The sequence below is a fragment of the Pleurodeles waltl genome, chromosome 5 (genome assembly GCF_031143425.1).
Source record: "Pleurodeles waltl isolate 20211129_DDA chromosome 5, aPleWal1.hap1.20221129, whole genome shotgun sequence".
NCBI classification, from domain to species: Eukaryota; Metazoa; Chordata; class Amphibia; order Caudata; family Salamandridae; genus Pleurodeles; species Pleurodeles waltl.
This window is the reverse complement of record NC_090444.1, coordinates 1,764,899,518-1,765,043,696: the sequence shown is the minus strand read 5'-3', so window position 1 is coordinate 1,765,043,696 and position 144,179 is coordinate 1,764,899,518. Positions and strand designations below refer to the sequence as shown.

General features: G+C 43.1%; 1 protein-coding gene across 1 annotated transcript; it reads right to left on the bottom strand.

The window, feature by feature from the left end:
• Positions 1–26,659: 26,659 nt before the first annotated feature.
• On the bottom strand, positions 26,660–128,805 carry ACBD3 (acyl-CoA binding domain containing 3). The gene is made up of 8 exons (XM_069236173.1): positions 128,486–128,805; positions 87,370–87,511; positions 77,459–77,599; positions 76,826–76,984; positions 66,373–66,547; positions 45,094–45,289; positions 39,780–40,064; positions 26,660–28,938 (listed from the first exon to the last, which is right to left on the bottom strand). The coding sequence occupies exons 1-8, from the start codon at positions 128,700–128,702 to the stop codon at positions 28,727–28,729; spliced, it is 1,527 nt and encodes a 508-aa protein (XP_069092274.1). The 5' UTR covers positions 128,703–128,805; the 3' UTR covers positions 26,660–28,726.
• Positions 128,806–144,179: the final 15,374 nt, after the last annotated feature.

Genomic DNA, 144,179 nt, shown 5'->3' with positions numbered 1-144,179 from the left:
TCATCCAGGAACAGCCAACCTTCAGCTGCCATCCATAAAATTCCCTGCTCCAGATGATGTCATGTGGTTCAAGGAGACGCCTGGCAGAGTGGGATTTCAACCTGATAAAGACATCACTCATCCTCCATCATAATAAATAAAGAACACACACACACACTTGAATCCAAATCCTAAAGCACCCAATGGAAGTAAACAGACAAAAGCAAGAATGAGACAACAGAAACCCCAAAAATAATAAACCCACCCTACCCCCTCTCATAAACACCACCAACTCCAATAAATAACCAGAACATAAAGGAGAGCCTGAACCCAGACTCTATAAATTCTCGGTACAGCGAGTAGCTAGACTGCATAGCGAGGCAGATATTCAGGTCTTAGAATTTTTTTCTCTTTATGCTGTGCTGTGTCCCCACACCGCTGGGTGTCTGGCACCATGCGATCCTGAGATGCAACTGCTGATTCCTGAGACACCCTTCCCCCCCAAGATGTCTCCGCTACACAGATAGACTCGGACACGTTCCAGATACGATCATCACTCATCTTCACAGCATTGTTAAACACCTTTACGATAACCTGGGGTTCCATGTACGTAGGTCACTCCTTTGTATCCACAGGAGCCCAGATTCTCATAAAGTCTCACACTTTCACTGCCATTTACTCCACACTTTTCTTCACATTAAAGCAGGATTTCCTCATTTCAACATTCCTTTCTCCCTTAACCTCCAGTCATGGTAACAGAAACACTCACCCAAACCTTCTTCAAATTCATCCATCCAGGAATTAACTTTGAATAGTGTATTCTGCCCCAAAAGAGATCAAAGGGAGCCTTGCCACTGGTGGAATGCAGCAAGAGCCTATATGCAACCAAAATAACTTTCTTTCAGTCCATCCTGTTCATTCTGGCAAAATGAATACGCTCTTTGCATGAGCTTAGGGTGATAGCGAGAGCATCTCTTATGTTTGCTACCATGACAGTTCAAAAATTCTTCCACCTCCTTGGAGCACAATTGAACTCCGTTGTCTGTCACCAAAATAGAAGGAAAACTCTCCCTACGGAACAGACTCTTCAAGCTCTTTATGAGCGATCTCAAGGTTACATCACACACAGAACACCTCCGGCCATCTCAAAGATAAATCCATAACCACCAAAAAATAGGAAGTGTCTCTTTCACCCCTCAAAAGCCCCACTGTATCAACCCCTATCCCTTCCCTGGGACCGGTAGGGGGATCTCTCCACTCTATGGGGGAGGGATACATAACCTACACACCTTACCGCTGGCATTACACTCCCTACATCTCATGATGTTTCTCTCCACATCCAAATCAAGGCTCAGCAATCAGAAGTCTTCTGAAAGATGATCTTTTGTCTTAACAATGCAAAAATATCCATCATGGGCAATATCTATTACCCTGTCCTTTGGGTAAACCCAAGCTGATCCTCTTGGATAGTAAACCATCTCTCACAGCTAGTTCATCCTTCACTTAAAAAAAAGGACACAGATCTGACACAATAATTTTCTTTTCCTGCCACCCCTCAGCAATGTAATCACAACACTGATTGGAATCTCTCCATTTCTCCTTTAAAACCTCATCCCGTGTACGTACACAATGGCCTCTGCCCCCACACCTTCCCCGACCCCCTACTCCCTCAGAGTCTAAGGAAGAGTTGGCATCTACTACTGATCAGGGCAAAATGTCAGCAGCACTAATGAGTGCCCACATAATGTATTCCATGGCAAATGGGTATCTCTGCAGTTCCACCGCCCACCTCCAGATGCCAGCTGAAACAAAATCAAGGTCTTTCCGGGTGGAAATCTCTGTGAAGGGTTTACGGCCACACCTTACTGTGAAAACGGTACCCCGTGAAAATACCAACCCTATATTGCCCAGCTTACCGTCATAGGCTCATTTTCAATTAGTGAGTAGTTATGCTCAGCCCTTTTCAACACCCTTGGCACACACATGATTGGGCTTTCAGACTCTCCATGCCTTTGTAGCAGGACCGAACTAAACATCGGCATTTGTTTACACAATGGCGTCTCTCAAAGGGAAATGCCCCTAAATCAGGCGCAGCTTGCACCTCCTCCCCCCCCCCCCACACACAAACACAGTACCCTTCTACAAAACTTAAGAGCGGCACCATCTTTTTTCTGGGGAATTTCCAGATTACAGATAGTATTGACTAACTTTTTTTCAGGTCCAACACCATTGTGGAGAATGGTGCACCTCTAGTCCAAATCTCACATTCATTAAGGGAGACTCATCTTTCAGCCACAGACCCTTCCTCATCTTGTCCCACCTGAAATGTAAAATGGATTAATCTTGAATCCTCTCTTCAACATAGGTTTCAAACTTTCATGCGGTAGAATGTTTTTCCAATATTGTGATCTATTCCTCTGCGGTCTCACTCTCCTTTTGCACCGTTCTGCCAAAATAGGACATTTCAAGGATGGTACTGACCCGAAGATGATGATGATCAACTTTTTCAATTACTACTTCAAATTAGTTCAAGCCTTGGCTTTCCTCTGTACTGAGATCTGTCAGATTTTCTAACTGGGCAATATGTTAAAAGATCCAATTTCATTCTTGGGTGAGATTACCTCCACAAATGCATGAGTAATTTAAAAATACTTTTTTCCACGGATAGAGCGGAGGCCGAGGAATATTCTGCATTTACAATTTCAGACTCCTCACACTCTGAAATACACGTCACAGATTCCCAACAAATATACTTCTTACTTCACAGCTGAGCAAGTAGATAAACTCAGGAGGATGAAGTCTGCCCTCCACCCTAGAAAATGCAGTTATCACTACTTCTGCTTTATAGAAACTGAACTGTTGCTATTCCAAATTATGTAAAAATTGATGCCAATGAAAGTATACTTGCCAATCATAAAGAGGGGAGTGGCAGTAAATAAAAGAAAGAAAAAAAATGCACCCCAGTGGAAAGTCGAGATTGTGCCAATTTTGCAGTATTCACCACTGGTGCCAGACATACTGTTGATTTCAGATGCACAGTGCATTCAATGAGACCCGGCTCGTGCCCTACCTTCAGGGCTGATCGTCTACTGTACCTCAGGATGGGATTACGTTACTGCTGGGTGCATCACCTACGTCACAGTGCGACTGCTGGACAAGCACACAGCGTAGCCAATATCTATGAAACAGTCTAAAGAGGACCGCGCTCACCAATGCTGCGTTCTCTGATGTTGCATTTCAGCACATGCCTGAAGGGTGGGGATCAGGGGACAAAGTGGTCACCTAGATTTGAAAGATTTGCTCTGCGACAGTAAGAGTCACAGGGCCTGATTTAGATATTGGCGGCCAGGTTACTCCATCACAACGGTGACGGATATCCCGTCCGCCAAAATCTAAAAACCATTATTTCCTCTGGGACTTCGAGTTCAGCGGACCGGTTAATCTGTCACAACGGTATATCTAAATAAGGCCCTTAGTGTGAACAGTATCAGCAGCTGGAGCAGAGCGTTCTTCCTCTGGCTTCAGAAAGAAATACTTAAGGCCATATTTATACTTTTTTAGCGTCGCATTTGCGTCATTGTGTGACGCAAAAGCGGCGCAAATTTGCAAAATACAATTGTATTTTGTAAGTTTGCGCCATTTTTGCGTCAAAAAACAGCGCAAATGCTGCGCTAAAAAAGTATAAATATGGGCTTTAATCCCTTGTTACACATGCAAAGGCCTGACCCTATCAGCTCTTAAAACTGATATGTTCATGGAGCAAGAACACAAAAGATGAGAGAAGCAGCCAAAGAAACATTCAGTTTAGCTCAGGTCTGCAGGACATTCTTAAGTAAACTCACATAACTTTTTGTTATGAGAGAACAAGCTATCTAAACGGCCTGAGCGGTAAACCCACCCTCCGCACTGCAGGGACTAAAGGGGCCTGGAGGACAGCGAGGGCTGCACAGGGAACCAGCGACCACCAGAACCACTGTAGAAAGCTCTAGCAGCAGCAAATAGGTGGTCAGAAATAGAGCCCCACTTCCCCTCCTCAGACACATGCAGGGTGGAGAAACCACACAGCAAACTTCTAAGCATTTCATAGCCCATCAGACTTCCATTGATACACCCACCATGATGCGGTCATTTGGCCACATTTCTCTTCAAGTCCTTTTAAGGAAATGGCCGAGTAAAGATTCTGGTAACTCCGTTGCAGAACAGCACAGTCTTCCAGATGCCAGATCAAGGCCCCAAAAGCACTCAACATCCATAAGCTCCTTCGTGGATCTGATGTCACCGAAGATCTTTCGATGTAAAATAAATAAATGAATAATATAGGGTCATTCAGCCAGCATTCTTCATATTGGTCTGCAGTTGCATTTTTGACTTTTTACTTCTGCCCAGATCAGCATGCAGCATGGGTGTTGTGGGCCGCACGGCACACCACTTATCAGAATGACTCCATCGACAAGTTGTAAAGGTGTTTTAATGTAATAATAGGCTGTACAATAGAGCCCATCGACCAGCACCTTCCCTGCCCTGTGATCCGCCTCCAAGTGCCAGCACCATAGTTTTAGAGCAGTAAAGCAGGACCTGGAAAACGCTTGGACGATGCGCACAAAACACTCCAACAACAGATAATTCAATGGCTACATTCAGCTTGGCTGGAATCTAAGAATGGGCCACTGGCTAATTTCATTGTAAATGACCCCAACCCGCTCCTTCACCAGGAGCACACCTGCATTCAACGGTAGTTACCTTTAGCATCAAGGGTTGTTATGGCACGGTGTGTTTTCTTTAATCCAAATAATTGTTTTGCTTTAGCTGACGTTTTTTTAATACTGGCGAGGGCAAGCAGCGCCCCCAACAATATTTACAAAAACCACGAAAAAAACAAGCAACGACAAAGCGAAAAAGCAGACTGACTTTGCCAGACCTATTGCCTTTGTCAATTGCTGCTAATCGTGTGCGTCGCCTTTCAATAGCCCAGACAGAACATGCATCCTGCTGTCATGTAGGGTCAGTACATCTTACTCACTGCAGCTCTTGTTACCACCCATCTGCAGGACATCATGGTAACGACAGTAATTGCACATTCTGTACTATCGGATTCATGGAGCACACTCCCAGCGCTGATGTGAACAGATGGAACATCAGAATGGAAAATTAGAAAACCCAGGTCTTCAAGAGCTTTCTAAACATCTCAAATGAGTTGCATTAGTGAAGTTTGTAGGGGCAGAGTTCCATAATTTAGGACCCAGAAAGGCAAAGCAGCGCCCTTCCTGCTCGAGGAGTAACTGCCAGACGGTGCTTGGTGGAACTTAGGGAGTAAGGATGCACCAGCGCACCGAAACATGTAGGTCCGGAGTAAGTCGTAGCTTTGTGCATCCAGCATAGTGCCCTGAATTGTATATGTTTAGCTACCGGGGCCAGTGTAATTGCCAAAGGTAGAGGGAAACTAATGCAGATTTTGGAATGCAACCTAAAAGGCAAGCTGCCGCATTCTGGAGACTCGTCGTTAAAGATTTAGTAGTGCCATAGTCAAGCCTGGGTATACCCAAGGCCTGCAGAACCGTCCATTGAGTAGAGGTAAAAGCCAAAGTATTTTCCCTCAAACATCGAATGATATCAAAGCAACAGGCAGCCACCTTGAAGATTTCCTGGTGCATAGGCATATTATCATCCAACCAGAAAACGAGATCTTTAATCGCCTGACTGGGAATCCCACAAGAGCCTAATTCGTCCATCCAGCAATGGGGACCCCAAAACATGGGTTGATTGCCCACCAGCAAAAGCAGTAAAACTTCAGTCTTGCTGCCATTTAATTTTAAATGGTTGTCCCGCTTCCATCTTGGATTGCACATTTGCAGTAATGGAGTTGGGAATCCAGAGGTCCTGCTGTTTTGTCCAGACTCCGCCTCAATGCCCGTAGCACTACTCAATCATTCTCTCATATCGCATGGGGGCTTCTATAGTAGCAGGAACAATTCCCACTGTGTGATTTTGGCAGAGCAAAGGTTAACAGAGACTCCACCCATCTCTGCATTCTCCCACATACAGAACCTGGGGGCAAAGGAGTTCCAATTACCCCTGGAAGGTTTCACCTTATTTTCTGTGTGAGGCGTTGGCAGCATACTACTATAGATAAGGGCCCACCAGTGGCCCCACAGGCTGTTTTCACACAATCTTTCAACAAACAACCCATGGGGCGCAATCATCCAGGCGCTTTTCTCGTCGGCTGCAGTTAAAACACAGAAAAGGTTCCGTCTTCCAGCCTTGCGTCTGCCGCTTGGTCACTGCACACAGCCCGACCTCCTCATGTAAACAGATCCAGGTATTGGATGCAGGGCTCAGAAAAAAAGCAGATCTTGAGAACGTAGAAGGACCATTGTCTCTGACTTCTCAGGTGCTCCCCAATAATGTAGCAAACTTGTGTGGAAGGGGGGGGCTGCTTCTTCGGGTTGAAATCTGTCACTGGTAGTGTCCAACACTAGACTATACATTGGAGCACCGCTTCCAGCACCCTCCACTCATGCCCACCAACTTTATCTCCGCAACGGTTGGATGCACATTGCCCAGAAGAGGGAGTGTTGCGTGAGCACCACAAATGAGTGACCATCATGGAGCTCGAGCCAGTAAAATCTGCTCCCATGGTATCTGTCTTAGTAAGCTGGAGGCCCTCATTTTTCTGCATTTGAACATGAGCTTCTTTTGTAAGGCAAGTCAAGGACCTTAGCCTATTTGGATGGATGCTGGTTCCTCACAGCCGACACTTCTCGGTTGGTTGAAACAAATGCAGAAGACATCCACAGCGATGTCAGTGTGGTGGGCTCCAGAAAGTAGTGCACATCATTCCATATTTCATTGCTGGTCTTCACTCTTGTACCTTCTGCAGTAGATTGTTTCTTCCAAAACGTTTGCAGTTACCGGCGCTCTCAAGTGGAGGTAACTGTGCAAGAAGCAGGCAAATTCTAGTAATGCCCCGGATGGCTGCTAATTAGAGCCCAAAATGGTCTGACAAAAGGCACTTGTGCAAAATGTCAGCGATTTTGTATTTTTCCACTCTGCCAACAATAGATGTAGTCAAGGTAAGAGATTTCACCCCCCATGTATTCTTCCTGGAAGCCACTCAGGAGTAGGATGTTTCAGTCTTCCTCAGTTTCTTAGGACGTCATCAGTGGGGGCACTCCAGTGCTCTTAGTGAGATGTTCACTGATGGTGAAAGACAGACAGCAACGAGGTTGCCAGCTATGAGATCCCTGATGAGGGACCACCTTACTGAGTGTTGATGATGCTCGTCAATAATACGTTGATGGTGGAAGTATGGATGCAGAAGTTTTGGTGCATGAGCATGTGTGAATGGAGGTGTAGCTGAATGGAAGGGTGGAAATGAGTATCTCACCGACCAGGATGAAAAGGGTAATTTTTAGCAGCACCGGTCAGGTCAACATCTTTACCCGTTATTCTCCATTGCATGTCGTGATTTCGGCTTCTTCTTCAATACCTTTTTTTCAGATCACCTAATCTGTCAAAAAAGAAACTGATCCCATGAGGACATCCTCGCCAGCAGAGATTCATTCTCATTTAGGTAGAATAGCAATGTTCTATCCCTGTCCAATGTTTTAGCTGAAAAATTCTTCCACATATCACTGATCTGTGACATGAAGTAAAGGAATACACTTTAGAAACAAATCAAAAGACGACACTGGTCATACAGGGCCTAAAACTCATTTTTTGCTTTGTGGCAAAGCTGTTCTGCCATGGTGTAAATAGAATATAAAGCAACATCAGAGGGGGCGGGATTTGGCTGTTTGTATTTGGAATACATATAGAGAAGTAGTCGCACTAGAGAGACCATTTGGCTCTGTAACTTGAGGAGAGTGTTACCCAGGAAGAGCATAGAACCTCGCAAAAGTTGTCTCATTCTGCATAAATGTTGCAAAAGAGAGATGAGAGATGCAGGTTTTATTACAGTCAGAATCTTCCCATCACAAACCTTGAAAAGGCTTAAAAGAACAGTGTCAAGTCTAAAAATCTAACACACAACGTGATGTACAAAATCTGAACATGGCAATTTGGAACAAGCTTAAGACCATTCACGTGAAAAGCCCAAATAATTGAGAGTAAAGGCTACTGAAATAAACATATTGTTTTAAAACTTCTATTTTGAACACAGAGTATTCTTAACTTTCTGGAAAGTGAATCTATAATTGATCCAGTGTTGGAAAAGAACAAGTTACTGGCCTTCGGTAACGCCTTTTTATGGTAGCAGATTCCTCACCATTAACATACTCCCAAGCGCCAGACTGGATCTGAATGTTTCATAGCAGTGCTCCCAGGTGCAAGGCATCACCAAACTCTTAAGCTTTTCACAATGCACAAAGTAGATTGAGATAAAGTGTACAACTACTTTCAGAACAGTGTGGGAAGTACAGCTTCTGATGCATACTTCTAAGCACAGATTCCTCACCTTTAGAATATTACCCAAGTGCCAAACAGGATCTGGAACTTTTCATAGCAGTTCTCATGCAGGTCGCTATGTGATGCTAAGGAGCTTCATTGGTTTTGTTCCACCCTGGAAGTGATGGAGCAAAGCCAGATATATGTACCACCACTGTGCACACCGACCTCTATTTCTTGGTTGGCCATTTCCATGTCCTCGGACATGGAACACAAAACAATTTGGAGGTACCAGTGTGCTGAGCTCAAATTTGGGACCTTTATGCATTGTAAAATAGACCACACAATAGACTGGGGACATGGAAAGACAGTGGGGAATCCGTGGTTAGCTAGAATGTCCATCATAAAGACCGCTGTCAAATGTACGTAACTTGTTCTTTTGATGGACTTCTAATCGCAGGTTCCTCACTTTTTGAACAGGCACCAAAGGCGTAACACTCAAAGGTAGAGCTTCTATGGAGAGGGCTCAAACCAAAAAGTCCTGCAGGATGGAACAAGTGAAATGCTTTTCCCATCTGACCTAACTGTCAAAGAGGGGCCAGGAACCCTGGTCCCTTCTCAGCTCGGCTTCTCCTAACAGAGACATGGCTACATGAGGGATCACTACCAGATGTGATGGCGACACTTCCACCCAACTACTCTGTTGTTAGGAAAGATGAATAAGATAGTCAGGGGGATTGATATTGTGTTCAAGAATTAATATAAGTGTAAAATCAGAGAACTCTGCTTCCCCACCTGTGAGGTCTTGCTCTTATCGCTTTCCCTCACACACAAATTCACGCTATCGGGGGTTTTGATGGGGTACGCTGGGAATTGATGTGCCTCCATCCCTGACTTAGTAGCCCTTTAGATCCTAAAATTTGCTAACTTCACACTGCTTAGTGATATTAGTATCCACTTAGAAGACACAAGAGTAGTCAGGGTACTACTCTTATAGAGGATCTAGGTGTCCTGAATTTGACGGTGTAATTCTGCACCTACTCAAGAGGCTGACCACCTTTTAAACCCGATCTTTTCCAACATGAATGTTGGAAAATAAAATTTTTGCAGGGTTATCCCCAAACCTTTTGCTTCTGACCTCCTGATTTTGATCCTATGTTGAATGTCGTTTTTGCTGGCTTTAGGACTCTGGGCACTTCACCAATAATGACCAGTGCTAAAGTGCAAGTGCTCTCTGTCTGAATAGTATTGGTGACTGGTTTATCCATGATTGGCAGGTCTGAATTACTAGCGAGTCCCTAGTATAGTGCACCATGTGTGCCCAGGACCTGTAAATCAAATGCTACTAGTGGGAGTGCAGCACTGATTGTGTCACCCACATGAGTAGCCCGGTAAACAAGTCTCAGACCTGCCACTGCAGTGTCGGTGTGGGCAGTTGTAAACTGCCATTTTGAACTGGCAAGTGCACCCACCGGCCAGGCCCAAACCTTCCCTTTTACTACAGGTAACCCACACATAACGTAGACCCAATGCAGCCCCATGGGCAAGGTGCAGTGTATGTAAAGGTTAGGGCATGTACTGGTGTGTTGTACATGTCCTAATAGTGAAATACTGCTAACTTTGTTTTTCACTATTGCAAGGACAATCTATCCCATAGGGTAACATGGGGATTGCCTTGAAATATATTTTAGGTGTAATTCCCCAATTGGAGCAGACAGAGATGTGAAGTTTGGGGTTTCTGAATTCACAATCTAAAAATACACTTTTTGGTGAAGTTGTTTTTTAAATTGTAAGTTTGAAAATGTCACTTTTAGAAGGTGGGTATTTTCGTCATTAACCATTATGTGCCTCTGTCTCTCTGTGGAATACACATCTGGGCCAGGATGACAATTGGGCTGTTTGTGAATTCACTCTAGACAGTCACACAAAAGAAGCTGAGGTGTGCACTGCATATCCTGATGGGTCTTCCTGAGCTAGAGTGGTGGGAGGAGCCGACACTTGCACCTGAATAGGACTGTGCCTGTTCTTACACAAAGCAGTCTCCAACCCCCTGGAGTGTGTCTGAGGCCAGGGCAGGAAAGTCAGGGTCTTGTACACTACAAAGGGTTTTCTTTGAAGTTGGCCTACTTCAAAGACAGAAATGGATATAAGTACTGGATCTCTGACCCCACAAAGTTAGAATCCTTCTGGACTGAGGACATTCTGCCAGGAAGAAGAGCTGGATGCTGTAGGATGGACTGCCACTCTGACTGTTGCTTTGGTATGCTGGCCTGATGCTTCTGTCCAGGGAGTGAAAGGACTGGACTTTGGTTTCTACATCCTGCTTCCAAAGGCTCTCCAAGGGCTTGGACTGAGCTTGCCTCCTGTTAAGAAGGCTCAGGGACATCAAAGACTTCATCTGCCAGCACCTTGGCTCTCATGCCGAGTCCTGGCTTGCCAAGTGATGCCAAATCCAGTTCCTGGACCCTTGGGACTGAGTTCTGATTTAAGCAAGAAGAATCAAGCACATTGACTCGAGTGACTTCGGAACTGGCACTGCTGTCCGACTCCGTGCCTCTGCCTGCACTAGGGCTGTGGTACCCACTGAGTCCAATGACCGCGACTGATGCCGCAGGCCCAATGCCACAGTGTGTCCTGCCACAGTGTGAGTCCAGAGTGCCGTGTCACTGACATCCATGACACCAGACATCGTGCAGCCACCTATGGCCCTGTGGTGTGATCGCAACACTGCTAAGTCAACGGCTTGCGACTTGACCGGCTGGATTCATCAACCCTACTGGATCGTAAGGAACAGATGCTTCGCCACTGACGCCGTATCACCTCTCCTGCAACCGTAAGGAATCGAAACCTCACCTCACCTGCCAAGCAGTAAGGAACTGATGCCACATCGGCTCCACCGACACCTCACCTCCACTACTCTGCAACTTTTTTGTTTCCTTGTTTTCCAAAGTACTGTACCTCAGGTCTGTACAACTCTGTGACCAGTCCACGGTCCCTAGCAAGTGGCATCAGACTGTTGGGAACAACTGTCAAGATGTTGTGATAACACCAGTTGGAGCTATTGTGTTTCTAAGCACTATGCTACATTTACTCTTTGAAAATGTGTATCTTTACTTGTGTATGTTGGATTTTTGTCATTTTGGTCTTACTCTGATAAATATTGTCTATCTTTCTAAACTGATGTGGATAACTTTTGTGGTGTTTTCACTGTGTTACTGTGTGTGTGCAGAAATAAATACTTTACACAATGCCTCTGAGATAAGCCTCATTGCTTGTGTTAAACTACCAAGGGGGTAAGCAGGGGATATTTTAGCTGTGTGGCTCCCTTACCCTGACTAGAGTGACTGCCCCTACTTGGACAGCGTGCAAACCATTGGCAACTAGAGACCCCCCCCCATCTCTAACACTGAAGAATCTGACTACAGATCCCCCCCATACCTTTACTTTGGTCAGACCATCTAGCTGTACCATTTAACATCAGTATCCCAGCCTTTTCCTCAACAGGACGGCTCAAACCTGCAATCAAGTCCAGGAACTGGTCCAAATTGATGTTAGTCTTGATTTTGCAACTTCAAAGCACCAAGCCTACTTTGAAGCAAACAGTTGACTTCGATCAGGGCTTGACTGATGGGTACATTATGAATGCCGTGGAGGCAATTCTACCGGCCACAGTTAAATGCTCATGAAGGTCCCACCCACCATCTGCCTGGTTTAATGAAACACTTAAACTTCAGAAAAAAATGCTGCAAGGCCCTGGATAAACTCTGGGGAAAGTCCTATGATGAGGGGGCCAAAGCCAAATATAGAGTAGCGATAAAAAAAAATAAAAAAACTATCATGGGCTCTGGAGAACTGCATGAGCACCTTTTCATTCTGATAAAATCTCTAATGCTCAGAACGGTCTTAAGACGCTTTTTAATGTGGTCAAATACTTTTCTGACTCTAACAAATCATCTCCAGCACCCTTGCTTTCTCAGACTCCGTGCGAGAAGTTAGCCTTTTTCTTTACCAAAAAGGTGGAAGATATCCATCTCCATCTCTCAAAGGATCATAGGGGTGGTGTACAATCGACTGACCCGGAAGTAGACAACTGCACTCTGAATTCTACTCAAGAAGGGAATAATAATATTATGATTAATCCTGGTTCAATAGCTGAAAGGAAGTCATGGCACCTTTTAACACTAATACCTTTAAGTCCATCTTAAAATCAATTAAATCAGGATATCCGTTAGATCCCTTTTTTCTTCCTATTAAGCTTGGACTTTTAGACCTGAAATTCTTACATGTGGTGATGGATCTTCTCAACGCCTCTCTACAGGAGTGGTTGGTCCCACAGAGTTGGAAGCATACTATGGTTCTTCCAATCTTGGAAAGATCTAATTTGGACCTGACCAATTGGTCGAATTTTCATCCAATCTCGGTTTTGGAGAATCATGTTAATGCACAGCTTACATCGCTCATGGATGCCCAAAACTTTTTTCATCCCTCAGTCTGGCTTCTGGGCTGGACAAAGCTCTGAATCCACCATCCTAAGCGTTACTGAACACCTGAGACGTTACCTAGATGAGGGTGGAACAGTTGCCCTCATTCCACTAGGCCTCAGTGCGGCCTTTGGTACTGTGTCCTATTCCATCTTGGTTGAAGGACTTATATCACTGGGCCTCGAAAGTATAGCTCTGGCCTGGTTAACATCATTTCCAAAAGACCGTTTGTTTGAAGTCTTCTCGGCCAGATGTAGTGGAGAGTTGTGGTTTAACCCTTTTTTTCGAATGAAGATGACACACAAATCATCTTTTCCTTGTAATCAGTAAAGAATCATGGACCGCCCAAACTTAACTGGGCTTGAGCCGAATCTCCTTATGGAAGAATAATAAATCGCTCAAGCTCAATGGTGATAAAACGGAGGTCATGATCCTAGGGAAGAGCTCTCCTCTCGGGGTCAACAACATTGTCCGGAATCTTTAGGGGCTCTTCCCATTACATCTTCTAAGGTCAGAAATGTGGGCTTTCTGTTTGATGAGAATTTATCTAGGAGGCCTCAGGTGGCTAAGGTCACCTCCACCTGCTTTGTGGTGCTCAAGTGGGTGAAAAAGATAATCTGGATGATTTCCTCACTAGCCCAAAGGATTATTTTCCAAGCCCTAATCTTATCCATATTAGACTATGGTAACATGCAGTACTTAGGAACTGATACAACTGCAAATCTGGCAGTTACATACAGTTTAAAACTCAGCTGCTAGACTTATGTATTGGCTTCCAAAACATGTCTCAGTCTTGCATCTTTTCCATGAGCTTCACTGGATTGCGATCTCAATGTGCATCCAATTAAAGCTCAGTATTACATGTACAAAGCTAAAACTGGACATGTTCACTGACATCATTCAACCAAGCACTGTGCCCATGTTTCGTCTGGCCTGCATTGGAGGAGGCTCCTTTGCATTCCAGGGCCCAAAACTGTGGAATTCCCTCCCAGAGTCTGAGAAATTGTACATCACTAACATTCCACAAAGGCTATTTTAAACTGCTGCATTTACACACCCTACCCTTTGCTCAGTGCCTGGAAACCTCTTCTGGGTATCTTTGCGTGTTGTAAGATAATAATAATAATAATAATAATAATAATAATAAAGCAGTAGCGTTTTTTGAACGTGTGCACCGATTTCCACATCACAGACTTATAGATGTCTTGGGTAGGCACTTTGCATGTCAATTCAGTGGTGGCAGCCTTGGCAAAATGGGCCCTCAAAGGCTGCTTTTTTCCAATGTGTACCAGATCTTAATGCAGAGGACTATCTGCCTCAACAGAGTCCTTTTCTGGAGAGGCTTTCCTCTCTTTGTCCCAGACAACCCCAAAAAAAGCTAATCGTCCACCAATAGTCTTAGCTGCGATCAGCATTTGCTGTAATGACTATTACCAGCAGAGGTATCACAAATGCCTCATGCCAATGAGCATCAGCCGAGATCAAAAATACAAATCCACAACATTCCCCTAAATAATGCATTAAACAACACATAAAAATGTAGAAACTTACCTCCAACAGCAGGTTTCAGTTGGAATTTCTTCTAGACATCAATCCTGTGCATTACTAGGCCATCAAGAGGTTGGGTCCGGGATGATTTTCTTTGAAATAAAATATTTGGGCATCGACCATGGGTGGTGTCAGTATGACTTTCTGCGACCTTAACTGCAATCTCACAATGCTAGGACAAGTGACAACAATATTCAGACTATCTTTGCCTTGTAATGAGTGGCTATACTGGTTTAAGATTTTGGTTTGTTTTGAACTAACTCCGCTCCTTCCCCAAGGATGAACAAGGGTCATGTTAGTTTAGAAAAGCTTAAATTGTCAGAACCATTGTTACCAGTAACCTTTTCCCTTGCTCACAATGACTACAGTTTGAGTCCCCCTAAAATGAGTTTAGGGGAGTAATGTGCAACAAATGCTATATTAACTCTCCTTTTGGGACTCTGGGGCTACACATTGGTGCTTAGTAAAGGTATGTTTGCTAGACCACGTTGCAACCAGGCTCCCAAGTAAAACGTTCCCAATAAAAGCAAGCGCTGTTTATTTTTTTCATGGTTGAAAATGCTCTAAGCTTTACCGGATGAATTTTATTAGCCCGTTCTGCACATTTATATTCTGGAAAAAGGAAGGGATGCAAATTAATTGGTTAATACGAAAATGAGAAACCAGTTTTTGGAAAATAGTGAAATTATTTTCATAATGATTGCATCTTTATGAAAATAATATGTTTTTGTACTGTAAAAGTCTGAAGTTCTTGAACTCTCAATTATTTTTAAGCTATTAAGAGGATTGCTTTAAACAAACGTGTTTTAATGTTGCCTTATACAGTGTTTCAAACCGTGGCTTTATATGTTCTGCCAACACCAAATTCAAATTCCATTCTGGAGCTGGATTTGTGTATGGAAAATGAATTTGTGGCTCCTTCAAAAAAATGTTTCATGGCAGAAATCTGTTTTTGTATTTAAATCTTTTCAGCGTGCTGAAAAGGTTCATGCACAGTTCTGGAATTTGCTCTTTTGCAGGGTCATCCCCAATCTTTTTGCCTCCTTTTTTTTCTGACCTGTTTCTGTTGGCTTTTGAACTCAGAGCTCTTTACCACTGCTAACCAGTGCTAAAGTGCATATGCTGTGTAAATTGTATGATTGATTGGTTTATCCATTATTGGCATATTTGATTTACTAGTAAGTCCCTAGTAAAGTGCACTAGAGGTGCCAGGGCCTGTAAATCAAATGCTACTAGTGGACCAGCAGCACTGGTTGTGCCACCCACATAAGTAGCTCTGTAATCAGGTCTCAGACCTGCCACTGCAGTGTCTGTGTGTGCGGTTTTTAACTGTTAATTCGACTTGGCATGTGTACCCACTTGCCAAGCCTAAACCTTCCCTTTCATGCATGTAAAACACCCCTACAGTAGGCCCTAGGTAGCCCCAAGGGCAGGGTGCAGTGTGTGGTTAAGGTAGGACATATAGTAATGTGTTTTATATGTCCGGACTGTGAAATAATTCTAAATTCGTTTTTCACTGTTGAAAGGCCTATCCCTCTCATAGGTTAACATGGGGGCTTCCTTTAGATATGGCTAAAGCGTAGATTCCCTTTGGGAGTGGATAGACATGTGGAGTTTGGGGTCTCTGAGCTCACAAGTTAAAAATACACCTTTTAGTAAAGTTGATTTTAAGATTGTGTGTTTGAAAATGGCACTTTTAGAACGTGAGCATTTCCTTGCTTAAACCATTTCTGTGACTCTGCCTGTTTGTGGACTCCCTGTCTGGGTCAGTCTGACAATTGGGCTGGTTGCACCTCTCACTAGACAGTGACACAAAGGGAGCTGGGGTGTAGTCTGCATTTCCTGATGAGTCATCTGTGCTAGGAGGGAGGGGAGGAGTGGCCACTCACACCTGAAAGGGCTGTGCCTGCCCTCCCACAATGCAGCCTCCAACCCCGGGTGTGCGTCGGGGGCCTGGCCTGGCCAAGGCAGGATTTCACAAATGAGACTTTTCTTTGAAGTAAGCCTACTTCAAAGAGCAAAATGGGCATCAAAAGAGCACCCAAAACCACTGATTTTAGAACACTTCTGGAAACCAAGAGGAACTTCTGCCTGGAAAAGAGCTAAGGAAGAAGAGCTGTCCTGCCTGTGACTGTGCTTTGTGGAGCTATCTTGCAGTTGTTGCTTCTGCCAGAGTAAGAGGGCAAAGACCGGACTTTGTGTGCCTTCAATCTTGTGAAGAATTCTCCAAGGGCTTGATTTAGAGCTTGCCTCCTGTTATTTCAAGTCGCAGGGACAGCAAAGACTTCTCTCTGCCAGCACCTGGAGCATCTGCTGAGAATCCTACTCTGCTAAGTGGTGCCGAACCAGTTCCTGGGACCCTGAAAGGAGAAGCTGGCAGGACAAGAGTGAGAAATCCACACACAGACCGCCCTGCGGGGCAAAGAACGACGCAAGGTCTCGCTCGTGAGTGATAGACTCATCGAAAGACGTTTTTGACGCACACTCGCCCGTGTGGGGTTATTTTTGCCGCACCCAGGTACATTTTCACGCTAACAGCGTTATGTTAAAAATTACATGAAGAGTCTTTTTGCTTTTTAATTGATAACTTGACTTATGTGGATTTTTGTCATTTCGGTCTTGTTTGGCTTAGATGTATATTCTCTGTTCTTCTAAGCCTGTGTTGTGTCATTTTGTAGTGTTTTCATTAAGTTACTGTGTGTATTGGTACAAATACTTTACACCTAGCACTCTGAAGTTAAGCCTAATGCTCGTGCCAAGCTACCAAGGGGGTCAGCGGGGGTTAGCTGAGGGTGATTCTCTTTTACCTTGACTAGATTGAGGGTCCTTGCTTGGGCAGGGGGTAACCTGACTGCCAACTAAAAACCCCATTTCTAGAACACCATTAATGAAGTTTTCTTAAAGTTTGTAATGTAGCAAATTAATAGGATCCAGAAACATAACATCTTCCCGTGTTATTCTGTCTGTAAAGTTACTACTTCACCCTTTAACTATCTGCACAATTTCGTAAAACATGTTTTTGCAGAAGGCCTTCTTGGCTCTTTTATAAGATTCATACAAATGTCTGGTAGATTAAGATGGTGAACATCTGAAGATTTACATGGCCTTGCTGCTGTAAGTGACGACTTGGGTCACTAGAGATCATAGTAATGTTAGATACCCTGCATTTACTGATGATTACTGGGCTCAAAGTTGTTGGTGGAAAAGCATAAGCAAGTACCCCGAGAACGATTGTGTGGGTTCCTGTATGTCAGGTTTTGGCATTTCACTGCTTTGGACAGAAGCCTGTAAATTGTCTTCATCTGGGAAGCGACAAGTTATATTCACAATACCTCTTGGGACAAACCTATTGTATGTTTTGTGGAAGTCACGAGAATGTGTAAGACATTGGGTCCTCTAGTTTGTTCAAATATGTTTATTGTATTGTCTGTTAACATCTGAAGGTGTGTTTATCACAATAGCCACATTTTACTATGCTTAAGACTCACATGTCTATTTTTATGCACTGCCTTGTTTGTAGGTAGTTCTTCATTTTGCTCTTAACTGGTGTTTGGTGTTCCAAGATCAGCATGAGTCAGTTGTAGCAGAATCGCTTGTGCACTTACCTCTTCTTCTCCATCTTGTCCATAAGGCACACAGTAGTGTTGTTTGTTGCCACTATACATGCTGCTCAAACTAATTTGTAGCTGGTTTTGTCCAAAGTTGTGCACTGAAGTCACCAATCCAGTTCTATTATTGGAAGTCCGTCAGATGGTACCCCTTAGTCTGTTGTGATGTGCAGATTTGTCAAGCGCACTATCATCCGGGAGGGTACCCTGGCACCTGTGAGTCTAGGTACACCTAGGGCTTAGTGAGACTACTTAGAATGCCATGTCTTCAGCTTGCGTCATTCAAGAAGTGAGGAGGCTGTTATGTGCTGCAGCAGGTCATTCCATGCTTTAGGGGAGTGGGAGAATAGCTTCTATTGTATTTGATGTGTGATTAGCTTTTTAAATCTATCGCTCTGCATTATCTGCCCTAGGGCAAAATAAAGTATATCTACTCTATTAGCCTGCACCTCTAGTTTGAGTGCTGAAATTCACATCCATGAAGCTTCACCAAGAGAAAACTTTAAGCATGTGCTAGAAATGCTAATGCCCCCTCCATTGGATGTTTTGCCTCCTTTTTTGGAATTATTCTGGTAGGTGAGGAGTTAGTAATTTCATCTCCTCTCCCTGTTCATGACCAAACCTGCTCAATAGGATTTATTAGTTGTCTATGTGGCAAGGACTGGCCATAGCTTGCTCCACTTCCCTACTAAGAACTATGTTTATTGTCAGGTGATTGACTGGCTTTAAATTAGTTGTGGGTTATATTTCTAGTATAGCAGTGGCCAAAATGATCTAATCAGCTTCTGTAGGAGTTTAAGGAAGTTGAGCCTTGTGGAGAAGGTTTGCACTCTTTTTTTTCTCCAAGTCAACACCTTGGCAGTAACTGGCCTCACAAAAACATTATTTTGATACAATGGGGGGTATAAACACAAATTAACTTTCTTTGCAAAGGGCTCAGACTTATCAGCAGAAAACATGACTTAGGTGCTCGCTCCATATAAATTGAGATTTTCCTAGCCTTGGTGTCAGAAAGGCTAGCTTTTATTAAAGACACGGAGGCGAGTATTATGCCTTAACTTTTTTTTACTTTATTAAATAGCAGGCAAGAACTAAAAATCCCAGAATCACAGGGATAAAAAAACAAACTACAAAACAATGGGGCTGACCAATCCCATGTCGAGCCGCCACATAACAATCTTGACTGAGAGTAACAAGCCCTCTTTTGTTGCCATAGTCAGTCCAAAGTAGAATCCGAGAGGAACCACAGAACAACATATAAAGCCATAATAGCGGAAAAGAAATCCTTGCAGAGATCCATGAGGAACTGAGAGGAACCAACTGGAGTAAGACCTTCCGCACAAAGCTTCCAGGCCAGGAGAAACTGGAAGAAGATCAACCGGAAAGAGGCAGAGTTGGTTGAAGACGTGGCCACTGTGGAAAAGAACAGGGAGGGTTAAAGAGATGTGGTGGGATAATACTCTCCTTCGTGTCTTTAATAAAATCTAGCCTGTCACCAAGGCTAGGAAAATCTCAATTTCATTACAAGACCAGAGGCTCATATTTTGCTTGTTTAAAGCAATGAAATAACAGTGTTGAGAGGATGATCAACAGGTTTACAATAAAAGATTCTAAACGTACTAACGTTTGACCAATCTGCAGATCTGAGGATATCCTGTAAACTAGCCCCTGCCCAGAAGGCTCGAGAAGCCGTAGCTCCTCTCACTGAATGAGCGCCATAAGAGAGAGTAGAAACACCAGCCAAGGACATGAGCCACTTCACCCAACGAGCCAAGGTGGGAGCTGAGACAGGTTTGTGTGGTTTCTGAAAAGAAATAAGCAATTGAGATGAGGAGGGAACCCTGAGATCTGCAGTTCGAGAAACGTAAGTTTTCAAACAATTACCAACACACAATTTAGGTTGTGAAGGAAAAAAGGGATAAAGGACAGAAGACAAATTAGTCATGGTATGTCTAAATACTTGAAAATAAATACCTAAAGCAGAAAAATGAAAGGAGGAAACAACCAGAGCTTTAACATCTAAAACACATTTGATAGAGACTAAACACAGGAGCATAGTCAATTTTGCAGACAAATGTTTCAACGTTGAATCAGCATTATCCAGCCATGAGAGTGGTAATCGAAGAACCGCATCAACATCCCACATGACATTGTATTTTGGAGCCGGAGGCTTAGCAAAATGTACTCCCTTTAAAAGTCGGCTTACCAATGGGTGTTCCCCAACCAGTCTTGCATCCACCCTGATTTGTTCTGAAGAGATTGCAGTTTCGGTAAGTATTCACCATATGGTATGCTTTACTTTGTGAAGCTAAGGAAGCCAAAACATTTACCACTAGGGTGACATCTGCTGCAAAGGGATCTGAATCCCTGTCCACACATCAGCTACACCAAACCGACCAAGCAGAGTGGTAGACTCTTGAAGTACCCGGAGCCCAGGATTGCTGAATGAACTGGACAGCCTCCTCCGAAATTCCTGTGGTTCTCCAGGAAGCCCCGAAATTATCCACGCTATGAGATGAAGGGAGCACTCTAGAATTAGATTATGGGGAAGACCCTGAGGGTTCAAGAGAAGATCGGGAAAAGGATGTATCAATACTGGAAGGTCTGAGGAAAGTTCCAAGAAGGTTGGGTACCAAGGCAAAGCCTGCCAGAATGGAGTGATAAGAACCAGTGAAGAATGTTGTCTGCGAGATTGCGCTAGCACCCGAGCAATAAACAGTAAGGGAGGAAAGGTGTACAGAAAAGAGGAAGGCCATACTTGTAGGAAAGCGTCCGTGGCCAATACTCATGGATAGGGCCACCAACAAAAGGCGGCAGGAAGCGGAGAGTTGATCTTTGAAGCAAAGAGGTCTATTGACATAGCTCCGAAGATTTAAGATAGATGCTTGAATATGGAAGGGTGAAGATACCAATCGCTTGAGTCATAAGTATGCCTGGAAAACCAATCTGCCACTACGTTCAGCTTGCCTGGAAGGTATTCTGCCTTGACCACGATATTTCTTGGGAGACAAAACTCCCACAAACTCTTGGCCAAGAGGACCAAAGGTTTGGATCTAACCAGTTTATATACCGGACTGCAGACAAGTTGTCCATTCTCAGAAGAATTTAATACTTTACCCTGTTTTTTGTAAAGGACTGGATGGCAAAAGAACCTGCAAGCATCTCTAAACAGTTGATGTGCAATGAGGACTACTCAACGGACCATGGACCCCCAGTCGAGAGTTGACCACATCTTGCGCCCCCACCTGTCAGACTTGCATCTGACTCTAAGACAAGATCTGGGGCGGCAGAGAAAATTGTTCTCCCGTTCCAGGTGTCTAAGTGACTCATCCACCATGAAAGCTCTTCTCTGAACTCGGTATCTAGAACAACCGGACCCGAGTAGGCCAGACCTTTGCGAGGATGACGCATTTTCAACCTCTGATGAGCCCTGTAATGAAGGGGACCAGGAAAGATGACCTGAATGGAGGAAGAAAGTAGGCCTACCAAACAAGCTAGCGATCTGAGAGAACAGTCAGGATGAGATAAAGCGTGACAATTCTTTCTTTATCAGAGACACCTTGTGTTGAGGAAGCTGAAGCACCGACTCCACAGTGTTGACTATGAAACCGAGAAACTCGAGACGCTGGGAAGGGATTAGGATGGACTTTTGAAGATTCATGAGAAACCCCAGTTGTGACAGGAGATCTCGACAAAGGTTTAATTGATTTATGAGGGAAGACTTGTCTTGTGCCATTATGAGGAAATTGACGAGATAGACGATAAGTCTTATCCCTTGGCCTCTGAGGAAGGCTACAACTGGTTTGAGGATCTTGGTGAAACACCAAGGGGCCGATGAAAGGCCGAAAGGAAGAGTTTTGAACTGAAAGAAAGAGGTCCCCCACTGGAACTGAAGAAACTTCCTAAAGGAGAGATGAACAGGCACCGAAAGATAGGCGTCTTGAAAATCCAGAAAGACCAACCAATCGTTGTGAAGGAGATCCCTGAGATGGAGAATAGTCTCCATCTTGAAATGATCGTATACTACGAAATTGTTGAAATCTTTCAGATTTATAACCAGACGATGTTTTTTGTTCTTCTGAACAAGAAAAATGGTACAGAGAAACCCGGAGGGGTCGTAAACAACTTCTTCTATGGCCTGGTTTGTTAGTAAGGATTGTACTTCATCGTGAACCAGACTGAATTGGTCTCGGGGAAAAAAGGAGAGGAATATGAGTCTGCCATGGTACCTGGTACAACTCTATGCAATAACCTTGAACCGTCTGGATAACCCAAGGGTGAGGTTATAGATAGCCAAGCGTTTAAACACAAGCCCAGTCTGCCTCCTACAGGAGAATGGCCAGACCTGGACATCCTTACCTGCAAGCTGGTCTCCTTTGGATCTGTATCCCCTGTTACGGCCTCCACGAAAACGGCGGGAATAGAACTGGGGTTTGTACCCATGATAGAAGACCTGTTGGTTGCCTTGAGTGAAGGGGCCTCTGCCGAGGGATTGCCCTCTGGAAGAATAAGGGCCGGTAAATCAACCCCCTCCTTTGCCGTCCCTTCCAAAAACATGTTGGAAAAAATTATTTTCATTGAAGAATGTGCCTTGTCCAAAGAAGTAAATGCAGAGACATATCTGCTCATTTCCTTTACAAAGGAGTCACCAAAGAGAAGGCCATCCGCATTAGGGGCTTCCTCTTTGGTTGCCAAAGAACCAAGTTTGGGGTCAATTTTGAGCAGAAGACTTTTGCACCGCTCCTGAGAAATGTAGGCGCTGGCACTGCCTAACATGCATATTGCTCTCTGAGCCCAATTTGAGTGTACCTCAGGATGCACTTGACTGCCCTCCATCTTTGCCTCTTTGGCCAAATCAAAAATCCTAGTCAGAGGCCCAACTAGGTCCAAAAGTCTGTCCTGGCATTCTGACCAGGCTCGATCAACCCCTTTCTTGGGATCCTGTCCAAATTTAGTGAAAAACAATAACATATTGGGGTCAATAGAGGGGGTATCAGCCACCTTAAAAGGAAGAGTACATGCAAAAACAAAGCTCCAAAAAAGGAGGGGGTCCAGTACACTAGCTCTCTGTATAAAATGCCTAAATGAGGTAACTGAAGGGACTTAACCGGAGGACATTGGACCCTAGTCCTCCTAAAGTAACAAGTATAAAGTCTGATAGTGGAAAAGTCCCTCTAATAAAATATTATGAGAGTCAGACAAAAGTATGATTGTTTCCGGGTTAATCCTCAAAATGCCTTATTCATTGTGAGCAATTTGATTCCAACATTATTAATATAGAAGAATGAGTCCGAAACAAAACATCCGGCCAAACACACAAGGTGAATCCGTAGTGGTTGTATAAAGAGTCAGTCTAGTCTTCTTATTTCAGGTTTATTGTGAACAACGTCAATCCAATGTAAATGCCGTCAGTTGTGAGTCTATTTACAGTAGCCTAGGAACATCGTCCTAACATCGTTGGTGAGTCTAAAGCAACGACACAAGACCGTCAGCCAACACGTGTTTCGCCCCCTTACGGCACGTAAGCCGGGGCTTTCTCAAGGCATTCAGATAAGTTGTGGTGATACGAGCACTTGGACATAATATAGAATCAGAATCTCTTGTGAAGAAAAAGGCGCATCTCGGGAGAACGCGTCCGTCTCCCAGAAACAGAACGGGGGATCAGACTTTATACCTTAAAAGGAAGAGAAGGTCTGGGACATTCGGACTTTAGTTCTAGATGCTTTATCAAGCACATGCCTCAAATAAAAGGATACGTAGTCCAAAACATGATCAGATGGAAACCATTCCGAAGAATTTGGATGGTGAATCGAGGTAGGGTCGAACATGGGATCACCATCATGATCAACCAGATCTTCAGACACTAAATGAGGGGAACACACAAAGGGAGTAACTTTATGCCTTTTCTGCGAAAGGCCCATTATCATAAAGATAGTCACTTATGGAGTCTTGTAAGACATCATCCCCATCACTGTCCGTGTCTCTAAGGTTTAAGATATTAAGGGGGGAGGAAGGGAGCCCCGAAGAATTCGCCTCTCAGGAGGGAGGCCCAAACTTAACCGAAAGGACTTTGGGAGGCACATATGGCGGTGCTGCATGTTTCGTTCCTCTTTTAGGAGAATTGTCTTTGGGGTTCTGTAACATTCTAGATATGGAGGCTTCTAAATTTTATGAAATATCCAACATAGAAACGGAAACTGCATGCTGGACTGAGTCTTTTAAGAAGGACTTTAAATTGTCCTTCAAGACTGTGTCCATCACCAGACATATTTTCAAACTAAAAGCGTGAAAAAAGTGATAAGAGGTTAAAATAAAAATGAGCAGAGAAAAACCTGCCAAACTGGAAAAAACCCGACCTGAAGGGTTAAAGGAAACCTGAACGAGTGAAAGGGAGGGTCTAAATGGGAGGGTGGCTGTCTAGAGGTTTTGTCATGGGCGGACCCCAGACAAAACGAAGAGCAAAAAGGAAAGCCCTCACCGAGCGTAGAAGTCTGCTGACTGGAGTCGAAGAATAAAAGGGGCAGCAAGGAGACACCGATCCGCTCCGACTAAGAATACCTAATGAAATTCTAAACGAACATAAACAACGTTCGGATGAGGTCGCACGCGCGCATATGCAAGAGCGCGTTATGAAAAGGAAGCGCACGAGGACGCAAGTTTAAAACCAGACAATGAGAGCCTGAAATACATAGCGCAATACACTAAATAAATACATACATATGTAAATAACACTATAACAATAAATAACCATTAAATAAATATTATCTAGAGAACAGCGAGCAGAGTACTTATCTTGACTGCGAGCAGGAAGAAAAGAGGGCTTGTTACTCTCAGGCAAGAATGTTATGTTGGGGCTCAACATGGGATTGGTCAGCCCCATTGTTATGTCGTTTTGTAGTTTTTCTCTCCCAGGGTTTCTGGGATCTGTAGTTCTTGGCTGCTATTTAAGAAAGTACGAAAAGTTAAGGCATAATATTAGCCTCAGGTCTTGTAATAAAATCTGCACACTCCTAACAACAGAACAGTATACAGTTACATCAAGTGGAGATGACCTCAGACATCCTCTTCTTGAGTTTAATCTGTGTCCAGATTTTGAAATATATATAATGTAAATAAATGTGTGGAAGATTCCTCACTGCGGTCCTGCAAATGACTGACATGTTCATTTGATTTCTCAATAACTGGAGTCAATATATCATCCTGCCCTAGTTGGGATGAAGGTGCATTAGGACTAGTGTTTTCCTGTTGTTCAGAAACTGAGGATTCGAACAGGCCAATAGTAAGTCAGTGACGTTTTTCTTCATATGAAGTAACAATTTAATTTAGACTTTGAGAACTTTTTTGCGTTTCTTTACATGGCAAGATGGTTTTCTGCTTTTTAGAACTTGACATTGTTGAAAGGCTTTTCCTTTAGGCTTGAAGTCTTTCTTTCAAGCCTTTTCTTGAACCTGTTCTACTTTGTAGTCGAGTCTACCTTGAAAGGGTGGTCTTTGCTGAAGTTTATTGTCTTAAGGCCAGAAGGATATAATGTTAATCAGGGGATAACATTTGAGGTCGATGGTTGTATTTTCAAAGTGGATGCCTCCTTTAATCAACTTTTGATTGTAGTTCATGAGGCCTTGCTACTTTAGGACTTTCGTTCTCAAAAATGTTTTTCAAACTGAATCACAGACCTCAAGATCATAGGAGGATATTTCCTCAATGTTGGATTCCATACCTTGGTCACCCAGAGAATCCTCAGTTACTGCCCACTCGTTCATGCCTTTCTCAAGCCAAAAGAACATGGCTGCCATAGATGGCCGATAGATGGATTGAGTTATTGAATCTAAAGATATTGAATATCTTTATATTTGCCCAATATGCCAATCATCGCTTTTCTTAATTTAAGATTGTAGCTTTAAATAGTGAGCAAGCATAACAATCCTCTGATTTTTGCCTTTTGGGAGGCAGGTAATGCACACTGGATGTACGTCATTCATTGCATACATCCTATGGCAACTGGAACAGAACTGTCCCGTTGGTCGACACCCACCCCCCCTCCAAAACCACATTCTTCAAACTGGCGTAAGACCTAGAATATTTTTTTAGTATATTTAACAGCACCCAGACAATGTACAAAGATACAATGGTTTTCTTTGAAGAAGATTCTAGACCCAACTAAAAGACGGAAAAATCCTGAATAGTTTCAAGCTGCAAAAGTCCATTCTAATTTTGGCAACCACTATGTAGTATGTCTCACTATTAATCAATACAAAGATTAATTAAGTGCAATTTCCAAGGACTACTTAAGACATCTTAGGACCAGAAAGGAATCTCAAATCCCAAAAGCATTTTAAATGCTGATCAAATGACAGAATTTCAACAGCAAAATTGAATGTGGAAACTCCCAAGCAATCCATTCCGTCAGTTGAATGTTCTATACTTTGATTGTTCAGTATTCCACCTCTGCTGTTCTGCAGAGGTTGTGCTGTTATGGGTTTTGTAACACATTTCCTAGCTTCCCCGCTTCACAGTAAATCATTTACTTTTTGTAAAGTGCTTAAATGTTGCTAGCACCTCTAAGAAATTGATGAATAACCTGGCATAATAGTAGGGTATCTACATTAACATCAACACGTTCAGTTAGCAAAACTGAAAATACAAACGAAAGAAGGAAACACATACAGATAAATGTATTTTAATTAAGATTAAATATATTATTCCAAGATATTTTTCAAATTGCACTTGTACTGCACTAATCAACAGCCAAAGGCAATAAAAAAAGGTGGAAGTGAAAGTTCAGATATCAACACTTGACGAAGAACGGCTGCCATGTAAAGCAACATACTGCTTCTAAGAACATGGATACCTTTACACAAAAGAGTCATTTAACATTTTTGGGACAAGTTGCAAAAAAGGATTGAATAGACATATAAAAAGTGCTTACTTTTTTAGGGTTTATTTTACATACAGTATTTCAATGAAGCGCAGTATGGCTAGAAACCACAGTCTATACATAGTGCGAGATGACAGTCTTATAGGTGGTTATGGTTGATTCAGCACTGCTAACTAGCTTAAGCTACAAGCAAGTATGCAATGGTGGAGCTGAATACGAAACCATACGGTCCAGTACTGTTTAGAAGTATGTTAAATGACTCCATAGGCCCAAGAACAAAAGTATAGTAATTATGTACATGACAAGTAGAAAACAACAAAACCAGCCTTAATAAAAATGACAACTAAAAATACCCCGCCCTGTATTTTACCCATTACATCAGAAATGTACACACCCTAGCCAATCTGTGGTGAATGCAAGAAGACACGTTTATACAGATGGACAAAAGAGAATTAAATTAAACAATTCCAACTTGAAAGTACATTACCATATTTGATGCAGGTATAGATTAATAGTGTGTTGCTGGAAAGTTACTGTTGGGGCAAAGTTACAGAATTAAACTTAAACATGCTTCCTACTGGACTCAACCAATGAAATTGCTTAATGTAGTTTGTAAGCATGCTTCCTCCGCTGCTTTTGCAAGGCTCTCGCCAGATCAGTCATTTCTCTCTGGCCCACACAATTCACATTAATTGCTTCTTTTATGATCAAAACAGAAAACATCTACCTATATTGGTGCGATGTTTAACGTGTAAAGTCTCTAGCACACACAAAGAAAAAAAAGTTGTCCTTTTTTGATCAACAAACATGCAACAACAGATGCGATGGCAGTGTGCGCGCATGGGACTTGCCAGTTGTGGAAGGTCAACTGTACTGTTCCTGGCAATCAATTTAAAATACAATTTTGTGTGCAACAGTAAGCCCCAATGATTTTATGGAATTCATTTCTTGTTTTTCAGGTAGTGTGTGCAGATTACAGGTTTGCAAAACTAAACTAAACAGCATTGTTGAGTTCTACAGAAACACAACTTATTACATTTACTTATGCAGATGGTCAAAATAAGCCAATGTCTATTTTTGTGAAACTAAACCTTTAACTATGTCAGTCTTTGAAAATGGTGCAAAGAAGTGGCTGATGGGAGACAAACACAATGCAACCAGACATCCCTATTGCAAACAGGTTCAAGACTAGTTGACAGGCCTTAGTTTTTGATTCGTATTACAGATCTTTCTAACATTTATTAAGTGTGTAGCTCATCGCTCATTTGAAGTAGGCCCCTACTCTCCCTTAACCAGCACAAACAATTTTGCACTGTTTATCGACGACAATGTTTTGCCGTCCACATATGGAAAAAGTCTAGACTGCTCAAATTTAGTTTGCTAGCCTGTAAACCAAGAGGTCTTAATTTATCAATACAGGTTTACATCATTGTTTCCCAACATAAGATAAAGACCTCTTTGCAATAGTTGACCAATCGATATTCTCTAGGAATCGCATCCTAAATAGAAAGACATTTAACGGACATCTGAGAATACTAAAAGCTTCTTTTGCAAAATTCACTGGGTTTAGCCAGTCTCCAGATGGGTCAAAAAAGCTAACTTCTTCACTCTCATAAAAACTTGCTAACCATGCATGCCAACTTATTGACCAACAGTGGACCACGAGCCACATTCTTCGTATTATGGTAAGGCGATAAGGTGTGGGTTTGGACTTAGTTTTGTACTGGCAGTCAGTGACACTGCTGCCAAATACTGCGCAGACTTGAGAAAATACAAAATGGGGTAAACACTGAAGACTGTTCAGAGTGTGCTGTCAGCACATCCCCTGCCCCACCCCAGGCTCATTTATAACTCTATCTTGTGTAATAAACTCTATAGTAGACTGTTTTGGATCTCCATAATGAGTAAGAGTTGTCAAATTTCAGAAGGTACACTCCTCGACCAGGATACTGATGGCTGCCAGCATACACTTCTTCATGACAGTCTCTTCTATACACTGGTACAATCTCGTCGAGATGAGGCTTGTTGGCATTCTTTTTGGCTTTCTCTTCATTGTTAGGGTTGTCTGACAAAACAAAGATAATAATATTTGTTAATAAACATTTAATCTGGAGCATAACAAAAGCAAAAGTAACATCAAATTTGACATTCAGACAAAATAAGCAAAACTGAATTAGTATCGTAATTTTGAACCTTTGATGGTTAAATATTTACATTGCATAATACAGGAACAGAAGAAATGCACTCATCACATGAGTGTTGCTTCAGTGACAGAATACAACAAACATGGTCATCATATTAGCTACAAAATGTTTTCCTAAATAAATGAGTATAACTATTTCCTGTTCAACGGTTTGAAGTTAACAGAAAAAATCCAGATGAAGTTCTGCTCACACAAGAAAATGGCGTTCTCAGTGAGGATTATCAGATCTAAGCAGGCATGATTAAAAGTAAAAGTAGGAAACCTTTTCATAAGGGGTCGTGGAAGACTGTAAAACACCCTAAAATAGGTAGATAAAGTGTAGATGAGATTTAATATTTCCATCACACAGAAATAATCTATTGCAGATACATCAGCTCTTCACGTTCAAAGACAGAGTTAGAAGTTCAACCTCAGGAGACAGGCAACCTGGTGGAATGAAAATAAAAAGCCCACACATGACATGCAAATCCTCCAGCCTTACCCTTGATAAGCCTAGACCACCCATTTATATAGATCATAGTATATTTTGGAAATGATTTAGCTCAGCGCATAACGTGGAGTTGTTTCCCTGAAAGAAAATGTAATAAAGAACATACTATGACCCGGTTTACTTTCACAGATTGGTTATATTGTGAGTTGGTACGGAACATGTTCAGTGATGAGAATGGAGTCAGAAAGTAACAACATGGAAGGAAAGAAGTTTTATCATTGTACAGCAAAAGAACGATTACAGGGCAATGGAGCATGCTCCCTTTGAAAAATAGATACAAGACAAATGTTTTTAAGGTACAGTGGATACAGTCCTTGCATAGGTCAATAATTAGTAGGCCTACTCAGCATCGCTGAATAAAAAGCTTTCAATAAAAAACATTTACAAATATATAACTTGCACGTTTTCTTTGAAATATATGAAATATGTGGCACATGCTGTGAGGGGATTGGAGGAATATAAAAGGATTTTGGTGAAGACCTGGAACTGAGTAAGAAACTGTGGCTGGTCAGGAAAGGTAAACACTATCTTGTGTATCTGTCCACCATCCTAGTCCCCTTGGTTGAGGGCTAGTGTAAAACAGAAAAAACACATTACTTCTATAAATTAGAGTACACTGTTCCAAACTACTCTGGCGTCCTGGGGGAACAGGGGCCTCGGGAGCAAGGGCCCTCAAGCATCACAATGGATTACTAGCATCTTACGCCGTACTGTTCTAGTAGTAAAACTAATAAGTATTTCTAACAAGTATGAAAGCCTGCAACAAGAGTAGGCTGGTGTTGGAGAGAACAGAAAAAATGTTTAAGATTGGTTATTCATCACACAAAACATCATCTCTTTAACCAGTATAAGGTGGGTGAAGACCAAGATTAAAAAATGGGTGAAAGTTCCCGATGATGATGCTAGTCATCCATTGTGATGCTTGAGGGCCCTTGCTCCCGAGGCCCCTGGTCCCCCAGGACGCCAGAGTAGTTTGGAAGAGTGTACTCTAATTTATAGGATTACATATGGGAGACTGTACACTGGACCATATAACCTCCCGGTCCCTCCAACCCCCCTGGTTTGATTTAGAAACAGATTACTTATCTGTAAACTGAGGTTCTTCAGTACTAATATCTTTTATAGGTTCATGTGCTTGAATCTTCCCTGTTGTCATGGTGGGAGTCCCACGGTAACAGTAATAAAAGCAGTGCTAGAGCATTAGCATTATATTTAATTGAAAAAACAATAGCAGTTAGTAGCCTATTCACACTGATTTAATGTACACAAACTTCAGCCAATCAGAGCAGAGACTCTGAAGCACTCTTCCCTGCAGAACCACCATACCTCAGATTTTGAGCACAAGTGTAAATAAAGTCATAATGGTATACAAGTGATAAGCCTGAGTGGTGACGAGGGAGGGTCGCATGTGAATCTATTAAAGATATCAATACTGGAGAACCACAGTGTACAGGTAAGTAACTTGTTTCTTCTCCAGTACTGTATCTTTTATAGATTCACATGCTTGAATCAGACTAGTCAGCAGTACCTCAAGAATAATGGTGGTGGGGTAGGCAAACCATTCCACCATGAGACACAAACTTAAATTCCATTAGTTAAACAGAGATTGTAAATTGTAACAATTCAAGAAAATCACAGTACAGTATGAAGGAACGATAATAATAATACACTTTAATCTGGTAAAAAAAAAAAATGTTTTACTTGTCCATGGGACAGGTTGCTTTATAAATCTTCTTGTCCTATAAAAAAAATAAAAAAACACTTGTCCCTGTGGAGTCACATAGTGCAGCAACATATTTTGGTAGCATTTTCATTATATAGAGGATCTGATAATAGCCACTATGGTTATGCCAGGGCTCATACTATAGTACATTTTGAATACTAGCAATTCCCTTATTTTGTCATCTTTTCGCAGATCTGCCTACTGGGGCTGGAGATAACAGAAAGCAATAGTTCCAGTTTTGGAATTCCCTTTTGAGTGTGTGCAAACCTAACATGAGTGTTCTCTGGGTTTTTGACAGCTCTTTTGTAATCTTTTCTCATACAGAGAAAGGTTGGACATTTACTCCTGCCAAGGGCAGAAGCAAAACTGCAAAACTTCTTCCAGGGTGGGGGACAAAAGTGGTTAGAGGAAAGAACTTGTAAATGTTCAATAGATTTTCGCATGCGCAAGTCTACACATGTATATTTGCTTGTGGTAAAATGCAGTTCATAAAACTTTCCTAGGAGTACAATGTCCTGGCCTTACATCTGTAAATTCTAGTGAATTCATGGAGGGTGTAAATCCGCACTAATGCAAGGACATATACTCTGGGTGCTGTTTTGTGACTTTCTTTAAGAATTGGCCCCTAATTAGGTCTGGTGTTAACCAAGACTTTTTGTTTTTACTAAAATTGTATCTCTCTCTGTATCTATCAGTGGGCATCCTGCTTTTTTAATTTTTTTTAAGTGTATTAGAGCACAAAGTAATTTTGTTCAGTGCCAGAAACTACTGTCAAAACGTGGGCTGTTTGAGATAAAAAAAAATAGTGTTGCTTTTTGCCAATGTTTGTTATAATGTTTAGGGCCTGGAAGCTCCCACAACAATAATGGTTTAGAAAAATCATGCCAAAACAAGACAAACATTGACAAAGCCAAAAGGTCGACCACTAATGTCAACCTATTGGCTTTATCAATGCTTGTTTATTTTCATGCTTCCCATATTCTTGTTGAAACTGATTACACTGACTTTCCATTAGGAATATTTATTGGAAAAACTAGCATGCATCAATACATTTTACTAAATGATGGTTCAAAGAAATATCACCTAACATATCACAGTAGTTTAGCAAAACCACTTTTTTCAGAAGCATTGTTTAGAACATTTTATTTTGAAAGCAAATAATTATCAGTCTTAATTTCAGGTTTCTGTACATATTTGCATCTAATTAAAGAGCATTCTGGGAGCATTATACATAGGTTGATATTCTTAAACTTTGCAAACGTGCGTACACGTTTTTATACTGGAACCACTGTCAACAGTGCAGTCCAAGCTTACATTTCCTTAGACCGTACACCCTAAAAATAAAGGCTTTTTATTAATGAACCATAAATACAAGTTCGAACACCATTAACATACGGACACAAATATTATCCTAACTGCGGTACCATTCTCTGATCCATAATACAGTGTAAACTGGCTACTAAAGGGTTTGTGTGGTAAGCTGTAGGGGCTACTTGTCCCTAGGACAAAATAAATATGAAAACGTGTTGTCCTTGACCGCAAACAGTGTGTCCTGGGCGTCAGACTACAGAAATTCCACACCCTGATATATGTAGTTATAGTTAGGACCTAGTATCCATAAGCAGAGCGTTTTTTGTTTTGCCAATAACTTTGGTGCCGCTTGACGAATCGTCATGAAATTTTCAAAACATATACTTTGGTCAGTTCAGTTGCTATCTTTAAAGTTTCAGGTCAAGCGGGGCCCAAGAAAAAGGGGGTTCCAAAAAACATTTCCCCGTTCATTTTTCAATAGGGCCTTTAGTCACACCTACAGCCCAAACAGCTGAACAGAATTATACCAAATTTGGCACAAACCTAGATCCTGTTGTGCAGATTACACTTTTTGTAGTTTGGTGCAAATCAGTAGGTTTTGGAATCATTCAAGGCCAAAAAATATAGCTATCTAGGGAAGCAGATCCTCTGTGAATCCACAGCAGAACAATCTGCGGATTCACGCACCATAGGAAGAATCTCATTGGCTGGCCGCAACCTGAGAGGCTTTCTCTCCTTTAATTTACGCTTGTACTTTAAATTGTGTAACAGCAGTTTTTCAACTTGGCAACAGCAGACTGGTACTTCGATTGCAAAGTCGCATCAGCCTGCAAATGAACAGTCCGACCTTGCCAGCAGCAGACAGAACCAGGAAGACCTCAATGCCATGGCTAAGATTGCGAAAAGTGCAATACTATAAAGAATGGATTGAATGACATGCCTTGGAGATGAGATTGGTGCATAAACATCGACCACACTGGTTCTCAAACCCTTACTCTCCTCTCCTTAACAGAAAAAGGAAGAAAAAAACAACAATCCACTCCTGGCCCATCTAGCAGAATTTGTGTATAATGTAAAGATGAGGATCCTGAACACTAAAATGATGCTAAGATGAGTCCACGGGGACAGGATCAGAATTCAGTAGGATCAGTCCCTGTAGGATAGAAGATTTCACTTTGGAAAAAATCTGTGTGTGACAAAGAACCTCTTAAAATAGGAAAGCCAGTCCATACGTTTTTATAGGGTACTTAGTGAGCCAGGAGCGCCCAGATTTGTGGTATCTTATAGTTTCCACCAAGCAATGATCAACCCTGTCCACTGCAGGAGCGGGAGATTTTTGTGAGCAGTACCCCTCCATGAAGTGAGGTGGCATTGATGGGCTCCGCGTGCGTCGTCCGCGTGGTCTGTGCTGGAAGTGACATTGCAGTACATATATAGGTGCATCCCAGGCGCGCTGAAGTCAGTTACTTTTCACAAATTGGCACGCCTGAAGCGTGGAGCCAAAGATATGGAGGTCACCAATGCAGGTCTTTTGCAGTTCCCTCCGAGTTCTGGACCATGTCAGAGATGTTCTCCTGATGCTGTGCCCACTGGAAGTTCCCACTGTACAGCCAGCATATGCCAGCAGGCATGTGTCACTGGCAGGATGTAGGAGACCCAGCAGATGCAGAGGGTGAAACATCAGTATCATATCCTGGGTATCTTGGACTCACTGCTCAGGAGGATATGCCCGAAACTGCACCATGTCCTGAACAGCTCTGAGGAAAGGGAGAACCTGAGAGAGAGTTAGATGTGACTTTGGCATGTTGATAGTGAACCCCAGCGAATGCAGGTCTGCCGTAGTTTGGAGGTGGGAGACAACAGCCGGGGGAGATCTCACCTTTAACAGTCTACCACCAAGATAGGGGAAGACTGGCACCCCTGATCTCCGCCGATGAGCTGAGACCACCGCAATCACCTTGGTGAGCTCCTGAGGGGCACTGGTAAGGCCAAAGGGAAGCATAGTGATCTGAAAGTGCTTGTGGCCTACAGTAAACTGCAGGTAACTTCTGTGGGCAGGTAGGACGGGAAAGTGGAAATATGCATCCTACAAGTCCAGCGCTACCATCCAGTCTTCTCGATTCAGGGCAGACAAGACCTAAGCCAATGTGAGCATTTTGCATTTCTGTTTCTTGAGGAAGAGGTTGAAGGTTCGGAGATGTAAATAGGGCGAAGGCCGTTGGCCTTCTTTGGAACCAGAAAGTAGTGGTAACATAACCCTTTCTATAGCTCCCTTGGCCAAGGGAGCTGCAACTTCTTTGTGGAGAAGGGACAGATGATCCTCCGTCAGCAAGTCGTAAGATGGAGGCATGCAAGAACAAGTAGGCTTGACGAGGGTGGGGGGCAGAGTGGGTGTAGCCCCTTCGGACAATCTGCAACATCCACTTGTCTGATGTTATGGACTGCCAGTGGGGCAGATGATGGCAAATCCTGCCCCCACCTGGGTGGCCATGATTGTAAAGGGGCAGATTAAGAAGGCTTGGAGGCTGCAGCTGCAAGGGAAGGAGGGGTTGGGGTATGGGGGAAGCTGACTGACCAAACCACTGGCTACCTTACCCACAAGGCTTGTGGGTACCACACCCTCAGCGACGCAAAGGCTGGGAAGCATGCACAGCTCTGTAGCTGGGAGGGAACTGGCACAGCTGGAAGCCCCTACCATAGCCACGAAAGAAGCAAAAGGCAGATTGAGGGATGACGGGCCGACCGAGAGGCCCAAGGACATGCCTGAGAGTCTTTAAAGCAATCCAGTGCTGAATATGCCTGGTCTCCGAAGTAACAGGAGCCATCGAAGAGCATGTCTATAAGGAAAGTTTAGACATCCCCTGAAATGCCAGATGCCCTCAACCAGGTGCGGCGCCTCATGGCCACCGTCCATTAAACTGCTCTGCCCGGTGAGTCGGTAGTATCAAGTCTACAACGTATTGTGAAATGTGCTGCATCCCTCCCATCGGAAACAGCCTGAGAGTGTAGCCTGGGCCTCCCCCAAGACCTGCAGCAGCACTTGTCCCACAGAGTAACTGCCCAAAAGGCATGCAGTGTACACAGACCGCAATGCAAGGCTGGCTGAAGAAAACAAATTCTTCCCCTGTGTTGGGTTTGGACCAAGTCCCTAAGAGGATGTCAATAAGGGCATCATTGAACAGAAGTAGAGTTTCTGGACTGTCACCGAGGGCAACTGAAGTCAAAGAGCTCAGTGACCTTCCGCACCACCATCGCATATGAAGCTCCCTCCTCTGTAGCCACAGTAGGGAGAGAAAGTAGACCAGTACCTAGAGACATATTCAGTTCACTGGCTTCATCCAGGTCGTCACACTGGTCTATAGATGGGTCTTCTGTAGGATCCAGCGACCCCTCACATTCCTCCCCAAGCCTAGCCCAAGGGAATAGGGCTCAGGCTCTGATCTAGGGGTTTCGGCTCACGTCTGATGTGGCTATGATCAATGCCCCTCCAGCTCAGTGTCAGAGATCACAATGGGGATGCAGGAAGATTCTTCTGTACTAGGCTTCAAGACTTCATATAATCTTACAACGTACTCATTTCTTCTGTACGTTTGTCCTGCGTTCGGTTTGATTACTTGTAAATGCAAGTTTGTTAATTCTACCTCTCATACTTCCACCTCGTCCCTATCTATTCATGTAGGAGTGCTGAGGTTCCATTTTCTTTTTCATGAGACTTAAATACTTAAGATGAAGTTATTGACCAGAGAATGCTAATGGTAGAAATTAGAACAATTTCCAGACTTATTTGCAGTATTCTATTTATACTTGATGTTACAGTGCAATAACATGCTAATACTCTCTATGGTATTCTGACAAGAGAATTAACACTAAACTGAAGGTGTTCGGGATAACTCCAGGATTAATATTTTAATATAAACAGCTTTTTAGCTCACTTAGTTGCTCCTGTGAATTAACGGCACCATCCCTCTTGAACAAGGTCTTAAAAAAGGATACATGCTGGCCCCTATTTTTTAAAAATTATTTTACATGATCTTCCTACCGCTCTACTAGTCCCAAACCACTCTTCCATGGTTGGCTTAACATCTGTAACAGTTCTGCTGTATGGTGACCATCAAGTTACCCTTTAAAGGGCCAAAGTAGGCTTAAAGCACCAATCAGATCTGTTGTCTGATTATTGCCGCCCGCCAAGGTTGTACGGCCAAGCAGCATCCAATGCGGCCGCACTCCCTTCGGCCCCATTTTGACATCCCTGCTGGGCGGAAACAGAGTTTCGGCCCAGCGGGGATGTCAGCCTCAACAGGGGAGCCGGCGGTGTTGCGGCCGTGCGACGGGTGCAGCTGCACCCATCGCGCTTTTCACTGTCTGCTATGCAGACAGTGAAAAGCAGTGTGGGGCTGTGCCTGGGGGCCCCTGTGCTGCCCATGCCAAGCACATGGGCAGTGCAGGGGCCCCGCAACTCCCCTTCCCGTCAGCCTTTTCTTAGTGGTCTCTACCGCCATGGACAGGCTGGCCGGAAGGGGACTCGTAATCCCCTGGGCAGCGCTGCCCTGGAGGATTAAAACCGCAGGGACAACCATGGCGGTAAACCAGCCAGCCTGTTGGCGGTACAATCGCCAAAACAGCCCTGGCGGTTTTTGACCGCCAGGGATGTAATGAGGCCCATAGTCTTAACATACAGACAATGGAATCCTTTATTATAGAATGCATAGTAACTGGTAACTAGGTGGTGAGAAGGTAGAAACATTACTGAAATAGAAGTATGTGGGTGTTATCTTTTCGAGATCTCTCACATAGAAGCTGCACACAGGGACGCAATGTGGAGTAAAGTATTAACAAGCTCTGTCAACCCCAATAAAGTTTAACACACTTTACTGTGAATACTCAGTGGCTTCACTTCTGACAGTCTAAAGCAAAAATAGTCTTCGCTGTTATATGGCTATCCTGTGACAACTTTCCATTCAAATTATACATTTGTTAAGTTTATGGGGAACCTGTAAAAAGAGTCTTTGGCATCCCCTTTTCCTCTTTCCCTGTTACACAAGCACTGCATGTAGAATTAAGATTGCAATCATTTAATGAAATGGTCAAACTCAATCTATTTTCCTTTTTAGGTCGAGCCTAGGCGGCGAGCATGCGCAGTCTCTCGACATGTTGTAATCTACTTCTGTGGGCTTTCACCAGGCCCATCACTTTCATTCTTTCCTTGGCCTCCCTTTCAAAATTCCTTTGGTAAATTCTTTACTTTTGTCCTGCATTTCGGCTTTTTTGTTCCCGTCCTGGAGACTGACCCTGTTACATGGATTATTGCACGATTGTCCATATAGGTTAGTGTGGGAATACAACTTTTTTCTTTTGGCTCTAGCGTCGTGCTCTGTGGAGGTATGTTGTTTCTTCCTCTGGCATCTCATGGTTTCTTCGCGATGTCAGGGCATGACAAAGGCTGCAAGCTGAAGGGGGATTCTTTTGTATTTATTTATATAGTGTGAACTTGACCGGAAGATTGGAGGCTTTACATGAGCACCGGTTAAATTTGCAGCCCCATTCCTAAATTCTTCCCAAGTTTAGCAGTTGAAAAATATAGAAACTGGTGCCTTTCAATTAGAAAACATACGTGGGAAACACTCAACGCGCATTTCCCAGGCACAGCTCTAGAGCTGATACTACAATATTCATTGCACTCAGGAAACTCTCCCCATAATGCTTTGCGTGGCATTCCTTTTACAACACATTTTTGCCCATATCTCACCTGTGGTGGCCATAGGTCAATGAGACCACCACCAAAACGTTCAGCACGACAAGCTCATTTTCTGTGTCCCTACATTAGGGTAGGGGAGGGGGGAGGGGAGGGGTAGGGAATAGGGGCAAAATCATAATCTCTCTCACCATTCATTGTCTTTTTAAGCTCTCCCATGGCTGGAGCTTTTGCTTTACAGTTGGGAGTAGTTTGTGTTCTCAGGGCCTTGTTTGTAAGAATATTCTAACGGGCCTGAAAATGTGTAATGCATTATGCTCTCTAGGGTCTGAATAATGCCATCTGGGGGCTGATTATATGGTTACAAGACCATGTTTCTTCCAAATACTGTTTTTACTGTGGTGCCCACTAGAGGAAGTTCTGACCATTACAGTCTAATGTCAAGAGTATGTAGGAATGCACAGCAGTTTATTTCTGATAAAGGTTTAATGTGCTGCATGGCTGAATACTGATAAAGTCCCAAAGGCGACACCTATTGGCTATGCCAATGCTTATTTTAATTTGGCTAGGGACGGTCTAAACATTCTGCAGAGCATGTTGTATGAACCTTTATAATGATAACTGTCAGTGGACTTATAGCGTAAAAGAATCTTGGAGGTAGTAACCGAACTGCACCCAAATTCGGATTTGAATTTATTACAAAATTTCCTTTGTGTAAATAAATCTCAACCAAAGAAAACTGTTGTTTATTTGATATAGACTAAGTTTTAAACTAAAATCATCAGAGATGTGCTCAAAGAGCAAAAATGTTTAGGAGCTTTGTGATATATTAGTCCCAGATCCTTGGCTTAAAAATATGCAACTTAGAATGCATATAGGTATACCTGTTTTGCATTTGAGCACTGCAAGAGGTTCTCACGAGACGTTTAAGCAGTGTGAAGTTTTTCTTCAGATACAGAGCTCATTTGACTCCTAGTTTACGCTTTTGCCCTAATTATTTGCAACTCTGTCGAATGTATCTGTGACCAACCACTATTTAAAACAAATTTCATTACAACTGCTACAGCAGCAATGGATTTGCTCTGAGTGGGGCAAATATGGCACCAGTACTGGCCTTGTATTTGACAAAAATGCCAACTGGTGTGAATAAATAGATGAATATGGGAAATATTTGTATGCAATATTATTGTTTGTTTTAAATGTATTTGTATTTAGATGTTTCTGTTTAAGAAACTTTAATATAATTTAGACAGGCTTGCTCTAATTCATGAGTACTGTCAAACCTGTACATCTTTTTACTGCTACAGTTAAAGCTAATCTAGTTTTTGTTTATGGTAATTTCATTGAAAAACACAAGTCTATCATTAGCTTGAAAAAGAATATAATTTCCATAACTCAAACGATATCAGCCATCTTTGTGATAATAGCAACTTTACAAATGGGTTCTAAAATTAGTTTTTGATAAATAGAAAAGAATAACACAATACCTTCATCATCTTCTTCATCCTCACTTGATTCACTGACATGCACACTGACTGCTGAGTTAGGGGAGTCTGTCCATTCAAAATATACCCCAAAACCAATGTCATAACTGTCTGTAGCAAACTCCCAAAAGAGGTAGGAGCCCTCCTCGTGGGTTGGAACGCGGACTGTCACCACCTCGCCTCGGCCCACTGTGATCACAGAGTCTGCATCCTGTCGAATCTTCTCTTTGAAGTCTTTGATTTGTGGTCGGGTCCACATGGATGGAGCTGCAATAACTGGTACGGATTCTATTGAAGAGAGAAATGATAAATATGAATGCATTACTGGAAAGAAAATACTCTTCAATAATCCATAGGCACTGGAATAATAATATTTAATTTTGTTGCTCTTTGAAATATCTAATTAAAGCTATTCAGTGCTACATATATTGTTTTTAACTTAAAGAAAATTACATTTTTGTATGTTAAATTTGCAACCACAGAAATGGACCTGGCTCTAGTCTTATAAAATTATTACAGTACTCATAGTAACAAAGAGCCCTTTCCTTACAAAGCATGTACTTTAAGGACAGAAACAAAGCATGCCCTACATCCTAAAAGAACATCCAGCATGTAAAACCCAATAAGCCAGCCCAGGCCCAGTACTTAATTTCCCTTTAAAAACATGCTTTACTGAACTAGGTTCTGACAGAAGAAACAAAACAGCAGCTAACTGAGAAGCCCAGGGCGTAAGAGTGCTAAATCTACTATAGGAAGTTATTGTTGCCCTTGTGTCTGAGGCTCTTCCGAAGATTTACAAATGTGTCAGTGCAATATGTGGTTTGAGGTATAAATAGTTTGTACTTATCTCAGAACTAATGTAATGCTAAACACATGGTATACAGATTTTGCTTAGCTAATGCCATTCAACACAGATTCTCAACCTTAATGCATACTTTTGATGCTTAGGGTTTTTGAGTTATTACTGATCTAATGAAGCAACTTTCCTATAAAATTTAGATTAGAGATAGGGGAATTGTTAGAGTTGTCTGCTAGACATATATGCACTTTTTTTTATTTCAGCAGTAGATGTATCCCAGCTTTTTAAACACCAGTCAAGATTTCGGTACCACACAGGGCCCATTTCTAGTTATTCGCATCACTGGGGAAGAAGGATGGGTTGCCAGTGAGACTGCAATCTGGTGCAATTGCTTGTTACCTTTTGCCTTGGAACTTTTACAAATTCACATTTCTTTACAAAGAATAAAAACAAGGTATACCTACAGAGGTGGACATAAGGTTTAAACAAACCTGTCTCTTCAGCATGTCTTGACTACTTGTGTCTAATCTCTTGCTTCTCTAATAAGGTTGTAGTGCTTCACAGACATGCAGCATCCTTGAAGTCACTGTCTTGAGACTCTTTCAAGTAAGCTTCTTGACTTGTAATACGTAACAATACTGTGGACAATCCGCGCGACATCTCCCTTGGACAAGGGCATACATTTTCTGAGAAAGGGTGCCTTGGCACAAACGGGGTGTTCTTTCCTAACCCGCGTGAATGGTGAGTATGTGCTCTTTGTATGATGGTTCAAAGTGGTTGACACCTAACCCGAAAATCGATGCCTGACAAGTTCAGGAGCTTTTCTTTCTCCAGGACAGAAAAAGCACTCAGTTTATGCAAAGGCACCAGAAGATGTATAGGAGATTTGCATGAATGGGGGGAACAAGGGAACATTCCTAATAACTGCTTACAGGTGGAAGACCACAGCTTTCAAGTGGTGGCTTTGCAGGAAATGTAGGCATCCAATCTGAGGAACTCCAGTGCCTACAGGCAGGGGGATGTGGAAACGTAGGAACCTGCAGTTCGTGTTTGGTATTATGTTGGTTGGATAGTCTTCAGTTTTTGTTTTTTTAATAGCCGACCGGTTTGGTAGATTACTAGAATCTAGGCGCATACAGTTCCAGAGTTGTGTGGCCATCCCCAGATTGATGTGCCTTTGTGAGACTGACTGTTGAATCGGGCTTGCAAAATCAGATTTTCCTAGCTGAATTTTTTTAATTTTATTTGGGAGAGTAGCTTGGAAATACATGTACTGCCAAAGCCAATAGGCCAAGCATAAGACAAGAGAGAACAAGAAAATAAAGGCTCTTCCATGGAGGGCTAAAGAGGAAATAAGTTGTTCCTTGAAATAAAGCAGTTGAAGAATAGGAGTAATTCAGTCACAAGGATGGCAATTAAAATATTCTTGAGGGGAGGAACAAACACAAGAAGGAATAAAAGCTATTGAGTAAGAAGAGATGAAATGAGATTAACAAGAATGTCAATCAATGGGGTAACTCAAAGCCCTTTGTGAATATTAGTACTATACAATAGGTCTCCCACACCAGACACCTAAAGTATCTGTAGGCCAGACCTAAAACCCTGCATGTATTTTGGACCATTCAGTTGCAAGCTCTGAAAAGGATGTGGAGTAGTTTGAACTTTATTCATTGTGCTAGTGGAAGCCAATCAAGTTGTTTGAAAGTCAGAGTGAGGTAAACTGGAGACTTAAGACATATTTTGGTTGCTTGTTTTTGCAGCCTCTGGAGTTTTGACAGCTTTGTCTTTGGGCTCTAGTGTGGACAATATTACAAATGCTGAGTCGCAACAACACAAATCTCCTGGTCAGTTCAATGCAAAGTGGTAATAGTAACAATAGGGGCTACTTCTAGGAAACGTGCTAGAAGATGGTATGTTTATGAGTCATTTAGTGACAAAAATCTCATTTTGAACTTAACTATGTTCCTAGATCCTAGAACATTTAGGATACCACACTCCTAAAAAACAAGTTACTTTGCTTTCACGGAGTCTCTGCAAGAATGTTCACATCACATCTCTTTGATGGTCTTTTACTACTGGAGCTAGAGATGGAAACATCTAGTTTCTGAATGACAATTTGTCACCTCAAGAGTTTCCAACCTTGACTATTTTGGCCTTTAATCCATTCAAAGAAGGGGAGAGAGTCCAGTCCACGCAGGAGTGTCCAGGTGAGGGAGGAGGCAATGCCCACCCGCCTGTGGGTGAAGATCCAGGTTGACGGTGGTGGATGAAGTCCAGCTGCAAAGGAGTCCCTGAAGTCACCTATGAGCTGTCCCTCGCTGGTCACCAGATTGCAGATGGGTCAGTGGTCAGGAGGACCACCAACACATACAAGCAAATGCAACTGGAGCTGTTAGAGATTTGCAGAGCTGAAGAGGACCAGCAAGGTCCTGGGGACTCGACCCTTGGAGGGGAGTCCAGGTTGACCCTCAGAAGACAGGGGAGCCAGAAGAAGCAGTCAGAGCCCCCACGAGGAACCCACTGGTAGCTTGCACAGTAAGTTGCAGTGAAGCCCAGGCAGCACACCTGAAGAGGAGTCCCACGTCGCTGGAGCGGCAGAGAGGAGACTGTCCTTGCAGAGTGCTGGGAATCGGGGCTATGTGGAGCCTGAAGATACCTCGGAGCAGAAGTCATCAAGACTTGGTTGCTGCAACAGTCGTGGAGCACAGGGGTTCTATCTGGACAAGGCAAGGACTCACCATCCTCCAAGTTGAACAGAAGGTAGAGAGGACCCAATGGACCCATCAGAATCACCACCTGTGTTTGAGAATCTTCGCAGGTCCAGAGCACAGCAGATCTCAGCAGCCGGACATCGTTGCCTTAGGGGCCAGCAGATGCAGGAGAGTGGCTCCTTCACTCCAAGAGAGTTTCCTTCTTGCTTCTCTGGTGCAGCAGAAGTCTTGCCAACACCAGAGGAGGTACAGCTGTGGAAGTGTTGCAAGTTGCTGACAGGAGCCATGGAAACAATGTTGCAAGGAGAGGTTGTCTTGGTGTTGTAGTCTTGTTCGGTTTCTGCGAAGTCCAGCAACAGTTCCGGTGGCCAAGAGCAGAGGAGGTTGTTGCAGAGTAGTCCTGGTGGAGTCTTGCATGCCGAATCTGGGGACCCACCTGCAAGGGAGTCCCTAAATAGCCCAAAAAGGGGCTTGGTGACTTAGCAAGGTGACCACCTATCAGAGGAGGTCATTGACGTCATGTGCCTAATCTGACCAGTCAAATGCTTGCAAGGGCCTCTGCCAATCTTGTTTTCAAGATGGCAGAATCAAGAGGCCACCTGGAGGAGCTCTGGGCACCACAACTGGGCTGGTGATGGACAGGGGAGTGGTCACCCCCCCTTACCTTTGTTACTGGGGGGTCCCTGGGCTGGTGCAAACCAGATTATGCAAGGAGGGTACCAAATGTCAACGTCAAAGCAAACCGGTGGTGTGGGGAGGCTACCCCTCCCCAGTCTTGTAACACCTATTTCCAAGGGAGAGGAGGTGGCACCTCATCTCCCACAGGAAATGCTTTCTTCTGCCTCCCCCCGCTTGAAATGGTCAAGCAGCAGGAGGGCAGAATCCTGAGGGACTGCAGCAGCTTGGGCTGCTCGCAGGCTCTGGAAGACTGGTAGGTGCAATACTTGGAGGGTGGGGGAGTCCCCTAAGGATCCCCCCCCCCCCCAGAGTGCATGGAATCATGCCACTAATACTGGCATCAGTACTGGCGTATGATTCCGACATGTTTGATACCAAACACGCAGAGGTTCGGAGTTACCATTATGTAGTACATAGCTAAAATGGCTTCCCCGCATTTACAAAGTCCAATGAATTGGAACTAGAGTATATGGGGGCACATCTGCTGCTCCTGCAGGGGTGCCCACACACACAGGGAGCAGCACCCTGCCCTTAAGGCTGAAAGGGCCTACCATAGGGGTGAATTACACTGACCTGGTGTAGTGCCCTGTAGTGAAAGGGTGCGTGCACCTTTTCACAAAGGCTACAAATGGCAGGCCTGCAGAGACAGTTTGCATGGGCTCCCATGGGTGCCATAATACATGCTGCAGCCCATGAGGGTCCTCTGGTGTACCAGTGCCCTGGCTACCTAAGTACCATATATGAGGGAGTTACAGGAGTACACCAGTATGCCAATTGCGGGGTGTAAAGAGTACCAAGAGAACCAGATTTAGAGGAGAGAGCACAATCACTGGGGTCCTGGTTAGCAGGATTCCGGTGAAAACAGTCTAAACACACTAACAGGCAAGAAGTGGGGGTAACGATGCCAGAAAGAGGGACTTTCCTACAGCTACTGAATAACATCGGACTTGCATCAGCAGATGATCCATTTTAATTATCTGTACAGCAAATGTAGCAATGTAGAGATCAATGGTTTGTGGATGTATAGGAAGAGACAATTAAGAGCATTCCACTAAACACCTTACAGATCATGGAGGACCAACATGATGGAAGCAGTATAGGCAATTTGGCCTAATATTTATAGCTATACCTTTAGGTCCATTCTCCAGGGCTTCTTCCAAGGCGCTGGATTCCAGGTCTCTCTCAGAATTGTCAATGTGTGCATGACTCTGTCCATTTAGCGATGGCTGCTCTGCAGCTGTAACAGCATTTACCTTTGATGCTGTGGTTGACAAAGACCCAGCGGCTGTTGAAGAGACTGATTCCTGTTGTTTCTGTAAGGCTACCTGCAGTATAATAATAAAATATTTAGCCCATTATAACTTTTTAACTTTAAATGTGTTGTAAACATTGTATATAAAACAGTTTATTTCAAAAAGCACAATGTTTCACAACATCAAATGTACATAACATTATTTAAGATCAGAAGGATAAAACAGTTGAAGTCGCACCATTCAGGAAACCAGACCCACGGAAAACAAGCTACTTTGCTTTAACTATGAATTTCTGCAAAAATGTTAACATTACCTCTCTTTAACGGAACTCATCTGTAAGAGGCTGACCTTGTGTGTGGTGGACACCTATGGGTTGGCACCTTATACCAGGTCCAGGCAACCCTTATTAGCAAGTGTTAGTGTCTCGGAAGCCAGGGCGCTCTAGTGGTAGCTGTGGCGAGCAGCCAAGCCTTATCTAGGAGGAGTGTGAAGCACCTGCAATACCACACAGTAACTTAGCACACATGAAAGGAATCACACAGTGTTGCAAAAATAAAGGTACTTCATTATAGTACCACTATACTAGAATTCTATAGGCAATCCTCCCTCTCTGGCAGTAAGTACACACAAAATATACACAGGTAAGAACTAGGAATTAGCATAGGAACATCAAAAATAAGAAATAGCAAGGACCTTATAGGGGGGCCAAACCATATACTAAAATAGTGGAATGCGAGAATGGGTCCCCCACCAGAGGATATTGAGTAGTTAGCCAAGGGCTGGGAGAGTATGGAACCCCCAAGAGGTGATTATTTTGAAGATCCCCAGGAACCAGGAGAGCAGAGTTAAGTTGCCTGGTTGTCCCATACGCTAACCTGGGGACTTAGGATCGGTACAATGCAAGAACAGGACCAGACCAGTGGAACCCAACAGTGGATTCTGGATGAAGAGGACCTGCAAAAGAAGGGGACAGAGTCCAGAGCCTGCAGGAGTGTCCAGGTGGCGTAGGAGGCAATGCCCACCCTTATGTGGGTGAACATCCAGGACAACGGTGATGGTTGAAGGCCAGCTACAGAGTCCAGGGGCTGCAGAGGAGTCCCTGAAGTTGTCTAGGAACTACCCCTTGACGGTCGCCGGATTGCAGACAGGTCAGTGATCAGGAGGACCACCAAAAAGCACAAGCAAATGCAAGTTGGAGCTGAAGCAGATTTGCAGGGCTGGAGAGGACCAGCAGGTTCCTGGGTAGTCGACCCTTGAAGGGGAGTCCAGGTTGACCCTAAAAGACAGGAGAGCCAGTAGAAGCAGTCTGAGCCCCCACAAGCAACCCACTGGCAGCATGCACAGTAAGTTGCAGTGAGGTCCAGGCAGCACACCTGGGGGAGTCCTGCGTCGCTGGAGCAGCAGAGAGGGGACTGTCCTTGCACAGGTAGAGTGCTGGGGGCCTGGGCTACTTGGAGCCTGAAGATCCCTCGGAGAAGGAGTCAGCAATCCTAGGTTGCTGCAACAGTCGTGGTGTACAGGGATTCTGTCCTGGAGGAAGAGGCAAAGGCTTACTGTCTCTCAACTTCGGCAGAAGGCAAAGAGGACCCAGGTGACCCCTCAGAACCACCACCTGCGTTGGAGAATCTTCGCAGATTCAGAGGACAGCAGATCTCAGCAGCTGGACATCGTTGCTTTAGGTGGCTGCAGATGCAGCGGAGTGACTCCTGCACGCCAAGGGAGATTCCTTCTTGCTTCTTTGGTGCAGCTGAAGTCTTGCCGACCCAGAGGATACACAGTGTAGAAATGTTGCAAAGTGGCGACAGGAGCCACGGAAACAATGTTGCAAGGCGAGTTTGTCTCGGTGTTGCAGTCTTCTACAGTTCCTGTGGAGTCCAGCAGCAGTTCCAGTGGCCAGGAGCAGAAGAGGTTGTTGCAGAGAAGTCCTGGTGGAGACTTGCATGCCGAATCCGGGGACCCACCTGCAAGGGAGTCCCTAAATAGCCCAAAAGGGGGCTTGGTCACTTTGCAAGTGGACCATCTATCAGAGGGGGGTCACTGACGTCATCTGCCCACCCTGACCACTCAGATGCTTCGAAGAGCCTCTGCCCATCTTGGTTTCAAGATGGCAGAATCAAGTTGCCACCTGGCGGAGCTCTGGGAACCACAACTGAGGTGGTGATGGACAGGGGAGTGGTCACTCCCCTTTCCTTTGTGCACTTTTGCGCCAGAGCAGGGACACGGGGCCCAGAACTGGTGCAAACCAGATTATGCAAGGAGGGCCCCAGATGTGCCCTTCAAAGCAAGCCGGTGGCGTGGGGAGGCTACCCATCCTAAACACCTATTTGCAAGGGAGAGGAGATTGCACCCCTCTCACATAGAAAATCCTTTGTTCTGCCTTCCCCTACTTGAGCTGGTCAAGCAGCAGGAGGGCAGAATCCTGTCTGAGGGACTGCAGCAGCGTGGGCTGCTCTCAGACCCTGGAAGACTGGTAGGACAAATACTGGGGGGTCCTCCAAGGAGCTCCCAGAGAGAATGGAATCAAGCCATCAATACTGGCATCAATATATTGGGGTATGATTCCAACATGTTTGATACCAAGCCTGCCTAGGTTCAGAGTTACCATTATGTAGCTGGAACATAGGTAGTGACCTTATGGCCAGTACATAGCTAAAATGGCTTCCCCGCAATTAAAAAAGTCCAGGGAATTGGAACTGGAGTTCGTAGGGGCACTTCTGCTCTTGGAGAGGCGCCCACACACACACAGGGACTGTGTTGCACCCTGCCCTTAGGGTTGGAAGGGTCTACCATAGGGTTGACTTACAGAGACCTGGTGTAGTGACTAGCAGTGAAAGGTTGCATGCACCTTTTCACGCAGGCTGCAACTGGCAGGCCTGCAGACACAGTTTGCATGGGCTCCCAAGGGTGGCATAATACATGCTGCAGCCCACAGGGGACCCCAGGTGTACCAATGCCCTTTTTACCCAGGTACCATATACTAGGGACGTACAGGGGTATACCAGTATACCAACTGTTGGGTGTAAATGGTACCAAGACAATGAAATTTAGAGAAGAGAGGACAATCACTGGGGTCCAAGTTAGCTGGATCACAGTGAAAACAGTCTAAGCACACTGTTAACATGCAAAAAGTGAGGGTAACCATGCAAAAAGAGGGACTTTCCTACACCATCACAACCACAAGAGTAGGCTGGACTCTATACTCAAAAGTAATTAAAATGCTGTCTTCAGTCGCCCATTCAAAATAAATTAGCTACATTGGACTATACTACTCCTTAACGTCCATCACTTAAATACCTCAGTGGTCCTTTGCTCACTATGTATGGTTCACTTTTCCCTCATCAAGGATCCAGACATAATAAAGTTGTCAGGAAAAGGACAGGGGAGTCTGAATTATTCACTTGTGTATCCATTAAGGAGCCACAGTAACTGAGAAGGAAAATGTTACTTATCCAGTAGACATCTGTTTGTGGCATGTAGTGCTGTAGATTCACATGCTTTGCATTATCCTGCCATCTACTGTTGAGTCCGGAGTGTTACAAGTTGTTTTTCTTCAAAGACGATGTTTTTTCGAGTCACGGGACTGAGTGACTCCTCCCGCTCGGTGATACTGCGTATGGGCATCGAGTCCTTTGTTAGACTGTTTACTCGTAGGCGGTTGAGAAAGAGGAATGGGAAGGAAGTATAGATAAAGATGTCCTTGCAAGTGTATCTACATATGTACAAATGTATACAAATATACAGTAACTGCAATGGGCATAGGCATCCGGGGAGGAGGGTGGGTGCATGTGAATCTACAGTACTACATGATACAAACAGATGTCTACTGGGTAAGTAAAATTTTCTGTTCAGTGGCATGTGTGGCTGTAGATACACATGCTTTGCACAGACTGTAAAGCAGTCCCTCCACAGCGGTGGCTAGCCTGTAGGAGTTGCATTTCAAAGGAAAGTTCCTCTAGAGTTAATGCCTGGAGCTCACTGACATGCCTAAGTGATATGGTTGCAACCAGAAAAGCTACCTTCTATGAAACAAACTGAATAGGACATGAGTGAAGTGTATCAAATGGAGGGCACATTAACCTAGTGAGTACAATGTTAAGATTCCACGATGGAACAGGTGGAAGTCTAGGTGGAATTAACCTTTTAAGTCCTTCCATGATATTTTTTTAATAACGGTGATTCTGAACAATGAAATATTTTCTCTATTTTGTAAGTATGCAGCTATAGCTGAAAAAGATGTAATCTGATTGAAGTGTAAGCCAAGATAGTTTGCTGCAAATGAAGCAAGTAGCAAATAATTTCTTGGACAGATGCCTTAATTGGATCAATGTGTATGGAATAGCAGTAGCAAACAAACACTTCCATTTGGCTGCTTAACATGCTCTAGTTGTCGGTCTGTGCACCTTCTTCGAGATTTCCATACATATAGGACGTAAATTAAGATAACTAAATTCTGTGACTTCAGGAGCCATATCACTAGGTTGAGCGATTTGGGGTCTGGATGCCTGATCTGTCTGTGGTTCTGTGTGAGAAGATGAAGCCTGTTGGTGAGCTTCTCATGAGGAGCTTGTAAGCGGTCTAGAAGTGTTTTGAACCGAGGTTGACATGCCCATGTGAGCACTACTAGTATCATAGTTAGTGACGTCTGTTTGAGCTTGAGAACCAGAAATGGAATCAGTGGGAGAGATGGAAAAGCATAAGCAAATATCCTTGACCAGTTCATCCAAAAAGCATTGCCCTTGAGGAGAGGGTGAGGGCACCTGGACGCGAAGTTTGGGCATTTTGCATTTTATTCTGTGGCAAAAAGATCTATTTGGGGATTTCCCCACCTTTGTAAGTATTTTTGAAGGACTTGTGGTTGGAGTTCCCATTTGTGGATTTGTTGATGCATCCTGCTGAGCAGGTCTGAAAAGTCATTGTCCATCCCCTGGGAGATACTCTGCTAGTAGGTGAATGTGGTGGCGATGAGCTAATTTCCATATTGTTTGTGCCAGTTGTGATAACTGGAACCCTGTGTATCCCCATGTTTTTGTAGATAATACATTGCTGTCATATTGTCCGTCCGGACAAGGAAAACTTTGTGTGGGAGGTGAGGAAGGAAAGCTTTGAGGGTTAGAAATGTTGCTTCACACTCCAGATAGTTGATGTGCGTGGAACGATATGTGTAATCCCAAAGACCTTGCAATGTGAAGTTTTGAAGATGTGCTCCCCAACCTGTCAAGGATACATCTGTTCTCAGAATGAGTTGAGGCACAGGGTCTTAAGAGGTCAGTGCAGGGATGTGGAATTCCGACATCCTGTCTGGGGTCAAGGGCAGCAAGTTTTAATGTTTATTTTGTCCTTGGGACACGTAGGCCCAACCCCCTGCAGTACAAACCCTTTGGCTGCCAGTTTACAGAGAAGGGAACTGTCTGCAGTCGAGGTAATGTGTGTCCATAAGATAATGCTGTTTGAATTTGTATTTATGGTTCATTAATGAAAAGCCTTCATTATTAGGGTGAGTACTGTAAATAAACGTTTTAAGGTTACACTGCACTACTGACAGTGGTTCTAGTTATATAAAAAAAAAAAAGTGTACACACATGTTTGAAAGTTTAACAATGAGGCTACATATAATGATCCCAGAATGCTCTCAGATTAGATGCAAATATTTGCAGAAGCTTGTAAGCAAGAGTGGTGATTCTTTGCTTTCAAAATAAAATGTTCAGAAAAAAATGCAAGTAAGAAAAAAGGTTTCACTACTATGACATTTTAGGAGCTATTTCTTTGAAGCGCGTTGATGTGTTGATGCATGTTAGTATTTCCCCAAAAATATTCCTAATGGAAAATCAGTGTAATCATTTTCAACACGGTTATGGGAAGCATGCAAATAAACAAGCACTGGCAAAGCCAACCGATCTGACATTTTTTGTGTGAGTCTTTTGGTTTTGTCAATGCATGTCTTGTTTTGACATGGCTTTTGCAACACTATCGCTATGGGAGTTGCCAGGCCTTCGCCATTGTAACAAACACTGTCCCCTCCAGTTTCGTTACGCCACTGATTGCCATAACAGTTCCTGGCACTGAACAAAACAACTTTTTGGGGGGAAATACTAACATGCATCAACACATTTCACTAAATGGCGCTTCAAAGAAATAGCTCCTAAAATTTCATAGTAGTGAAACCTTTTTTCTTACTTGCATTTTTTTCTGAACATTTTATTTTGAAAGCAAAGAATCACCACTCTTGCTTACAAGCTTCTGCAAATATTTGCATCTAATCTGAGAGCATTCTGGGATCATTATATGTAGCCTCATTGTTAAACTTTCAAACATGTTTGTACACTTTTTTTTTTTTTATATAACTAGAACCACTGTCAGTAGTGCAGTGTAACCTTAAAACGTTTATTTACAGTACTCACCCTAATAATGAAGGCTTTTCATTAATGAACCATAAATACAAATTCAAACAGCATTATCTTATGGACACACATTACCTCGACTGCAGACAGTTCCCTTCTCTGTAAACTGGCAGCCAAAGGGTTTGTACTGCAGGGGGTTGGGCCTACGTGTCCCAAGGACAAAATAAACATTAAAACTTGCTGCCCTTGACCCCAGACAGGATGTCGGAATTCCACATCCCTGCACCGACCTCTTAAGACCCTGTGCCTCAACTCATTCTGAGAACAGATGTATCCTTGATAGGTTGGGGAGCACATCTTCAAAACTTCACATTGCAAGGTCTTTGGGATTACACATATCGTTCCACGCACATCAACTATCTGGAGTGTCAAGCAACATTTCTAACCCTCAAAGCTTTCCTTCCTCACCTCCCACACAAAGTTTTCCTTGTCCGGACGGACAATATGACAGCAATGTATTATCTACAAAAACATGGGGATACACAGGGTTCCAGTTATCACAACTGGCACAAACAATATGCTCCTTGTGGAAGATCAGAATGTGATCACTCATAGTAAAGCCAGCCGATAGAGAAAGAAATAGAAGGTTTAATGAAAACAAAACCTCTTTGTTAACGCCAGACCTAATTAGGGACTCAATTCTTAAAGAAAGTCACAAAAGTGCAGCCATGGTAAATGTCTTTGAATTAGTGGCTTTCATTAATTCACAAGAGCTTACAGAAGTAGACCTGGAAATCGTACTCCTAGAAAATGTGTGACCTGTATTTTAGCACGAGAAAATATGTATGCGTAGATTTGCTCATGTGAAAATTCACTGAGCGTTTACAACTTCACTTTCCTTCCAACCACTTTTTTCCCCATCCCTGGAAGAACATCTACTTCTGCCATTGTCAGGGGTACATTTCCAACCTCTCTCATTATGGGAAAAGATTAGAGAAGAGCTGGTGAAAATCCTTAAAACTTACGAGTTAATAGGTTTGCAGACTCAAAGGCATTCCAGCCCTGGAACTATTGCTTACTGCTTACTCCAGCCCCAGTATGTAGATCTACAGAAAGGTGGCGAAAGAAGGAAATTGCTATAGTAGGGAATGAAACTGTAATTTATCAAGCCTTACTATAGTAGTAGCCCTGGAATAATCAGAGAGGCTATTATCTGAGCTCTTACATAATGAGATAGCTGCCATAATTTGTCACCGCACTACATGGCACCAAAGGGACAAGTAGATTTTTTTTTACAGGACAAGTAGATTTAAGGAGCAACCTGTCCCATGGACAGGTAGATATTTTAATAAATTCCACACCCCTGTTGGTGGATTTCCACCATTGCAGAGAGTGGTACGTTTGGTGGTGTATCAACACTAGATCCTGAAGTCGACACTGTGACTGAGACCACTGACTAGATAGACATTGCTGTAGCTGACGCATGTGAAGTCTGGCATTGGGTACAATGATAAAGCAAAAAAACAAAGTATCCAGCTAGGATAGATATGTATTAATTATCTAAGCAAAAACCTTAATTTTTTACTGAAAAATAATTTCTTTATTCATAACGTTAATAATGGACTAGCACAGGTTAAGCAAAGTAGACACCGAATTGGAAGAATAACAAACACCTGCCAAATCTTCAGTAAAACGTCTGCTGGGGCTATGAAAGTTTCATTGTTTATCATCAAATGAACTAGGGGTGAGCACAACTTTTCACACAAAAGGCCGTATTTTATTGCTGCTGCACTCGTGGGCTGAAGAAGAATTTTGTATGAAAAAACAGCTACCTCCAGAAGCAGGATTCTGAAAGGTATAAAAAAAGGGAGTACATTCTACAGTTCTACAGAGTGCATTCGTTTTTGGGCTGACCTTTAGATATGTTGGATTGGAGCAAAACAGGCAAAGTGTCAATTTGGTGAAACCTAGCAACAGCAGTGGCGAAGACTGGTCTAGAAAGATGAGCAGAAACAGGGCAATCTGGCAGTGACCATGTTTAAGTCTTGTATCTGGAAACAGGAAGCATTTTATACCAGCTGAACGTTTCTTTCTAACAGGCTAAAGAATCAGACACAAACTGCCTCTAGTAAATAACTGATTTTTCAGAACAAGCACCACCAACACTACTAGTCAGTGTAAATCTTGCAGAAGCAGAAGTAGTGTCTCTGAAAAAATGTTCCAAGTGCCACTGGTCACAAGCTTTCAAATACATCCAGCAGGCACATAAGCAACACAAGCATTAAGCATGGCTTGGAGCTTTGATGGATAGCAGCGAAGCTCCAAGAGGCCAGACTGAGACATCAAGAGTGGACTGAGAGAACCTAGTGTAAGCAGAGCTTGCACAGTAAAATATAGATGCAGCAGATAACAATCTTTGTGAAGTTATCGAAAACTAGTACAGAGTATCTATTCTTGAGAGTAACAAAGCATCCAGTAGAACGCCAAACAGGAGCATCCGTCAGACCACTGTGAAAAGCCAGGAGCATATAACAAGAAGGCATCTTTCTAAAACACGCTGAACTTTGTGTGGAAGCGATGACTGTTACAAATAGTAACACAATCACCAAGACATGTCTCGCTATTCAGTGAAGAGGAAGAGCAAGCTCAAGTTTTTCTTTAATCGCCGCCAACTAGAACAAGTATACTATATTCCCTTTAAAGACCGGCATGGAAAAGGGTAGGTATCCATTTCATTGTCAGTGGTATGGCAAGGATGAGATGAATAATAGGAACTTCAGTACATGATTGTACAAAATTCAACCTCACATCTTGGGCTACCTTTTAAAATATAATGCCTGGTGTAAGTCAAACAACTCCTCATTGTATACTTTATTCTGGTGCCAACATCTCTGCAAAGTCTGCTTCTGCAGCATGGGAATTTCCATAATCAGACAGAGGAAAGCACCTATTTTATTGAATGCAGAAAATGAGGAAGAAAACCACACAGCTGTGAATCCAACCAGATGGAAAATGTTACTTACCTAGTAATTATTTGTTTATAGCATCAGGGGCCAGATGTATCAAGCTCCTGGTTTGCATTTCTTAAATAGCGAATTTTAAGAAATCGCTATTTAAGAAATGCAAAATGGGATGTATGAAATTTGTGATTCGGTAATAGCGATTTCTTAAAATTCGCAATCGCATATTACCGAATCGCAATTAGAGAATGGGACTCAATTCATCCCTATGGGCCTGCAGGCCCATGGATGTGAATGGTTTTACATTTCCCAATTTGCAAATTCCAGTTAGGAATTTGCAAATTAGGTAATGCAAACCCCAGGGTGCTGGGGGCCTAAGGCCCCCTCTGATGCACCCCCCAAAAATATTTGCGGACATGTGAAGCACACACATGCCCTAGGGACATGTGTGCGCTACATGTCATTTTTTAAAATGCATTCATAATGCATTTTTAAAAATTGCACATGCTTACCACCAAATTGGTAGTTGCATTTCCTAAATGCCCAATTCGCATTTAGGAAATGCTTGATACATGTCCTTCGGAAATCACAAATAGGAATTCCCTATTAGCGATATCCTATTTAGAGAACCGCAATTTGCGATTCTCTAAATGGGATCGCAATCTTAAGGAATCGCTATTTTTGCGATTCCTTAAAATTGCACGGCGAATGCCTTTCATACATCTGGAAAGGCATTTTTGCATTTCGCACCGTTTGTGAATGCAAAATTGCTTGATACATCTAGCCCCTAGTGCTTTACATGCGAATGGGCACTGACTCCATTGTTAGATTATTTTCCTTCAGGTGGGTGTGAATGGAGTGTAGAATAAGTGTAAATAAATAGATGTCCAATCAAATGAAAATGTAAATGAAAAGCAAATGAATTGCAACGGCCACATGTGTTCGGGGAGGAGGGCAGGTGCATGTGAACCTACAGCACTACATGCCACAAAAAGATGCTTTCTTGGTAACTAATATTTTCCGTTTGATGGCATGTGTGGCTGCAGATACACATGCTCTTCATAGACTGTAAAGAAGTGTCCTCTAAAAGAAGTGGCTAACCTGTGGGTGTTGTAGTTGTCTGGAAACGTGTACGTAGCACTACCTGTGCTACACTGGCTTGCTGACGTACTAATACATCCACACAATAATGTTTGGTGAATGTGCAGGTTGTACCCTGTGTAGCTGCCTTATATGTCAACTATGGGGATATTTCCTAATAAGGTCATGGTTGCTCCTTTTTTGCGAGTGGAGTGTGCTCTGGGAGGAACAGATAAAGGTCTTTTGGCTTTAGCATAGCAAGTCTGGATGCGCTTTACTATCTATCTCGCTATGCCTGGTTTGGATATAAGGCTGCCTTTGTGGGGTGGTGAAAAGGCGACAAAAGGTTTTGCCTTTCTAAAAGTTTTAGTTCCATCAATGTAGAACATAAGCGCTCTTTTAACATCTACTGTATGAAGAGCACTCTCTGCAAAAGAGTCCGGTTGACGGGGTAAAAAAACTGGCAATTCAATGGATTGGTTGAGATGGAATTGAGAATCAACCTTAGGTAGGAAATTAGAAAGAAGAACCAACTTATCTCTGTACTTGGAAGAAAGGTCCTTGTAAGGTTAAAGCCTGAAGCTCACTAAAACACCCAAGTGAAGTGATGGTGACAAAAAATCCTGCTTTCCAAGTAAAAAATTGAAGAGGCCATGAGTGTAGAGGTTCAAATGGGGGACGCACGAGTCTTGTAAGTACTACATTAACATTCCACAAAGGCACAGGAGGAGTCCTTGGTAGATTCAATCCTGGACTTCCGCCACCTTATCCTGCCTGTCAAAGCTGCCTAAGGGGAGACTTCAACTCCCAGGGTATACCTGCAGCCTGAGGAGGCAGCGCTTGGACGGAGGCACTTTTAAGCACTGTGTGCTCCTGCCGTCCGGGACGCTTTGGGGCTTTTAAGCGCAATGTGCTTTTAAGTGCAGCATGGGACGCTCTGGGACTGTACCACTGCCCCGGAGGAGTGGGTGAACCACTCAACATATCTATGCTTCGAAGAGAAGTTCCCATGATGAGCTACTCCCTGTTTCACATAACTTCCCTATTGAAATTTATTTTTCTCTAGAGGAAGTAACTGCAGCTTGTCAGCACTGCCCAGCTAACTAAACTCCAGGCCCAGATGGGGCCTATATAGTGTTAAAATCGCCTTTTGGGCTCCCCTCATTACAACTATTTCCAATCCTTCCTGTGTAGGTGGGTTTCCGGAGTCTTGCAGGTCTGCTACGATAGTTCCTGTATTTAAAAAAATGGAATAGGCAGGACCCAGCCTGCTACCGCTCTATCTTCCTTTTGGACTCTTCTATCAAGATTGTGGGGCGGTTTATACTAGAAAACTGGAAAATTGGATTAGTGCGAATAATGTTTTCTCGGAAATGCAGTTTGGTTTCTGCCCTGGCCCGAGTACCAAATAGTGCATTAGTCTCCACCTTATTATCAGCAAGTAAAAATTACTCAAGCGTAGCTCCATCCACCTTGATTTTATGGATCTGTCTAGAACATTTGACAGTGTAAACAGATCCAAGCTTGGGACCTGCTAGCTGATATGGGTGTTGGAAATTGACTTTTGCAGTTCCTGAGAGAGTTGCACCAGGACCTACAGGCCAGAGTGAGGTTTGAGGCTAATGAGGAATGTTCTGATTTTGTGATTTTACACCGAGGGGTCTCCAGGGGTGTGTGATAGCCTCGATTCTCTTTCCATTATACATCAATAAGTTAGAGGGTGCTTTAGTTGGTTTAGGTGCTGATGTGCAGAGAGTTAGGAGCAAGAGGGTGACGGCACTTATGCTAATGATGCCAGTGTCCAGAACTGCCAATGGTCTCCGGGCCCTTCTTTAGGGTTTTGTGGATTATATGGAAGGCCTTAATTTGGAAACAAACAGTTCAAAAACCTTCAGAATTGTTTGCAGCCCAAAAAATGTGAAGACCCACACCATCTGTATCAAGGCTAACCATATTGAGAGGGTCCGTCTGTTTCCGTATCTAGGTGCCGCATGAGGTGGAAGTTTGAGTTGGGCCCCAGGCATGGCAAATAGGTGCTCTAGCTTTTAGTGAGCAGCAGGGTAAATTTTTAATGTGTCCGCGTGTATTGGGAACAAACCTATTTTTGCCCGCTTCTCAAGATATATATAAAAGTAGATGTGTGCCTGTTTTGACCTCTGGTGCCGGGATCTCGGGTTGTTCAAATAGGGATACCTTGCAGCTGGAGGAAAACAGGGTAGTGCGTAAGCGGTTATGTGTCCCTCCCAGTAGTAGTAACCTTAAAGTGCACGAGGAGATCTGTGTAGACTATGTTGAAGACTGTGTTGCATTCCTTGTTACTATGGTGCACCATCTGGAGTAATGAAGAAACCTCCCTCACTAGGGATGTAATAGAGGACTGTTTGATGTGTGCCCTGGGCCCTTCTCTGCCCTGGTTGCAATATATTCAGAATACTTTTCCCAGCCTCAGCAGGCCCCCCCTTTTTAACGATTCATTATCAATTAAAAAGGAGGGAAAGAGATGGGTCAGGGAAAATGTTCTGTTGATGCGTACTACGGCAAGGAGTTTGCCCTATCCATTTCAGATTCTTATGGCATGCTTGCATTCATTAAGATGAGTTCTGGGAGTGAACCATACATTGACTGGGTCACGAACTCTTGGGAGCAGTCTCTTCTGAACAGATTCCGCCTGGTGAAAACTATGTTTTCCTCTTGGCCAGTACAATGCTTCCACTAGGTGTCGCTGCCCTTGCAACAAGTCATATGACCCAATTCTATTGTACTTTTTGTTGTTCTGTAGGTTCTAAGAGACTTGACCAGGGGTCTGCTTATTCCAGTACTTCAGAAAGCAAGGGTCATAAAGTTTAGACCAGAACTCCTTTATCTTCAGCCGTTGCCTTCCTCTGATGTCTGTTTTAAAATAGGCCTATTTTTAAAGGCAGCTGTTAAAATACATAACTGATGTTTTAATTGTGTTTTTAGATCAATGTTTTTAGTTTTTTAAACTCAATTTGTGTATTTTGGGGGGAATGTGGTTTTAACACTTGAATTGTATTATGTTTGGTGGATGATGTTATGCTGGTTCTTTTATGGCCATATTATTGCCGAAATAAAGATTTTTCTGATCTGATCACTCGTTTAAACCCTTCCATGAAGGCTTTGATGACCTGAATGTCCAAGGGAAAGGTTCTGCCGATTTTGTAGGTAAGCAGCAGCTATTGCATCAGGATGAAACGATATAGAAGTGTATGCCAAGTTTGCTTTCTTTAAGTGAAGTAGGTAAGAGACAATGTCTTGTACTGTGGCTTTGTTTGCTCTTGCCATTCAAAATAAATTGACCCTTTCAGAGGTTCCATTTGCATGGGTTTGCGTGCTTCCTTAAGAACTTCCATACATTCTTGTGGAAAGTTAAGATAGCCAAACTATGACCCCAGGAGCCAAATAACTAGATTTATTTCCTTGTGATTTGGGTGCCTGATTCCTCCATGGTTTTAAGTGAGGAGGTCCTGGTTGAGAGGACTTCTCGTGAGGAACTACTGATAGTTTGAAGGAGAGTGGTGAACCACACTGCAGCAAAGAAGGGAACAACCTCCCCCTGCACCTCAGACAAAGCCCATCGTCACTCAAGACGTGGCTCTTAGGATGAGGCTCCCCCCCCCACCTCTTCTACCCCCCCACCTCTTTTACCCCCCCACCTCTCCCCCCCCCCCCAACCAGTGCCTTGAGATCCTCATAGGCGAGTGGCCAAGCTTTATAAAAAAAGATTGACTGATTGAACCAGGGCTGTCGGGCCCACGTGGGAGGCACTAGTATTAGTGTGAGGGATGTTTGACGAACCTGAAACAAAAGGAGCGGGAGAGGCGGAAAAGCATAGGCAAATATCCCCAACTAGTTCATCCACAGAACACTGATTTTGGATTGGGGACGTTGAAACCTGGGAGGTGAAGTTTGGGCGTTTTGAGTTGCCCGCTGTTGCGAACAGATCTAGGTCTGAAAACCCCCTACTTTTGGAGTAAGACTTGATGGGTGAAGTACCCACTTGTAGACTTGTTGCTGCACCCTGCTGAGAAAAATTGCAAAATTGTTGTGTGTTCCTGGAACATGTTCCGCTAACAGATGGATGTGGTGATGTAGAGCCCAAAGCCAAACTGTCTGCGATAGGCGAGATAACTATAGAGAATGTGACCCCCCCAACCCTTTGTCCCCCTCCCCCCCGTTTTTGTAAATAGTACATTGTTGTCATGTTGTCCTTGCCAATCAGATGAGTGAATGCTTTCAACTCTAGGTGGACAGCTAGAAGCTCTAGGTAGTGGATATGGAGACCCTGGTGCTTAGTATCCCAGAGACCCTGTACTGTGAGGTTGTGAAGGCGAGCACCCCACTCAGTTTGTGATGCATCCATTTTGAGTACAGTGTGAGGAGCAGGGTTGAGTAAAGGTTGCCCCTTAAACAGGTCTATTTTCTTCCACCACTGCAGAGACTGAGGAGTGTGGCTGTCTACCAACACTAAATCTTCCAACTGACCCTGTGACGAGACCATTGTTGAGCCTGACATTCCTGTACTAGACGCATGTGTAATAGTGCATTCGATACTATTACGATGCGCAAAGCCATCATACCCATAAGACTCATTATTGTTCTGACTGTGACTTGTTGATTGGCTTGGAAACAGGATATCTGCGTTTCAAAATTCTGTATTTGGGCTACATTGGGAAAGGCTAATCCCAGCTGTCTGTTTACAAAAGCCCCGAGATATGGTTAAGTCTTAAGTATGCAGATGCTGAAGGTGAGATTTTTGGAAATTGATGGTGAAGCCTAGTCGATGTACTAAGTCTATGGTAGTTTGGGTGTGATAGAGACACAGTGGGAGAGTACTGGCTTTGATGAGCCAGTCTTCTAGATATGGACAGATATAAATGCTTTGTCTGCGCAAATGTGCTGTTACTACCGCTAGGCACTTTGTGAATGCGTGAGGGGGCAGTAGTGACTCTGAATGGAAGGACCTTGAACTGGTAATGGATGCCTGGTATCACAAATCTGAATTATTTGTGATGCGTTGGGTGTATGTGAATGTAAAAATAGGCGTCCTTCAAGTCTAGTGTTGAGAGGAAATCACCTTGTTGGGGAAGTGGGATCACATCTTGGAGAGTGACCATATGGAAGTGCTCTGACAGGATGTAGTGATTTAAAGGCCGCTGATTTAACATTGGCTGTAAGGACTCGTCCTTTTTGGGGATTAGGAAGTATAGGGAAGATACTACTGACCCTCCATGTTGTGTAGGGACGGGTTATATAGGTCCTCTGAGTAGGAAAGCCTCAACTTCCTGTTTGAGCAGAGTTAAATGTTCTGGAACGTGCGAGGTGGAATGTTTGGAGGGGTGGAAATGAGCACCAGACATTAACCATGTTGGATAATATCGAACACCCACTGGTCTGATGTCATGGATTCCCAAGCAGGGAGAAAGGGTAGCAATCATCCTCCAACAGGTGTGGAATAATTGGCAGGAAGTAGAAGGGAGTCACTGCTTTGTGGCAGGTGCTGCACCACAGGGGGAAGCACCTTTACCTCTTCCCTTTGTGTTATTGCACCTATAGCCTTAAGATAGATGACTGTCCTCGATGGTAAGAGGACGAGGCATCTAAAGAGGATGTCTTAAAGCCTGGTTTGTAGGATGGGTGGCAAAAGGAGCCACAGGGACTTGGTGTTTGAAGTGCACTCATGGACTTTGCAACCACAATGTCTTTTTTCATTTTTTCCAGGGCTTGATCAACCTGAGGGCCAAAAAGGTGTTCCTTATCAAATGGGACATTCAAGAGGCTCTGTTGTACTTCTGGCTTAAAGCCAAATATGCACAGTCAGGTAGGACGGTGCAGCAAAACACTTGTATTTATTCCCTTGGCAGCTGTGTCTGCGGAGTCTAGGGCCCATCTAATTGAGTTACTGGAGATAAGTTGTCCCTCAGTTACAACTGCCTGCCCTCTCTTCCTTTGCTCCTCTGGGAGGTATTGAAGGATTTCTTCCATTTCGTCCCAGTGGGCACAATCATAATTGGCTAATAACCCCATAGTATTAGCTATACAACAGTGATTGGCTGAATATGCTGTGACTCGTTTGCCATGAGGACCAATAAGCTTGCTTTCCTTGTCAGGAATGGAGAGTCACTGGCAGCTTAGGAATTAGCCCTTTTATGAGCACTGAGACAACCAAGGAATCAGGTGGAATTTGCTGTCTTATAAAGATTGGGTCAGAGGGTGAGGCCTTGATTTTTGTATTCATCTGTGGTGCAATAAAACAGGCCCTCGTAGGATCTCTAAAGATATCATCTGCATGTCTTAACATACCCTTGAGCATAGTGAGATATTGTGTTGCCCCAAGTGATACAGAAAAGGCCTCAAATAAAAAAGAATCTTCTAAGGGTCTTTATGTAAAGGAACCTGGTGGAATGTAGCTTCCCTGACAATAAGCCCCTGAAAGGAAGTGGTGTCATCTGGAGGAGATTGCCTAGCAGGGTAAAGGTCTGGATCAGTATCAGGTTGAGGGTCAACATCCTAGGCTGACAATGGATCAGAGGGATGTGGTGCATTAAAAGTATCATCCCCTGTCCAATGTCAACCAGTGTTAGTGTGGGGACGGCTATGGGATGATATCTAATGGGTCAACCTGAGAATGAGGGGGAGAGGGTGAAAGTGTTGCTGGGGGTGGAGGAGAAGATGTTATAGGAGGATGAAAAGGGCTAGTGGCCTTATCAGTCCTCTTTTTCTTGATGGTAGGCACTGGTAAATCAATGACCTCTTCAAAAGAAAGTTGTTGCTTCAATGAAGGAAGTGTGGAAACAACAGTCTGTGCCAAAATACGGCCGGTATGAGGCTGTGTATGTATCTGCTTATGATGGCCATCGAGCTTCTCTAGCATTTTATGGATAATCAGTTCGACCAAAGCACTGGAGTCAGTTTTCAGTGGCGGTCTGGACATTTTCAGAGCCAAAGTGGATTTATGTTTTGGTGCTAGAGTGGTGGATGCTGAAGCTGGTTAAACCTAATCTTTCGGCGTTGAAGTGGTCAGTGCCAAAGCTGGTGGAGCTGAAGTGGTCAGTGCCAAAGGCAGAGTTAGTCGTCTAGGCATCCCAATTGAATTTTCAGTGCTGACCATGGTCTGTTGGTAGTGGGGGCCGAGAAGCTGTAAGGGTTTTTTGGACCAATACAACTGGCAGGCCTTGCAGTCCTCGTCTCTGTGGCTGGAAAACAAACGGATTGCAGACCTGATGTTGGTCAGTCCACAGGTATTTAGCATGGCACCTTATGCAGAATTGGAAAGGTATCCATTCCATCAACAGGGCACTATATATTTTGAAAGGAATAGAAATGGTCGACCCAAAGGGCCTTCGTCCAAGCACATCAATCCAACGGGCGATGGTTTCTTGATCTCGAAGCGCTTAAGATGGGAAACGTGTTCAATAACAATACAGACAAAGGTGGGAGTGGATCACAAATGGAAAGAGTCCAAAAACAGTCTCGACCCGGAGCTTGGTGACACACAAATGGTCCTGACGGCAGAAGAAAATAATCTAACACTGGAGTCGATTCCCATGTGCATTACCAGCAAGAGGAGTCACTATACCTTGTCACTTGAAAGACTTCAAAGAAAAACAACTTGCACAATTCAGGACCAAACACTAGATGGCAGGAGTATGCTCGAGCCATCAAACGCTACAGATTAGAACCATCATACATAAGAAACTGTAATTGATGTTGAAAATTTGAATGTGGGAATCAGTGCCAATTTTGACAAGGCCTTCACTCAACAAGTCCAAGATGGTACTGGGTAACACTACAGCTGACAATGGGATCAATACCATTAAAACAATCAAATACAGTACGAAATTAACAGGATGCTTAGTAACCTTATGAAGGGCAACGGTGCTCTGCCTGGAAGGCTGTGAGCTAATCTTAGTTATTCAACTACACATTGCCAGAACTATATAAGAAGACACAAGAGTTCACCCAATGACAGATGAGGACACATTAGAGGCTAACTGGATGAAAACATTCACAGGTTATGCTTTGGTTTGCTAATAGCAGATGTACTCACACACCTTGAGAAGAAATATTCACCACCATTCGAAAGGCAACAGTCTGCATGGATGTAGTGCTTGGAAAGGCACAGCACTAGGTACCTGTCCTTAGGGCCAAACTGGCGTAAGTGACTGAGAAGTAACATGCAGTGGCCACAACATTCCATCATACACCATTCACCTTGGAGGGCTTAAATTTATAAGTGTGTACTAACTGTTTCAGATTGTGAAAAGATCCGCCAACTTCTGGCCAGATATCAGCAGATATGCTCATATTTCGGCCATTGCTAATCTGATCTAAATGAATCAGTCACCTAGAATAATTTAGCATACCTCGCACTTAGAGACCCTGAAGTTAGTGTCCTACTTTTTTAATGTCTATTTCATTCAATCAGCTGATTTAGGAAAGTGCTACTGGGTTGATATTCACAGTAATATATGCTATCATAGCTGGTAAAGCATTTGCTAGCCATTGTGGGTAATTTGCCATCAATCCAGAACAGTGCTTCCTTGATATCAATAGTATTTTGTCCAACAACTGCGCCCAATACAAAAACCTGAGCATTTTGCAAGCTGGTATTGTGCAGGAATGTAAAGACTGGGAGGAGGAAAAACCAAACAAATATGCTGGAAATTTAGATAGACATGAAGTACACACATTGAGGGATCGTTTCCTTGCACTAGTGGGGCAAGGACTCCTTGGTAGAGAGGCAATGCAGACATAGTATGTGTTAATTTATGCCATGATGGATTCAGGGAGAGACTATGGAAACATGATGACGGTCTTGTGACAGTAGTCAAGGAATAACTTGGCACCGGGGCAAAATCAGGTCAACCGGCAACAGCATTTTGCCAAATATAGATTAGTAGCAAGGAAACACAATGACACACTTAGTAAGTTTTGCCCATGGATGCTGAATGTGATCCAAGCTTATTTCGGGAACTGGTCATATGCCCCGTCCAGGGAGGTATTGTATATGCAGACAAGCAATATTTTGATAAACTTGAGAAAGTCGTCTTGACCAAGTGTAGCTCTCTCAAGCAACGCCCAAATATTGTCAACAGTGGTCTATGTCACCTAGGGTATCCACAAATTATGGAGTAGCACAATCTGCAAGCAGAACAGAAAATGCCAAAAATCAATAGAGTGATGGGGCATTGTAGGATTCTGATCCACATTGTGAAAGTAGCTGCACACATCCTCAAATTGATGGCCACTAATGAATTGTTTTATTAACAAAATCTTCTTGAACAATTATAGCTCCAACATCTAGAAACAGCTTAATACATCAAAGGGTTTAGTTGCAAGTCTTAGGGTGCTGTGCAGTATAATAAATGAAGCATTTTGTCCATGCAAATCACCACCAACTATGATATTTAACACTAGAACAAAGACTTAGTGCTTTTATTGCAAAATATCTTAGAACCTGTTATAATACATGGTGAGAACAAAGTGAGCGTCTGCCCCTGGTCTACCCTTCCAAATGCCAGCAAATGGGTTGTGTCTCCACACGGCTACCAGTCTAAGCAGGCTGGGGGTGTGTGAGTGTGGCTTTCAGTCAGCGCAATGAGATGTGTGTGTGCTTTTCAGGCATTGCAAGGCTTGGTGGCCTGAAAATGCCTCCCAGTCTAGGAGCTCCCATCCCAAGCAGAGATGGAAGAGAGGGCCATGCACTTCTTAGTCCAGGTTTGAGGTTGGGAGTAGGCATGAGGTTCACACCTCCCAGTCCTGGGACAGGCGGGGCCTATGCCTCCCCAGTGTATGCCCATGTCTTTCAAAACATGCCTAAATGCCTCACCTAATATGGTGTCCAATTCGCCTTGTGTTTGCCCATTTCTTGTTAAGCCCACGCTCCTCAATGCCTCAATTTATCTCACTCTGTATTCAGTGTCCGTTTCCTCAATACTGTAAAGTCTTCCTCAATGTTCAACTCCTTGTCTACCACCTATATTCTGTAAAGTGTATGTGACAGTGGACATCTAAAGCACAGCCATCATTTATCAAAAACTGGAGACATGGCACTAAATAAGATCCGAAGTTTAAGTAACAACTCTACAACCCCTCTAACCAAACTAAATGTTAACGGGTTCTAGATTGCATTCAAAAGAAACCCTGTGTCCATGTACCCATTCTTGTTTCTCCTTAAGCCCTTGTCTCCTTATGTCTCCTATGTCAGTGTCTGCGCCTTTTTTCAGGTCCTTGACCCTCAATGTCTAATATTGTAGAGTCCTGTTTCAAAATGTTGACGTAAACTTAAGTAAATGATCAGATCTTCGTAAATAGCACTTCAAGAGATACATAAAAGCAAGCATGTCCTATAAATTTATGCATTGCACTGAATCATATTTCTTTACAATGTGACTTAAAATTTTCCATATTGTCTTGTTTGAGAAAACAATCATTATTGTAAGCCCACATAATCCTGAATCAAAAAGTCATACCACTGCAGAACCAGCACAGCACATTTCACATAAGATCACGAAAATTCTGCAGACTGTAAAACAGCTGTTAGCTCCATGAGATAGCTACATTTATTGGCTATTGCTTGCAGTGAGGTTTTCAATACTTTCCCAAGTCTACGTTTTGGGCCTTATAATCCTGATAAATGGAGAAACGCAGACATCAAAGCAGTTCGCTGGAAAGCATAGAAGCATATGAGGAAATGTAGGACGCCTAGTCGCTTCGAAGACAAGGAGCATGGGTCGTCATAATGTGTGGGTCATACCTGTTGCTGTGCAAGCTGGACCTGGTACAGCTGCTGCATGTACTGCTGATAGTGCTGCTCCTGGAGCTGACGGATCAGGATCTGCTGCTGCTCAAAGTTGCCTGGGTACTGCTGCGCTGCATACTGCTGGAACTGAACTGCAGTCTGGGAGTTTAATGCTGCCATGATCTGCTGCCTAGGTTAGTCAAAAATAAAACAGAACAAGTTCTAAAAGTGAGTAAGGGAGACCAAATTTTTTCCTAAAGCAGACTTGTGTTTCAAAAACAAATAATGTATTCCTTTCCCATTTAGTTTTTCTTTCTTATCATAAGGTTCACTGAAAAGAATGTCAGCTAGTACACACCAAAGTATGAGGCACTCAGACACATTCAGCAGGCAACAGAGTCTAACAGGACTTCATGTTTAAAAATGATGTGAAAAAATGCCTGATTAAAATGCTGATACTAGACAAGGCTGTGCCTCTACAAAGTTTGATGTAGCATTGGTCTTTACCAGACAGGAAGATGAATTAGGACACTACTAGAAGAACAACCCTGATGAACTGCATCGGTCAGGCGATGGCCTACACCTGGCAATGAATCGTACCGATACAGCATGTGGTCCCCTTAATACTCTTGAAAAGAATAAACAAAAGGGAAACCAAGCAAAAGGTCAATTTTATGAAGTTACATGAACAATATGGGGATACATGGGACAGAGGTAACAGATAATGGCAGTGCAAAGTGTCACCCCCACACACCAACAACCAACTTGGTGGTCGCCTTGACCTCCGATGGTCCACCTCTCTAGTAGAAGCACTGACATCCTGACTTCACACGTGCATGGAACCATCCTTACTACTACCATACGCTCACACATCAGAATCTCTGTACAGGCCTCGCAATTAACCATCCGTCATGGGCATCAAACACCTACACCATTCAACTGTCTCTAACTTCTTGGCACTGACCACCCTTCTGATAACAGGGATACTCTTCTCTTGTTCCAGCTTTGTTCATTCTCTACCTTGCCCAAATAACAGTTGCAGACTTCAACTTAAACAGTCCTTTAAATTTTGGAAATCCAACTAGCACTCTGATGGATTTAACTTTTACCTGGTCACCCTTGGACATCCATTTCTCCCTAGACCTACGATGAAGGGCTACTTTATGACTGGAACGTGCAAAATCTCTTAACCATCCTAGTGTCACTTTCAAACCTGCATAGCGGACTAGCAAATATCAGCTAACAAGGTTTTTCCAAGACTCTTCCTTCACTGTAGTGCGGCCAACTAAGGCGTGCCCATTACAGCACTCTGAGTTCATTCAAGATTTCACAGCTATTTCTGTTGAACCTTTGACCATACTGTTTATTCCTTCTGCTTGGCAAGAGGATTGTACATGGTTGTTCGGGTGTGCTTAACTCTTCTTCCCTCCGAGAAATTCTTCATTTCAAGAGACTCAAGTTGTCTGCCATTATCGATGACAATACACAAGGGAATTCCCATCCTACAAAAAAATGCCCTTCAAAATGTCAACAGTAGACTGTGGTTATGCATCCTAAAAACACAACCTCAATCCACTTCGAGAGTACATCAACAGTAAGAGCCACATATGGTACATGTTCAGGCAGAGACAAATGGACCTATAAATGTCGAAACAAATTTTATACCAAGAACTCCTGGATCGACAATATACTGAGGGGTGCCTCTGGCTACCTTTAACCTTTTCTCACCTTCCTTACATACTGCACAGTTGATAGGCTAACTTTTTATTTGGTCAACATGTAAGGCGTTTCTTGGTCGGGATCTGGTCTACATTCCCTCCATGAGTCAACCCAATTATCTTATTTCTCAGTCCATGTGGAACAACCCTTTCTCCTCACATCATTACTTATCGTCAGTTCATCCAAAATCTTGAAATAAAACCACCTCAGACATTCAAGGATATAACTCTCTCTGTGAGATGCAATTTCATCCTCAAAGATGTTTATCTGACAAGGCCAATTCAAACTCTTCACCGCCCAAGAACCCCATACAACCTCTATTGGCATTCACTTCGACAAGTCTTCTTGCTCACATCGAAAGGAGACGAAATGTGTCACTTTACAACAGCCACCTTGATTTTTTCAGCTGTCTGCTGCACCTTTTCCCACACAAATGTTTTCTCTTTCCTCCAAATAATTTGTACGTTTTCCACAAATCCCTGCTTGTCAGCTGGAATCACAGCATTAATAATAGCATTCACAAGAACTGCTTTTGATTTCGTACCTTTTGATGAAACTGAATAGCCCAAATATTTCAACACTTGTTGCCAAAACCTGTATTTTTCTTTGAATGATATAATACTGGTGTTATACAATTTGTCTAGCTCTTGTTTTAAAAATAAGTTACGTTCTTCAATCAATTTTCCAAAAACTGAGATGTCACCTTGAAAAAAAGATTACATTCACTTACTCTCCATAATATGTCTGTCTGTCATCAATCTTTGGAAGACGTTTGAAAGACTGAATTGAACAACTCCCTCTCTGTAGTAACGAATGCCGTCCATACTTTCAATTAATTTTGATTTGAATGCTAGTGCTCCTAATATCTCATTTATATTTGGAAGGAGAAAACGAGGCAATGCAAGTCTACACAAAACTGTAAACTGCGATCAGATTTTTCGTTATAACAATTGACAAGTGCTATTCTGTTGCGTTGAAATGCTCAGTGACATCTTCACCAGCTGTCTGTTTCAACATCCCCTTGTCCTCTTTCCTGGTCACTAGAAATGTAGTCTAGCTTTCTGTTTAGGTGTTGTACTCTTTATTAGCGTGATTTTATACACAGCCTTTAGCTAAATCCAACCTTTCTTTAAAACTTTCTCAGAATTACATAAGATTTCATCTATGTTGGCATCTTCAATGACAATTACTTGGTTAGCTGTTCTTAGGTTTATGATAATATTTGAGTTCTATTGATGAATCCAACCCAGATTAGGCGGAACCCAGAACAGGCAGATCACTCTTTGCTACATGAGCATTCCCTCACCTCCCGATCTTGAAACCGGACGTCGGCCCACATGTATCCTAATACATCAAGGTTTCTTGCTGTACTGGTAACCTTTTCCATTTATGTCCTTTGGATCCAACTTGACACTAGGCCATGTGGCTTCATACATGTCTGAGGAACAAATACGTAAAGTAAGCAAGAATTTACCGATACCATCAGGCCAAATGTCCCTTTGTGTCGCACTTTCCACGATCCTTTCCAGAGGCAAAACTAACCGTTGAGGGAGGCCACGAAGACCACCGCCATACGTCCGGCGTGACCTTGTTCCAGCCTCCACAGGAGTTGCAACAGCAAGTTTCAACACGGTCTCACCTATTAAGTTTTGTTAGTCTTTTGTTGACAGCATTCACTCCATTCTGCCTCCTCAAAGGCATCAGAGTATTGTTTCTTAAATCCACTCTCTAATCTCCCTCATACAAATTTCTGAATCCTCTCCCACCTCGGCAACTACAATCACTTAGTCCAACCGAGGATTACTTGCTGCCCAGAGACATCCTTGCATCTTCTTGCATGCGCACTGGACGCTCAAGAGATCTAATCAATTTGTAACTGGAGCAAATGACATTTAATTGCTAATTCGCCTAGCCTTGTTACAACTTCATTCACTGTTTCACCTGGTCTTCGGGGTTGTGTGTAGAATGTGTGTCGCTTCATGGACATAAATGTTGCTTCCAGTCTGTTTTTGCCTCTTTGTCCACATCTGGTATTACTGCTTGTTGTGCATCCACAGTTGGGGTAAAGTGTTTAAGGATGAACACTCTTTACAAGGCTTTTTTCCTACCCGATGAGAAATTTAGTTTATCCTGCGACTAAATGTAGTTTTCGAACACTTCAGTGCACTCTACTCACTCAGTGGGGGTGTGGGCCTGGCTGTGGCAGAAAGCCTGAAGGGACACTGGTTGCTCGGGCAGTATCCGTGGCACAGTTATAACTTTCGTGAGGCTAGCACGACTTTAGATACAGTTACGGTGCTGCCAAAGTTTACCGGCACCTTGGGCGGACACTAGTTCTGTGACAAACTATAAAACAGTCCGCTTCAGAATTTTATCTGTAGACGTGTGGCAGAAGGTTGAACTGAGTGCGTGCTACTTGCAGCCCTATCACTGGACGAGGAGTATTGCCCGTTTATGGATGCACTGTTGACGTCTCCCACTAGAGGGCAGGAGAAGGCAAACAGACGGACTTGCTAATAGATTACGTACTGGCGCTGCCTGCAGAGCAAGGGCTAGCGCTGACGGGCGAGCTGGGACCCAGGGCCCCGGTGAGCGGTACCACTGAAAGCTGCTGTGGGGCTGGCTCTCTCCACCTCCGCTACCTTAGTCCAATAAGCACGAGACCGCTGGCGCGCGCCTCCTCCGCTACCTTACAGCAGGAAGCACGAGACCGCTGGCGCGCGCCTCCTCCGCTACCTCAGTCCAATAAGCACGAGACCGCTGGCGCGCGCCTCCTCCGCTACCTCAAGGAAGCACGCGGCGGCTCGCGCTGGTCAGGTTGTGCGCGCTGCTGGCACCCGAAGGCACGGGGTCGGCTGTGGGCCCTAGATGTCACCGGTACTGGGGGGGTCGCACCTTTGTCGTTATTGCGCATGTGCCAGTTCCGTCTTCAGCACAAGGAGCCACGGGTAACGGAGGAAAAAAAGAGAAAAACCCACAAGATATTCCAAAAATGTACACACCACAATTCTCTTGAAAGGAGCGCCAGGCAGTGCTATAAACAAGCCGTGACCGAGCTGCGCGGAGTGCACTCCTCGTCTTGACACCGCCGGAGCTGGCTCCGGGGAGCTGCGGTCTCCAGCAGTCGGGAAGATAAATCCTGAACCCCCTGACGAGCCCCGCAGCCCTGCACCCCCCGGTCTGAAACTTAAACAGGGAGCTGCGTAAGAGAGCACCCGGAGGGGGCGTGCCAATGAATCTTACACGTAAAACACCGGGCCACAGAAAACCGGACGCAAATCCGTGCAAAGAGCCCAACTTTCAGCTCAGTAAAAAGCTGGTGTTGGCGGCTAGAAGGTAAACTGTATACTGTTCACACAAACCGAGCTTGGCATGAATACAGGCCAGAGGCGAGCGCCAGGGAGCCTGTCCCATGACCCGGTGGGGCCCAGCAGAGGCGCCGACAGCGGGCTGCGGAAACACACCGCGTGCACCACTGCAGGGGAAGAGGGTCTGCTGGACGTGGCACGGGCGAGGTCCAGCACCACCTTCTGCTCTGTACATGATGAATGGGAAAGAAAGTAATGTAAATGCCTGTGTTTATGAATCAAATTGTGAGGTCTCAAGACTGCTGGAAAACGGTCTAAAGCTAAAGGAAAAAGAACAGAAAATAGATCCGCATCCATTAGTAAGGACCGCGAGGGTGTCAACTGTTCGACAAGTAAGGTAAATCAATGTTTTAGACAGGACATCAATGATGGAGAATCTTCTGTAGGAACCTAAGTCCTGATGTATCAATGGGGTTTAGCCATTCTGAGTTTATAGGGAAATGCGCCGATACATAAAGGCTTTCTGTCTTTGCTCAAGCATCTGGAACTGGCGCCGCTTGCAGCATGTACATGCTTTCATACTTCTTGTGTCCTATAAGACACACAAAACAGACTTAGCAGTGGTCAAAGTTAGGAAATGCACCAGCATAGTCTTGAGCATATTTATAATCAGAGTATGACGCTAGACACACAATATACAATCACCACTTGATAAATTCTTTAGATCAAAGGCTTTAGTCCTCAAAATACTGGTAATTTACCATGCTGCCTCCCACTCGCGCTACTATGATAGCAAGGACCAGAGCATGCTCTCAGGTGGCGACTGTAGAGGGCACGCTTTAGTCTTACACCAAACCAGTTGGTAAGTGGGTGCAAACTTTGCAAGTTAGATGAAATCTTGCATATCAGACCATTGTTTTCTTCCTGTATATTTAACCTTCCCAGGATGGTGGACATAGTCGCATTAGCAAAGGAATGTAGCTGTTACTGTACCAATAGTAGCCTGGATTGTCTCAGTAGTAACTTTTCTTATTACAAGTGCCTGGGCCTTTCTCTTTTCTTTTGATGGCAGGCAGCAGAGTACCTCATATTAAAAAAAAAAAAAAAAACACTGACTTTTATTAATGTGACTCTACTGGAATACAGACATGAAGGGTTATATTTTTTTCAAACTTTAGCAATCAGTAGTATTTCTACCAGCACAATACAGTGGGTATCTGGTTCTTCCTGTGAGACATAACTAGAGCTAATGGGCCAGTGTCCTAAATTTCCTATGGGGCAAGATTCTTCAGGGTGTGCGATCATAACTACATCAGCCCAAAAAGATGGCGCTCATCATTTAAGCGGATAGAAGTTTCATGTCACCTGCTCTCTCAAAGCTGGAGGGGCCGGGAAAGGGCTTTGTGTTATGAGCAGTTATATTAGGTGTTCGGGAGTGAACCAGTAAATGGGAATAACATGCTCCATTGCTACTGTTCATCAGCTAGTGAATTTATAAGCGATGGATTATGACTTCTTTCTGCGCTGAATACTTTGCTCCTGGTACTCAAGCACAGGAAGGGATCATCATGGGATGATTATGAGGGTGTCTAGTCAGCAATCATCTACTTTCATGAAACTAACAGGATCGTCAAATATATTAACGATGCCTCTGAGGGACATAAATGGACAGCATGGAAACAAGGAGGGATTGAAGTGGTGTAGCTACAGCTTTACGCTGCAGTCTTAAGAAAGGTGAACGAGCAGCAGAGTACTGAAGAGACACCAAGGCTGCATACTTCAGTTTGAGCCCTCAGACTCCCTAGCTTTTGCTGGCCAAGCCGTGCTCGCTTATCACGAAACAGCCCTGAACAGTTCTTCTATCTTCCTGTTGCATTCTTATTCCTCCTCAGACATTATCTCATGTAAAAAAAAAAAAAAAAAGAAGAATCTCCTGCTTATAAACGAGCTTGTTTTTCAAGAGCTGTCTACTTTCTTACTAGAAAGCGACTGTCTCAAGGAAAGTTTCAAGGTTGCTCGGCCTGCAAAGGCAGCAAATCTGGGCAAGCAGTTTTATGATCCTCTATTACCTTGAAGGCATGTCGGTTTAGGTCCCACAGTGAAATATTTAGAACAATGCTCTCTCTGGTTCAAATGATCTTTTTTTTTTTTTTTTTTTAAAGAAATAAACTTCATCCAGAAGCGATGGATTCCGGGGGAGAATGCAGTCTAAATGTTCAGAGGCTGTTGGATGCGTAGAATATCTGTTTTCTGTTTCAGACTCTTATGAGAGACTGGTATTAAAGACGAGTGCATTGGCAACAGGGTTATGCGAGGTGGCCATTCATCATGTGTCTAGGCTTAATTTGTGAGGGTCAAGTTCAATGAACTGGAACTGCCCCATGCAATGACACCGGTTCCCTAAAGCCAGTGGTGTGCAGCATAAGCACAAAGCCCAGAATCAAGAACTGGAGCCGGAGCAGACTTCAGACTGTAAAAAGACAGAAGCGCCTGGGAAAAACATCTGTGTGGATGGGAGACCAAATATGTTGTGTATTTTGACACAGACTGCCTCAGCCATTAAAAAAAAGGGACCATCCTAAAGGCATGTGCATGGATCTGGGCTCTGAATGAAACTTCTGCGCAAAGATGCTGTGGTCTAAGCCACACAAAAGAACATACTTTTTATATTTGTATGAAACTGGCCGGTGTTGCATTTATGCCCCCACACACTTTTAGCCTGCTATTGATGCTGACTTGGCAGAGTGTGCTGGGATCCTGCTAACCAGGCACCAGCACAAGTGTTCTTTCCCTGAAAAATGTACCATTGTCTCCACAATTGGCAGACCTCTGGTAAACAGACAAGTTCCTTGTAAAAGGTACCAGTGGTACCAAGGGCCCTGTGACCAGGGAGGGTCCCTAAGGGCTGCACAGCATGTGTTGTGCCATCATAAGGGATCCCTCACCAAAACCATGCACACTGCCATTGCAGATTGTGTGTGTTAGTGGGGAGAAAAAGGCAAAGCAGACATGGCATCCCTCTCAGGGTGCCATGCCCACAAATCATTGCCTGTGACAAAGGTAAGTCACCCTACTAGCAGGCCTTACAGCCCTAAGGCAGGGTGCACTATACCACACGTGAGGGCATAGCTGCATAAGCAATATGCACCTGCAGTGTCTAAGTCTATTATTAGAAATTTTAAGTGCAGTGTGGCCATATTAAGTATATGGTCTGGGAGGTTGTCATTACGAACTCCACAGCTCCATAATGGCTTCACGGAGTACTGGGAAATTTGACCCACACTGATGCCAGTGTTGGATTTATTCTAAAAAGCACACAGAAGCATTTTAGAGAGGCCCTCTTTATTTTAGCCAATCCTCTACTGTAGGACTGACTGGTCCGTGCCAGCCTGCCACTAGCAGACAAGTTTCTGACCCCATGGGCTGAAGCCCTTTGTGCTCTCTGAGGCCAGAAACAAAGCCTGCTCTGGGTGGAGGTGCATCACACCTCCCCCTGCAGAAACTAACACCTGGCGGTGAGCCTCAAAGGATCAGGCCTCATGTTACCGTGCCCCAGGGCACTCCAGCTAGTGGAGATGCCTGCCCCCGGGCAAAGCCCCACTTTTGGTGTCAAGTTTGGCGGGAAACGTAGGGAAAATAAGGAAGAGTGCCCACTTCAGCTGGGACCAGCCATAAGGTGTCCAGAGCTTAAGTGACCCCCTCCCTGCAGAATCCTCCATCTTGGTTTATAGGACAGGGACCAATAGGGTTAGGAATGTGACCTCCCCACCCCCAAGGGAGTGGGCACAGGAAGGGTGTAGCCACCCTCAGGGACAGTAGCCATTGGCTACTGCCCTCTGTCCCCCTGTAACACCCCTAAATCTTGTATTTAAGGGCTTCCCTGAACCCAGCTCACCAGATTCCTGTAGACCTCACAAAAAGAAGGACTGCATAGCTGAAACCCCCGCATAGAAGAAGGACAACACAAACTGACTTGGCCTCAGCTTCACAGAACCTGCACAAAGAAAGCAACGCATCCAGTGGAACCAGCGACCTCTGCAAAGCTCCAGAGGACAGCCCTGCACCACAGAGGACCAAGAACTCCTGAGCACAGCAGCCCTGTCCACAAAGAACCAATAACCAAGGGACTCCAGAGCCTCCCAGGATCCGTGAGTCCTGACCACCCTGCATCTGACGTCTGTGGCCGTTGTCCAGGTGGCCCAATCAGCTAGAGGGTCCCCATGCAATTGTGAGCAAGTGCCTACCCTGGGTTAACCTCTCCAACCCTCCACGATGACGCCTGCAGAGGGAATTCCGAGGACCCCCCTGACTGCAAAAGCTCCAGATGAAATATCTGACGCCTAAAGAACCACTGCACCCGCAGCCCCCAGGCAGTGGAGAACCTGACCTCTGATGCAGCTACATTCAGCAGGCGGCCCTCCTCCCTGTCCAGCTTGTGATTTGTTCAAGTCGACCCCCTAGACCTCGCCTACAGCATCTGAGTGACCCCGGGGGTCCCCTCATAGAAAAGCATTGGGAGCCTGATGCTCTGTTTGCACCCTACAGCCAGCCACCCTGAGGGTATGTGTTTGGTGCCTACTTGTGGCCCTAACGATGCTCCTCTAAATCCCCCAGGTCTGCCCTCTGAAGACGCGGGTACTTATCTGCCAGCAGATCTGAAACCGAGTGCCCCCAGTCTCCATAGGATCCCATGTTAGGTTTGCCTCAACTTTGACCTCTGCACCCGGCTGGCCCCCTGTTGCTGGTGGTGGGTGTTTGGGATTAACTTGAACCCCGACCTGTGGACATCCAACTTCCGGAGACTGGAATTGTAAGTCAACTATTTACCTGTAAATTGTATTAAATTTTCTTCCCCCCAGGAATGGTTTCTGAAAATTACAGTGTCAACTTTTAAAATAGATAATTGCCAATATTTTATAAACTGTGTAGCTCATCGATTTCAAACAAAGTACTATTGATATATGTGAGAAATATGAATCTATTGAAGTACTTACCCGTAACTTGAATCTTGTGGTTCTAGAAATATATTAAGAAAATATATTTTTGCTATATAAAAACCATTGGTCTGGAGTTAAGTCACTGAGTGTGTGCTTCTTCTATGTGTGTACAACAAATGCTTTGCACTACCCTCTGATAAGCCTAACTGCTCAACCACACTACCACAAAAGAGAGCATTAGAATTATCTATTTTAGCCTCTGTGAAGCCTCTGGGGAACCCCTCGACTCCGTGCACACTATATCTCATTTTGATATAGTATATACAGAGCCAGTTTCCTACAATATTCCTCTGTTGGAGGCGCAGTATGCGTGTATTCATGCATATTATGATTCACACATTTCGCAGGCAAGTGCAAAACTGAGACAAAACATAGCCCTCTGTAAATCTTCTAGAATTATCAAGACTTTTTCAGTGCTGAGCTATCTAGTTAGAATGGTCTTACTTCTGCTGTTCCATACGATATCTTTCTTCTTCTATCCGTCTTCTTTCTTCTTCTTCCCGTCTTAACCGTTCTTCCTCCTCTCGTCGACGTTTCTCCTCTTCTCTTTGCAGGCGCTCTCGTTCCTCTTCTTCCCTCCGTCTTCTTTCTTCCTCTTCCCGCCTTTATACAAATAACAAGATAAGCATATTGCAACACTGAGTAGACGAAAAGATCAAGTATAAAAGCAGTGGAGACTGTGTAAAACATATGTTGGATAACAGGAATGATGGATTCCCGGGACCCAGGTTAAGCAGTTTTAGGCGCAGTTTTAAAGGCCGCTAGATTAACAAGAAAAAACAACTACAGCACAACCACCTTCACAAACTCATCAGGGTTAACATGAAGGCAATAAACTGCTTTAATGATCACTTGAAAAAAAATGTATCGAATGTCAATGGCTGATGTTTAAGGATAAATTTACAAACCGAGTGAAATACACTTCAGAACTCTGCTAATACTGTGGAAATGTCCACTTGAGGTTCACTTGAAGTCCATGCGATCTAGTTATTAAAACTGCTTGAGTAATAGCAACAATAATGGAAGCGCCAACACCAAAAATAATGATTATATTAAAATTATGTTTTATTGCCTCACCTTTTTCTTTCCTGCTCTTCTTTTTCTATTTTATGTGAAGTGACATATGTCGAAAAAAGATGACAACATCTATTTAACAGCTTTACGAACTCGGTCATCGCCTCTTGCCTACTAGTGTTTCCCAGGGCAGCCCATTCTTTCCTAAATGAATAAAAAGGAATACATGTAATCAAGAGACAACATTTTTAGCCATTGTGGATCCAACCACCTTGACCCACAACACACTTTTGGTTCATACTAAGCTACGCAATGCAGTGATTCTGAACAATAAATACAAACAAATGAAAAAAGCGCTCTCCACAAGGCTTGTTCCATATTAGCACTCTTCCTCGTTTACCTTTTTTCCCCCCTCTGTTGGAACTTCTCTCCCACCTCCCTGGCAGCCCTTTACCTTCAGCTCTTCTAAGCGACCTCAGAATGATGTAAATGCTGTACAAACAAGCAGCATAGTGTGGCATTCTAAAGAGCTCTGTGCCCTATATAAGGAAAAGGTAAATTGCCTCATCAATGTAAACAATCCTCAGTGCAAATAACTTGCATCAAGGACACAAGAGCTAAAGCCAGCCATCCTTACTTTCACTGGCAATACCGTGTCCAATCACTCTGCTGCTGGCAGTAGCAACATTGATTGAGAGTACTATAGCAGCTTCAGAATCATACTGTACTGAATCTGTCTAAATAGCAGTACAAGATGACTTGATGAGAGCTGCCGATGACAATGCCACCCCTCTTCTAATCTTACTGGACTTCTTGGCAGCTTTCGATATAGTGGATCGTGAGCTACTTCAGTGGAAACTTAAGTGATGGAATAGGCGCTGTAGAGCTGGACTGATTTACTTCTAATCTGCAGAATAAGATGCAAAGAGTAATAGCCAGCCAGTTTGTGTCCTTGCCTTCTATAATAACGTGCAAGCCTCAAGGAGTAGCTCTAACTCCTCTATTATTTAATATCTACACTAGTCCTTAATTGGAAATTCTAATCAAGAGTAGCTGTTCCTTTAACTCTTATGTGGACAATACACAACTTATTTTTAAAACTTCTGATGGCTCATTCGGTCTACTTCGAACGTGTTTATAAAACAAACACCTAGATGGATTGTATTTGGCCTTACAATTAATATGGATTAAACCGAGGTGCTCATATTAGGTAACAGGATGTAGCCCTTGGTAATTACCATTAAAGATTAATTCAAACATTCCTTCCATCATTTTTGTATTCCCCTGTTTCAAGAGATAGCACACAGGTTGGATGCTCACACCCATTCATTTTTGTGCATAATGTACTTTAAATAGAAGAGTATCAAGGAATAATGCACGCATCCCACTTCACTGCAAAGCAGGGAACCCCGAGCAATGGACTGCATATTCTTTTTCTGCAGATCTTTATACAATATGGCTCACATGACACCTAAAGCCACTTGCCAGCAGCATAGGAAGAATGTTATGTGATGTGACCAAGATCAATCGAACAGAAATCAATGTAAAAATAAACACACAGAAGTAGTACTTTTGTAAAGGACAAACTGTGATGAAGGCACGCAGCTTCTGGCTATCTCTTTTCTACATATTTGAATCAACAGCTCTTCCATTTTCACTGGAAGGTACAAACGCGTCCTGCTCCATTCCCACCTATACCCACAAAAAAGGTCCACAATAGGCCTGCAACTGAACTTGACACACCGCAAAACTATTGTTACCTAGAAAATTCAAGAACCCAACAAACATCTAAGTCATAATATCCCAGAAAAGGCCTCTGAAGGAAACAACCAGAACACGTTTAAGACCAGAGAAGAAATTATTTACCATACAACCAAATAAACTGACTTGAGAATCGCAAAGGTTATAATGCATCTAAGAAAAATCAATGCAAGAATTCAACCCCTATAAATGCCAAACTACATTTTATGAGTAAATTGTCAATTAAACAGTGGCTGTAACTGTTTATTGGAGTTGTCAAACTGTCCTCAACACGCACAAACTTTGAGCCATGCATGTACCCAACATTGCACAAAATTAGTTAAACAAAACTTTGCACCTTCTGTTATGTAAACAGTTACTGACAGTCCACAAGAATGACACACATGGGTTGAGCAGGACCAGAGTAACACTCACTACCGACATAGAAAAATGGGCTTCAAGCATCCATATTTTGTATCTGAAAAGCACAACCCAAGTACTATGAGTATCGGACGTCCCCGTGTTCTCCCTACACAAGCCTCAATTTTATAGGTACTGTAAGAAAATGCCTCTTTTTGCATGATCACCCCATAATTTGCACTGGTGCTTCTGGTTTTGTTTTTCGGCTCTGAAACTGCACTGAGTCCTGCCAATCAGGCCTCAGTGTCAGTGCTCTACGTTTTACTGGTTTACCCACAAAAATGACATAAGGTAACTTACTTGTAGGTCCCTAATATAGGATACCAGCGATACCTAGAGCCTGTGAGTTTGGTGTTACTTGTGGTTTGCAGCATTTATTGTGCCACAACGTGTGTGAGAATGCAAAGCATGATTCCCAGTCTTCCACTGCAGACTGTCAGAGCGAGCTGCTTTTAAACTGCAAAATAGCCTTTGCCATTTCAACCAGTGGCAAAGCGCAAACCTTCCCTTTTAGGTCGAGCGTGCAAGTGCTTTGACTTGTTTTAAGTATTGTGGGCTTTTAACCATGTTCAAGTCACGCCCATCACTTTAACTCGTTTGTGGGCTTGCCTTAAAAAAAAAAAAAAAATCACTTGACGTCATTGGTAAATGTTTTGAGTTTGTCCCGCCTTGAGGCTGTTTTTGTCACGCCTTGCACACTACCCCTGTTACATGGATTATTGCACGGTTGCGATATACTTCAGTGTGGGCAAACTATTTCTTATGTCTCTACCCTTTGTGCTGCATGGTGGCCATGGTGCTCACAGCCCAAACAGGCACAACAGCGTGAACTCGGTCGGTGGTATTGGAGCGCTAGTCACTTTGTTCACAGTTTCCTAACCAGTCTCATTACTTGTGGCTCTCCCCTTAAAAAACACTTGAAATTGGTGAATACTTTATGTAGAACAGAAATCCTCAAAATGAAAGTAGCTCTCCCTGCACAGCAGGAGAGCCAATAATTCACTGCACTTGGGAAAACTAGACCCATAATGTTTTGCAGGGCATTACGTTTACAAAACATTTTTACTCATAAATCAGCCAATGGTGGTCCTAGGGCAATGGAACCACCACCAAAACGTTCATGACAACATGCTTTGTCTACATCATCTTTAGAACCACACACTAGGTTAGTGGGGACCCCAAAATAATAACCCCTCCCAACATTCAGTGTCTGATCAAGCGCTCTCATGGCTGGAACTTTTACAGCTGGGAGTTGCTTGTGTTTCAAGGGCCTTGTTTGTAACATCGTTATTGGCCTGCTACCCGCTGAATTTATGTAATGCACTACGCCCTTTAAGGGCTAAATATATGGTTACACTGCAATATTTATTGGCATTTTCTTTTTGTGTGGTTATGCCCTCTAAGGGCTAACTAGATAGTTATATGATCATGTTTCTTACAAATGCTATTTTCATTGTGGTGTACTCTAGGGGCTGTTCAAAGCATTACAGTCATATCAACATATTAAAATATTCGTGGCACAGAAACTTGTTCCATAATGCTTTGCAGGGCATTACTTTTCCAAAACATATTTGCTCATAACTCATCCTGTGGTGGTCCTAGGATAATGGGACCACCTTCAAAACATTGATCACAATGTGCTCTATCTACATCTTTAGGTCCCCACACTACGTTAGTGGGTACTCCAAAATAATAACCCCTACCACCATTCATTATTTTTTCAAGCTTTCTCATGGCTGGAACTTTTGTTTTGCAGCTGAGAGCAGTTATGTTTTATGGGCCTTGTTTGTAATAATATTGTAACAGTCCTGCTAGCCTTAAACATGTGTAATGCACTATGCCTTCTAGAGGCTATATATATATATATATATATATATATATATATATACATATACATATGGTTATACTGCATTACTTTCTCACATTCTTTTTTCATGTGGTTATGCTCTCTAAGGGCTGACTGTATGGTTACATTTCCATGTTTCTTTCAAATGCTTTTTTTATTGTGGTGTCCTCTGAGCATTGCAGTCAACATGTTGGTGAAGATCTGGCAACTCCCACAACAATAAAGTGTTGCAAAAGCCATGTCAAAACAAGACCAAAAGACTCACAAAAAAAAGGCCGATCGGTTGGCCTTGCCAGTGCTTGTTTATTTTCATGCTTCCCATAATTGTGTTGAAAATGGTTACACTGATTTTCCATTAGGAATATTTTTTGGAAATACTAACATGCATCAACACATTTCACTAAATGAGGCTTCAAAAAAATAGCACCTAAAATTTCATAGTAGTGAAACTTTTTTCCTACTTGCATTTTTTTTCTGAACATTTTATTTTGAAAGCAAAGAATCATCACTCTTGCCTACAAGCTTCTGCAAATATTTGCATCTAATCAGAGAGCATTCTGGGAGCATTATATTTAGCCTCACATTGTTAAACTTTCAAACATGTCTGTACACTTTTTTTTTTTTTACTAGAACCACTGTCAGTAGTGCAATGTAACCTTAAAACTATTATTTACAGCACTACCCTAATAATGAAGGCCTTTCATTAATTAACCATAAATACAAGTTTGAACAGCATTGTCTTATGGACACACATTACCTCAACTGCAGACAGTTCTCTTATCTGTAAACTGGCAGCCAAAAGGTTTGTACTGCAGAGGGTTGGGCCAACTTGTCCCAAGGACAAAATAAACATTAAAACTTGTTGCCCTTGACCCCAAACAGTATACCCTGGGCGTCGGGCGATAGGAATTCCACATCCCTGCATTTAAAGCGTGCCTATTAGGCTCACACCCACTCTGGCCATCCTGCTGGGGTGGGGGGGATAGTCACAACTTTGTCCTTGGCAAGTCCTTTGTTACTCCCCCTGAGAGTTGTTCTCACCTCTCCACAGGAGACAGCAGGTTGTCTTGAGGACAGCAGCTGTTTGCAATCGTAAATGTCTACTAGAAACTTTTGGGCAAAAAAATAAAATAGTTTTAAATGATTACATTAAATTTAACTTGAGCATTAAGTCTGGTTTAATGCAACGATTTGTTTGATACTTTGAAGTATCATATTTAATATTGCCATTTGAAAGCACTGCCTAGTAGTCATCATGTAACGCCATACTCTCCAGTGGGGCTATTAGCCTTGCTATAGTAGAAATGACAATGCAAGCTTTTTACTACTAGGACATGTAAAGTTAATAAAACACATGTCCTTCTTTTTTCGGTCTTGTCCAGACATGGCGCACACGCTGTCTCTTCAAAAAATGTTGTTGCACACAGAGTGGGCTTACAGCTTACCCATATCTTTTCATTGGTTTGCTTCTGCATCACACTCACTTCCACCGTTCCTGTTCGTCAGGCCATGCCTGCGTCATTTCCTCTTGTGTCTGGCACTCCCCCAGAGCATGGACCAAGTACTTGTGCAGATCCGCTGCTACCGTTTTTGGAGTTATTTTTGTGTGTGTGTGTGTGTGTTCTCACACTTCACATGAGTGCTTGTGTTTTCCCCTCTGCCCCAGTCCATTTCTTGTCCACCCCTACATGCCCACTTTCTCTTTCATGAATGACCCCGAACTTCCCACCCACCATTGTTCATGTTTCTCTGTGTGCACCTTCAGCAGGCACAGGCTAATAGACAGCAGCTCGGGGTTCTGAATGAAGACCTCAGACGCAGCGGCATTAAGAGCTGGGCACGGACAGTCAAACATGGGGTTAAGGTTACTGTGCACTTTGTTTTGTGACCCTCTGAAGCCTGATGAAGAAAATTCCATTACTCATTTATTTTCCACACTGACTAACTCTTCTTTACAGTTTAAGGACTCCCTCACCCTGTAAGCTGCACGCCTGTTCCTCCAGCTACCTTTTTATAGCTCTAAATTCATTTTAGTTTTAATTATTACTTTGTTGTCTCGGCTACACATTTCTGCCCGGAACGCACATTTTATCCGGGGGAAGAGAGGAGGGGGAATGCCGATTGCGTGATGGCTCCTTTGTCTACAGCAGTGAGCAGCTGCTCCTAAATTGCTTTCATTTTTCGACCCACAACCTCCCTCTCCCTATGAAGGGCGTGCCATTCTGATCAGCACTTCAGGTGTGGAACAGGGGAACCAGGTTCAAGTCCTGGCGTAGGATCAACATCCTATGATTCTGGGCACATCACTTAATCTTCCAATGCCTATAAACCATGCATGTGAACTTGTCTCATGTAACTAGTGCTCATGTAAAGCATTCTGCCTTCAGTTGAAAGGCAAATAGATGCTTATTTCCTGGCTGATTTTTACATAGTGAGACCAGAAAACGTGGATAAATTGCGGCTTCACCGCTTAAATTGTGTGCTCTTCGGCTACATGGCTAAAAGGCATTAACATTGAAACAGCCAATAGCTCTCGAATTGCCAAGACCAGTTGGCTTTGCGAGTGCTTGTAATATAATGCACCCTGTCTTTAAGCCTGTAGGCTTATAGTGGGCACAGAAGTGACACCATTGGCACCTAGACCTCATATCACGTCTACACTGGAGAGAGGGCCAAAGAAATAACACCCTGCTGCTTCCCAGACCCAGCAAAGACAGGCTGCACCAAAGACTGGACTAGTAAATAGGACTGTGCCTGTGGTGCCCAGACAGAGAAGGCGGCTCCATCATAACATATACGAGGAATCTGCCAGCAGGAGCAGACTTTATAAGGCTTGAAACTGAGTACAATATCTGAAATCCAAGTACTTTGCCCATCAACAAGTTGAGAATAATCAACGAGTTAAGAAGAGTAAAGGACCAGAAAAAAAAAAGAGAGAAAATACTCGGTTAAGGATAATAGATAAAAACCATGTCCTCTAGCATTTCTTATAATAACCACTGATAATAAAAGTAAAGTAACATTTTCATTTAAGTTACGTGAAAGGTCAGCTGTTACTGTTTGCAAGCTTAAACAATCAATTTCAAGCCTAAAAACAAAGAAAGAAAAATAAACCAGTTGATTGTTATAAAATAGAATATATGCCCTTTTACAAGGGACTATAGCTGTATTTCCTGGAGTCCTCGCACAATTGGAGGATACTTTACTTCAAGATTTGTTCTATAAAAGTTCAACTACAAGGAGTGTCAATACTATAGTGCCATTACTTTTTTTCCATTGTTTCTGTAAGTTTGACATTTTGAGGGCTTTCTATAGAACACCTACAATCAGAACATTGACAAAAACCTACCAGGTCCAACAAACCCAACCACATTTGGAGCCCAACACAAGGAACCACTTCATTATCTCAAGGATATGCACCACTTTCTCGGCTTATATGTTCAATTCCACGGCACACGCTCCTGTCAAGCCTGGTCCTTGGCATCAATTCCTTTAAAACGACTTCACCTATCTTCTGAAGTCACAGATTCCTGCTGACTGCTTGGTATACTTGAGTCACCAAACTATCAAACACCAGTACAAGTATCATTCTTTTCCACCATAAACAACAAATAAATGAAGAATATCCTTTCGTATATCAGCTTTTTCCCCACGTTCACATTTCTCCCCATTTTTTTTTCCCAATAACCAATTGGTACAGGACTGATCAACAACGTTACCTTTTAGTACGGGCTCTCACTGCTGTAAGCCTGTGTTAAATCCTCAAAGGAAGCGGACATCAACACAAATGGATCTTTTATTGGTACTGTTTAGGTTTTAAATTGAATGTCTAAAATATTGGTGCCATATTTTTTCAATAACTTTTGCTAGCCTTCTATGGTACGGTTCATATATTTAAACAATGCAGCTGGATTGTAGAATCCCTCGCGCCAGATGCTAAGGTCATAACGTTTAGGGTTCAAGGTCAAAGTCCACGGGTAAAGTAGGCCCAAGTCCTTGCAGTGTAACCCTTTTTACTGTAGAATACACTGTCACGTAATGGTAGCAGTTATTAATAATGCTCCAGAATAGTGCTCTTTTTGTATGCAGATTCATACAGAAGGAATCAAGATTGGATATTTCAAAATAAAATATAACCAAAACATATTTGCAGTTTTAAAAAACTGGACGGAGGTTGCAGATTTTTTTTTTTTTAATATTGTGCAATTTGCAATGAAAATAAAACGCCCCCAAAATTATTTGCAGCTTGGAAAAAGACGTCAAAGTTACAGAAATATTTGCTAAACTATTGTGCAATTTTCAAGTATAACTTTAAATAACGTTATCAAAGGCATCATTTAAGAAAACGTCTCAATGCTAAACAAAATGAATAATGGAGAAAGAGTGAAAGCATTATGAGCAACATGTATGAACATAATAATTAGGGGTCCCATTATTGAAGACAGTTACGAAGTGCACCCAATAGATCTACAATGCCAGCTTATTGCTTTTGGGAATTCACAAAAGTTTCCGGAGGTACGCCTGGATACATAAAGTTCTGGTTTCCAGGCATACCCCTTGCAAACATTTGTGAATTCAATTTTTACATCAGTAAACATACATCCCTATTTTTGATAGTGTGGAAATCTGCTGCGCACGTGCAAATTCACTTGTCAAACCGTTTTCATTAAAAAAATATTTCCCCCTGCCCTGCAACATCCATGGGAGAAACCCAATGTCCACTGTGGGAAACCTAACGTCCAGTGGGGGGAACCCAACATCCACATCTATTTGCCTACAAAGGCTTTATGCCCTCCGTTGTCAGGAAGAGATTTCCAACTTTTACAGTGGGAAGGGCTTAAGGGCAGTTGGTGAATTCCCTTAAATATTGAAACGAGTAGGTGTGCACAAACTCGGTCGGCATTCTTGCCTTCAAACTACGAATTCCTGGTTGCTTTTACACCGTCAATAGGTTTGCTCACTTGAAAATCTTCATGTGAGGAAATCTTTTCAGGAGTACAAAACCAACTTTTATACATGCATACCAAATTGAAACCTGTAAATAGCTTTAAGAATTGGGCACATAACATTTTAACATCTAAGACTTTTCAGAGTTCATCTAAATGTAAACTGTAAATGTCCAGTCATTGATAGAGGGTTGGCGAACAAGGGAACTGAGGTACAAGTAGATGAAGTGATCTGTCAAGATTACATAAAGTGGAGAAGGTATCACTGATCCCTAGCTGGCAACCTAGTCACTGGAGCACAAATAGGATCTGGGTTTATTTACATAAATATTTTGTAAAATCAAGTATGTGTAAAAGTAAATTTGTTAGATCAATTCATAAGATGCTTTTCATAGAAAGTATACTTGAGAAACACAGCAATAGTACAAACAGAACAAGATATATCCTACCCTCTGCTGAAATCTGAACTCTGAACATAGTCGGAATGCTGGCATATTCAGAGTCCTACCACGATCAAAGAGCTGACTGAATCGAATCCCATTTATTGAAAAGGTTCTGCACGCGCAGAGTCTGACTATTTAAAGATTAGACATGAATTGGTCGATGGTATATTTAGAGCCCAGTATAATCAGCAATGTGACTTAACTGATACCTCGTAACAACCCATCCTTTAATTTCAGGCCTGGCATGATGAGAAGTTTTTATCGCAGCTGCATATATAATGCACACGTCCATATATTGTGACCTCACTGCAAAGCACCAAATGTGAGAAGTGGATTTTATTTTAATCAGACATGTAGATTTTTGAAGCATCTCTCACCAGATATTTAATAAAATTCCACATACCTTATTCAGGTAATCCATCTGCATCAAGGTTTTCAAAAAACAAACCTTGACCTATTTTTTCAGATGGCAAATGAGCCATAACTTACCTGCAACTGCTCTTGGCCAACACAATACAAACACAGTAAGAAAGCACTATGCTTTTGCACAAAGAGATTAAAAACCAACATAGACTTTACCTCCTATCACTTCCAAGCACATCAAAGAATCCCACCTCGGGGCAAATGTCTGGATTATAGGGTCCCAAAAGCACCTGCTTGTGCAAAGCCACCAGCTTGAGTTTCTCTTCATAAGTGGGATGAAACGCCTTGCCATCTTTCTCTGAAAAAGAGAAAATACAAAGCACATTGAGAAATGTAAATTAACATGACAAATACATATGCTGAAATTTAGCTCAAACCATGGCATATATCTGCTATAAAGTTGTGCTATACAAAAATATATCATAAAATAACTAAATGATAGTTTTTATCCGATCCATGATAAGGCTCCTCTTATATGCCAGCATTAACGGCGTTGGGAGCAAGTTTGCTAGATTTGCCCTTTTCCGTATAACGTCCAACAAATGTCCAAGGAATTTACAACATAAAATGGCTCTCTCAGATATCCACAAAGCATTATTAAAAAGACAAAAGTTTGATTTGAGATGGAATTGAAAAAGCAACAAGTTACAACTCTAACATAAGTTACCACAATTGTCAATGGCACAAGCTTCCCAAAACCAGACATGGCACAACTTTACCCTGCGGTAAACAAGCAGCACTGCCCGTCTTCTCCAAAAGAAGACAAGGCATCAGTAAAAGCGCAGGATCTTTTGAAAAAAAATGTTTTTTATGTTTTCAAGCTCCTCTGAACCTGGCACAGACCTCAGCACACTGGCTATCTCTGAAAACATACTACAATTCCAAAGGTCTTTCATTTTCATGGAAGCACTTCTTATGATGATCCTATCCAACACCTGCAGCCACTCACTTGTTTTCAGAAAAAGATCCCTGAGAAACGCCACAACTTGATCACTTAAGACACACCTAGCAGACACTCTTTCTGGTCACCTCTCACATGATCCCATCTAGATGGACAACATCAGTGTGTAAGTGCCAGGTCCACACAATATAAAAATAAAGGCAATCCACCAGGGCGAAACAGTCAAGAGCAGCTGTTAGTACCGTCCAGATCTATGAAACGCTATGGGCAATCAGTCTTTTACTGCTGCACTGAGTACTGACTGACATTACAATAATGAGGGGGGGCAGGGGCTGCCTCTGCGTTTTTGAATCTTTAATAATGCAGAGTTCATGCATGCAACTAGTGACAGGAAATTAAAACAAGCATTTGTGCTTCTGAATAGTGAAAATTATTTAATCAAGTCGTACACATCAGCAAGACTGTCCTCTCCCCAACAAGTACATGCCACAGTCTGTAACAGTTAAACAAGGAGATTTAGGAGGGGGGCGGGAAGGGAAATTATCCAAATTTAATTTCCAAGTTAACTTGCATAGATGTGAAGGAAATCTCCGGCAAGGAAAACCTAAATTTAATTTAGAGACGAAGACTCGCATTATTTTTTTTTTTTGTTGCATTAAGTTACAAGTGTTGGCCTGTTGGATGCCACTACGTGCTCACCAAGCACCACTTAGTCCAAAGATACTGAAAATTAGTCACTCATTTCCCTTCCTGGAAGGGCCTGGCCTAGTTGTGGCAGACATCCGAAATCCAGACAAGTGTTAAACTGCTACAGGCGCCACCAAGGACAGAAAAAAACAGAATGGCTTCAAGTCTGTGCAGGGAAGCACCATATTATATCGAACAAAGAAAGCACCATTCCTCGAAAAACACCGCGCGCATGCGCAATTACATTAATACATACGTGAAAGTGAGGGATACCAGTTATAGGTGAAAGTATGGATTTACCTTGAGTGTCAGTAATCCACTGTACGTATATATAAAAGGTATCAGTGCCAAACAATCAGATTCTACCAACTGTCAATCTGTTAGGAAACAACAGACACTTCCACAATAGCAGCGACACCTCAGGAATTCATGAAGCTCAGTAGTGTCTAGTATTCTGGCTAGGGACGCAACATATTAAACAAGGAGTAGTTCACAGTGGTCAATGAGACTGGAAGCCAGAAGCCAAAAATAGGAAGCAGATACAAAACGAAGGCAAGACTGCAGGCAGACAACTAACCATGAGCTACACTTTAACACACAAAATAAATACAAAATGGACACAGTCTTCAGCTCCAGTTGCTGGGCGCAAAAGGCTCCCATTAAAAGATGTGAAAGTATCAATCTGCACAACAGAATATCACTACACCAGCTTAAACTGTGAGTTTCCAACACTAAGCACAGACAGCAATGGCAGCATTAACGGAGACAGGAATACTACGTGAATCTTCTTCTATCTTCCTGCTCATGTTTTCATCCAGCAGTGCTTAAGTGTCACTACTCCGAAATGGAAACATGATATTTCTTGCTAAAATATATATACCACTTATGGACTATGGAGACTAGCCAGAGCAAAACACAAGTTACTGACCAGCTAATCGCTTGGAATGCAGCAAGACCATTTTTCTGACAACTGACATTCGGGGGGGGGGGGGGTGGACAGTCCTAGATTTTTTTTTCTATTTATTTACTTAGAAATTTTAACTTATACCTATGTGCATCCTGGCACTAGGGCAGCCAGGGACAAAGGAAAAGAGCAAGTTAGCAAAATAAATTGGCCTTCAATTGTTTACAAACATGACAGAGACTATCTTTCACAATTTCAGGGGCAAAATATTGCAAAGAGAGGAACCCAGATCACTAAAAGGTTTTCTACTAAAAAGTACTTGACGGTATTGAACAACAAGAAAAAGTAGTAATAAAGAGCCAGATCTAACAAATCTGTAAGGTTGAGGTGGAAGAAATGTGCTTAGTCTCAGTGTTATTGAAGGTCTGATGCATCAGGCTAAGCCCCTTAAACTGAACTCTCTATATCGGTGAGGGATGGACAGCAGCTGAAACGGTCAAATTCACATTAGCTAAGTACATGACAGACCGTCAAAATTTCAATAAACTACAGCTTTGTGGCAAGAAATTCCACAAAAGCCGAAGTAAAGGGCATTCTTATAGTCCAGGCAAGAAAGGATGGTATCACTGATAACCGTAGATCAGTTGTTTTAGGGAAAAATTTGAGGATTTTCTTGGTTTTCAGCAAGACGAGACACATGCGCTAGACTTTCTGAACTTGAGTGTTCAGAGACAAGTCTTCATCAAGCCAAATACCAAGGTTTTCATAGATTTGGATGGGGCATGAATGCTACCTTAAAAGGATGGCCAGTAGTAATCCATCCATGTCAATTGCTTCAAGAGATCGACATATTTCAATTAATTCTGAAGTTTCAATAGAATTCAAGACATGTTGCTGTGTTTGCCTTTATTTGTGCAGACCTGGAATAATAAAATGTGTGATTAGTGGTTAGAGAGGAAAAGAAAGGCTACAAGCGCTACCATACAGAAACAAACATTGACAGTCACATGGCCAAGGCTAACTGGTGAGATGGTTACACTGCTCTTTTCGTTTTTATTAAAAGCTCATGACAACAACGTATTTATTATGGCACCACCTAAATATGGCACCATATGCTAGAAATAATTCTTTTAGAAGGAAAAAAGAACCATCACATTTAATTTGATAAGAACAGTGCGCATGCTTCCTGGCAGGCAGGTGTATTTAGCACAGGTATGGAACACCTTTTGGTTTAAATGCACATCAAAAGGAAAATGTTTCTTATTGGCATAAAGAAAAGGTACTACTGGCTCGGAATTAGTATACCCTCAACACGTACTTAACCATACAAGAATGAGTAAAATATGTTTATTCAAAGAAAAATATAGCAAAAGCAACACATATTGACAAAGAAAGTATTGGCCCACCAGCCTTGGCATTAAATGCCCTTGTTTTTCAGGAGAATGTGCACATCAATCAGAGTTTGTAAAGCGCGACTACTCACTGTAAGGATCTGAAGGCACTAAGGGGGTTTGTCCTCAGAGCTTCAGTCGAAGTGCCAGGTTTTAAGGTCCTTCCTGAATTTGGGAAACAATGGTTACTGCCTGAGGTGCCGGGGTATGGTGTTCCAACTCTTTGCTGCAAGGAAGGCAAAGGATCTCACACCATCTGAGTTCTTCCGTATGCTAGGTACGGTGGATTGTGCTTGTTGAGCAGAAAGGACTGGTGGGGAAGTAGAAGGTGATATGGTGGTTGAGTTAGGTGAGTCCTAGGTCATGGAGGGCCTTGTATGCGTGGACGAGGAGCTTGAAGTTAATTCTCTTCTCGATAGGGAGCTAGTGGAGGTCTCTTAGGTGACTGGAGATATTTTTGCGGCAGGGAATGTCAAGTATAAGTCTGGCAGAGGCGTTTTGAATGTGCTGTTTAGTTTAGTCTAACAGATTTATAAAGCGCATGGCTACCCGAAGGCCTCCCAGCGATGAAAGAGGACGAAGGCATCACAGTGAGAAATTATGCTGGAAAGAGTAGAGTCTTCAATTTACCTCGAAAAGAGTTTGGAATTGTCCATTCGAAGTGACAGGGGGAGGGAATTCCATAGATTCGCAGCTTTGAATGTGAAGGACCTACCTCCTCATCTTGGTTTTTTAACACGTCAGGTGTTAATCAGAGAAGGAGATGAGGATCTAAGGGATCTCTGAGGGGTGTAGGGTGTGATCATGTGCTTGATAAAAGAAGGTCCCCTATCATGAAGAGCTCGATGTACCATACACAAAGCTTTAAAATTAATCCTTTATTGGCTAGGAAGCCAATAGAGGGAGGCTAAAGCTGGTTTGGCTGATGCAGTTCTGTGGATGGCTATGAGTAGCCAGGCTGCCGCATTCTGCACTATCTGCAGTCTCCTTAATACACAGATAGGAGAACTCAGGAACAGCATGTCCCCATAGTCTAGGAGGGATAATATGAGGGCTTGAATAATAACTCTTTTGGCAAGAAAGGGGAGCGATTTAAAAAAACTTCTACGCATTCTTAGAAGATTGAAGCAAGAAGCCGCTTATTTTTTTGCATGCTGTTCCATCAATAGACGGGAGTCCAGCCATACTCCAAGGCTTTTTATGGTTTCCTTTGGGGGAGGAAGTCTTCATTTCTTCTTGAATTGAGATGGGAGATTAAAGCAGGGAAAAATTGCCAACCAACATTACTTCAGTTTTTTCATCATTTAGCTTGAGCTTACTATCTGACATCCAGTTAGCGATGTCTGTAAGGCAGGAGGATAGTGCTTTTTGATCAGAGTTTACATTGGTGCTAAAAGGATAGACCAGCTGGGGATCATCAGCATAAAATATCAGAGAGAGACCATGGGGTTCCACAATTTTACTGTTGCTGTAATTTCTTGAGGTTCTTCTGGGTGGTACTGGTGTAGAGGGCGTTGCCATAGTCTAGTCTGCTGGTAACCAGGGAATGGGTTATGGTTTTGGGGCAGTCCTTTGGGATCCATTTGTAGATCTTTTGGAGAAATCGGAGTGTGTGGAAGCAGGAGAATGTGACTAATTTGACTTGGTGGGTGATGGTGAGCGATAACTCCAGGATGACACTAAGGTTGCATGCGTGGTTTTTTGGGATGTGTGTGTGTGTGGGGGGGGGGGGGGGGTGCACCGAGGGTCTATGGCCACCAGCAGTCATCTCAGGATAAGGATCTCGGTCTTGTCTGAGTTGAGCTTAAGGCAGCTGTCCTTCATCCAGGTGGTGACAGCTTCCATCCTATTGTGGAAATTCTTCTCAGCACTAGTTGGTTCCGGTCAGTGAGATGATTAGCTGGGTATCGTCGCACATGTGATAAGGCAAAATACTACGACTTGCAGTGCAAGAGATCCAGCGGCTCACCTACTGCCTCATGCTGTGCAGAGCAAAAGCAACATATGAATAAAAGTTTAACAAACTAATGGATGAATGGAGGTGACCCAAAAGCCATCTAAACATTATCTATTTTTTTTATTTTTATTACGGTTTTCATTACTTGAGACTTGCGATCATAACTAAAATGGAGAGAATTTGGAAGATGTGGGATTGGAAGAAAATACATGTATAAGGAAGCAGCATGTAAGCAAGGGGTTACAAGGATATAGTGGAAGAAAGAGTAGCAACAAAGGTAAACAGGATACAGTGAGAGAAACTGAACACAAGGGCAGAAGTATGAAAAAAATGTATAACCATATACAATGGAAAAAAGCATTACTGTAATAGGCATTTTAAAAAGGACAAGAAGACAAAAATTAGATAGAACATTAGCCAGAAAAGCACCCAGAACATGAGAAATAAAACAAAATAACCTTCAAATTATTAAAAGAAGACTAGAGACTCACAACAGTAAGGGAGACATTACTAATAACAGATTGTTCAATGGAAGAGGCGTATTCACTAATCATTAGTTTATACTAAAATAAGAAACTGTGGAAGTCTTCAGTACAATAAAACACCTGCCTGAGAACTGTGGCGAGACACCCTACATGGTGAATTTTTTTGGAGACAAAATCAGCAATTTCACAACTATCTTCCACTGCAAAAGATATGTGCAATTAAAACGTTTTGAGACCAAAACAAAACTGGTTAATCAATCTATGAAAAAACAGAGGTATGCAACTAAAAAGTTTCTTGTCAAGTGAACAAATGTTTATTTATGGTCAGTTGAGAAGTACTATAGGTGCAGAATGTACCGTACAGGTAAGCACAAAGCAGTTAACGGTGCCCTTACTTAGTAGACCATGGCTAACTAGTATGGCTGGGATCCAAGCTCATTCTCCACGAGAACACGCGTCCCACCACTCTATGGTTACGCAATCTCAAGTGCAGGATGTTAGGATGACTCTGCAGGTCAGGGAGCAACCTGTTTATTTCCTTTGCAGCTGAAGGACAATACGGTTCTATGACGGGAAACCGCAGACAGGACTAAAAAGTGCTCTGAAACTTCGTTCAGTGGCCAAAATAAGTATCTGCAGCATTCAGCCGGATTCTAGCATGACTGAACAACACTGCTTGTAGAGGAGGCGTCTTAGCTGTCATTTTCCTCACAAAAGTGTTTTATTAAGTTGAAAATCTTTTCCAGTTTGCTAGATCAATGAGAGGAAGGGCCGAGAACTTTGTGAAATAAAACAAATGGGTTCTAGGTTTTTTGAACAAAAAGCCTCCTCTTCAATCCAGGGATGTTGAGATACTAAATGTTTTAATTTTTTTCCCGATAAACACAGGAGATTGCTTCAGATACATTTCCTACATCACACTAGCACACAGAGTTCAGTTTTGTAACCCCCCTGGGCACTAAGAACCCAATCAATGTGCCACCGTTAGACAGCAAACAAGCTGGACTGCAACGACCCCACAATTCGCCAGCGATATTGGAGTGAGATGTATTTCAAGGTAACAATCAATCCAATTAGTTATTACCGGGATAGTTAGTGGAACTCCAAACTTTTTCATTAAGGAATAACGCTTAAGAACACTAGAAATCGAGGAATTTATTTCAGATTTAAAATTAATTTTAAAATTAAAATTCTATCCTACTGCACACAGTATAAATTATGCCTATAATTAAGACAAATAAAATGGCACCAGCAACACTTACTAAAAGTGCAAATAGACTGATAAACTGCCAGCGTAATTGCTGTATACTTTTACAGCAATTGTTTTAAATAACTATTTATTGAGTTTGCAAAAAACAAAAATAAAGAAAACAAGGACATGGGGGAAGGTGTCCGGAGAGAGGGAGTCAGCAAAGGCAAGCATATTAGATGCATTATATAGAAATGGACAAATCTGTGCAGTAAACAAGGCCTAACATCAGGGGCGAAGGGGGGCGGGGAAGGACAGGGAGAGGGGATGAAGGCACTCAGGTCAACAGAGCGGCAAATACCATGCTTGACTAAATACAACTTTTACAGCAATTCTACCCTCATTCTGCCACTTCTAAGCACTAAACTAATTCCAGGACAGCGGAAAATAAAAACTTTCTCGTTGCAGAGATGGTTCACTTCTGCATACCTGTTTGACCAATAAGGCCTGTGCTCAGTTTGATAGCAAAGCATGCTATTATAGATGCACCCGGGCAGCTGAGCTTATTAGCTCAGCAAGCGTAAGCAGATTGCCCCCTTTCCCATTAGCCTTCTGTTAGAATGGGTGCTACGAATCTGCACAGCCTGTTTCACTGTCACCACTCACTCTTTATGCTGCGATTTTATGATATTATTATTTCACTGTTGCTGAAACTCTCAGAATAAACAACCAGAGCGGGCGGAAGTGTTTTAACTGATTTTCATTCTGAGACTGTTTTTGTTTGAATAAAAATAAAAGAGACACAGTTATCAACCTTTGAGAAATCCTACAGAAATCAATAACAAATAATGTAGAGCAGACGTCCGCTTTTAGATTAGGTGGTATGACTATATTCAAGCAAAAGTAATTATCACACTGCATGAAGAAGAACAAACTAAATGTTCATTCTAAACTTATGCGTATTCACTTTTTGGTTTACGGCAGACCTACAGGAATCCAAGCGCTCCTGCAGACGACTGGAAGGGAAACAGAGGATCAGCAAATCAACCGAGGACCGCACAGCCTACAAGAATGCAGTCACCACCATAACACCAGAGCCGCCAAAAGAGCCGCGTTTCAAGCACGCCTCATCACCAGCATTCGTAGCAGCAAAGAGCTCTTCACCATCGTCAGAGCTCACAAACCCAGGACAGACACCTCATCCACCCCTCCCACCCAAGACCTCCACAACAACCTTGCCATCTTCTTTCTTTGAAAAATCCAGGACATCTACGAAGACTTCAGGAACCAAAACCCACCAGCATCACTCACCACGACAGACCTAGCACCTCACCAGATACTGAACTCCCAGACCACCACCACCAAAGAGGATACCCAAAGACTGATGAACTCCATCCACTCTGGAGCACCCTCAGATCTATGCCTCATCATATCTTCAACCTGGTCAGTGCCACAATAGAACAGGCTCTGCCAAACTATCAACCGATCCTTTGAGACCGCCATCTTCCCCTCAGACTGGAAGCATGCAGAAATCAACCTGCTACTCAAGAAACCCACTGCCGACCCTAGGGAGCTGAAGAACTACAGACCCATCTCTATGCTCCCTTGCCAAGCCAAGGTAACAGAGAAGGCTGCCAATAAGCAACTCACTGAATTCCTCTAGAAACACCATACCCTGGACCCATCCCAATCCGGATTCAGAAACAACCACTGCACTGAAACCGCACTTTTAGCGGCCACCAACAACATATGCATCATTCTGGACCGCGGAGGCAAGGCTGCACTCATCCTCCTCAACTTCTCCGGTGCATTTGACACAGTCTCCCACGCCACCATCTGCAACAGACTATACAATTCCGACATCCGGAATAAAGTACTGGATTGGATCAGGTCCTTCCTCACCAGAAGAACACAGAGTGTCAGACTACCCCTGGTCACATCAGAACCCAAAGACACATGCTGCGGAGTGCCCCAAGGATCTTCATTCAGCCAGACGCTTTTTAACATTTACATGCCAAGATAATCAAACAACACAGGCCTAACTGATCTTATCCCTGTTGGAGGACTCTGCTAAGGCCAAGAGAAATTTCCACACCGGGATGAGAGCAGGCACAGCCTGGATGGAGGCCAGCTGCCTCAAAGCTCAACTCAGAAAAGACAGAGATCCTCATAAATGGCTCCAGCCCTTCTACCAGGAACGATTCCTGGTGGCCCACCACTCTGGAAAACGCTCCCACCACCACAGACTGCGCACTACAGAAGCTAAATTGCTCTACCGCTGGTGTTAAGCACTGAAAGTAGCCTGATCAGATTCAGTAAAACTCCAAATGCATATTTATGAGCTCAACAGTTTTAAAGTGGTTTGGCTTTGACACTGTTCTCTGTGGAAGAGTGTCAGCTACTGCGTTGTTTAGACAGGACAGCACCAGTAAGTTTAGTATATATGCATTCAAATAATAAGAACTTGCTTCTACAAAGCTTACAGACAGTAGTCCTTATCTGTATGTAGAGTGCAAGTGCTTCATATAACTGATGTTGTTGGAACACTGAGTGAATCCTGTTAGCAGCTGTGTATAAAGTCTTTTGACAAACCCTTTGATGTTGTGGCTCCATACATAAAGTCAGAAAAGAGGGCACATCAGTGGCCATACGAGGAACTAGTGAAAGACCTGGGAGGTAAATGTATGTATATGTGTGTGTATATGTGTGTGTGTATGTGTGTATATATATATACATATATATATATATACATATACACACACACACACGAGAGAGAGGGAAGAGAGAGAAGAGAGGGAGAGACCTTTCTTCCTCCAGAAAAACCCTGCACACCAAAGAAGGGATATAGCACAGGGCTCCTTGAAACACAGCATAGATGCCGCATAAAGACCAAGGCAGCACAAAAGCAGCCACAAAAGGGCCTGAAAGAGCAATGAATTGACAAATCATGCGGAAGACTGGTTAACACAGCTGCCTAGGCTGCCCATTAACGTTAGGACACAGGAAGACACGTGCAGACTATGTGCTTCTTGGCCAGATGTCACAAGCCTAGGGCCAACTGCCTAGCCTCTTTTGCCTCTTACGATCTCAATTACATTTCATGTGTAAGTAATCACTCTCTTGCTTCCTAGAGCCATTGTCTTTCAGACTCAACTGGACAACTCACTGGTCTATGGCGGCTGCCATACATGTATGAAAAGCAAAACTAGTTAACAGGTGACCAACTTTGCACATACTTGATCTTTGATGGGCTTTCCTAATGTACAGGCAGAGCTCTCTTTGGTGTACAAACTGCACTGAGAAGGCTTATTATGTTTATTCCAAGATTAATTAATCATGATGCTCAACTCTCCTGTTACACTGAATACCCATTTGTTGCCGCTTGAATAAGTAATGTACTTGTTACTGTCAGCTAAAATTCCAGCAGATGCCTGTGTTGTATTACTTATGATTTACCCTTGATCTGTGCCAATCATGTCATTGAGGCAATTACCAGCATCTAAAAATAAATTGATGCTTACTCTATACAATCTCACAAAATATATCAAGCTGAAGGACGACCTGTTTAGCTTATGTGACTGGAACATGAATAGCTTGGGCATCTCAATTTACAGAGCTACACTAATCTCAATTGTATCTTTCCCAAAAGCTATTGTTTCTCCACTTAGCTTGAGAACATAGTATTCAGGAATTCAGCTCTCTACTTGTACACCTCATCATATTCTTCTATAAAAACTGTCATATTCTATGTACATCTCAAGATTTTCTGAAATTTGCCACACACTTTCACAAATACATATCAGAGATGCATGTGGCAATACCTTTAAAATCATCTACTGTCCTGGCATATCCAAAAATGACACAAACTCCTGACACTAGTTGTAACTACTACCTCAAAACATTATTTGCACATAGTTTACTTCCATCACAGAAGAAATTAAAACTGATTTTCTATTCTATTCACATGATCATGGGGCATGGCTATTTCCAGACTTATCACCAGGCTGCTCTCCTAGATAATATAATCCGACTTTCCTGAGAGAGGACAGTTTTCAACAAATTTATATTAAATTGTATGTTTAAAGAGTGCGAAATTGTGTTACTAACTTTTTTGAAAATTGCAAAGCTCCCCAAAAAGACGAGGTATAAGGTGCTGAATACATTAAAAAAAAAAAAAAAAAAAACACCTGGACCAGACTTTCTAACCTGGTGGATTCCAGCCTGTCACTCATTCACTTTAATACAGAATTGCAAATTTTTTGTTCTTGTCCTACCTAAATCAATCTTGGTATCCTAAAGGCAAAGGGGTTATTAGGGTCGGGGACTTCTATATAGGTCAACACTGGAAAACTTGGGATGAAAAACTCTGCAGTATGGGACACAGACCCATTCATTACTCTTTGATTTCAAGCAGATATTAAGCTTTATAACAACAAATTACCAGGTAATGAGCAAAGAAACCAACTTTCTAATTAATCTTTTAAGTGAGAATAAATTGTATGGAGTGGGTAATTGGCAACACTTGCTCCACAAATATTTCAACTATGCGCTGATCTCGGAATTTCTAGATAAGACTTTTAGGCAAAAGAACAGGGGAATGGCAATATCTATGTGGGACGAGCAATAAATCTCTTAGGGCTGCTAAGTTTAAGCGAATGAATTTTATGTCAAGATGGCTAGCATATTATATCCCTCATAGGCTGTATAAGACGCTCCAGTCCTTTCCAGATCAATGTTTTCGATGTCAAACACCTAGTAGGGGGGGATTAGCTACACTTTTATTCAACTGTCCTGCACTTTACCAATTTTGGAATACGCTTTTCCAAGAATTAAGTAAATGTTTTCCATGTACAATTAATCCTGTAGCCACTTTAGTACTGTGTGGCACATCATAAGCTATTAGTACGCTTAATACATTTACGCAATATTTTATTTCAATAGCTATAGCGGTAGCCCACTCTCTGATTTTGCAATTCTGGAAAATCAGAAATATTCCAACCTTTGAATTTTGGTACTTGAAATTGAGGGGGACTAATGCCTCTGAAGATGCCCACGCAAGACAAGCTGGGGCCCTCCCAAGATTTGCACCAATTTGGAAAGCTTTGGAGTTGTCTAAACCTTCCCTCATGATTAGACTCTTTTATTAGCATCTTTAGAGAGAATTGGTATTTTGGACTTATTTATGAAACAACCCCAAAGCACTTTAACATACCTTCTTCTCATTTTTATTCTTGTGGAAGATATTTATGATCGGTTCTTAATATCAAATTTAATTACTGGGTCTAATGTTTTGTGTATTTTGATGGCAGCAATGTGTAATACCGTTGATTGATTTGCTATGTCTTTTCATATCCTGCTCAATAAAAAAGAAAAAAATATACGGCTGAAATATTTATGCAATTTCTTTCACATTACCAAAAATCAAATTGTCACATAAGGCAGAAAAGTGTCACCAGATATCAAAGCCATGAGCTATATACTTTTACAATAATGGGAGAGTAATGCTTCAGCCAATCAACGTAAACCTTCATTTATTTACCATTACATTCGATGACCTAAATCCTCCCACATCAACCATAACAAATACGCAAACAAACTCAAAATATGAGTAGATAACTGCACTCAACAGATCACTGACCAATCCATCTCATAACAACCATCATTAGAATGAAATCACTGGCTGTCAAACTTGACATGTATCACAGGACCCAACAACATCTGAAATATCTTATAAGCCAGATCAAAAATAAAGCTTGCCCCAACAAACAAGCAGCCACAAATGAGTACCACAGAGCTGGGTAATAATAAACATCAGGCATTCAGCATGAATGTGGGCTCTACAAAGGCACATTATTTTACATAGCTTCACTTAATATTTAACATAGGAATCAAAATATTAAACTTTCTCCATAAGACAATAAGGACCATTCACTCCTCGACACCCCACTCGCATACAATCCACTGAAACTCCACATCACAATCACCCAATGTCCTGTATTATCTCAGCCAGCCCTGCTCATTTAACCTCAGACCAGTGAGCAGTACCAAAGTCTCACTCTCCCGGAGATGCAACAACAATACAGGCCTTATCTAGAATCAGGAGGAGGCCCTGTTTGTTGTATTAAGAATGTGTTGAGGTCAATGGAACTGTAAATAAGGGAGACTGGATATCTTCCACTCACTGGTGAACGTCCCGCTCCCCCAAACTCTAAATAAGGACCAAAGTCTTTGAAAAGTGCCGTGTTAAAATATGCATACTTAGTGGAAATATTTTGTCTGCCATTAAAGATCATTCCTTAGTTTTGAATTACAGCACTATACAAGCACCCACCTCTCCATCCGCTTTTGTTGTACACTGCCGGAAAACACATTTTTGAATCCTCCTGAAGAAATCTGTTTTTTTGCATCAAAAGCATATAGAAGGGCTAACAAACCTCAGCTTTCCAACTGAATCAAGGACTCCCAAAATGAAGGCTTTGCATTTCTTGTTAACAAGATAATGAAATCATGAATAGAGACCTAAGGGGCTTAAGACGAACATCTATGGGAGTTGTCCCACTGAGGTGGGGTTTGAAATGTCTAACGGGTCCTGCATTTTCCACTAAAACTGTTGGTGCTATCTTTGATTTGATACAATAGTAGATAAAGCGCCCACACAGCTTTCCGATGATGAAGCATGACACAAATGTAAGAATGATATCCCTTATGTTCGGACTGTAGTTCTGACTTCCCTACTTTAGACACAGAGTGGTTTACCCAACTACAAAATAGTTGACAGACTTTGCTCAGAAGCTACCGTACCTTTTGTGATTGAGAATACTGGACTAGGGAGGACGTACGGTGGCTACACCTCCCAGTCTCTCCTGGCGGTAAAAGGGCTTAGTTTAGGCCCTATTTGGCTAATGTTAAGAACACATGATTTTGTAAAGTGCAGTGTATTCGCATTTTGTGCAAAACATTTATGACATTAAGCACAATTAAGTTATTAACCAGAACTCTCTTACAAATCCCTCCTCTGATGATTAATCATCACAATTTTCACTGTTTCAGTTTACAATACACTCTCCATCATCTTTAGCTTCTTGATTCCGTACAGCACAGCTTTTGTTTAAGATAGCAGCAAGGGATTTTAATATGTATAAACCTGCAATACTGTACGACTGGACTGTGATGCCTCTGTATCCTGCCAAGGTATTTGCATCTACAATGTTTATATGCCTATTTTGTTAAAACTAAATAAAGAGATTATTTAAAAAAGTATATACAATTAGAGCATCTCCTTGACATCACAAACAGCAGCTTAGACATTCCTAATATCAGAAACACTGATTGCCAATTGTCTTTTGGCACTAAACTATAACCAACACAGACACAATGTTCTCTTCGTGTCAAAATGCTCATCTTTTAGGCAGCCTGTTACTTCTCTCAGTGACAAATTACTTGGGACACATGTGTAAAAGTAAATGAGTGCTCTTGGTGATTGATCACCGAGACTAGGGTGCAGAAAGAGTCTTACATATTGAAGTACCCAAAGATCTTTCAAGAAAGTATATTTCTTTCTTTTATATATATATTTTTTTTAACTTCCTGTTGTGGCGGTTGCTGCCATCTACTTGAAGGTGAACCAAACTCCTTCGAAGATCATCCAGTTGTCAGTGAAGCGCTAACATGCAAGGACGCCATTTCATCCACTGTGTCATTGTTTGAAGAGTAAGGATTGCAAGGGTTGAATCTTGTCAAACAAATAGATTTCAGTCTAGTTGCCAGCCATCTAAATGATACATCAAGGACAGAGTAAGCATTTGTATTGTATATGACTGGTGGGCTCTCCAATATAGTACCCACCCAAAACCTCAAGGGTTTGGCTCATGACCAAAAACAAACTCCACAAGAAATAATCAAAGGAAAGGTCCAAGACTAAATATATGCTAAACCAAAATAGATTAAAAAAACCTTCAAAAACAATAAGTCAGAGATCTGCTGGCAATGGGTCAAGTGACTAAAACAAGTGTATTTGGGAATTTTTACAAAGCATGATAGGACCGCCCGTGATTATACTGGTACATAAGTTTAGAAAAAACCTCAGAGCAAGAGAACATCGTATGATGGCTCTACAGAAGAATTCACTCTCAACCTCACTACTGTGTCGATATCCAGATGCCACATTTCTAAAAGGATGAACAGTAACTGAAGCATGGGCTGTGGTACACAAAGACTTCCTTACACAGTGGAAATGCTTCATGCTTTGTTTGTAAGCTGGGGAACACATGTTGTGGAAATAGGGGGTGGGGGAAGAACAGCAAGAGAAGGAAGGCAAAAAAAGATAGTGTAGAATGGAGAACGTAAGATGGGAGGGAGTATGAGATGAAGAAACTGGTAACATCACTGACTATAGTGGTGAACTCAGAGCTGCCAGGGTCACACCATTTACAACACAGAAAATGTATACCCTTGCCCACATTAACACTAACATTTTGATTATACTTGGATATTTAAAGTAAGGTGTAAAAATTGTGTTTTTGTATCCACATTTGTTTTTGGAGCCACGTTAGTATTATTTTTGTTTTACACAAGTTGGCTTTTTAATATCAGTCTAACCATGCTTAGGTATCTTTCCATCGTTTGTGGAGCTTGAGGACTTCTGAGCTATGACTAATATGAGAAGGAACTGGAAAATAAAGTATGTAAGATTTCCAGAATTAAAGGCTTGTTTCCCTCTGAGCTCCTGTTAACCAGTCAATGCACACTGTGAAATGTGCAGTGTCATGGAATAGATACATGTTTCCAGGCACAAAAACCATGTTTGGTGGAGAAGAAATCTATATAAATTAAATGTAAGGGAACTCTAGCTGCATGGGAACTTCATACTGTAAAAGAAAACCTCTAATTACAAGCTAATCCGCTTTATTTTAGCAGAAACTATATTTTATTACGAAACTATCTCACTACAACCTATGTTTGATTGCATGTAAACATGTCACTGGTTAACTATTAAGGGAAATTAGTTAATTTTGATAAAATGCTACAAATTGAATCTATAACAATGTTAATGAAATTGAGGTCCTGCAAACAATAAAACAAACAACAGCAAAAACAATTTATTTCTCCTTTTTAAAAGCAAGGTGTTGCCTTAGAACGTATTTTCTTAAAGAAAAGACCTTTTACAGACCAACACATCGGTGGCCATATTTGTATACATTTTAACTATGGTTTAGGTTTTGAAGATCGTGACAGTCATTCTAGTATTTAAAAAAAAACAAGTATGCACACAAGTACCAAAAGAAGCAAGCAGCACAGTAGCAGAGCCGGAATCATCTATCACGATCACGTGGAAAATACATGGGAAATGCACTATCATGGATGGAGTGCTGAAACTCAAAGAAAAAAAAAAAAACAGTTCTCTGATGTCAGAAATGCTCCAGAAGCTGGACAAAGAAAGAAAGGAAAGCTACTGAACAACACAGAAGAAATTAGATAGACAAAAACTCCAATAAAGAGAAAGGGCTTGACTATATATCCACTATCTGTGCATATTTTAATATATTGGAGACAGTAGATCTTGGCCAACATACATTAGGCACAACTAACAGCACAACTTGCATTCCAACCAGCTCTGTGCCAATTCAAATGGCATTTTGAGAAGAATACAAATGAGGGGCGAGCAGGATGACTCTTCTGTACTCTCTCAAAGAGATCACCTTCATTTGTCCATACCCCCAACACAGTCCATTTTCAAAGGGCCCCTTCAAGCTTGTGCACCTGTTACACTTTCATGTGGTTTCATGTATCAGCATCTACAACATCTGCTTTGCAGTATGTAATAGATTATATAAAACCAGCATGGCTATCTCAACATGTGCTGATGAACTATCAATATTTGAACACACCATCAGTAGTAACTAAAGATTACTGAAGGGAAGTGCTTAATTTGAGCTGGTGGTTTCCTGTGCTTATGAAAGCTGTCACATGGTGGCACTGTTTAATTTAGAAATGAGCAGAACAAAATGTGTTTATTAACTCAATATGCATTAAAAACAACTAATACCTCCTGCCTATGCCATTCTTATAGCTTTGGGGACCTGGAACAGTCAGAACTGGCACACTTGTAAGAGCGTGACGATTAGTACTTGTGCTGGTATTGTCACTGGCATTGGCAATGGGTGGTGCAAGCTCCGGCATTCTCCTTAAGAGGGCCCTGGCAATTTTTTTTTTGTACAAATTAACCACTGCTGAAAAGTGTGGAATTACTAATGTCCGACACCTGTTACATATTTTTTGAGGACAGAAAAACATGTCTGCATGTTTAATTTGTCCATAGGACAAATAGATTCAACTCACTGCACCACAACCCTCTTCCTGCCACTTTAAACAATTGTTGTGGAAAAAAGGAGTGGAGTTGCTAAGGCAAGATATACAAGATGTTCAAAGCAGTAGACCTGATTCATTAATACAAAGCCTCAACTGTTAGTGTGAGTGTGCTAACGGAATACAGATAGGGGGGGGGGTGGGGGGGGGGGGGGGGGGCGAGGAGCAAAGCTACAGGATAAGAGAGCAAGTCAAGCTAAGCAACAGCATCCAATTACATATGGGCGCAAGAGTGGACAACAATGAAGTAAATCCATCAGCAAGTATAAATTGTAAGACAACAGTTCCACAGTGCCTTCAATGTGCATTTACACAAAACCCTCTCGATCCAGGTGGTCCTGTGACAGTGTGGTTCGCAGGGCGCATGACACCCCATGAACCATCAAGGTAGGCAAGCAGGCAGCTGGGCGTTTACGGGTCAGGGCTCAATGGCGAGGGCTCCACACATGGATGAGGGACTCGAAGGGACTTGAGTTTTGGGGAGTTTGTTGAGTGAGGAGAGGTAAGCAGTGAAGGGAGCCCAAATATCTACTCTCGGGAGCCTGGGGCATCAGCTTCCAGTATGCAGTGAGTTGTTCATGGCAACATCCCGCAGCCATCTATCCAGACGAGGTGCAGGACAGCAGCTCTAGTGCATTGCAACTGTATGTTTGGTCATAAGTAGTAGCATAGGATTGAGGCGTCTTATCCCGTTAGGTATGTCCTTTAGATAGCCCAAGAGGGCTTTTATCAGGGTCTTAGAAAGGCAAAAGTTGGTAATTGAGATGATAGCATCAGACATTTGTCCCGAAACAGGCTTTTATAGGGTAGAACATATGGGGGTGCACCACTCCAAATTATCCAATTAGAAACAAGTCAAAGTAAAAGAAGTTCAATAGTATTCGGTAAATAACCACGCAAGGCTTCTGTAGATTTCTTCCCGAAGATTTTTAATTTGTATAGGGAACTTGATACAGCAAAGGAACAGCCAACGTGTTTCGCCCGACACAAAAAGGGCTTCTTCAGGGCAGAGTCATCGTCCTAATGGAGCAGGAAAGTGTCCTTCAGCAGGACGGGTGGCATACGGCCGGGCCCGTTTCCACTGTGAATTCCGGCCTTCGATACTATTTCAAGTGCCGCGCGGCGTTTCTTTACTGCGTCTTCTTCCCAAACGGTGGGTCAGGCGGCCTAGGACTTGGCCCATCTGTCCTTTTAATTACCAGTTACAAACACTATGTAGTCTGCCGTCCAGCAGCATACTGCAGAATCTTTATGCAGGATTACTTTATATCCCTGTGCACTTGCTCTTTGCGAATCAAACCTTTTCCTGCTCCATTAGGAGGACGATTCTGGATTACTTTATATCCCTGTGCACTTGCTCTTTGCAAATCAAACCTTTTCCTGCTCCATTAGGAGGACGACTCTGCCCTGAAGAAGCCCTTTTTGTGTTGGGCGAAACGCGTTGGCAGTTCCTTTGCTGTATTAAGTTCCCTATACAAATTAAAAATCTTCGGGAAGAAATCTACAGAAGCCTCGCATGGTTATTTACCGAATACTATTGAACTTTTTACTCTGACTTGTTTCTAATTGGATAATTTGGAGTGGTGCACCCCATATGTTCTGCATTGTTGGGGCTTTCTTTGCCTCTTAGGTCCCTTTTTGCAGCAGGGGCCTTGGTGGAGTTGCACACCACAGGACTATATTGCTACTACTGTTACACGTATTGCGATTTACTGGGTATAAATAGGGATTGCTGCGTTCTTGCTAGGCCTGCTGCATTCTGTTACTTTTTAAGGGCTTTTATAGGGTATTCCCACATTAAGTGAATAAAAAAAACATTATCAGCCTGCATCAGCGGCATCCTCAGATAAGCCCATACGATGCATCTGAACAAGACTGCAGCACATTTTGTGGAGAATTTTAAGGTGCATCAGTCGCAGTTTATAGTTGGGAGCAAGAGCTTGGGTAAGCCTGCAGCAGTACCGCCACTGTGCCATTGTAAGAGGTGGATCAAGCTCAGTCTCCCAGCTGAGGTAGGCTTTGCAGTGCATGTGGGAGATCCCACCTCATGCATGAGGGTAATCAGTTTGTGTGGAGATGAACTGGTTTGAACCATGTCTAGTGCTTGAAGTGCGTGTGTTGGGGGGGAAGGGGGGAGTTAGAAGGGTTGAGGGGAACGTATCATGTAGAGCCTGAAGGGAAACTTAGAATCTGAAATCTGTGAAGACATCAAGCGGGTTGTGTTGTGGGGGCACAATTATGTTTTGCATCCAAAGAAATTGTTCCTCCAGGTAGAGGTCACCCATCATGTGTAACCGTACTTGAATTACCAGGTAGTGTGTTCCATCATCTACCACCATCGGGAGATGCAGGTGAATACAAATAATTCAGGAGGGCAAGTATGCACAATCTGTCCAATGCCCTTATCATGCAGGCAGTAGTGTTGATTGCCGCATGAGGGTGGCAGGCAGGTACAGCGTAGTACGTAGTGGACAGGAAGCAGTGCTGTCTGACTCAATGGCTAAGTGTGGCTGGAATGGAGGTGGGTATATCCAATAGTGTGCAAAGCAAGCTTGCGCACAGTAATAAAAAGTTGCATGTCTGTGGCGCGTAGGCCACCCTGCTTAAATGAGAGTCAATGTCTCTCAGGTGATCCTCTGCTGTTTACTAGCCTGGGCTAATGTGGCCACTGTACGTACGCAGTATATGAAAGAAGTGTGCTGGGAGAGGCATGGGAATGTTAAAGAAAAGGTAGAGGAACTTGGGGAGAATTAATTTCTTGGCTATAACAATTATCCCCACCATGCATAAGTAGCAGGTAAGTCCACTGGCACACGACCCTCAAGTCGTGCCATCAACTTGCCATAGTTAGCCCTCCAAATTGCCTAAGTGTGTCTGCTGAACTATATTTCAAAACAGCAGACTGGCCGATCCACCCACTGTAGGGGTTAGTTGGTGGTAAAGCGGTCACTCATCGCATTAAGGAGAAAAAACACAGATTTAGACCAGTTTATATCGATGCCAGTGAGATCAATGAAGCAAATGACTTCACAAAGTACCAGGTGATATACAGAGTAGAGGGTCCCTCAAATAGAGTGCAGCATCATCTTTGTGTTTAGAAACTAGAATGTGCCTGGTGTGGAAGGCAAAGTCTCCTTTGTGAACGATATCGCCAGAATTGGGCTGCCAAGAGCTTTATGGCAACTGAGATAAGAATGGGCGACAAGGGACATCCTTGTCTGGAGTCCCTAGTCACAGGGAAGAAAGCAGTACTTTCACACTTAATGCGCAATCTAGCGCATGGTGATACGTAAAGAAGTTTAATCTAGCTAACAAATCGATTGCTACACCCCAAGAGCTGCAGCAACTGGAATATGAAGGGCAACTCCAAGGAGTCAAATGCCTTTGTGGCATCAAGTAGAATTGTCCCTAGCTTGAGCTGAAGGTCGATGGAGTGCAAGAGCGCAAACATTGTGCGTAGACTATGTGAGGTGTTACATTCAGGTACAAACTGTGACTGGTCTGGGCAGACGGTGTAGCAATGGTGCAAGTAGTTTAGCGAGAATTTTGTTTACAACCATAATCATTGATGGCGGCCAGTAGGAGTTGCACTGACTGGGCGGCTTTACGGGTTTCAGAATGGTCACGATTACTGCTTCGGAATGTAGGGGTTAGGCTCCCCACTTGAATGGCTTCCTCATAGATAGCCAGCTGTCGAGGGGCAAGGATCTGGGCATACTCTTTGTAGAAAGACACACTGCGGCCATCCAACCCCAGTGCGTAGTCACCAGGCATTCTCTGTATCGTCTCTATGATATCCTCCACCAAAAAGGGGAAACTGAGATACTGCCGGATAGGCATTCTCGAGCCATAGTAATTGAATGGAATTGAGGTGCTGTTCCAGTAGAAACAGGTCATGGATTATCGCTGAGCTATAGAGATTTGTACACATGATTGTCATGGTCTGATTAAGGCCCTCCGGAATACAAAATTTGGAGGTCATCCAGCAGTTCAGTGATATAGTCACTGGACCACAGGCGATGAAGTAATTTGGACAGTGTTTGGCCGGCTTGGTCCCCCTCACATAATGCCGAGCCACTGCTTCTTTCCTGAGATAGTTGGTCTCTCAAGCAGCCTCCTCATCATATTCGCTGAGTTTCTGCCTGATTGAGACAAGCATGTTTGCGTCTCCCGAGGCAAAGGACTTAAGTTCAAAGGCATGAAGATCTGATTCTAGTCAGGCAAGTTGCACATGTATCACTTTCAAGACCCCAGCCTGCTCGGCAATACATGCACCCCGTATTATGACCTTGAAGGCCTCCCACAGACTGAAGGCATAGGTTACTGAAGGGGCGGTGTGGGAGAAGTATTCCAGAATATCAGCACGGATTTCATTACGGAATGCTGGGTCATGGACAGCATTTGCAGGGAGCCTCCAAGAGTGTGCCCCTGGGGAAGGCAAGTCCAAGGAAGACCAGTGCATGATCAGAGAGGGTTCTGGGGAAGTGCTCAGCCGCCACGGACCAGGGAACTACATCTCTTGCTACCAATCATTAGGCTGTCCTTTCCCAGGTATTGTGTGTAGCTCCCACACAAGTGCCCTCTCTATTATGAGGGCGTCTAAGGATACATAGGTCAACTAGCCCATGGTCTTCCCCAATGAGGCATAAATGAGTCGTCGCCCTGGGCTGCTGCTTTATCGTAAAGATGGGGTTCCAAAACTAAAGTCTTCACCCCACATGACAACTGCGAGCCCCACAATACTGATCTGGCTCCATAATTCTGCAAAAAACAGCAGGGTTGTCAACATTCGAGCCATAAATAGAAGCCAGCACTCTGATGCAACGTTACTAGACTTCTTTTCAGTTTAGAGCTGGAGCACCCTGCATTGTTCAACTACAGCTTGAGAACAAAAAACACACCCAGATTTCCTGCCAAACCTGCTTAGCTTAACAAGGTACGGCGGCTATGACAACTCAGAGGACAGCCGGAAGTACGTTTTGACATCAAGGACCTGCAGCTTGGTAACGCTGGCTGGCTGTATGGCTCAATGAACTCAACGCTAACTAATGAAATAAGTGGGGCTTGTCGCTCACGTCGTCGAATCCTGGCAAGGCTCACTCAGCTTTGCATCATTCTGGGGGTGAGCAAACAGTGATATTTAACTGGGTAAATGCACCAGTTATTGGTAGCTGTTAGAAAGGGCTGGAGTGGTGTGCTACAAAAACAAATTATTATTATTAAATGAAAATGTCTGATGCGCTGGTTGACAATGCTGGTGTCCAAAGTACAAAGTGCCTCAACAAGAAGAGCAACAGGGAAAGAGAGAAAGTGAATGACTAATGACAATGCTACTGTTCTCCTGCAGCTGCCGGATCTGAAGAGGACCTACAAATACAATGCACAACAGGTATCGGATTTCCGAGCAACAAAGCAAAAGATGGATTCATAAATACCCTCAGTATAAAATGAAAAACGTTTAAATGCTCACATAAAATGTTCCCAGCCGAAACTACAATTACCCTTTCCCTACCAAAGAAATCATTTTACTCTACCACACAATTATATGGAATAAAATACTCCCATTTAAAAACCTTATCTGGACTCTTTTCAGTCCAATCAGTGTAGATTCCTCCAACGTGTTAAAGAACATGCAATTATGTTGGGTGACAGCTGATACACGCTGTGAGACGACGTAATAAACACTACGCTAACCATCTGCCCACTGTTTAGTACTAATATTTAAAATGACTGTGTATCTGAAAAACCATCTCTCCTAATGGTGTCTTTTCCCATTGTAAATGGAACACAGGACTTCACAAATTTGCCAGGAAGTTGTCTCTGACAGTTTCCAATCCATGAGGAAGGCTTCGGACACTCACAATTTTATACCAGATCAGGAGTAGCAGTTTTTCGAAAAAACAAACTCCCTTGGTCCTGTCCTACGCCCATATGAACCCAAAGTTGCCTGACCTTGGCATAATCTTTAAGGAGCTCATGCTTTCGAACTCTCAGTGTAGTGATGGGGGCAAGGATATCAGTTGGATCTTCTAGAATCTAAAGGGCTGTAACCAGAACAATTAACACGGTTTCAGACAGTGATATCTCAGTCTACTCCTAGATCTAGGCCATAGACCTTGCTTAGAGTCAAGCAGCTGCTGCCTCTGCATTGAAAATGTGTGACCCAGAGAAAGGGCACTGGGTAATCTGAATGCGAAATATCAGCAAGTTAAGATATGTAATGCACACTTTGTGCATTAAATAGTTTTTTTTCTGTATCACTTCATGCCACACTTTCTAAAAGCTATAAATATGTCATGTTTATCCAACTATACAATGTACCGACTTTGTAGGGATGTAAGGCTCAGGCTGCTTGAGGAGATTTAAACTCGGGGCCATGAGCATCACATTTGCCAAGGGAAAGCATCCGAGCTCAGGAAGCCATCTTGTCAGCTCACTGGGGCACAGACAGTTATCTCAGCTTATTGTGACTATGCAGAGATTCCTTTACAACAGCCAGTCCTGCAAACTGATTATGAGTTCATTTGAACACTTTCAGGCGCAGTATTTTTCGTGCAGCAGAAAGGCGTACATATAGAGTTTGGCATGGGAACACTCAGGAATGAGTGGGGCTGGTATAACAATGTAGCACAATATGGAAAAGACAAATGCAATAAATGCCAGGCTATGGAGATTGTGTACAGGCCACATTACATCTTTGGGGACACATTTTCATGGCTAAACCTAGCAGGATAATAGTGTTACTTGCAAAGGAAACTGGGTCTGAGATCAATGTGCAGAAGAATATACATTAATGCCAAACACAAAATAAAAAGCGGTCTTTATGGGGGCTCCCAAGTTGTAAAGTGGTCTCTCATCCAGTTCAATGCGAGCAAAGGACTGGAGGCACAACAATACACTCCAATAGCAAATACGTGACAGATGAATACTGCGTTGGGCAGAGCCAAGATGTGATTGACAAAATCTCAAGCGTATGCAGGAAAGAGGCTGGGTGAACAAAGGCAATAGTTGAAAGGTGTGGTCCCCAAGATCCACCCTTTGAGCCATAGTAAATTAGATAGCTCTATGCAATGCTTCCTTTTTTTCAAGAAGGCTCCATTTAACCTGTGTAACAGAGTGGTGATGAGACAAGACAGGTGGCAGGAAAACTAACTCACCAACTTCCAATATGGATAGCCAAGGAAATGAAAATTGGATTGCATTGAGTCCGTGGCAGAGCAAACCAAACAGTTCAGCACTACAAACAGAAGACCTAATTGAAAGGAATCACAATTAAAACAGCAACCAAAAAACACATCTTAATGCTGGGTGCCAGTCTCCTCGCTCGGGCATCGACACTGCCATCAGATAGATGCATTCATGTCGGCCGTCTGTCTGACAGCCTGTATTTACTTTCCAAAAGCTATTCAAATATGGAAGTGTAAACAAAATAGTAAACTGAACAATACTGAAGCTTTAAAAATCAATGCCTTTCCAAACGAAGAACCATTTCTGAGTATTTTTTGGCTTCCCTATTCACCCAAAAAAGCTAATTGAAGAGTTATAAAGTTACCCTCGTTGTGAAATTGATCTTGTTCTACTTAAAAAAAAAGTTTAATTGGATTTATAGTGAGTTTCACTGTACACACAAGTAATGAAAAGCGTAGTATAAGGGACAATGGGATATGTAATTCAGTGGGATGTGGATTTCCGTAAAACTTAAGCTGAATGCAAAATCTATATCATGGATTTAATATAACAAAGAAAGTTTAATTGGAAGCAGCCTTTCCACGCATACAGAAATAGACTGCTTTGAGGCACTCAATGCAAGCGCTCTCACACCATCAACAGAAAACATTTGAAAGAATAAACAGGTTACTGGCTAGGGTGTCATAGAAAGCAGTTGTGTCAACCATCCCACTTTTAAAGACTCTTGATCTGCAACTGTGGGAGAACATCACAAGCTGAGCTAGAAAAGGTATGTTTAGGCAGCTTGCAAAGCACTGAACCCTAGGGCAGTAGGATTTCAATGGTGACTTCTGAAGAGATCAAACACTCTAAAACCAAGATTCACTGGGACCAACCACAAACATGCAGGCGCAATAAAGTGGTTTATGAACAAACAGAGTTGTTAATCCCAAAAACATCCATCAACGACTCTAGGAGCATCTCTGGCAGCCTTTGCGAGCCAACAACGTGACAAACCATGTATCAGTAGTCGTATGTGGCACACAGCCAGTTTCAAGGGATGTTTGTTGAATAAAGAAACAAAACACAGCCACTACTACAGACACAAACCCATCGGAGATGCACATGTCCCAGCAACAGTTATGGATAAGGCACTGTGTTTGTGCAAAAAGCAAAAGTACTATATTGACTGAAAGTACGTTTTATAGCGAACAAACACTTTACACTATCGGGGACACCTGCTGCATTGTAGAAACATGCGCATAGATCAAATACCACACATGTGGCTGCGGTAAACTTGAAATCAAGTGCATGAGGTATGTACATCTGAATTAAAATTCTGAGTAGTACGCAAATTTCACTTCCACAAGGGCAGGACTTTTGTCTGTTCTCAGGCCACTGACCACAATTAATCACAGATATTGTGCAGTACTACCGGTCAGTTAAATTGCTACCAACTGTTTGTGCTAATTCCCCACAGTGCAACTAGAAACTGTATACAAACCTCACGTGGTAAGGGCGTTAGCCTAGCCAGTGTAAGAGCCTCCTATATCTGTCAGCCACTGGTCAGGAGTCGTGAACTGAAAGACAGTGACAGCACACTTCGAACAAGAAGCATTGCAATCAAGAGTCAGCCTCGAGTAGTTCAAACGTGCTATTGAGGTTGCGAGCAGTCACCTATAAATTGTACGGGTCAAACAGTTGCCGAAAAGCAAGAAATTAAGAAAGCAGTGAGACTGTCTATGGAAATGAAAATGTAGAGTGCAATGTTAGCTTAAATAGCGCTCATCACCCTTCCCACGACTAATCATTAGGTCAGACCCTGTGCTTCAATTTATTCGAAAATACAGTATAAAAGATACAGAACATAGATGTAATAAAAAAAGACCCATTTAATGCCAAAACTTTAACAGTAAACAGCTTATTCATAAAATAAAAATAAAAAAAATCAAACAAACCTGGTAGAGATATTCTCAATTAATACAATGAGACAGCCTTATTACAACCACAAAGCATTCCCATAAAAAAAATGATGGTAGCTAAATGATAGAATTACTGCCATGCCAAGCCATCAAAATGGACTATTCTAACGAGCATCAAATTCACACCTTCTTGGTTCCACTGGGGTTGATTTCCTAAGTCTGGCTAAGTGCCTCAATACCAATTACTGCTAGGAAAGCACAACTATGCGGGACTCCAACCCCAAGGTAAGTGCAGCACCCAAGGTAACTGCAGCATAATAAACGATTGCTGTAAGAGTTTTTGAGTGAATTCGTTTTAAACCCTCGTACTTCACAATGAGGCGAGGTAAGGCTCTGGATTCAAAGGTTTCTGAAGGCTATACTTTTTTTCAAGTAAACCTGCAAAGCTCATATTCACAGTCAAATACCAAATCATATGTCAGCTTATAAGGCTTCACTGAGTTTTTTTCAGCCTGCCCTGTTGGGAACGGCCGTTTATGTAAAACAAATTTGCCTAGGGTACTTGCCGACTCGTGTACAATTACAAAAAAATAAAATAGAGTGTACGCCTCTTCTATAAAGAAACTACCGACAACGTGTACCCAATCCACGAGGAAGGAAGAGCAGATCAGCAACCGCTTGGTAGTTTAATTTTGGGCTGTTAGGTAAGGCACCAGAATATTCAGCTAAAAATAGACTTGTTTACAAAGGAGCAAACAGAAGTGTATATTTGGAAAAGAAGAACACCATTTTGCTTTAAATGGACACAAACATGTAACTAACATCCCACAGCGGGTGCACTGTTAAACAAAGTCACAACACCTACACTGTTAAAAAGACAGCTCTCCATGCGCACAGTCTCAACACAACCCTCCACACAAAACCACTTTTCACACTGGATTCCAATTTTGCATTATACATTTATCTATCAATAGCAAAGGAATGGCAGGGTAACTTTTTATGCGCTTAGTAAATATCAGTATCCTTCATTATCAACCAGTGCTGGACTGAAAATATGGGATAAGGGTAAAATACTCGGTAGCCCACATAACAGTGGGCTGCTTGCTGCCTGAGGATCTTTCGTCTCATCCAGCCACAAAAACATCTCTGAGAAAGCAGCACACATCCTTAAATCCAGCACTAGCCAAGAGCTATTGTTTTCAGTAAAACGTACATCGGGGGTTTTAGCTAGCCCTCTGCATTGGTCTGTTGTAGCATTCACAATTTTCTTCTTCCCACCACAGAACACTTAGGGCCACTGGAATTATGCAATTCTGCGACGGCTGCTTTTTTCACATAATTATGGACTTGAAGCATTTGCCACATAATCCATTATATGCTGCATAACCTGCAGATTTTAACAAAAAAAACGGTCTCTAGCTCAAACGCATGAAAATGTACTAAAATGGTTGTGATGGGTTTGCTAGGAGTGGAAGGCCCTTCGCAAAAGGTTAACTGCCCATCTTTCAGTTGCTTTTTTTTCCTGTATTTGGTTGCTAAATTAATACTGATGAGGTGAAATCTTTGCCCAGACAGTATTACCTTGTGTAAAAACGACAGAATAAATAATACTACAAAAGTATGCTACATTAGGCTATATAATTAGCATTTTGTTTGCGCATAATTTGGTGTTCCCCTGCCACATAATTTCAGTGACCCTGAGCATACTGTATTGGGAAATTGACTTGTCCACTTCATTCATTTGTCAAATTCAGAGTCAGTCAGTGAAGACATTCAGCTCAGGAGCACAGCGCATTTGCACATAAAGTAGTTCCCTTCAATAGTAGGGACTACTACGGTGATGTTGCTTTTTGAGACCAACTTTTTGTTTTTAGATTTATTTATTTTTATTTGGTAAGGAGCTTGCAGCTCGCCAAACAATTTCCCAAAAAAAGACACATTGACAGTACACATTGATAAAGTCAAAGGGCTGGCAGCTGACGCCATGCCTATTGGCTTTGCCGGTGCTGATTATTTACATTAAAAAAATTATGCAGCTGCGGAGAAATGCGCCAACCCTCGAGTTTCCTTTCAGAAGAGCCTGTAAGAGCTAGTGTTTTTTTTTTTTAGACCTCCTAAAAGCAAAAAGTAAAATTAATCGTCTGGCCTCATTTACATGATAATAATATCAAAGGATCTCATACTGTTACTAAACTCATAGAAAACGGAGCTGATATGAAAACAACTTTCACACGCTTGTCCAACACTTCAAAAACGTTCGTTCCCCAGAAAAATGTCCTGGAAAAAGAGGGGTGCTTGTAAAACAGCCTAGTCAGGCAGTCGATGGGGAAAGCCAATACAGGCCCCGATTCTTTCTCCAGCTGTAGATGTGCTGCGCAGATGCCTACACACAAGGCGGAAGTGGATCTGCACGAGGACAGGGGCGGAAGCAGGTCGTTGCACTGCACGCCTGGCAGCTGGCCCAACACAACAAGGATAGCAACTGCCACCACTCTGATGGCCACATGCTCCATAGTGCGGCTGTAAGAAAACGGCCGGAGTTTCCGAACACTCCACTACCCGCTTTTCAGCCACAAGTCACTCACACCACCACTCCTAAACCACATGATGGCTGCCTTTGGTCCATAACTACAAAAGCAAAAAACACCACACACACCCTCAAATGACCTGTGCTCTAGACCCAGAAGGTGAAATCCCTCGTAGCAGTCACAAGCGCTTCACACTGTCGCTTTAACAAAAGTAAGCACAACACTCTCGTACCAGGTAAAGTACACAGTTCTAGTGGTCAAAAATCAGGAATCGCAACGGGCACCTCTCTTCACCACCTCCTGTAAATGTGCAGAGAGGCAATCCTAAACAAGCATTTACAATGCAATGGGCCTCGCATTTGCTCGAGTTAACGGGGCTTTTCTTGTCACATCCATTGAAAAGGAAGTGTAAAACATTAGTTGACATTAGCGAGCTGATTCAAAGCGCTATGGCCACCATGAGAATGAGCATGGAGGAGAGACACAATAGGAAAAAGAAGTTTGCTCACTGTCAAACATATCGCCACTCGTGCAATTATCCAAGTAACAAGGTCAGTCTGCAAGGCGATAACAAAACTGCCCCAAGGTGGGACAAATGTAAAGCATTTACCAATGATAAGTGATTTTTGAAAGGCAAGCCCACGAACGAGTGAAACTGCTAGGCGTGAGGGGGGCATGGTTAAAAGACCACAATTCTTACAACAGGTCAAAGCGCTTGCATGCTCGACCTGAAAAGCAACCCCTAAGACTAGCAACATTGCAGTCTTTTTATAAGCATCGAAACGGTGAAGACAACACCCTTAACCTGGAGTCTATGGGAGATAACCTAAGCCCATGACGCAGAAACATTTAAAGGTAGCTAACACCAGGGAGAGTGAAATGCATGGGCCGTGGACTAAGGGGCCTGAACAACAGCAGGATAGCACCTCGCTGAGGCCAAGGAAGGAGAGATCAGCATAAACTAGGGGGCCCTGTAAACCACTACAACAAAGCTTCTCATCCTCACCAAACAGTAACAGTAGCAAACAACTGTTGTGGCTCATAAGTGGTTAATTCTGGTCTCAAGAAGTGGCAAAAAACATAACTTACACAGGTTAGATGAACGACACAAAACTTGAACCCTCACTGCGCACCACCACAGAGAGAGAACACATGGCCTATTTTAAAGGTTGCAAGCACCATTCCTTCACCACTCTGTGGAACACTGGAGGAGGGACAGCACTCACACTCCAAACCACACCAAGTACATTTGGGGAGATGGTGGGGCAGAAGCCCTCTGGCGGCCGTGAACTAGTGCTTGGAAAAGCCACAACAGCAGATCCAAGTATGTATGTTAAAGCACCAAGAGACTATATAGTTAGCAAACACTGCACTATGTTTATACTAATATTAACGTCTTTCATCCAACAGTATGGGTTAACCACAGACAGAAGAGTGTGATGGCAAAACACTATGTCCTGGCAAGGAAGGAAGAATCTCAGGTATTTGGAGCCCCTAAACCAGAGGCAAGCCTTCAACATTCATACCCGGTATGGCGACAATGTCGTCTGTTGTGTGCTGAGAATTTGGACATAATGATATCTCTATGATATTTTCTCAGTCAGCTTTTTAGGGTTTACACCCCCTTCAGTAACAGATCGATTCTACTTCAGAGTAAATAGAAAACAAGGACTGAGGAGTAATTCGGACACTAAAACCTCAGATGAGGTTTGCAAGTATTAATCGGAATGGTGAGAAGACACAGTTGATGTTTCTTGACAATTTAAATTTTAGAAGATCTTATGTTTAGGTGAAAGTGCTCAAAATAAAATTCCGGGAGAACACCAAGGTGTGTAATGAAAAAACGTTTGCAAGCCCACGGATTGTTAAATGTCACAATCATTACTGCGAAGAACATTGGAAGGAGATTTGGGGGCACAGAAGTACCACCGAATCCCTGGTAAGCTTGTTTCATTAGGAGCATTTTGTTAGATGTATGATGCTCACTGGAAATATTGCTGAATCTCATGTTATTCTCCTTGTTTTTTATTGTTGATTCCTGCACTAATGCTTTGACTGTAACAAATCTGAAGAACAGTCTGAATATTGGAAGATCCAATAAAATAATTTCCTAGGTCAAGTTTTTGGAAGTCACATTGTGCAATAGTAACAATCTAATAGAAACTGTGGCTGATCTTTTCATACAAAGTCCGTTCCAGATCCCAGAAGAGTGTAGGGAGGGGGGGGGGGGGAGGGGGGAGGGGGAGGGGGGATGAGAAGGGAATCGGCTGGTAATCAATCACAGCAAATTATGTAGCATCTAGTCTGTATGCTTGGCAATAAAGGGGATCCTCAAACCTTTTTTGCAAGCTAGTTTAGTGACAGCGGCAAAAGTGGAGTGTTAAACAGAGTAGAGCCCTACATGTGCATAGATCCACCTATGCAAATCTGTCTTCAAAGTAAAAGCCTTAGCATTTTTTGCGAGGTTGACTTTAGCTTCTGGCCTGGCAATATGACAGGGCGACCTTCTTCCATTATGTAGTCCTCAGTTTGGTGGCACTGAGTATGAAGCGCAAAGTCTGATTTGGTTTTCTACATTAACATGGATAGACTTCAATGCTGGTGGGATGCAACTGAAAAGCCACAGCAGACAATTTCAGCAGTATATTTAAGAAAGGGCAACAGAAAAGATGTGATCTAATGAGGTCAGGATATTCCCAATATACTGCTTACCACGGGGATCAGGGTGAGACAAAAAGGACTAAGATCTTTGTCCATGAAGAACAGAGTGAGGTTAGCGTGTACACTGATTTTCACCATTTTTCAGTGTGTTCACTGTGTTCCTGAAGCCAACAACAGAGAGCAATTCTCAGGTTTCGCAAATGCTGATCAATTTTACAACAAAATGGACAACAGCTTTAGATAACAACAATATGCCCCACTGTATAAAAAAAAAAAAATTAAAAAAAAAAACACGGTCACATTTGTCAGCAAAAAAAGCCAACCATCTTCGAATGAACTGGGTGACCATTTCATCAAAACCACGCACCACCACCTTCGGAAAACACTGCCTCCACCACATGGAAAGTATTGGACCATAAAGGAGGAAGGACAGACGCACAAACAGCATTTGGATCACATTGATTCATACATACTTGAACATGACAGAAAGTAACTTCCATTGAGGGACCAGAAGGGTAACTGAGATTTCGAGCGTCTAATCAAATAGCAAAATACACAACTGAGCCTAAATGGCGAGGAAATGAATAATGCCACCACTCTCAAATCTGAGCAGAGCACCTTCAAGCAGTGGCACCCATTTTAAAAATCTATACTATATATAAGAAAGATGAAAACTGTGACAAGCCAAACCCAGTACAATAAGCACTGACAAAGCCAATAGGTTTCACCTATGCAAGACCTATTGGCGTTGTCATTGTTTTTTTAAGATGTTGCACAGCAGCAAAAGCCGCTGTGAAACATGACTCAAAGTAAATAAAAACAAAGCGGTATGGTGCGGCCAGTGTTGACTGAGTCATAGCACTTTTTGTTTACTTCAACTCATATTGCACAGCAGACCATGCTGCTGGGCAACAACTTTAAAAAACGTTAACAAAGCCAAATAGCTCTTTGCAAGATATTTGACTTCGCTAATGTCTTTTAAAGAGGATGTGGCATTACAACCAGAAGTGATGCCTGTGGAACTGGGGAACCAGGTTCAAGTCTGCGTTGGCTCAACATCCTCTGATTAATATCTACAGGTCGAGTCTGCACTGTAAACTGGAGAGATTTTTTTTTAATTAAAAAATAAACATGAGAGAAGGGTGGAAAATAAAGGGAGCGTGGTGAGTGGGTTAAAGAGAAAGATGGGGGCGCCGACAAGTGCATAAAAATAAAATTTTAATTATAAAAAAAAAAAAAAAAAAAAAAAGGAAAGAGTACCTTAAAGAGCCTGTGGCCCTTGGCAGGACACTGGCCACAGGACGCAGTACTTGGTCCATGCTCCATGGCAGGGACACATAGGGGCAAAGACTGAACCAGAGGCGAGGAGAAGGTGCCGACTATCAGCAAAACAAGAGAGACGTGAGGGCCAACAGATGGTAAGTAATGAGTAGGCTCTAAGCCCTTTTTAAGCTTTTTTTTTTTTTTTTTAAATATTTTTTTATTAAGAATAGCTTTTGCTGACAGGGCATGCGTGCTGTAGGCGAAACCTAAAAAGGCAGCCCAACCATCTTTGGCCGAGGTGCTGGTTGAAGTAGTGGCAGAGATTATAGTTCAAAAACACAAATATGCAGGTTATCCTGCTATCAATTATACAGAACATTATCCTGGTATGACAGCTTAGGGACGTGGCTAAATCTGATTAATGTGTCTACACTTACATAAACACCAACTTGGAGACATTAATTCCAGGACAATGCCACAATTTGGTAAGGTAGTCTGAGGAGGTGCAAACACACACAAACTCCACAATGAAAGGTTATCCTATACTAATAGTCTAGCCACAAACTGTCCTAAACAAGAAAAGAATTATCAACGGAGAAAATATGAGCAGCAAAGGAACAACAACAAAACTTAAAACTGTCACTGCAAAAATGCAGTTAGCTAAAAGCACAAAAATCAAAGTAAAGATGAGGCCTGATAAAGCAAACATGTGGAGCCGACAGAACAATTAAGTAATGTAGCCATTCATGCCAAACTACTGTTTGAAAAGCCCTCACTGGCTGTATGAAGCAAAGTCATTAACAAGTGGCCAACTGGCTTTGCCAATGCTACTTGCTAATGATGCAGCAGCATTTGCAAAAAAAGAAAAATAAATAATAAGTAAAATTGCATGATCAAATGACACTAATTACGTTATTCAGTTCAGTAGGCAGTTGCACGCATCACCACCCATGTGCCATTTTCTTAACTTTTATTAACTGATGCAAGGGGGCAGATGCCACTTAAAGCTGCGCATAAAATTCCCATTACAATGTTTTTCAAGAAAATAAAGAGGAGCAGCCCAGAAAGATGCAGCAGCTAAAAATATATCTTTTTAGTGACTGCAAGGGGTGGGTAAGCAACAAAAGCAATGTAGTGGGTAATGATTAAAAGCCAAGGAGAAGGAGGGATCAACGTGGAGATCATGGGGTGCGTGTTGGGTACGGGACAAAAGAGGCACCAAGGAGAGAGCAGGAGGGTGAGCAGCAATCTGGTGTGAGGCTTTCGGAGGAGGAAGCACATGCACTCTCAGTGTATAAAGAAAATTAAAAAAGTAGCTCCTTAAGGTGAGCAGTAGAAGAACACAAGTTAGTCAATGAAAAGGCTGGAAAAAAGGCTATACTCTAATGGAGGGAGAACCCCAAGAAGAGGACGGCAAGTCATTAAATAAACAAGAATGTAAATGAGTGGCAAAGCCAACTAAAGGTAAGCAATGGGCAGGCTCTAAGCTCACTTGAAGTTTTTGGTATGGTCCGCAACAGGCTTTCACCTGTAGACGGCTAAAATCAGTCCAGTAGGCGAGACCTTAAAGGGTCTTTGTGATTTACTTATGTTCACTTATTGTCCATACTCAAACCAACTCCTCAGACTTTTTTAATTCACCACTCAAATCACAAATCTATGCCAACTATCCTGAATGCACATTGTCCTGTATATTTCTGGCTTCTGTAAAGACCTAGTGAAGCATTAGTAAATTAACTTCCTAAAAGAGATCATAAAATTACATTACACATTAACAGGAAAAAGAGACCAGCGTTTCTGTTTCCGTGTATTTTTACTGGATTCGAATGCCAAAAAACAGTATGTGGAAAATTTTGTTTTTTCTCTACTCAGATGAGTACTACTGATTGATCCAATTGAACAGCGTAGTGGACAAAAAAACCTAAGTAAACCACAGAAATCAATGCATCCCGACGGCTGTTGACAAGATAAAAATGTTCTTTAGAAAGCTAGGCCTTCCGGAAATCTTCCACTTTCTCCACAAGATTTAAAGTTTGTTTTTGGCAGTTTAATAATTAAATTGTCGAGGCTTACATTCTGCTTTCTTTTAGCCTCTCCCTTGTAAATGTTTAACAAAAAGCTGCTAACCTGCCAGGTCTCATACATAAAAATAAACCCATTTCCATTACAAGCTCTAACCCTTCAGGGGAACTGCAAAGCAATGTCTCTTATGTAATCACCAGCTATGCCCACAATTACACACCGTTCCTGAGGAGCGAGCAGCAATTTACATTTTTGTAGTTCACCCACCGTTACACGCTTCTACAAACATAGCCATAAAAACCTCACACAAACTGTACACTTCCGAATCAGCAATGTGAACAACAAGAAAGGAATAAAAAAAAAAAAAAATCTATATGCCTACTCACAAAGGCATTTCGGAATATGAAGAGCAGTACTCCTGTAGTACTTTTTTTTTTTTTTTAACCATACTCTTACACGGGTTCATGAATTAACTGCATAGCATCCAAAATGGGAATATTCATATAAATTAGTACAACCTAAAAGGACTGTGCACTATTTGCACTTTTTATAAAAAGGGGCTGGGCATTTCTGGGCCGAATCAAAGGTATACAAGAGTACTCCTGTAGTACTGCTTCCCATACTCGCTAACGCTTTAGGGAAGTGGTCCGTATGTGACTTCAGCATATCTCTACTTCAAATCACTCCAAGTAGGATGATTTTTATTGTTCAGAAGTAGTTGCACAAATCCATATATTAAGAGAGGCACACAGTCCCCAAAGTGGACTTTAAACCTAAATATAAAGATAATAATATGCGGTCTGACAGACACTACATCTCAAAGATACTGAGGCTACAAGAAGCCCTTTAGTTTACTAAAAGCAGGGAACAACACACAGCTCTAATTACTGCAAGGAAAGAAACTACGTAAAATTCAGCCAACTAAGCATGATCAGAAAATCAGGGGTGGCTCCTCCGTTAAGGCAGGGGAGGAGGGTCGCCCCCACTGGATTGTGGGGGAAAAGGAAAAATAAAATGATAATGCAATGTTATTATCATTTTATTTTCCCTGGGAGTAAGGGGCAGGGATGGGTTGGAGGGAGGGGGCAGGAGGAGGCCTTCTGATGCACAAAGTGTGCATGTCTGTTTGGCCAGCTGTGTTGGACCAGCCAAACAGACATGCACACTTTGCATGTTCTCTACCCGGCTGTATTGCACAGCTGAGTGGAGAACATGCCCAGGCTCCCACTCCCAGTCTGAGTGACGAAGAAGGCAGCTCAGACCAATCACGACTGCTGTTATTCTGGAGACAGCAGCGTTGCGATTGGCTGGGAGCCTGTGTGAGCCAGTAAGAGGACGGAGGGGAGACAAACGCATCTTCCCCAGAGGTAAGCTTTTTAAAAAAAAAAAATATATATATATATATATATATATATATATATATATATACACATATACAAGCATTTCAAAGATTGTCCCTGTTTTGGCATGTACTAGCGCACTTAATTCAGCGGTGGTGCTGGTGACGGCAGGACACTCCGTAATTTATCAACAACATTCATGAAATACTTCACGAACGACCGCACCAGGTGATTGTTGAGCTGTAAACGAAGTTAACGGAGCCTGAATAAATGAATTTTGTGAAATAAGAGATCCCGGAGTGCGGTCGTTCGTGAAGTATTTCATGAATGTTGTTATATATATATATTCCTCCCCTCCCCCCACCACTGCCCCTGTTGAGTGGCAGCCGCATCTGAAAAAATTCACATCATAGTGATAGTACTTACTAAACTATCAGCTCAAATGAGCTAAACTGGTTGTTTCACCCATCGTAATCATCAGAATGCACAAGTTTACATTAAATGAAGAGAACAATATAATTAGCTAAGCTTCTCAGAGAAGAAGGTTATTTTATTTAGCTTCGCATGTCATCAGAACATTCCTGTGGTTGAAAAAAAAAAATTCCATACTTCCTGAAGTTCGCAAGTCTGTTATTTTGTCTAGCAAGCACACTTGCTCCTTTACTAATTGCAATTCTGTATTTTTTAATTATTTATAATCACAGGATGCTCCCATAAACGTGACGACTTCAAAAACCCGCTGAGTCAGGAAATTGAGAAATATTAAATATAAATTATTCAGAATTCCTGTCAACAAATTGCAGACTTACACTTTTGAATGAATCCACAAGTTAGTTTGTCAGCTTCTTTCCATGGTGTGACAAGATACTGCCTAATTACTTCTCTGTGCAGAACGGACCACAACTCATAAGCACAGACTGATAATACCACTAAAAAAAAAACACATTTGATGGCGAACGAAGTGGTGCGATTTTTCTCGTAGAAATCATGGAGAGTTGTTGCATACACTGTGAAATTATCATAGGACGCCACTGAATTGGCAAACAATGTGTAGTCTTTCATCTCAAGCCTGCTTCGGTATATAAAAATTATGTCTACAACATGACGATAGTTAAGGCCCCTACGGCTTAGATGTAAAACATGACAAAAAGCACGATTACACTCACATTGATGGAAGAATTAGTATGATGTGTAAAAGAAGCAGATATGGAGAACTGTGCAGCAAACCTCTATTGAGGATTCAAATTTAAAATACACTCTGGCCAAATCATTTAAAAGCCTCAAGTAAGTGGAAGTGAAATAAATATATTGTGTTTAAAGAGCCTCAGATAAAAGAGCAGAAGTAGTCAGAATAATTGTGGAGCTGAAAAGCTAATCTGTGTGTGCCTACGCCCTACGCACAGATTTGCTCTAGAGAAAACTGGGAGATGACTGAGCGCCACAAGATTTTCACCAGCCAACTCACACCTTTTATTGCAAATATTTAAAATCAACGTGCAAATTTAGTTTCTGGGCAGCATGTGGATTGTGATCGGTATTTTATGTACAAGCATGTGAAGATCTCTCCATTCTGTGTCAGCCCAAAAGGCCAAGGAATATGTGATGGTACATTTTGCAGGGAGGTTCGCAGAAGCATTCCCCATGACATTTCCGGTATGCTCTTTAATATTTTAATACTACCTCTTGCCAACCTGGTTTGTTCCAGTGATTTACACTTGCCTAGTAAGGCAGACGACTCTATTGCTTTGTGAAGGCATCATCCAACCTGGTGAGCCATTCTGATGATCTTACAGTGTACCCTTCAGGAATCTAGAGCACATTAACACCCTACCACAATCTGACAATAAGGACTACAGTGCAGGTAATGAGTGGAGCAAATTCATTCCTAGAAAGTCCCATCACCTGCTTTGTCTAAGGCACTGATTATAAAAGTTTAACATGGGTGAAAAGTATTGTGGCACGTGTATTATACTAAGAACATGGTACATTAATTTGGCTTCTATAATGAAGACCAAGAAAATCAAATTTGAACTCAAACCAAGAGCTTGCTAAGGCAGTGAAATATCTGGTTGCCCAACTGCTAGACCACCATGATGCATGAAGCACCAGAAGGCCAATATATCTGTTATTCTATATTAAAGAGGTCCGATTCTTCAAACCCTTGAGTATGCAGGTTACACTAGCTGAATGAAATCTAATGGTACTGTCTATTTTACTTCATCCATTCATCAGGGCATGAAAAAGTTTAAAATCTGTTTCTGCGCCTGGAGCTTTGCTCAGCTAATGTTGCATAGCGATTCACTCTTTTGTAAGGCAAGAGGCCTGCATGAACCTAACTTCACAGCAATGATCAAGACATACTAAAAGGACTGAAAGGATTGCTTTATATGCAAGGTTTTGGTAGCACCTTCCATAATCATGTACAAAAAATTTTTTTTGCAAGCTAGAGGGATGGAACCAAGGATGAATGCTGACTAAAGCTGAAGGCTGTTTTAGACTAAGGCCACTGGAATTCTGCAATTCTGCAGCTCGTGTGATTTCCACAAAATTATGGATTTAAAGCGTTTGCCTCACAATCTATCCCCTGCTGCATGATTTGCACTTGGAAATAAATAAATAAAAATCTAGCTCAATTCATGAAGTTACTAACAATGCAGCCATGTGTGTTGCTGCACAGTGGAAGGTATAGGTGGGCAAGCCACTGACAGCTTGAGCCAGGCTAGAGTCAACTACCTGGCTCAGCTCGAGGTCCTCTGGGAACCTCGAGCTATAAACGAGTAGAGCTTCCATCAAAGGCAAGGTGGCCTCGTGGCTACAGCTGCCAAACATGTATCATCAGGAGGCGGGTCAAATCCCGGCCTCAGCTCTGCATCCTGTGCATCCCAGCAAATCTCCCAGTGCCAACATCATCATTTGTAACTATTCTACATCTGTTGTGAAATGCAGGTATGGCCTTGAGCAAGTTTCACGCTATGTGAAATTGCCTAAAATAAAATTGGGATTCTGCCCGTCACCCAAACTCTAATCTCATCCACCAAGAATTAAGCACACAACATTACCCTTTGATGGCACAGATACCAGTCTAGTGGCTGAACTGCACAGTTTCAAACTGGACAAATCTGGGATCAATCCAAATGTCTCTGCTTCAACAAACTGAATGGACCTAGGTGAATACATCACTGAGCCTCCTTTTGTTCATTAACATACATGAGAGCACCTTCCATTACTTGAGATCAGGATGTGCACTGTACAAAAAAAGTACTGTTTAATTTAATAGCCTATAAAGTTGCTCCATCTATAAAAATCTAGACTATGCATACTGTACACAGCAACTAACTTCCATTTGTGTTCACTAAGATCGCTGTCACCAGGGCAGAGGCAGGAATGTTTCTCAGTTAATATGTAAAAACTCCCACTTCTAATAAATACTTTTCGAACAATCTTCTGTACTAAGGAGAAACACTTCCTGTGTTAAATAAATGCACTTTCTTGAATTATGAAAAATCTACTGTGATGTTTATTGCATGATTTACATGACAACTATTTTCAAGGCTCGACTAGTGCACGGGATCTTTGCGCTAGAGTCAAGCCGACCCTTGGCTCAGATCTGCTGTCACCCGTTAATTTCTAGGCTCGCCCACCTAATATTGAAGGCCCCTGACAGATCACTGTTCAGTTGTTAACTGCTCTATCTGGGTATTAAATAGGTAGCACAAGGTGAAACATTTACTTAGTGTTCATATGACTATAATGAAATTAACTATTACAAAGTGTGCCACATACATTTCCCTTTCATGTTGCATTTAGTCAACCCTACCGCATAATTCCAGTGGCCCTAATTTAGACAGGCATCGTTTCCGCATCCAAGAACGCAGAGGCTTAGTCTGACGAAAAGCAGATAGGATACCCTGCGTGTGCCCACACATACACACGCCGGTGCAGTAACCTCTCTGTGGCAACACAATCATCCTATGGACATTATCCTTCACCCCAAACACATGAGTCCTTCGGGCTCACTCCCGTACTCCTGCAGGGGGTCGCTCTCCTCACAGACTATCGCCCTTTCCTTTGAAGGGGCTCTCTTTCAATCCGATGCACCTCTTAATAGGCTGCCTGTCTATCTCCCTAAATGTATAGTCCCACCGTCACGCCTTTCACTAGCACAATCATGAGCGCCCTCCAAACAGGGATGTTTAACCCTCTGAACAGCATAGGCTTTTAGCTTGTACTTCCACGTCAGTCAGGGGAAGGGGGGGGGGGGAAGGGGGGCTGCAACACTGTCGGAAACGTTACTGCAATAAATACACCACAGCAATCACAGAACCACCAACTACCATAACCGACTGATATTCCAGTTCACGACACAGACTATAAGACTTCATTCCTTCACACTGGCCCTTGCCTTCACCTGGCACCTCCATCCGCCCCCTCTTAAACAGAGGTTCCACTCGTACACCCAGGGCGAGGGCTCCCTGCACACCCGTCTTCACCTTTGAAGAACTTGAGCGCGATACCGTAGATCTCTTCCAGGCTGAAACCCCAGCGCTGCTCGAGGCTCAGCCCCTGGGTCTCCTGGTCTCCACCGGGAGGCTCCTCTGGCCGGTGGTTGTGACCCGCCGCCGGCTCCTGCTCCCCGGGACCGGGGTCTGGGCTCAGCGTCAGGCCATCGATGGAGACCTCGAGCCGCTCGGCGCCCACCACCGCCATGTCCTGCTGCGCTCAGAGCCGGGAGCGGCGGCCACGTACCTACATCCGCCTCACCCCTGACCCTGTCCACGGCTTCCGGCAGCGCAGGGAGCGGCGCGGGGCTGGGTGGAACGACTAACGTCAGAGCTGGCTGGGGAACTGTCAAAATGTAAACATAGAAATAGGACCAACGGCTCTCGCTTAAACAGGGATACACTGGAGACGCCATGTCGGAATGGGCGGATTCTCAATCGCTACAGGTACTGATTTCCGAGGATCAAAAAGTGAATCTATGAATGCAGCTCTTAAGCGTTGATACTTATGAGCTCTATATTTAAAACATTGTTTTATTTACATATGCAAATACTATGTCTACAATTAGTTGCAGTTAATTTGTAATCCATTCTGGCAAATGTGTGAGGGTGACGTAGAAAGCATTAAGCGCACATCATTATTCTAGATTATTAAAATAGGAATGTCCAGCAATTTGCGACCTAAGGTGCTACAACTATAGTTCTAATATGGTCTTCTTGGTCACGTTCGGTCGCCCTGGAAACAAAATTACGCCTGCGACCTCACAAGCCCTCTTCCTAAGTGGACACCGTGGAGGCCATCTTGGTGTGGGTCGACGACACTATTAAAACTATGCTGCGTTCTGATTTCCAGTTTAAGCACAGATAGGCGGATCAGCTGCGTTCTTTTAAGGCCAGAGTTCGCAATTACCATAGTTCATCTTTACCTTGTATACAACATCAATGAGAACATTCTCCCAGCTTGCCTGCGGATATAGGGAGTTTAGTCCACCAGGTCGCCTTGTGCAGGGCCGGCTTTAGAGCTGGCGACGCCCGGCGCGATATTGTTTGTTGGCGCCCCCCACCCCAATGACCGCATTCACCACGGATTCCCTCACTACCACACTTTAATAGTGCCCACAAGTATCTACAGCCCCTCTCTTTCAGAAGCATTTTGTTTTATAGCACCACTTATAGTAGTGTAGCATCACAAACAAATCAATCCTATGTGTGTAAATCAGTGAATAGCAAATGTTACATAAGAAAGAGGACTACATGGTGTAAGAGTGTTAGCACGTCTGTCCTAATTTGGTCTTTTATTATCAATTTATAAGGGGACGTGTTGGAGGTTCGATGAACCCTTTTGACGCGGCTTCGAGTGACTCCCATCATAAATCCCAAATATAACGCAATTTCATCAACAACACCAATAAACAACATTCAATACCTTAGGAGTAAGAAATCTTCACACCCCAAGACCCATTAGGCCATGAATACCTACCCCTTTATGTAAAGTTAGAAAGTTTAGTTCTCTATATTAACAATGCTCATATCACATAAATTAGTTTCAAAACCAACTGATAAACATACAAGATCAACACTGGTTGACCAAATCTAAAGAATTTCAATTTAACTAACGCATTGATAACCAAACATTCGAGTCACAGTACAAATCAATAACGAGAATAAGTGCGCAACACAAATAACATACATCTTGGTTCAGAAAGTGAACAAGTTCAATTCTTTGTTAATAACAATTTGCTAACATTTCTGGGTCTCCCTAACTAACCTTCTGATTAGAATGGCATGTTTGGGCTTCATGCAAAATTTTTTAGTCAAAGTTAATTTGGAAAAACATCTAGCTACGGCTCTACCAAAATAGCTGTTGGTACCTAGAAACAAAAGACAAATTTACAACAAGAACAATAGCATTTTGTTATACCTCTCCCCATATGGATCAGCAAGTTGCAATTATCTTCATCAGTTGGACATCAGTTCGGTCATCATCATCATCGGGCCATGAAATGGAATGGGTCAGAAATGGGGACTCTAAGCTATCCAAACCATTTAAGAAGCAATGTCTAAGGGATCATCATTCAGCATTAAAGTTTGAGCAATAAAGTTAAAGACAGAAATAAATCATCAGGAATTGTTCAGCTCCTCAGACAGAATAGAATGAGCGCCTCTCCTCAGTGCAGTCGGGCTAAGTTAAAATTGTCTAAAGAACTTCCTGCGTTGCCATTGGTCAAGGATTCGTACGTTCACAATTAGTCCAATAAAGATTTACCCTAAAATCTAAGATATAACTAAACTGTCTTTCACAAGTCGATGATTAGTTCTCCTTCTCCTGTTCCCACCATCAGGCTCGTCAGGTAACATTTTTGTATCCATCTGTACCCCAGTCAGTGCATCCATTGTTAGCTCCTGGGAACATCGCTGTCTCACGCATCAAACTATACAGCGTAGCAATTACTAATACAAGATATTCTAGCAGACAGTTCTCATGAGAAATTTAATGACATCTGCTAATGTTTGGTTTGGCAGTGAAAACAATACATGAATTAATTTCTCTAGTTATACATTCCCATGATTTTATTAAACAGTGCAGCTTACCATGAAGCTGTGCAAACTAGTCCCAAACCTCGCTAACTTAAGGCCTATAGTTAATAAAGCCAATACATAATGCAAAATCATTAATATAACACATTACTACAATAACCTAAACGTAGCCACTCAATTAATATTAATAAGTATTTAATAAAGGCACTTCGTACTTTAATAACGGCCACTCAGGTAGGCACATTTTCCAAGTTGTGCATTGCTACCTAAGTTAGTCAACTTTTATGCAGATTCATAATCCAAAATACATAAAAATTAATTAGTAATAAATTCAGCATTCACAATCCCTCCTCTGATGACTAAGTACATCTTCCCACACAAATTTTTGTTCACCTAAAATTTTTATTTCTTCTTTCCCTTTTTGAATTTTCTCTGAACAATCTTTCAATTTTAATTTCTTCCCTCCTCTGATCATTTTTCGATTTCTTCATTTTAATTGCATGATACAATTTAAATATTCTCCATGCCCCAATTATAAAAATCACAGTAATCAATATTTCTTGTATTATCCCTTTCCCTAGGTTGCCAAGCCAATTTCCCACAGAAGCAAAACCCTTGCCAATCATTTCCCAAACGCCTGGTTCCTTTGGCTCTTTCAAATCAGCACTATTATTAGTCAAATTGTTAATAAGGCTTCTAATTTCTTTACCATTGTTATGTATATATGAGCAACAATGTTGCGAATTCAGCATTTTACAAACTCCGCCCTCCTTTTCTAAAAGGATGTTTAACGCTAGGCGGTTCTGAAGAGTCATAGATCTTACCGCAGCCATTTTTGTGTCCATTAGGATCCTGGCTCCTGAAAAATTTGTCAGCATGTTATTGACAATAGTAGACAACTTTCAATTTTTCACAGAATTCAGAATAACTCCCACAGAAGGAATCATTGCTCCTTATATGTCTCCAACTATGCCAGAATATGATTCTCGCTTTTGTCTAACATGATGTAATTAAGTCAATTTAGGTATCTTACTCAGGTCCTCAAGTGGATAAATCTTTGGGAAAACTATCCCCAAGTAACTTGTGCCATACTATCCTCTAGGGAGACGGTAATACGCATTTGGTCCACAGATGTAATAAACTCCTGGAATTGCTGGGTCTTGTCCATGCAACATGAACGTCCATTTACTCTGAAACAAAAACACATGCCTACATTCCCTCATTCCCACAAATAACATATCAGTGCTAGATTTAGGCCTATATACACAAACCTTTCCTACGTTTTGTGCATCTAAAGCTAACTTCTCTTGTGTCTTTATGTCACTAACTGCATGATCATTTCTAAATGTTCTTTTCTCTAAACCCTTTTCTAATTTCTCATTTTATACTTTTCTCCTGTCTTCTGTTTGATCTAGAAAAATCTTTTCTATAGGTGTGAGCAAGCATGTTAAATTGTTCCTGTGAGCGTAAGCTGTGCCAAACGTCAATGCAGGTTCAAAGAAACCTCTTACTAACTCCATGGTGTTTTCCTTAGCTACTCTACTCAGGTACTTAATTATTGGGACAAATGGAAATACTACATCATAATTTGAGTAGAAGTATTGAATGTACTCCTGGTTATAGAATCTTGTTAGTAAAAGACTACAACTTATTCCATAAGTAAGGGGCAAACTATGGTAAGTAACTCCTTCCTCTACTGATGAAGGAATCTGCGTGCAGACATAGGGCCTGATTCTAACTTTGGAGGACGGTGTTAAACCGTCCCAAAAGTGGCGGATATACCACCTACCGTATTACGAGTCCATTATATCCTATGGAACTCGTAATACGGTAGGTGGTATATCCGCCACTTTTGGGACGGTTTAACACCGTCCTCCAAAGTTAGAATCAGGCCCATAATCTCTTACATCCATCGTCTCAACATACTCACGTAATAAACATTAGAACACATTAGAAGAAAGTTCTCCCTGGGTACTATCTACATGCAAATATTTCTCATCTATCCTAAACCTATCTACTTCTGTGAGTGTGGTAGTTGTCTCTAAAGCAGAGGTATGGTTGGCCACAATTTTGTCAATAAGAGTCATGCTCACAATCAACACTAGACATAATATCATACATACAATCGCCAAACCAAAACCCATGTATCTACAGCACCTTTTCTTCCTACCCTGTTGGCTAAGGTTACTCATGATCTGTAAAGAATCAGAAAGTAGAAGAGAAACTATAACTATGCAGCAAAAATCAAAAACAAAAATCTTCACTCTTCTCTAGCAGTTATTTACAGCTTTCAGTCTTTCTTCCAGGGTCCTTTGTCAAAAATAGGTAGCTTGTCAAAATTGGTGTAGCAGCTTGTCAAATCAGGTTGTTTCAAAAATCCTTTCTGTTTACTTTCAATAGTCTCTCTTTTGCACTTTTTTTAGGTTTACAGTTTTGCAAAGTTCAGTTCATTGATCTTCTTTACGTGCTAAAATATTGCTATGGAATGTCTCGATCAAAACAAAACGACAAAAATTCACTCTGCCATTCACTTGTCATTGCATACGCCCATTCAGGACCTGCGTACCTTCGATTTGCAATTCTCTTTCTTTTCAATCTTCAATCTCCACTTAATTCTCCATCACTCAAATCTTCTCTTCTTCTTGTGTCTATGTCTTCCTCGATTGTTGTCACTGTAATTGCTTCTTTCCTCTTTGCTTGTGACTTCGGCCACTTATCTCCTTTCAGTGGACCTTTTGTCAATGCTCTTTTTAGTGCTGGGCTTGTAACTTCTCTTTGTTCTGCAGGATTTTCTCTTGATGTACCTGCAACTGGTTCAGGAGGAGTCAGATCATTTTGGCTTTGTTCCGCATCAACTACTTCCCCCTTGGGGTCTGTCATTTGCATCATTTGTCTTTCAAGACGTCTGCTTCTGGGAGAGCCCTCCTCTGACTAGACTCTCCTGCTACCTCAGTTGAGGTTGGTTCACTGTCGCGCTCCTGTAGGTCTTCCACTTTGTCTCTCACAGGAGTGGTTGCAATGGATTCAGTCTGCTCAGATTCAGTCTCTGATTCTCCTCCTCCAATTATGGAGTTGGTCTGGACATTGTTGGTATTCTCAACAACCTTTCTTCATCATCCAAAGGACACTGTACTTTCCGAGTATGGCTGGCATGGATTCAGTTCAAAACTCCAGTGCACTTCACAGCTGTAGTAGTAACCAGTACTACTTAATAGGGGCCTTTCCACCGAGGCTCCAAACAAATCTTCCTCACGTGCTTTCTGATCACAACCCAATCTCCCGCTCTCAGTTGTGGCTTTGATGTTGAGACGGTTGCAGTGTAGTGGCTTCCACCTGATGAGAGAAAGAGTGAACCAAGTCAGCCAGACCTTTGCAGTAGTCCAACACGATATCATCTGTCATGTTCACAAGAGCCTTGGTAGGAACCACTGGCAACCTCATTGCTCTGCCCATGCGGCAACAGTCCTGTTTTTGTGTCAGGTGTGTTTCTCATAGTCATCAGAACTGACAGCAGTGCGTCAGGCCATTTCAGATTCGGGGACGCACACATTTTCGCCATTCTTGATTTCAAGGTACCATTCATCTGCTCCACAAGTCCTGAGGCTTCAGGGCGGTAACTAAAATGCAACTTCTGCTCAATGTTTAAAGATGAACATAGTAATTTAATTACTTCATCGTTGAAGTGACTTCCTCTGTCTGATTCTAAAGAGACCGAAAACCCAAAACACAATATCAGTTCCCTAAGCAAAAACATTGCTACTGTAAGACTGTCATTCCTTCGTGTAGGGTAAGCTTCAATCCAGTGACTAAAGATGCAAACAATCACCAACACATATTTCAGTTCTCCACACACAGGCATTTCCATGAAATCCACCTGCATTCTGCTAAATGGACCTGCTGCTCTTCCAATGAGGCTCAAATTAAGTACTGTCCCTTAACCCACATTCATTTGCTCACAGACGATGCATCAATGGCAAAATGCTTCGGCAACCTGTCTTAACTTTGGCTTTGAACCAAGATTGTTTAAAGGTACGAACCATGGCATCCCTCCCAACATGTGCTTGACCATGATAATATCTAGTCATTTGAGTCAACAAACTATTAGGCAGAATTGCTTGTCTCCCAGGACACCCAGACACCATCCTCCTGTTGAACACATTTTAACTTTATCCAATTCTTTTTCTCATCTTTGTCAACACTATCCTGTAGGGCTTTCAATTCTTCCAAGTTATCTATAACATGCAAAGCATAACTTGGGCCATTTCTTCTTCAGGTAACAATATCCATTTATCTTTGAACGATATACAGTTCAATGTGCAAAACCTTGCGACTTGATCCGTATATCCATTTCCCATTGACACAAAATCTTGTGATTCCAGGTGTGCATTGCATTTCACCGCAGCAATCTTTTCAGGCATTTGAATAGTTTGTAATAAGTCATGGATTCTTTCACCATTTCTAACTGGAGAACCAGACGAGGCCAGTAAACCTCTCTGTGACCACAGCTGGCCAAAATCGTGGACTATTCCAAATCCTTATTGGCTGTCAGTATAAATGGTAACTTTAAGCTGTGCAGAAATGTGGCATGCTCTCGCAAGGGCTACCAATTCTGCCACTTGTGCAGAATACACTCCTCGTAGCCAGGACGCTCCGAGTATACCAGAAATTGTGTACACGGCATATCCTACTCCCAAAGTTCCCATGTTATCTCTTAAACAGGAACCATCAACAAAAATAATTTGGTCATTTTCTTCCAATCGAGTATCTCAGATATCGGGTCTTGGTTTTGTGCACAAATCAGTTACTTCCAGACAGTCATGTTCAACTTCTTTCAATTTGTCAACTTCAATGTTTTCTTTTGGAAGTAAGGTTGCTGGGTTAAGCACTGTACACCTTTTTAGTGTTACATTGGGGGAACCCAGGATGACAGTCTTATACTGGGTCAACCTGGCATTAGTTAAGTGCTGAGTCTTGGTTCTGGTGAGTAAAACTTCAATGGAATGATGGACCATGACAGTTAAAGGATATCCCATCACAATACTCTCACTCTGAGTGAGACTCAGTCCAACTGCAGCAACAGTTCGCAAACTGGTAAAGCTGCTGCAACTGGGTCCAAAGTAGCTGAAAAATATGCTACTGTGCGGTTTACACCACCATGGACTTGAGTCAAAACAGACAAAGAACATTCATCACGCTCATGACAAAACAACATGAAGAGTTTTGTATAGTCAGGCATTCCCAAAGCCGGGACTTAGCATAGATTTTCTCTCAATTAAAGTAAATGCTTTCATAAAGGTTGATCTAGCACTAGGGGATCAGTAACTTCTTTGTGAGTCAGTTTCTGCAATGGTTTTGAAATGACTGAAAAAGTGGGAGTCCACTGACGACAATAGCTCACCATTCCTAAAAACATCATTGCATTCCTCTAGGTTGCTGGAGCATTCATCTACAATATGGCTGTGACCCTTTCTCTGGAGATTTTCATAGTTCCCTTCTCAATCAGGTGACCTAAATATTTCACTTGTTTCTGACAGTACTGTAATTTCGCTGGGGACACTTTGGCCCGCATTACAACCCTGGCGGTCTGTGATAAAGTGGCGGTAACACCGCCAACAGGCCGGCGGTAAAAAAATTGGAATCATGACCACGGCGGAAACCGCCAACACAAACAGCCACTTTAACACACCGACCGCCACGGTTGTAGCAACATACACTGCAGGGGTAACCACCAACAGCCAGGCGGAAGACAATGAACCGCCCACTGCATTACAACATGCCAATCCCCCAGCTTTTCCGGGGCAGTACCAACGCCGTCAAAAGCACGGCGGAAACAGAACACTGAAGGGAAACGACTCATCTCTCGACACTCAAGGAAGAACTACGACGCCATGGAGCCCGAGCTGCATTTTTTCCTAATGCTGGTGTACCTTCTCATACACCAGGAACATGAACGTCGGCGAAGACGACCACAGTGAGTACTGCACCTAGCACACAAGGGAGGGGGGGAGGAAAAAGAGAGTGACACACACATGCAACATGCAACATGCAACACCCCCACCCCCAACACCATACACACAAACAGATGCAACAACATTACATATACACCCGTAGCCCTCAGGAATAATGCAAGGACAAAAGGAATGGAGAAAAATGAGTGCACTAGTATAGTTTTAGATAAATACGTACTTAAATCAATAAACAGTATGTACAATATATACAATATATACAGAAGGAGGGACAATGCCCACTCCAAAATGTCTGTGGCCCACTGGGCCATAACACATAGGCCAAGGCCACACTTGACTCCTGCCTCAATACGGAGAGAACACTGCAGGGGCATCAGGTCAAAAACACACAGGCACCTCAGCGGGATTGGGAATGGGGAGGCACCTCAGCCGGAAGATGGTACAACGCCACTGCTCCTGAAGGAGGCTCCATGCCCACTGCTTGGTCCTGGGGAGTGCAAAGCCACAGTCTCTCAAGTGGGTGGTTTGCCCACTGCTTGGTCCTAGGGAGTGCAAAGCCACAGTCTCTCAAGTGGATGCCTTCTTCCAGTGGTTCTGGAGGGGGTTTTGTGCCTAGTGTGCTTCATCCTGCCATGGAGGGATTGGGTGTATGGCTACTCCCACTGGTTCTGGAGGAAGCCCTGTGCCCAATTTGCTTCATCCTTGCAAGGAGGGCCTGAGTGGATGGCTTCTTCCACTGGTTCTGGAGGGGGTCTTGTGCCCAGTGTGCTTCATCCTGGCAAGGAGGGGCTGAGTGGATGGCTTCTTCCATTGGTTCTGGAGGAGGCCTTGTGCTCAGTGTGCTTCATCCTGGATGGGGCAAGGTCACAGTCTCTCACCTGGGTGTCACACCGACAGGTGTTGCAGGGGCCAGGATGCACTGCAGCCCATGTAGTCACCACTACACACTGCTCACTGGCAGTGACGGCTGCTCAGTGGATGCCAGTTGCGCTGCAGGTGGCTGTGCTGGCAGTGCTGGTGGTATCCTCCAGGCCTTCACCTGCAGCCTCGGACGGCTGCCCACTGGGGCTGCTGCTGCTGGCAGTGGTGCTGCTGGCGGCGGTGCATGTAACGGTGCTGGGTGCGGTGCAGGTGGGGGTGCTGGCAGTGTGGTGGTAGCCTCCAGGCCTTCACCTGCAGCCTCGGACGGCTGCCCACTGGGGCTGCTGCTGCTGGCAGTGGTGCTGCTGGCGGCAGTGCATGTGGCGGTGCAGACACAGTGGGAGAGGACACAGGGGACGTGTACATGGATGTGGGGGTGGTGACTGCCAGTGAGGGGCGTGTTGTGATAGGCGTGCTGGTGATGGAGGTAGTGTATGAGGATGTAGTGCATGCAGGTGTGAGTGGAGATGCTACTGGAAGGGAGGTAGACGAGGAGGAGGAAGGGGAAACAGTGGAGGCAGTGGATGTTGGTGTGTCTGCATGTGGATGGTGCTTGTGTGAGTGCCTGTGAGGTGAAGTGTAGTGCTTGTGTTTGCCTGAGCCACTTCTGTGTGTTGATTTGGGTGATTGCTGGTCTGAAGGTGTGCTTGGAATAGGCTGGGGTTGAGGGGATTGGGACTGGGTAGAGGAAGTTGGAGGGGGGAGGCTGGAGACAGGGACAATGGCTGCCATCAGTGCGTTGGCCAGAGCCTGGAATGCTCTCTGTTGGGCCGCCACACCAGAGTGAATGCCCTCCAGGGACATAGCCCCGACATCATTGGTGCCATTGATGGTACACATATTGCATTTGTCCCCCCCCTGAAGAAATGAACAAGTGTTCAGAATAGAAAAAGCTTTCACTCTCTGAAAGTGCAGAGGATGTGTTTGGTGGACCAGTACATCTCCCATGTCAATGCCAAGTATCCTGGCTCTGTGCATGACGCCTTTATCTTGAGGAATAGCAGCATCCCATATGTGATGTCTCAACTCCAGAGGCACCGGGTGTGGCTAATAGGTGAGCCCATGGTCCCCACTCAGTTGATGTAGGTATATGGATGTAGGGTTCGCCCTAAGGGTGAGTGTGTGGTTAACAGGTATCCCTCGATATTTGCAGGTGACTCTGGTTTCCCAACCTCTCATGGCTACTGACCCCAGTGAGGAATGCCAGGACAAGGGCAGAGGAACGTTACAATGAGGCACATGGGTGTACAAGGAGGATCATTGAGCGAACCTTTGGCCTCCTGAAGGCCAGATTCCGGTGCCTCCATCTGACTGGTGGATCCCTGTACTACTCACCAAAGAAGGTTAGCCAGATCATCGTTGCATGTTGCATGTTGCACAACCTGGCCTTGAGACGCCAGGTGCCTTTTCTGCAGGAGGATGAGCCTGGGGATGGTCGTGTGGCAGCTGTGGAGCCTGTGGACAGTGACGAAGAGGAGGCAGAGGAAGATGTGGACAACAGAACCACACTAATTCAACAGTACTTCTAGTGACACACAGGCAAGACACTGTAACTTCACTTTCCATTGCATTTTTGTGTTGGACATTGAACATGGCAGCCTGAATTCCCTATTTCTATGGCCACTTACTGTACCCTTTGGCACCTCTATTTTCAGATCTCTGTGCCACACTCTGGCTCCTGGTGTGTTTACTGCTGCCCACTACAGGTCATACCTATGTAAATATTACAGTACATTTGAATTGCAATGTTTACAGTTTGTGTAACTAATACATTTGTCAAACAATTGACAGACTCCATATTTGAATTTATTACAAGGGTGTTTATTTAGGTGCTAATAAGTGGAGGGGGTATTGCAGTGGGCTGGGTTGCTGATGGAGGAAAGTCCAGGGTAGAGTCCAGTCTATTTGTATCACATGTGCATTGTCCAAGGGGGCATAGGAAGGGGAGCAATGTCAGTTGAAGGTGGAAAGGGTGTCAGAGTGGGACACAAGGTTGACAATCAGGAGAGTCTTATTTCCTGGCGGGGGTCTTGGCAGTGTTCTCTGCTTCTGCCTGGGTCGCAGGGACCATTTGTGTTGTGGTTCTCCTTCTGCAGGGGGGGGGGTGCTGGTGGCCTGTTGTTCCTGTGGCGGGGCCTCCTGTCCACTAGCGTCGGCTGAGGGGAGGCCTGTTCTTCGGTTGGCTAGTGTCAGGGGCCTTTTGGTGTGCCACTGCCTCCCTCATGGTGTTGGCCATGTCTGCCAGCACCCCTGCAATGGTGACTAGGGTGGTGTGGATGTCCCTCAGGTCCTCCCTGATCCCCACGTACTGTCCCTCCTGCAGCTGCTGGGTCTCCTGCAACTTAGCCAGTATCTGGCCCATGGTCTCCTGAGAATGGTGGTATGCTCCCAGGATGTTGGTGAGTGCCTCGTGGAGAGTCGGTTCCCTGGGCCTGTCCTCCCCCTGTCTCACAGCAGTCCCCTGAACTGTGTGCCCAGTGACTCCAGGTCCCTGATCGTCCTGTGTTTGTGGGGTGTCCTGGGGTCCCTGTAGTGGTGGAAACACTGCTGATGGACGTGTCCTGGGGACAGAAGGATGGGCCTGCTGGGTGGGTGCTGTGGCAGTGTTTCCTGAGGGGGGAGGCTCTGTGATGGGTTGGGACTGTGCCTGGGTAACCGACTGTCCAGAGGTCCCAAATGGGCCAGGTTGGTCATCGTGATCCAGGCGTGCAGAGCTGCTGTCATCACTGTGGGCCTCTTCTGGGGAAGGGGCTCGATGTGGCTGGCACCTCCTGTCCGGTGACATTGAGTGGGGGTCCTGTGGGGATGTAAATGCAGCGTTATTGTTTCTGTGTGTGCCATCTTGTGCATGAATATGTTTCCCTCTATGGTTGTTATTAGCAAGGCACCTTTGGGTTGTGTAAGTTGTGATTGATTTGGCTAAGTGATTGTCACTAGTGTGCATGCTGTGGTGATGGGTGTCAATGCAGGTCTGTGATGGGGGTCCATGCATTGGGTTTGCATGCAGGGCTTGGTATTAGGATGAGTGGGTTGTGATGGTGGGGTATATGTGAGGTGGTGGAGTGATGGGGGTGAGGGTAGGGGTAGGAGTTTGTGGTGGCATGCAGGTGGGGGGGGGGTGATAGTAATAGAGATGTGACTTACCAGAGTCCAGTCCTCCTGCTACTCCTGCCAGGCCCTCGGGATGCATGATCGCCAAGACTTGCTCCTCCCATGTTGTTAGTTGTGGTGGAGGAGGTAGGGGTCCACCACCAGTCCTCTGTACAGCAACCACGGAACGCACCTTACCCCATAGGTCGTTCAACCTCTTCCTGATGTCATCCCTTGTTCTGGGGTGCTGTCCCACGGCGTTGACCCTGTCCACGACTTTCCACCATAGCTCCATCTTCCATGCAATGGACGTCTGTTGCAACTGTGATCCGAATAGCTGTGACTCTACCCTGATGATATACTCCACCATGACCCTTAGCTCCTCCTCTGAGAACCTGGGGTGTCTTTGTGGTGCCATGGGTGTAGTGTGAGTGTTATGCGTGAGGGTGTGTGGTCTGATGTTTTGGGGTGTGTGCTGTGAGGTGTGTGGATGGTGTGTGGGTGATGGTGTTTTGTGGCTCAGATTCAGTGGGTGCTCCTGGCTAGTCTCTCTCTCACTTGCAAAAATCTTTGGGTCGTAAAGGGTTGTAGGTAGTGTGGGTGTGTGTTGTATATGGGTGTGGGTGTGGTGTGTGTATGTGTGTCAGGTGTGTGTAGTTTGAATTGTCCAATGTGGTGTTGTTTTGTTAGTGTGTGTGTATTTTGGGCGTGGTGGTCTGTACCGCCAACGGTTTACCGCGATTGAATGACCGCCACAGTGGTTCGCGGGTCATGATGCTGTGGGCATATTTCTGTTGGCGTAACGGTGTGGGTTTTGGTACCACTAGTTTATCACTGACCTTTGGGCTGGCGGACTTGTGTGTGTATCTGTATAGTGGCGGATTTCTATGTGTGGGTAATAATACCCACAGTATACCGCCGCAGTGTGTTGGCGGCAGTCAGCATGGCAGTAAGCGGTACTTACGACCAATGTTGTAATGAGGGCCTTTATGCCCATTCTTCCCTAAATGATTCAGTAAGGCAATAGTATCATACTTGCATGCTTCTCTTGTCTTTGATGCAATTAACATGTCATCAATGTACCGTACCAATGTCGACTGGAAAGACATTTCCAATGATTCCAGGTTCTTTTTCAAGATCTAGTTGAAAATGGATGGTGACTCTGAAAACCCTTGAGGAATTCCGCAACAACAGTAGACTCAATCCAGAAATTGGAAACAGAAAAGAAATTGGCTATCCTCATGAAGAGGTACCAAAAAGAATCCTTATGACAGGTCCACTATGGTGAACCACTCAGCATCGCATGGGATCTGAAACAATATCACTGCTGGATTGGGCACCACATGACAACACTTAGGCCCTCATTACAACCCTGGCGGTCGGTGGAGAAATGGCGCCATGCTAAACTGCCACTTCTCCACTCCGACCGCCAGGGTGGTAACGACCGCTGAGCTGGAGACTTCGGTCTCCAGACCAGGGGCTGTCACTACAACGCCGGCGGTATCATGACCCCGCATACAGAATTCCTTCCATGGCATGGATAGGGGTCACCCCCCACCCCGAGTCCTCCCTCTACACCGCTGACCCCCCTCAAAGGTGGCAGGACCCCCTACTCACCCTCCAACATTGACATCCCCCCACACGCACACATACACTACAACTACACATACCCGCACACATACAGACATTCCAACATATACACACAGACATACACGCACACATACTCACAGACATACAGACAGACACGCACACATTTTCCAAACACACCACACACCCACGCATGCATACACGCACTCACACACCCCCTCTACACACTCACACGCACATCCCCATGCACGCACACAACACACAACGCCCCCCGACCCCCCTCCCCTAACGGACGATCACCTTACCTGGTCCGGTGATTCTCCGGGAGGGAACGGGATCCATGGGGGCTGCTCCGCCGCTAGCTCCCTGTCACCAAAACACTGTAACACCGAATCATGGAACGTGATTCGGTGGGCGGTGTTCTGATGATGTGGCAGTGGAGGTGGAGCAGCCTCCACTTCCCTGCCGACTGCCAGTATGGCTGCTGGCGGCTCTCCATCCCAAAAAGGGCAGAGAGCTGCCAGCAGTCATAATACGCTGTGCGGAAAACCACCTGCACTGCCGGTCTTCAGCACGGCGGTATCTCGGCGGTCTTGCAAAAAGACAGCCAAGGTTAAAATGAGGGTCTTAATCATGATATCATTTACTTTCCTCAAATCCTGAACAATTTAAAATCTCCCACATGATGTCTGCAATCCCATTATCAGTGAATTACCTGGGCTGCTCAACACTTCTTTCACAACTTCTTGGTTTACAAATTCTGCAATTATAAGTGCAATCCCTTCAATGGTCTCTTGTGTCATGTGGTACTGAGGAATGTGGGGAAAAATCGTATTTGGCTTGACTGGGACCTTAACTGGCTCAACTCCTTTTGTTACACAAATGTATTTTCCTGTAAAATCCCACACTTTCATTTTAACCGTTCCCTGTTAATCAGAAGGAAGACCTCTTACTGTGAAAACTGGAAAGAAACTAATCAAAGGGTACTCCTCATTCACTGTTTCATCATCAGGTTCTGGGTACAAGTCATCTTCATCATCACTGTTTCTCTGAATGGCAACACCATCATTTGAGCAGGTAATTGAACTTCTTGTTTTGCACAACAAGTCCCTTCCTAGTAAGGATACCGTACTCGAGTCACAAACTACGAATTTGTGTAATCCCTTTAAGTTGGCAATTTTAACCTGAATCGGTTCTGTAATTGGGTTGTCAAATACTGGTTTGCAACTCCTACAATCTGGACTGTTTTCCCTGAAAGGGGCAAGCTTGGAACTTCTTCACTTCTCACTGTAGAGCGTATAGCTCCTGTTTCTAATAAAAATCAGACTCTATGACCCTTTACTTTTCCCTTCATGTATAGGCCTTTCTGATCTACCTCTAATGAAGCTGCTAACATGCAATCTTCTTCATCCAAACTCTCACTCACCCAATCATTGTTTAGTCCATCCTCACTGTGTAATGGGAATTGGTGTTCTGTGTTGTTACTCTGATTAAATCTTTGACCTGTGACCTGCTAAGGAAGCATCACCTGCTGCTGCTCCATTGGGGCTTGAGGTATTTGAAGTTGCTGTCTAGGTACCATT

Coding starts and splice junctions, on each gene's coding strand:
- ACBD3 (XM_069236173.1), bottom strand. CDS start 128,702: ATGGCGGTGGTGGGCGCCGAGCGGCTCGAGGTCTCCATCGATGGCCTG. Junction 66,548..76,825: donor TATCGTATGGAACAGCAGAA/GTAAGACCATTC, acceptor TGACTAACCTAG/GCAGCAGATCATGGCAGCAT. Junction 45,290..66,372: donor TCCAGCTTGCACAGCAACAG/GTATGACCCACA, acceptor ATTATACTGCAG/GTAGCCTTACAGAAACAACA.